At 47.3% G+C, this 139293-nt stretch overlaps 6 protein-coding genes and 1 long non-coding RNA gene across 16 annotated transcripts; 5 read left to right on the top strand and 2 right to left on the bottom strand.

Moving 5' to 3' along the window:
• Positions 1–29016: 29016 nt before the first annotated feature.
• On the top strand, positions 29017–31605 carry SYF2 (SYF2 pre-mRNA splicing factor). The gene is made up of 7 exons (XM_074894521.1): positions 29017–29140; positions 29226–29333; positions 29691–29816; positions 30073–30190; positions 30303–30393; positions 30988–31086; positions 31193–31605. Exons 1-7 carry the CDS (start codon positions 29081–29083, stop codon positions 31356–31358), a joined length of 768 nt encoding a protein of 255 aa, XP_074750622.1. The 5' UTR covers positions 29017–29080; the 3' UTR covers positions 31359–31605.
• An 812-nt stretch (positions 31606–32417) lies between these two features.
• On the bottom strand, positions 32418–37492 carry RSRP1 (arginine and serine rich protein 1). 3 transcript variants are annotated; one of them, XM_074894519.1, is made up of 6 exons: positions 37275–37492; positions 37096–37151; positions 35189–35818; positions 34720–34874; positions 33420–33503; positions 32418–32940 (listed from the first exon to the last, which is right to left on the bottom strand). In XM_074894519.1, exons 1-6 carry the CDS (start codon positions 37361–37363, stop codon positions 32755–32757), a joined length of 1200 nt encoding a protein of 399 aa, XP_074750620.1. In that variant the 5' UTR covers positions 37364–37492; the 3' UTR covers positions 32418–32754. The 3 variants fall into 3 exon arrangements, 2 of the variants coding, with proteins under 2 accessions (XP_074750620.1, XP_074750621.1); XR_012632229.1 differs by lacking the exon at positions 32418–32940 and having other exon boundaries at positions 33420–33909; positions 34157–34874; XM_074894520.1 differs by lacking the exon at positions 32418–32940 and having other exon boundaries at positions 33420–33909.
• Positions 37493–37611: 119 nt separating this feature from the next.
• On the top strand, positions 37612–42002 carry TMEM50A (transmembrane protein 50A). 2 transcript variants are annotated; one of them, XM_074894522.1, is made up of 7 exons: positions 37612–37709; positions 38103–38214; positions 38626–38738; positions 39119–39186; positions 39836–39928; positions 41208–41268; positions 41557–42002. In XM_074894522.1, exons 2-7 carry the CDS (start codon positions 38122–38124, stop codon positions 41600–41602), a joined length of 474 nt encoding a protein of 157 aa, XP_074750623.1. In that variant the 5' UTR covers positions 37612–37709; positions 38103–38121; the 3' UTR covers positions 41603–42002. The 2 variants fall into 2 exon arrangements, with proteins under 2 accessions (XP_074750623.1, XP_074750624.1); XM_074894523.1 differs by lacking the exon at positions 37612–37709 and adding an exon at positions 37726–37929.
• Positions 42003–42903: 901 nt separating this feature from the next.
• On the bottom strand, positions 42904–55211 carry LOC141954729 (RH-like protein). Of its 2 annotated transcripts, none has more exons than XM_074894518.1 (10): positions 55110–55211; positions 50816–51002; positions 50435–50585; positions 49613–49754; positions 47487–47644; positions 47029–47166; positions 46656–46786; positions 45663–45742; positions 44463–44536; positions 42904–43929 (listed from the first exon to the last, which is right to left on the bottom strand). In XM_074894518.1, exons 2-10 carry the CDS (start codon positions 50980–50982, stop codon positions 43903–43905), a joined length of 1068 nt encoding a protein of 355 aa, XP_074750619.1. In that variant the 5' UTR covers positions 50983–51002; positions 55110–55211; the 3' UTR covers positions 42904–43902. The 2 variants fall into 2 exon arrangements, with proteins under 2 accessions (XP_074750619.1, XP_074750618.1); XM_074894517.1 differs by lacking the exon at positions 55110–55211 and adding an exon at positions 52116–54672.
• A 417-nt stretch (positions 55212–55628) lies between these two features.
• On the top strand, positions 55629–85777 carry MACO1 (macoilin 1). Of its 2 annotated transcripts, none has more exons than XM_074894208.1 (11): positions 55629–55923; positions 64957–65098; positions 65794–65920; positions 67981–68104; positions 70287–70465; positions 70930–71425; positions 80298–80456; positions 80652–80834; positions 81695–81815; positions 83316–83490; positions 84596–85777. In XM_074894208.1, exons 1-11 carry the CDS (start codon positions 55844–55846, stop codon positions 84796–84798), a joined length of 1989 nt encoding a protein of 662 aa, XP_074750309.1. In that variant the 5' UTR covers positions 55629–55843; the 3' UTR covers positions 84799–85777. The 2 variants fall into 2 exon arrangements, with proteins under 2 accessions (XP_074750309.1, XP_074750308.1); XM_074894207.1 differs by having other exon boundaries at positions 55631–55923; positions 70927–71425.
• An 8098-nt stretch (positions 85778–93875) lies between these two features.
• LOC141954678 (uncharacterized) lies at positions 93876–109731 on the top strand. 2 transcript variants are annotated; one of them, XR_012632225.1, is made up of 7 exons: positions 93876–93932; positions 96197–96339; positions 100274–100435; positions 102326–102445; positions 106181–106389; positions 108805–108927; positions 109555–109731. It is a non-coding gene; the product is annotated as an uncharacterized LOC141954678 (long non-coding RNA). The 2 variants fall into 2 exon arrangements; XR_012632224.1 differs by lacking the exon at positions 109555–109731 and having other exon boundaries at positions 108805–109102.
• A 9580-nt stretch (positions 109732–119311) lies between these two features.
• LDLRAP1 (low density lipoprotein receptor adaptor protein 1) lies at positions 119312–137583 on the top strand. Of its 4 annotated transcripts, XR_012632201.1 has the most exons (10): positions 119312–119498; positions 122258–122400; positions 123962–124074; positions 126786–126900; positions 129753–129825; positions 130265–130348; positions 131671–131801; positions 133405–133439; positions 134589–135184; positions 135479–135591. XR_012632201.1 is itself a non-coding variant. In XM_074894179.1 (9 exons), exons 1-9 carry the CDS (start codon positions 119414–119416, stop codon positions 134698–134700), a joined length of 891 nt encoding a protein of 296 aa, XP_074750280.1. In that variant the 5' UTR covers positions 119312–119413; the 3' UTR covers positions 134701–135621. The 4 variants fall into 4 exon arrangements, 3 of the variants coding, with proteins under 3 accessions (XP_074750280.1, XP_074750279.1, XP_074750278.1); XM_074894179.1 differs by having other exon boundaries at positions 134589–135621; XM_074894178.1 differs by lacking the exon at positions 134589–135184 and having other exon boundaries at positions 119313–119498; positions 131674–131801; positions 135479–137583.
• Positions 137584–139293: the final 1710 nt, after the last annotated feature.

The following is a 139293-nucleotide window of genomic DNA, read 5'->3' as shown; positions in this document are numbered from 1 at the left end:
GGTGGCTGATAGGAGCTGCTTTGGGGACCTTGGCTGCGACCATCGAGGTGTCTTAACGATGCTCCTATCCCCACCACCCCAGATAGGTGGTGGGAGGAACCGCTTGCGTGTGCTGCAGGGACTCTGGGCTTTCACGTGGTTTCTCTAAGTGTCCAAAAAACTCACAGCTGACACCAGGTCCAGGGATGCTGGTGCTGGAGGAGCCGCTGCAGCCTGTGTCCTCCCCAACTGGTGCTTGCCTGGCACTGAGCCCGCAGGAGCTGTCAGCTTCACTGGTGAGCTCAGTGCCTAGGAAAAAACATCCCAGAAAAAGGTTTTTTTCAAGCTCTGGTATAGATGGGGCGTCTAAACAAATGAGGCTGCTCGGACTAGTCCAAATTAGAAGGCAGAAGAAGACAGACTGTAGCTCTAAATAAATAAACAAACTAAAGCAAGAGCTCGTTTGCATCCCTCAGCCCTCAAACAAACCACAGAGGATATTCTCGGCTGAAACGCGGAGACAGCGTCTAACACCTGGACTGAATCCTGCTGTCAGGGTGCCCCGTGCCCCAAACACCAGAAGACTTGCCGAGGGCCATTTCCACCTCTCTCGCCTGGATGCTGTGGCACAGAGGACGTGCTCGTTGCTTTAATGATTACTTGCAGGAGCAAAGCACTGCCGGCAGTGTTCAGTTTGCATTGTGCCAAGCAGAGCTGCTGCAACCTGGCGCTGCAGTCGGTGGAGCAGGATTTTGCTGTGGCCCCGTGGCAGAGCATCACCTGAGCATCTTAACAGCCGTTCAGAAATGAGAGCTAGTTTCTGACCTTGTGGTCATGGGCAAAGAGTGGAAAAAGGAAGGGAAAAGCCTCAGCTGTGCGAAGGAGAACAGCCTCTGCTTACTTTACTAATCTTTCTGGGTGATTTTTTTTTTTCCTTTAAGGCCACTCTGGGTAGCTGAGTGTGCAGGGTGACAACACTGCGGCCTCAGGAAGAGAAAGTGGGTTTTCTATGGAGCAGAAATAGAGCCAAAAGCAAGAAAACAAACAAACCAACCCCACTGACACAGAGCACTCAGGAGGGGACAGGCTCAGACCGAACCCAGCACTGCCAGCGGGAAAACAGCTCTCAACCCCAAAGGGCTTCACATGGAGAACTTGAAGCAGAGAGCTGACCCCGGTTTCATGGGGTGCAGTTCCAGACCCCCCCATGCAGACATCCCTTGTCCCTTCAGGAGCCTTTTCCCAATGGCAAAAGCGCCCCCAGATCAGAGAAAGGAGCTCCTTGGAGCCAGCTCTGCTCCTTACCAGACCAAAACACGTGCACAGCCTGCCTGGGGTTTCTCGCAGTGAACATCCCCGCAGACACGATTCAGGCCTTGGAGATGCTGTAAAAGGTGCTGCTGACAAACACCGGCGCGGTGAACTCGTCAGCAGGAAGATGTAAAGGATCTCGTTAAAAGATCCATCCATCAGCCAAGGGAGGAGTCGGCATCACCCTCCTTGAAGTCAAAGCAAGTGATGTCCAACCTTACTCGTTGAAGCTCCAAATTTACACCAGTGTTTGGCGGGGGGGAGCCAGGAGTGCTGCAGTGAGAAACACCACCTCCTTGAGTAGCTTCTAGATTAGGGGTTTTTTTGGGGGGGAGAGTGGAGGCATAAAGAATAAATAAATAAACTTGTATTTAATCACGTGATCTACACACAAGCAAACCAAGCGCCGGGTAGGGCAGCCTCACTGCACCAGAGGGAGATGTCAGGGGTAGATGGATTTCAGTGAAAAATCAAATATTTTTGTTCTTACCCATACCTGTTGTATTTATTTGGAATAAAACACACTGTGGAAAAAGAGCATCCCTTTGGCAGAGCAGTCATAAACTGTCACGTGGGGACGACCTCCTGCCAAGGGACAGCCTCTCCCTTGGGCTGAGCAGAAACCCAATCCCACAGGTTTTCAGCCCTTTAGACCCCAGGAAAACCTCACTGGTGTGCGGGCAGGACAGGCAGGCAGGATGGGCAGGCAGGGATCCGTGCCCTGAGAGGGGAGAGGACAGTGCTGGTGGCCGCGGGAGCCCCGACCGCGCTTCCCATGTGGCTTCAGAGCCTTGAGCCGCTGCCGGCCGTGGCCAGCGGCTCCGACGGCGAAGCCACAAACGGCCCTGTCTCCTGGCCCCTAATGCCTATCGACCAGGAGCCCCGCGGGGTGCCACTGCGGTTGGGGACATCGATCGCCGTCACAGCGGAAGCAGCAGCCAAGGCCGCATGGGGCTGCACGGCGAGCACAGCCTGGGCACCAGCACCACAGCCCAGGCACCAGCACCGCATGGGAAAGCCGTGTGCCATCGCGCATCCTGCCAAGGGACCACGGCGGCGGGTGCCACACCATCCGAGGGGTGACGGGGCTGAGCTCAGCTCACCTGCAAATCCCCACCTGAGCCCTCGAGGAACCTCCGGGCCACACGTGGGAGCATCCTCGGTGCACCCGGCTGGACCCTGGGCTGGGAAAATCCCCATCAGCGCTCGCCATGTGTCTGTGGCAGCAGGACTGGGGTTCCCCATCCTATGGGGCACCCAGTCCCATCACGCACCCAGTCCCACCGCGCACCCTGCACCCACCAGCGGAGCGTGGGGCTTTGTCTCCCTCTAGTGCACATCGCTCCAGAGCAGCTCGGCGATGGGACGCACTGACCGGGGCACCCCTGGATGCGGCCGGAGCCCCAAGGCTGGCACCTTGCCCTCCAGCTGGCCACTGAACCCACGCTGGCTGTAGCCCACAGCACTGGCCAGCATCGCCGCTTCCCCAGAGCAAAGCTTGCCGCAGCGTAACGGCAGCACTCACGGGCTGTCCGGCGTGTCCGGCTGGTCCCGACACAGGGGAACGCGTCCGAGCGGAGGCTGCCATCCTCTCAGGGCACAGTTTGGACACAGGACCCCAGGAAACCTCCCACCTGAAGCAGCACCCAGAGTTCGTCTCCTACAGTGACGCAACCAGGAGAGTTTTATGTCCCCACACACCTTCTGTATTGACTTTGCCAGTTTGTCCTGTTAAACAAATATTCTGGCAGGGGTACAGGGTGAATTATTATCCTTGCATTGCAATATCTAATCCACTGATATATCTATTATTCATTTATTTTTCTATTATTCATTTATTCACTGGGAATTTAGAGGCAATCAAAAAGGCACTCTTGGTCATTTTGCTATAAAAGCATTTTTGATCCTCCTCTCTGCCAACGCGAACTTGCCTCTCCTGCTTAAAATACATTAATGACCCATTACAGGGACGGGATCTGATGCCCTGCTTATATATAGGAGCGTCTTCGGAGATTTTGAAATTGATATAAATAAACAGAGGCTTGTTGTTAATGCGTTCATTAAGCGAGGGGTAGACTGGGATGAGGAACACAACATTTTCCACTCCGAGCTCCCTGGGGGCTCTGCAATAGTAGATGTTAATGCCTAAAACCAAGTGACAAGTTAGGCTCTGCTGCCCTGCACCAGCAGCCAGGAGGACCCGACCGGTGCTGGGGAAAGCCACGATCCCTTCACACCACCCCAAATCACCAGGAATCACTCACCAGGTGGTGGGGGCCATATCCAGCACATTTGGAGGATGAGGTGATCACCCAAGGGAATGGGAAGGTCCAATCCTGCCGCTGTCCCCATCATCCAGGACCAGGAGGTCACGGTGGTGCTGCAGCTCAACTTTCAGGTGCATAATTGCAATTTTAACACAGGCACACAGACAACATTTCCAGAGAGGCAAAACTTTACTTACCAAAAAAAAAATAAAGCCAAAATTCACAAGGTAAAATTAACAACCACTGATGATTTAGCCAGTGCAGCTCTGCATCGGGTGCTGAGCACTGCTCCGTGCCGGAACCCTCACTGGTTTGACTGGGGCCAGTACTTCACAGGGTTGTCTGCCAGGGGAGACATCATGGCTTTGCCAGGAGCAGACCGGCACCGGCACCTCTGTCCCACTGTCTCGAAGCCTTTAGCGAGTGGGGTCGAAGTCACACTTGCAACGGGGGAACCTGTCTGCAGCACCTGGGGAAGCAGGCTGCGGCCACGCGGGAAGGTAGAGGGGCACCTAATGAAGATCCAGCTGCAATATTATTCTAATAACAGGGTGATACTGTATGAAAAACGATGGGGTATGTGTGTCAACCTGTTTGTACTGGCTGAGAATTGTCTTTATTCACCAGCAAGGAGAGCGGGCAGAGCCCACCCTGTTCTGCAAGACGTGTGCAGTCTGGGCCACCACCTTCTGCCTCAGCTTCAAGGATCACGCATCTCTCCAGGGTCCACGTCGTACCCTTTTCCCAGGAGCTGGAGATCCTTTCTGTGAATTAGGGGTTGGATGTGAAATGGCATCGCCTGCCACCGCGCCAATGTCCGTCTGCAGAGGGCAGGGCTGGGTGCACATTGACACCTCCACTTGGCACCAGGTTTGGAGTCACAAGGACTTACAGGGGAAATGTCACCCAAGAAATGGCAATGGGAGAGCAAAGAGGAAGAAGAGAATTAGACAAGACCTCTGCCTCTGTGCTACCACTCCCATTGCCTGTCCTCAACAGCGTGGGGACAGGAAGGTCCCTTCCCCAGGGCCAAGAGAAGTCACCAGGATCACTGAGCTGAGACAAAAGTTGCCCTCAGCCCTGGGAAGCCCCGGGAAAGCAACCCAGGGCCCGCCTGGAACTGACCCAGCCCTCGCCACCACGCTACTCCCAGAACGGGCTGGCCACAGCCGTGACCGCTGGCCTGTCCCAAACCCTGCACCCCATTTGCTGGAGTGAGGAAAGCACCAGTACAGGAACCGGGTCCCAGCAGCCCTCACAGCCGTGCGACAGCCACTTGCTTCTGTTTTCCTGTTCCCACCAGCGGTCACCCCGCGGGGTGGCCTTTCCCTGCTTCCCCCTTTGCTCCTGGCCCGAGATGATGCCTGTCCCCAGCTCCGCAGGTGTCATGACCCCATGGCTTCCTTACTCCCAGCAGCTCCTTTTGCACGGGCAAAGGGTGAGCACAGCTGCCAGGCCACCCTCTGAAAAGGGCTTCTCTTCTCTGTTGCCCAAGGGAACTGGCCTCAAGCATCACCCATGGCTGCTCAGCAGGGCAAGGGCACAACAGGGCCACCATGAACCCAAAACCAGTCCTTGACCACCGACGTGACTTCCCTCGGCCCCGCCAGCTGAGTGTGCAGCGTACAGGGTCACCATCACCCACCGCACAGCCGCCTCTCGGGGTTGCGCTTTGAGACAAAGGCAGACGAGGTGGTTTGCCGACGTCCTACTTCTTCTTTAGTGACTCGGCTCTTCTCCCACTTCCATAAGCAGCATTCTCTCTGCTCACGGGTGGAACAGGCCCAATGAGCACCTCAACCCACCAAATGGTCCATCTTTCAGGACAGCAGGTCACCTCTGAGCATCCCCCATGTCTGGGAGGAAATGACGGCGTGACCCAAGCCCTGTTGTCAGCTGGAGATTTGCGTCTCTTCCAAAGGGTGCCAGATGAGCTGTTCTCACACAATTGCCATCTCCTGGTCACCATCTCTTACCAGTGGCAGAGCTGAGAGCGGCCGAGAGCACCATGCCAGGGCACGGCCCAGGTTGCACGCTCTGCCCCAAGCCCACAGGCTTTTGAGATGAAAAGAAGCACTAAAATCCCGATGAGAGAAGAAGTGGCCGGGTGAGAGCCGGGATGTGCAGCTCCCTCTCACCCCAGCTGTTAAATGGTTGTGGAGCCCCTGCAAAGGGCAAGTCCTTCGTGGCACAAAGGGCCCAGTATGGATCAGGGACAGGGCTTGGAGCAAGAACTTGGCCCTAAGGCTTCTCGGGGACACCGAGCTCTCCCCAGAGCCTGCTTGCCAACCCCAGCCCAGCCCGAACCTGCTCTGCCCCGGCTGCCCGTGGAGCCGTGCCATGGCGCAGGTGATGCTGCTGCAGAGCATCCCCATGGGCTACCCACCGTGTAGCCAGTGGCACAAACCCCCCTGGTGCTTCCATGGCAGCCCCCAGCAGTTGAAAACCCCAAAACACCCAACATCTTTTCTGTATCCTCCAAATACCCATTTATCATCTTCCTCCAAGGCTGCTGAAGGGCACAAAGGCTACTGCAGCGAACACCCAAGGCAGGAACAAAGCCTCTGGGCCACAGTCAGGGCCAGGCAGAAGATGTTAATTATTACATTAGTGAAACACACTTAAAACCAACAAAACAACACCCAAACCCCTCCTCAACCAAAAATGAAAACAACCCCAAACCCCCACCAAACAAATGGCAGCAGCATTATGGAAAAAATAAAGTTATTACTGACTGCAAACATTCATGCTCCTGAGCAAGGTCTTTTATAGGTAATTTCTGTTGTAATTAACATCTCTGGGGTTAATGGATCCGAGTTTCAGGGGATAAAGAGCCGCATTGTTAACAGCCCGTGCTCCTGGCTGCGTCCATCCAGGCTGGGGCTGGACCGACCAGGAAATCTCCACTTTCATCTGCCATTAGCATCAACCCAGCTGTTATACCCAGGAAATTAAAACTATTCACTGCAGTAAAGTTTTAACGTCCGCGGTTTTATTTGACATCCCATGACTTATGGGCTGGACTGGATCCCCCTGCTCTGATCTCTTGGATTTATGAGTTTGAAAAAGACACCGAGCGACAGCCTCCAGCACCCAGCCACTGAGCAGGGAGTGACACATGGCCCCGAGGTGCCTGTTTCCCTCCACAGCTCCCAGCTTGGCAAACACGGGGCTGGAGGCAGCTCAGTTTGCAGCTCTGTGCTGCCTCTGTCCTCAGGAAACCTCCCCACTGTTGGCCGCACACTGGCCCGAGCAGTGTTTGGGCTGTGATTGTTTTTCATATCCATCAACACTTTTGTGCAGGGCGGCCGGTGCGGAGCAGAGCATCTCTGGGACACCTGAGAGAAGTGATGGAGACACCAGGGGAGAAGGGATGGGGATGCTGGGGAAGAAGGGATGGGGATGCTGGGGGAGAAGGGATGGGGATGTTGGGGAAGAAGGGATGGGGATGGTGGGGGAGAAGGGATGGGGATGCCGGGGGAGAAGGGATGGGGATGCCAGGGAAGAAGGGATGGGGATGTTGGGGGAGAAGGGATGGGGATGCCGAGGGAGAAGGGATGGGGATGCTGGGGGAGAAGGGATGGGGATGTTGGGGAAGAAGGGATGGGGATGCTGAGGGAGAAGGGATGGGGATGCTGGGGGAGAAGAGACAGGTCCTCCAGCACCAGCTGGTACCAGAGGTGGGGACAGTCTGCCACAGGAGAGAGGAAAACCCATTGCATAGCTAATCCCAGTCTCAAACTGTCCCATGCGTTTTATAGCCTCCCGGCCACAGGCACCTCCCTGCAAATTTCTGTGCTAGTCCACCCATCAGCAATTTGTACATCTGGGAATAGAGGGAGGAGGCAGGACCCTGCACCAGCCTTCACTGACCAGAGTTTTCACTGCAGGCAAAGCAAGCAAATCAATACTGCACCCGAAACCTGAGGGAGAATTACACTCAGTACCTGATCTCCCCCATCAGGGACAAGAAGCTTCAAGCTGTCGGAAGGGAACACGCGGTTCGGGAGAGCCGAAGCGGCTGCTCAGTGCCCCCGGCCGTGCTGAGAGAGTGGCTGCAGCGGGAGGCTGGAGCTACTGCAGTAGCATCCTGGATTTCAGCAGGCAAAGAAATGCTTAACAGATGGATTTTCATCCATCCTTGTGGCTCCTAGAATATCTTCATAAGCCACAATGTGCCCTTAATCCCACAACAAAATCAAGTCAAAGAGCAATTAATATTCTGATACCTGTGGCTAGCTGAAGTGATATAGAGCTGAAGATTTCTTTTTCCATTTCACTCCAACTGTGGTTTTGTTTTTTTCCAGCCATTCTCTGGTCAGTGGTTTTAGGGGCACCAAGGTTCACTTTTGTGGGTAACCTCCACTGTTAGCTGTTGATTTAATTAACTCAGGCTCCTCTGCCTTCTTGACCATACCAACCCCAGCAGGGCTGAATTTCAAACACAAGCCCTGAATATTCAGAGCTTAAAAAAAACCCCTGACAAATTAAAAAAGATGACTCTGAATGACTGAGCTTTGCAATTCCAGGGTAGCAATATTGGTTGCTTAGTCCTAAACCTGATTAGCAACAAGCATTTGTGACTTGTTTAGCCTAAACTTGAACTAAGTGTTAACAAATGTGTTCAACAGCTAGAAGTCAAGGTAGGACCACGGGGATGCTCATGGCATCTCCCAAGGCAGCACTGAACGGCAGCTCCTGCTGCTTTGCAGAGACCTCTGACTGTACCCAAAAAAAAAAAAAAAAAAGGAAAAATAACAGTTTCTGGGCAGGTCAGGCAGAGACACAACCCCAGACCCCAGAGAAGGGACCCGTGTTGCCCCAGCACAGCCCCACAACTGCTGCAGGTCCAAGTCCAGGTGGGGTTTGGAGAAGAAAAAGCCTCCAAGTGATCTGGGTTAGGAACAACGAGAAAACAACTGTTACCTATGACAGCACTTATCAACAAAGTCGCCAGTAATCCAGACCTCAGTGAGAAACACGGTCCCCAGCCTCCAGGGAGGGGTTGGCACCAAGAAACCCCTGGCAAGACCCAAGGACATCTTCCATCTCCTGCTGAACTTCCCTGACCTTCGCCGGCAGCCGAAACCCCGGCCGAGTGATTGGCCCAGGCAGGTGCTGCCTTGTTTTTAGCAACCTCATTGAAATTTAAATTGATTTGTTATTTATCCAACTGACAACAAAGAGAGAAAAAAAAGTCCTAACTCTGTGCGCTGGGGAGATTGGATTCCTGTATCACTGTCAGCTGCATTAACTTACTTCCTGGACCTAAATTCAATTAGGGCAGCATTCCCTAGCATTAATAAATCAATACCAATGCCATTTTGATATATTTTGAATGTCTTTCATTATATATTTCAGGGCAGGGATTAGTGCTGAATTCAAAGTTAATGGGACGTGACAAGGCAAATCAAGTTGGGGAGGTAAAGCCTTAGAGCCCTTAGCTGTAATTGCTTTCTGTTGCAAAAGATTGCAGCAGCAAAACAAAGAGCTGCTGAACTTTTCTTGTCTGGGAGTAATCCCAGCCAGGGACCATCTCTCTTTGCAAGGGGGAAGAAGAGTTAAACACCAGCAGAAAGTGTCCCATGGGGTCTGTGCCTGCATTGCCATAGGGGTTCGGCATCAATTCCCCCCTTGCAGCAGTTTTTGGGATGGATTTGCACCTTCCTGGGGCCACTGAGAGCTCCAGCTACACCAACTGCAGCATCCCCAGCTACCCGCACCCTATGCTGGTTTTTAAATGAAAGGGTTGCAGGCAAATTGGACTGGTTTTAAAGCTCAGTTAAAAAGGGTGAGACAATGGTCCTGCAGTAAAAAATTTGTCCCTCAGCCCCTCTGAAGCAGTCTTCAAAAATCAAGGTGAAAATCCAACCGTGCAGGCACGAGTCCAGCTGTTGGGTGTGTACGTGCACCCCAGCCCACTGGTCTCAGCCCAGGCATTTTCCACAGCAACAGGGCAGTCAAAATGCACAAAATTTTTACTGCAAAGACTCATTGCAAAGCAAAGGGGAGTTTGCAGAGGTGATGGAAAGAATTTTACCTGGGGCAGGGAGAGTTTATGGGCATCAGAAGAGCACGAGCAACAGGTAAGCAGAGCAGTGCTGCTGGCACAGCTAAAGACATAGTAGAGCATCCTTGCTATTGGCATCCTTAAACCTAAATATAGAAGGCAAAAATCCAGATCCTCAGCTGGGATTAACCTCTCCAACTCCTGCAGACAACCTGGCCCTGGTCTCGGTTGCTCTAGACAATAATCCCTCAATAGCCGCCGCAGCAAAGGTAAATCTGCGCATCTCCTCCTCGCTGGGCATGAGCCCTTTGCCTCTCAAATTGATCAGGACAGTCCTGATTGCAGATTAAGTGACTGGCTATCAGTGACTTGAATCCTGTCCATCAATCACTCAGTTTGGTCCCTTGCAAAACATTAGTGAAGTAATTTCTCAGAGAGACTCTTTCAGACAATAAACCAGGCACCTTGCAAAATGGAGCGTGCGACTGTTAAAGGTCTTAAAAGCATTTGCCAATTATGAATGGCCTGAAGGGAGCCATTCTTGCTGCATCTGGGGATGAATAAAGATGGAAAATAATAGTATATCGATGGTATTGCAACTTTGCTGTATTAATCTTTTAAGAATTAAAGTTGCTCGGCCCTTCAAAACAGGAATGGCACGAGATACCTCTGGATTTCAGAGCATTAAAAGTGGAAAAACATATAGTCTGAAATTTGTTCTGACCTGTCCCCCCTGAGTCTGTTGTGATTGTGTCCCTGAAAAGCTGCTGCAGCCTGTACAGGGGACAGAGACACGCTGGAAAGGGCCCTGAATCCTCCACCAAAAACCTTCCTCCTCCAGCAAAAATCTTCCTGAACTCAAACTTCAAAGCATCAGAAAAGCCCAGTGTTTCCTTTGCCAAGTAAGCAAGCCCCCAAGTCGCATTATCCTATCCATAAAATCAAAATATGCTATTAAGAGCAATTAAGAGTCAGGATTGCCCTTTGAAACCAGGTGTTTTCACTTTCAGGGGCACCATAAGCAGCAAGAATAGGGGATTTATATAGATTTTCCATAGTTGACTTGGAAAAAAAAATAAATGGAAGGAGCCCACTAAAGCGTAGCCCTGAGAAGGCAGGTACAGTCGCATCCTTTTGCAATTCATTAGATCCTTCCTCCTCCGGAGGCAGGTGCTGATCTCACCCGTGGGTCGGGCAAGAGAGGGAGGTATAAAAAAATGCCTCATTGTTGATCAAAACCATTTAGCCCCGACAAAAAACAAGTAGCTCTTTTTCCAAGTGGACTCCAAAGCCTCATAAAAAGGCACTGAAAGTGGAACAACCTTATAAACCTCATCCCCAGGTACCTTTGGGGGCAGTTCAGCTCCGACCATGCCACCCGATGAGGTACCCGAAATGGCTTTGCCCCTAAAAGGCAGCAGTTGCCACCCTCCAGGTGATGAAAAAAGCCAAATGTGGTTTAACCCCAGCAGGAGATCCAGGTCTGGAGGCAGGATCCGGCCCTCCCAGCCAGTGCAGTTTCCCAAATGTCTCCATCGGGGCCGAGCTCCCCTGAGGTCCTTTCGGCCGGTGAGGGTCTGCCTCGGCAAAAAGCCAAACAGAGACGTTTTGGCCACATCCGCGGCTTGCCACATTAAACAGGGCGTTTTCTGCCCACTTCAGAGCAACCATAAAGCGAGTTTATAACTCCTGGAGGGTGTGGAAAGTCAGCTATCGCGGGCTTTTATTTAACTTGGCCGTGGAGACTGAAAAAAACAAAATAGACGTTCAATTAACACAAGCATCAGTGAGGATTTTTCCACCTCAGTCACAGGCAGCACACCCTGCTGGACAGGCTCCACTCATCAATTTGATGGTAGTAACTAAATCCGGACAAAACACACCCAAAATAAAATGGAGACATTTCTAGCATCGCATCTGAGGTTCCCCAAGGAGGAAAGCTGAGTGGGTGGTGGGTGATGTGCCACCCTCATCCTCCCTGGCCAGTCCTGCAAGGGCCACCCGACAGTGCCCGTGTGTTGATGGTTTTCCTCGCCTGTCCACGGGCTCTTTACAGCACTTCCCTCGAAGTGCATCCGCACACACATTTTTCAGCCATGCCCTCCTTTTAACAGGCAGCTGAACTCCATCCCGCACAAGGTGACGGACAAATCCCAGGCAGCAGCTCCGGGCAGCTGCCCCCCCAACACACAAAAGGGATTTATTCCCCCTCCCAGCCTTCAACTTTTATTTTTCAGGCTCAAAACCTTTCACATCCACATAGCAAGCAGCTCCCATCACTTGGCCGCCAGCGCTGCCTCTCTCCGTGCAGCCCCATCCCGGCGCTACCTGCCTCCCCCATGTTCGTGCCAGGTGAGACACCCAAAGCAACCACCATCTGGGCTGGTTTCCCCCGACTTCCTCGTCTCACCCGAGAGCTTAACCCACTCCGGGGAGAAGAAGAAGAAGAATCAAGAATGGCTTCGCCCAGATGCATTGCACAACCTTTAAAAAAGCAGAAGCCTCACTTGCAAAGAAACCTGCTTTGGGCAGCCCAGACGAACCCCAAACCTCTCTGCCCACAGTCTTGAGCAATAATTTATCCCAGCCACAATGGGGATCTTCTCTCACCACGTCGCAGCGAGACGAGCCCAGCCCGGCCCCTGGGAAGGCTCGAGGTTTGCTCGTGCATCCAGCTGCTCTAAGGTCTTATTGAGGGGGTCTTCATCCTGCAACCAGGGCATGATGCTGCCGGGGCGCTCCTAACCCAGGGGAAGGAGGGAGGAGATGCAAAACAGGAGTTGGAAAGCTGGAAGAGCCCACATCTGCCTAAGAGATGTTTGATTTTTCCTATTTTTAATTAATTAAAGATGTAAAGCAAATGGCAAAGAGAGCTGGGGCTGCCGAGACCCAGCGCGGGTGCAAAATCCCGTGTACGAATGTGAAAATTAGACAAGGTGTTGGATGACCTGAGGGAATAAAAAAAAATGAAAATATTTCAAACATTCCAGAAATAACACAGGCAGTTCCTGAATTACCACTGCGTTAATGGAGACTGCTCTGCTGGCAAGCCACCGAAATCTGCCGTAATCCCACAAAAATCAATGCAGCGATAGCGCTGCCAGCCTGCCATAACGTCGGCATCTTCTCGGGCTCCCGAGCAGCGTTTCTTCGAGGATGCTCAGGTGCAGCAGCGATGGGGGCTGCGCCGCAAGTGAGCACACGCCCGCCTCTCAGCCCAGCCCTATGGCAGATGCTTAAAATCAAGATAAGAGCGTTACTGCATCAAGAACCATCAGATCCAGGACCAAATACAGCAGGAAGAACCATGCAACCTGCAATCCAACCACTAACTCTCCTTTTTTACCCCAAACAAAGCTCTTATTTCCCTCCCTGGAGAAATTTTTGAGCCTCCCTTTCAGCAGGGTTAGAGCCCGTCAGAGCGACGGCAGGACTCATTTCGCGGACGAGCCCATCTCCCCCTACTTCTTGCCTTTACTTCAGACATGACCTTTTGATTTCTCGGGTAGAGTGTAAATTACATGTCGCCAGCATAAAATATTAAATCCAATTTATATTTAATTATTGATGTTATTATGTATTCCATAGTAATGGCAGCAGGAAAAAAAAAAAATTCCACCCCACCATTAAATAGCTCGGTTGCATTAGCAGCTTCTTGAGGTTAGATATCTTCCTCCGTTCCTTCTTAACGGTAAGATTGATGGGTATGGGGAAGTTTGTAAATAGTCTTCCAGAAATATTTTATCTGATTATTGTACCTATAAAAGGGAGCAGGGAGGGGGAGAAAGGGCCTTTTTAAACCGCTACTAATTATCTGTTCAGCTAAAGGGCAAACAGTTCGGTGAGCTGCGTGCATCTAATGCTCTCCAGCAACCCCACTGGAGGTCGGCAGCTCCAATAGCCCCCGTAGGCAGAAACGGGGCCATGGAAACCAGTCTGGGTTTAAGAAAAAAAAGACAGTGGAGAACCACAGTGGTTTTTTCCAGCTGAGATTTAACCAGTATGTTAAACATGAGTTTGACATTTTTACTAAAATATTAATCAATTCTGTTTTGACTTGATTAAGCTAATTTTCTCACCATATATATTTAATGCCAAAGCCACCCAAGGTGCTCAGGGCTTTGTTGAGTTGGTTTTGCTCCCATGGTCCTCACGTGGGATGAAAGGGATTTATGGACATCCAGCAGGGACTGGGCTTCCAGCAGGGAAAAGCTCATCCCACCACCCCCGAGTGCTGCAAGGCTGAACCACCCAAATCACCTTCACTCCCCCACCGCGGCAGCTTCACGGTCACCATAACGCAATAATAATTCCATTTATTTCTGCAGTGCCCGCGCCCCCCGGCAGCATCCTCAGCTCCCCGCTCAGCACAATAAAAACAACATTATCCCCCTCACTCTAGAATTCAAATCAATAGACCAAATGGAGAGAATCCAACTCAAGAAAAGTAAAGAGAAATAATTCATCTGGGGACTGACAGCAGGCCACTAAGTGCTCAAGTGTCACCACCCTGGGTGACAACCTTTGGGATTGAGCAAGCTTCGGAGGCAAGGGGGAAAGTTTCTCCAGCACAAGTACATCACAGAGTTGGTCCTATAAAAGAGCCTTGTTCAAATAAATAAGCAGGTTCCTTGATATTTCCCCCTCTCCTCATCTGGAGGTTTGGCAGAGCCAGGGGAGCGGCTTGGTGTGGCCCCACATGCCGGCTGCAGATGATGCTCCAGTTGGAGCTGCTGGGCTGAACCTGCACATTTAGTGACAACCAAATACTCTGCAAGTTTCTCTCTGTCTCCTGAGTGATCGTCTTAAAAGTCAAAACTGTCAAGCACATTATGTCAGCATTGCAAAATAAAGCGCTCCCGCTTTTTGATGGGTTTTTTGTGCTTAGAAACGCTCCTTAGCAGCCTTGTAAAGCGTCCCAGAAGCCTTCTCCAACCAGTCCGAAAGAAAACACTTTGAATTATTTTTTTTTCAGTTAGCTGAAAACCTTTGCAGGTATTTCCAGGGAGCCAAATACAAGGTTAGCTGCTGGTCACCCCATCCCAGTAGGCAGAGACCCCCTAAAGCTGCCAGGCCAGAGACCACAAAGGATGAACCGATTCCCCCTCCTCTCCCCAGCACCAGCCCTGGGCCAGAGCAGCCCAAATTTTACCCTTTTGCTGCCCACCAGCTCTTGCTTTTCCCAGGGCTCTGACGCACGGGGCCCCTGAGTGTATTGTGAGATACTTCAGCATCACAACAGCTCCAAGAAGCAGCAACAGCTTTTCAAGACCCACATTTGCCAAAGCATCCCCACGGTTTGAAGCACAGGAGCAGCCGAAAGCCCCTCCACCAGCTCTCCGGAGAGATGCTGGCGTGCAGCACAGCCGGGATCCCGAGCAGCCACTGACTCCCCTCCCTCCCACCGCCTGCAGTTGATTAATCCCTAATTGCCTCCACCCCATCCCACTGAAGCTGCCTTGCAGGGCAGCCCAGGTGCCAGGCGTTTGACCTTGCCTCTTGTCACCCCCTGAATTGTGCCAGCTCCAAGCTGTGGGTCTGGGCTTCACATCTGGGTCCACAGGACCCCAAAGGGGTTTAAGAAGGGGCTAGACTGCAGCACGCCACTGGCTTTGCACCCTTCCCACCCTGCTGTGATGTATGAGAAAGGAAAATTTGCCCCAAAGGGACCAAGGGGCTGAAGATGCCTTGTGCAAGCCCAGGGATGTGCTGGCTCCCGGAGCACATCAGCATCTGCCCGTGCTGGGCAGCTCTGCGACGGCTGCAGGGTCCCAGCACCATGGTGGGGCTGGAACCGACAGAGAAAACAAGAATATCAGGTCTTTACATTTATTTAAATGCTCAGGTCTGGACTTCTCCCAGGTTTTGGCAGGATGTAGCAGCTGGGAATTTCAATGCCTCAGGATCCCTGAGTGTCCCAGCACCCGGACGCTCCCAATGATGGCCCCTTCCCTTTCAGCAGCTCCTCGTTTCAAATATAAATTATCCCCCTCTCCCGGGGAGCTCAGCCAAGCCGCCCCGTCTGGAGAGGCAGCTCCGCCTGCCCTGGGCCGGGCTGCGAGCGGCGGCGATCAATAAGCGCGTCCGGCTGCGGGAAGGCGAGCGATGGAGCATCTTCCTCCTGCCCCACGCCGTCGGCAGGGTCTGCCCAGCTCCTTGCACAGCGCAGCCTGGACCCAACCCCTTCGCACTTCTCATTGCAATTGTCCACTCATTGCTTTTTCATTTTTTTTTCCTTTTTTTTTCCTTTTTTCTTTCTTTTTATTTAGCTATTTTTTCCCGCCCTGGGGCCCAGCAGCAGGGCTGATGAACCCTCTACTAACCCATCACCCAGCCCCACTTTGGTACCTCCGGTGCCGAAACCCTCCCATGCCGCTTGGCCAAGCGGTTGGTTATGTTATTAATTAAAGCAAGCTGTCATGCCTGGGAGATTTATTTTCTCTGCCATATCTTTAACAGTAAACGCCACTCGGAGAGCTCAGAAGACCATGTCAGACCGAATCAGCTTTTGAACAGGCTTGTTTTGTTCCTTGTCCCCCTTGATTTCAACCGATCCCTCTTTTCCATTCCCAGGAAGGAAGCAAGCGCTGTGCTACGCCCCCACCGCTCCCACCACCACTCCTGCACCCTCAGCGCTGCGGTGCCACCCAGGCACTGGTCGGGGCACCCATGTGTCTTAATTACCACCCCCCTGCCAACAAGCACGGGCTTTTTATCCTATTCAGTTACCTTCTGTGATGCCTAAATCAGTTCCAGTAGACTCCTCTGCCAGGACCTCTGATCTGGCAGCATCGATTCTCTAATCACGTTTATCCACATCCTATTCTCTACATTTACTTTAATGGACATGTATATATATGAATAATAGCGCAGCTCATGATGTTTCTCTGAAATAATCAGAAAGCCCCCGGCAAGTGCCACACACGGGTGTCAGAGACGGGCACAGCCCCGTGTCCGTAACCCAGAGAGATTTCTACGCCTAAACTTACACAGCTTGAATTAGTCTTTAGTTTCATTTTTTTTCCCGAAGACCCAAATCCAAGTACATTTTACAGGCACACACAGACAAGCCCCTGCTCGCTTGCTGCTCGAGGACAGCGAGCCGCCTGTGGGAACGCAGAGGGACCGCCACCGCCGATGGGATGGGCACCGCCAAGCAGCGGGCGTGAGCGCGGTGACAAACGCTGGCAGAGCCGCCGAGCTGACGCCTCCTGCCAAGGCGCCGCTTGTAAACAACAAGTGAAATAACTTCCCTGGGTGGCCAGGGAGGACTCAGCGTCCCCGCTCCCCTCCACGGGGTCCCCTTGGCCCCAGGCAGACAGGGGTGCAGGAGAGGTGGCCGCGGGTGCTCGGCTCCTTCCAGGAGCTCCGCTTTGTGCAACCGTCAAGGAAGGGCTTGAGCTGCCCGGTTTGGGGAAACGCTGCAGCTCAAAGGGAAGCAAAAGATAACCAGCCCTGGCTTGGGTTTTGAAGGGAGGAGAGCTGGCAAAGGGAGACAGATGGGGAGGCTGTAACAAGCAGAGCTAAACGCTCAGAGGGGACTCGTAGATCACGCTCGGGCTCGGCTCGGCCCCGCTGCAAGGGGCGAGCACAGTCCGCATCCCGCTCGCTGCGTACAAACCCATCTGGGCTCCGGAGGCTTCCCGGGATGAAGATGTTTCCCCCTCTCCCGCCTCCTCGGCTAATTTTACTCCGTCTGGCCGGAGCTCGCAGCCCCTGGTTCTCGTTACGCCCCCCGCCGCGCACCAGCGCAGGCACGCAGCATTTTTGCAAAGTTACAGGGTAGCAGAAATATCCTTGTTTTGTTTTTCCTTTGGCCACTCTGTCGCGCTTCCAAAGTTGGGAAAAAATTACGAAGTAGCAAGAGAGGAAAAAAAAACCCCAACAAACCCAACCAACACAGATTAGACAAATGCATAAATAACCTCTGTTCTTTGGAGGTTGATCATGCTCCAGAGCGGAAGAAGGGGGAGGACAGAAGGAGGGAAGAAATTCAAAATCTGAAAAATTGGAGTTTGTTCATTAAAAAAACCCAACAAATCTGCACACACAGTGACGCCAGCCCCAGCCAACCCATCATGCTCCATCCCTGCAGAGACGACCTGTCGGCTGCAGCTCCCCATCACCAGCACCAATTGGGGGTCTCTGCCCCACAGCGGGGGGCTGCTTGAGGGAAAAAAATCCCCATTTCCTTCTCCCCGTTGTTCCTCGCAGATCCACCCCAGCACTCGCTTGGATGGGGCACGAGAGCATGTCCCCACCTCGTGGCACTGTGCTGAGCCCTGGATGGGGCAGCACAAGGGAGATGAAGATGAGCTGAGGGTGATTAAGGGCATCCGGGAGAGACGTAAAACATTGGCAAGAGGGAGAGCAGTGAGGTCAAAGAAAAGGGAAGGTGTTGACATGGGAAGGAGGGGGTCTGGCCCTGAAGACAGGGTGAATAGCGCCGGTCAGAATGGCTAAATATGTGCTTGGAGCTGTACACAGTGCAGGGGGTGAGCTGGCAGCAGCAGTGAGCAGGACCAGGAGCTGTTACTGGCCCCTGCTAAGAGGCTCTGTGGAGCTGCTGGGGCCACGGCAGCCCAAATTTCTGCACAGAGCACATCCAAAAAGTGACAGCCCCAACGGCCGAGCAGGAACCTGAAACTGAGCTGCAGCAGAGGGAACTGGGGACAACGCTCGAGCCCTCAAGGTTTTCATCGCAGCCCTTCTCCAAAGGGAAAACACGTGGAACAGAGGGTATAGAGCACAAAACACCATATTTTGTTCCCAAAACCCAAGAGTTGAAGCCATCACACCCCTGGTCGCCGAGTGGACGGGGCGCAAGGTGGGTGCCAGGAGGAAATTGTCCTAGCGGCGGGTGAGGAAGCTGCGGGGCTGGGTCTGGATCCGGCACACAGTCCTGGTTAACACATGTCGCAAAACTGAAAGCCAAATGGAGAAGGAAACAGAAGGTGACAGTAAAGATACCGTGACTAACGGGATCTTCCAAGGCCGGTTAGAGGAACTGGCTTTGCCTTGAGGTGGTTGGGGATGTGCTCGAGAGCTACGCACGGTCCTGCAGATACCATCGAAATGCCACCCAGGTGGTTATGAGAATGACAGATAAAGGCAACCGAGCAGGAACAGATTTGCAGAAGTGACACCCGCCGGTGCTCAGCACCAGTTTTCAGCCAGGCCTGGTGGTTTCTCTGTTTACTCTCCCACCAAACAGCTATGCCCCAGCTCCCACACAGCCAGAGATCCCTTCCCAAATCCAGCCCTGGACTAGCACCCTCTGAGGGTTTCCTAACCCCGAGCGAGGTTTCGAGGCAGGCGGAGTGTTGGTGCAGAGGTGCAAGGCATCAACACACCTCTAAAATAACCTTTTGTCCTGCAGTTAGATGCCTTTTTACCACACTTGAACACCCAAACGCTTTTGCATTGATGCTTTTTTTGCTTTGGTGCATTTATCACCTTGCACAGAGGAGGAGGCGACTGCTCAAGGTGCCTCCCAAAACAGAGGGAAGGCATTGGCACCCCCCCAGCAAAGACCAGCATCACCAAGCCCTCCCAGCACCCATGGGTGAAGGCTGCTCTGAGCAGCTCTTGCAGGAGTATCTCCCATGGGACAACAGCAGATGACCGAGATGGGCCACGGCTCGGGGCGGGGGGGGACTTACAGCCCCCGAGGGGATCAGACCTAAGCTTGAATTTCCCCACGGGACTGAACACCCCCATGCACGAGCAGCAGCTCCTGGGTTTGATCCTCCACAAGAGCTGAGCAAACCCAGCTTGCTCGCAGCCCCTCTCTGCTCCTTTCACCAAAGTTTCACCATATTAAGCAGCTGAACTGCATCATCCAAGGAGTGTCAAATTGGTTTTAAATGGTTCTAATTATAACCAGGAAGTTTTAAAGTGTGTGGGTGGAAAGGAATGCAGCAGATTAATTTAATAGCAGTTACCACGGCACAATAGTCCTTCAATTAAGAGTTCTTTCTGGCTGTTTTTTTTTTTTTTTCTTTTCCCTGTTAATAATAAATGTCACAAATGAGAATAGACATATTACTTCATCAGATGCTTTGGCATATCTTGTCGCTGAAAGCCTTTTGTGCAGAAATAGTAGCTGAAAGGGTAATTTTATAGGGCTTAGCACTCACTTAACACTTTAGGGGCCAAAATCAGGCCTCAGAAGAAACCCAATAAGCTGCACCTGTTTACATCCCAGCAGAATCCGACTCCGCAACCACAAAAAAAAACCCTCGTGTAGTAGCAGGCCTTTGCTATGGTGTGTCAGACACAAGCCTGGCTGGGGAGCATCCCGCTGCCAGCGGCTAGAGAGAGCACGGGGCCAGGGAGCGTGGGGAGCTCAGCTTTGCACCCCCAAAATGCTCCCACTCAGCTCCTTTTGGTTTTCAAGCCCTCTGAACCCAAACCCTGCGCCAGCTATGGGGTGGCTTTGCGGGGCACGGAGGGAGCAGGACCCCGCTCCAGCTCCCCGTGGTCAGGGAAGGGGCCGGCTTCCTCCCCTCTCAGGCTTTGAACAGCGTGGGGGTTCCTGAAATCCAGGTGTCGAGATGGAAAATGCCACGTTTCCCAGCTGCAAAGAGAGAGGCCGTGTGTGGGGCTGGGGGGCTGCAGGGCTGGGGGTGTCCGGCGGGGAGCAGCCTGCACCCCGACTCCCCAGAAAAGAGATGTTGTGGCCCCATTTCTCTTCTTTGAACTCCTCTCATTAAAGTCATCAAACCCCAACCCTAATTGCTTCACACCTGAAAGGCAGGCTGGGTTTCCAGCATCCCTCCCCGGAGCTGTGCAGCGCACCAGGCTGAGCTCCCGCGCCCCCGGTCATCCCTCCCTGCCTTCGCAATCCGCTTTTTCCTCCCAGGTCTCGGCTGCGGCCAGGCAGGTTTCTCTTTGCAGCTGGAAGTTTTCCCCAGATCTGGCTCCCAGGGCTGTGGAGGGGAACCCGCTGGCCCTGGCCCTGGCCCTGCCTGAAATAGCCTTTACCATTTTTTTTTCTTCTTCTTTGAATGGTTTATTCTGGTGGGTAATGAGGGGGAGACCGCTGGGATAGGGGAAAACCACGGAGCAACCCAACCCAGGCAGTTAATGATGAGGGAGGATGCAGCGGCTGTGGCCAGGAGACAAAAATACTGGGAAGAGCAACCAGAAGCATCTTTAAAAAGAAAACCTGTGGCTGGCAGGAGGGGCAGCGAGGCTGGCGGGGTCAGGAGACACCCCAACACCTCTGGGCTCCCTGGGGCACTTGGCAGAGGATGGGGGCGAGGGAGGAACAGCCCCTCTGCTGGCATCAGTGCCCTATGGACCCCCAGCACCACCCTGTGCACCCAGGGGCAGTGTACTGGGAGCACTGGGAGTTCTGGGGGGAGCTGGCCCCTCTCCCCCCAGCATTGCCAGTGAACCACAGCTTGGGGGTGAGGTACCTGCTGCTTACCAGCACCGGCTGCCCTTTAATATTTAATGACAGCTAAAGTGTGCTTCCCACGCAGGGGGGCTCGCCGCGGGGTTACAAGAAAACGATGATCAGACTGGGAGGGTCCGCAGCAGCAGAAGTGCACGGGCAGGGGGACAGCAAGGCAGGGGTGAGAGTCATCCAAAATAGGGCCCATATGGGACAGGGACACGTCCCCTGGGCGCCACAGCGCATCGCCCTCGCCCAGCGCTTCCCCGGCCCCACTCAGCCCCGGCCCCCCTGCCCTCACCACGAGGTCGGCACTTGCTCGTGATGCCCGGCAAGCCCGCGGGAGCTTCCCTGCACACTGCCAAGTGCTGGAAAACAGCAAAGACTGACTAATATTCCCCAAAATCCGGTTTCATCTTTTTGATTTGTGTTCACGTTTGGCCGATGCAATATTGAACAGATGCCTGGAGGGACTTTGGTACTTAAAAACAACGTGCAGGAGGTAAACAGGGAGATTTATTATTTTACTTTTGTGGTTTTGAGATAGTTTATGACACCAGGCTAATAACTCACAAACCAAAATCTTCATTGATCAGGGCAAACGTTACGTTATCCTCCCTCTGCCCCCAGAGAGGCTGCTCCCCCACAGCCACCCCCTTCCCTGCTGCCCGCCAGGGATGGGTCCATCCTGGCACATCCCTGGGGTGCACCCAGTGGGATGGACATGACCGAACCCTGTGTCCCACAGCAGGGATTAAAGCAAATCCCCAGTGTCCAGGGCAGCCTCTTGAGTCTCCCACGTTCTGTGGACTTCATATTATACTCATGCTGGGACCGACAGCAGGAGTGTCCCCAGCCACGCCGCCCAGCTCGCAGCATCCCTCCCTCCGGCCTCCTTCTCCCTCCTAATCACAACAGCGGGACCACAGGTCCCATCCTTCCCCATTATTGACAGCTAATTAATTGCCACTTGTCACATTCCCCCCGGGGAGGTGTCTGCCCCCAGCAATCAATCCCTGCTGCTGTTGGGTTTTGGGAGCCTCGAAGGCGTCCCCATCCTGCAGGAGCTGGTGGAGAAGCAGCCTGGCACCTCCCGAAATGGCTGTGCCCAGAGTGCAGCCCTGTGCCGCCGCACCGGGGTGGCCATGCCGGTGGGTGATGCTTGAGGGTGGCCCATCGGCCGGGCCGTTTCCCAGCCAGAGCCTGGTGAGGGGAGAAACACAGAGGTGAGTGCCCCAGGCTGCTCTCCCGCTGTCTCGCACCGGCATATTTCTGTGATATATACTGTAAATCTGCTTCATTTTAAATTCACAGTTAATGACTGAGGTGCTCTCATCCAGGAAACTCCGTGAGGTTCCGGCTTTTAAGGGAAAAGATGTAACCGGGCAGGAGTTGACAAGTGCTGCGGAGAGCTGCCCCGCTCTCCAGGCACTTAAGAAGTCTCCAAAAGAACCATCAACCCCCCCCGCCCCGGGAAGGCTGTGATTTATCAGCCCTTAGGGCTGCAAATCCCAAACCATCCCACCCCACGTCCCCCAGCCCCTTGTCCCAGTTCAAGCTACGATCCCAGACCAATGGGCTATAACACAGACACGGAAGGCTTGGGCAAAGCTTGCCCACAGCCCCGCGTTTGGCCGGCACCAGGGACACCCAGCGGGACCCTCTGTGCTGTCCCAGGGGGAAAACGGGGTGGATTTTCCATTTTGCCCACCCACTCGCTGTTAGCATTAAAGGCAAATCATCGCCATCATTTGAACTATATGATCAGGAGCCTAATTCAATACAATCAGGCTCACTGTTTGAGGGCTGAGCATTTAGCTGAAACCCTAAGCCAGCCCTGCAGTAATTTGGCTGGGGAGAAATTGATTTTGACCATCAGCACTTTCTCATTTTCAATAGAGTACGAACGTAACCAGGTTAATTTCTGTTAAGCACATTACCCAGGTACTTTTTGCTCTCCAGCCCAATGATTATGTGTCTGATCTGAAAGATTATAATTGCAACCCAACAGGACACAAACAGTTGTCTGTGATTGAAAGGAACCGGACTGGAAGAAAACCAGCTTCTCTTCTACCTAAAACCCAAACAATCTTCACGTTAACCCTCTCTCCAAATTTCTTCATGGTTAATGACTACATGCAATAAGCAGTATATTAGCTCTGTTCCAATATGTAAATATGCTCTGATTAATCTTATCTTCCAATACACTAGTAAGTTGCCCGTTTCACTGGATTAATGCAGTTGCAGCAAGTTTGATTTGGTCCTATGCAAGTTTTAGGTCTGGTTTTCTTCTTCTTTACCCAAACCAGCTCTTCTGCTTGCAAAGGGCTTCCCAAGCGTGGGTGATCCCAGCGCCCCGCCAGTCCCAGCCCCGGGGCTCTCGGCCACATGGGCATCCCTGGCGCTGCCTCTTTTCCTGCCCCCAGTTTTCATCCCGGTGACAAAGGAGATTTGGCCACAGGTCTGAGATTCCCAGATGTCACATGCCACCGGACAGCATGGCAGCGAGCTGGCCCAGTGGGAGCACAACAAACCAACCCCGTATGTGCCACCCATGCTCACCCCTGTGGTCTCCCCCAAAATCAGAGGTGGGGAAGGGTCCCTGCACCACTGCCTGGCTGAAGATGTCCATCCCCCCGCTGCCACCACCCATCCCAAGGGCTGGGACCAGGATGAGCGCAGGCTTGCCTTGTCTCCAGCCCTGCCTGTACATTATTTCTCCTGATCATCATAACTTTCTTCCGCTTCTAAAGCACCTTTCATCACGAAACAGGATGGAGCGCAGCAGCTGTTGAACAGCATGGAGCTGCGCTGCACAGGCAGGGACGGGCAGGAAGTGGAAGCGGCTCCTGCAGCTGCTGGGCCCGCGCAGGAGAGCTGTACTCACGCCACCGCATGCCGGGGCCTTATCACATCCCCCAGCACGCTCCCGGCTCCCTCCTGACACGCAAAAAGCCCATGTGGCAGGTTGCACGTGACGGCACCGACGTGACACGCGGCGGCTGGGGAAGAGCTGTCCTTGGGCGCCGCAGAGCATCGCGCCTTCCTGCCCCCTCGGCAGCACCGACACCCAGCGCGAGGGCTCGCGGTGCCGCAGGCGTTGAGCTGTGGCGTTGCACACCCAAACCATGGCATTGCACACCCAAACCACGGCATGGCACACCCAAACCATGGCATTGCACACCCAAACCACGGCATTGCACACCCAAACCATGGCATTGCACACCCAAACCATGGCACCGCACACCCAAACCATGGCACCGCACACCCAAACCATGGCATTGCACACCCAAACCATGGCACTGCACACTCAAACCATGGCATTGCACACCCAAACCATGGCATTGCACACCCAAACCACGGCATGGCACACCCAAACCATGGCATTGCACACCCAAACCACGGCACTGCACACCCAAACCACGGCATTGCACACCCAAACCATGGCATTGCACACCCAAACCACGGCATTGCACACCCAAACCATGGCATTGCACACCCAAACCATGGCACGGCACACCCAAACCATGGCACTGCACACCCAAACCATGGCATTGCACACCCGAACCATGGCAATGCACACCCAAGCCATGGCATTGCACACTCAAACCACGGCATTGCACACCCAAACCATAGCAATGCACACCCAAACCATGGCATTGCACACCCAAACCATGGCATTGCACACCCAAGCCACGGCGTCACACACTGAAACCACAGCACTGCACACTCAAATCATGGTGCTGCACACCCAAACCACAGTATTGCACACCCAAACCACAGTATTGCACACCCAAATCACGGCATTGCACACTCAAACCATGGCATTGCACACCCAACCCATGGTGTTGCACAAGCCACAGCATTGCATACCCAAACCACAGCCTCGCATGTTCAAACCACAGCATTGCACACCCAAGCCACGGCGTCACACACTGAAACCACAGTGTTGGACACTGAAACCACAGTGTTGCACACCCAAACCACAGTATTGCACACCCATGCTTTGGTGTCGCAGGTCTAGCCGTGGCACCGCACGCCCAGCTCAAGCTGCTGCAGCCCCCAAGATGGAGGAAGATGGAGGCTGCACCGGAAGATGAGGGCAGACGTTTAGGGAAGAGACGCTGATGGATGCCCCAGCTTGGGGCGAGGAACCGGCCGTTCCGGTGTCCCAGCTGTTGTGTTTAAGCATTACCCGCATGGAGCGAGCTGGGCGCGCTACAGCACCTCGCTTCAGCCCCAGCTTGGGGTCGTCCTCCCTCTCCACCCTCCTTCGTGGGTGGGAAATATCCCCAGGGCTGGGGCTCACTACCTGCGGGGGCTTGGCCCGCGTCCTAGGGAGTGCGCCGTGGCCTCTGTCACGCTGGAGCCACAGTTATTTTTCTAAGAAATGACACAAACCCCTCCCTTCCCCGCTGCTCCGACTGTCTGAGCAGCCTGAGGAGCTTCACGCTGCGAGGACGCCGGGCTGCCTTTGCTCGGGCTCTCAGCCGCGCACCCCGCAGACCCCTGATAAAAGCATCATGTTTGCTGTGGTGGGTGGGAGATAACGGATGCTGTTCCCCACCACCCCTTGACCAGGATCTTCCCCTTTGAAAAAGACAAATATAACCAAGATGAGTCAGTTCCTCCGAGCTCCCATCCCCTGTACAATATGTAACTGGAATTTTTCATTTCGGCACTGCAGGGGAGGCATAACTGGAGAAGACAATGGAGTCAGCTACAACCCAAAAAAAGCAGTGCCAATTCTGTGTGCATGAGAAATAAAAACATTTTTTAATCTAAAAATAAATTAACTGTAAGTGACAGCGAGAGCAGATCTGCATGTACTCACTGTCAGCCCGCGCAGGACCAGTCCCTGTTCCTTGGCACAAGGCGGGTTTGGGCGAATTCCCTGCTCTTTCAGGCCAGGTTGGGATTTGCAGCTGTACCACCGAGCTGGGGAGGCACTCGGCACCTGCACCAGGAACCGGGCTTCCTGAGTTGGCATCGGACTCAGAAGCAAATCCACAGAAGCCAGGGAAACCTCTTGGGTTTATTTTCTAACTGCATTACGGCAGCGAGAAGGGAAAAGAGGCTCCACCGAGCTCAGGGCTTGGCTAGGCCGAGGCACTGCACAAACCCATAAAAACCATCCAGCTTCCCGTGACTAAATAAAAGGGTAGCGAGTACGCAAGCGGTTGATGGCCCCACTCTGCAGCTGAGCTGCGGCCACCCCCGTGCCACGGAGCAGAGCAGGAACATGGGGCAGCCTCTGCCCCGAGCCCCCGCTCCTCCCCTGCCGCTCGCCCCTCTGCTTGCTCCTAACTTGTGTTTGGAGGCGACACGGAGCGACCCAGAGCTCAGCTGTCACAGGAGATTGTCTGGAGGCTCCAGAAAATAAAAGACTGGTCAAGGGACCACAGGTGGGAGCTGCAGGAGGACGCAGCTGATGCACCCAAGAGCCAGGCCAGCGTCCCTCCCTGCTCCCAAAACTTCTCTGATTCCAAGTGTGGTGACCCACAACGTGAGGGACGTGGAGACAGACCCTGAAGCAGAGCACACGAGCAGGGCCAGATCCTGCTACTCTTCTTTACAAGCACCAAGACTTGCCGGGACACAGCCAGAGTTGGTGCTGCTGCAGCAGCAAGTGTCTCCCAGCTTTTCTTTGCTCCCGTCATGCACTGATCAGCCTCACTAAAAACCCTTTCCATGGGGCCACCTACGCAGGCAGTGGGACACCCCTCAGAGCCAGCGAGGACACGACCTAAGGGAGAAGCCCATGGTAGAGGGTCAGGAGCTCCAGATGGAGCAGAGAGATATTGGTAAAGCCGTGGCCCAAGCACGGAACTCCAATTTTGACAGCACGTTGCCCAATTTACTGTGCAGCATCAACCACTTCGCTGGCTGCTTCCTTCAGAAATCCCCCCTCTTCCAGCACCAGTGGTTCCTGTCCCCGGTGTGGTGGCAGCTCACTCTGTGTGCATGGAAATCCAACAACTCCCAGCCCAGCCATGAGGATGTGGAGAAGGCAGGTGAGGGAGGATACCCCAAAACCAAACCACATTGGGACAATCCTCTCCTTTTTCTTAAGATATTGTCAACAGGGCTATATAAAAGCTTTCTTTCATTCTTTGCCTCAGTCTGCTCTGTTTTACGGCACTGGCTTCACTAGGTTGGGTTTCTTTTTTTTTCCTCTGACTTGCCTCCTTGCTGGGTAACACTGTATTTGATATTTTTAATCACTCAGCATGCATCAGAATTTGGCAGTGGAAGAAAGTGAAGTTAAAAGAGAACAGAGATAGTCTGCGTTTGCCAGGGCTGCCTGCCATTGCCACAACCCCTCATCGCTTGTGCTGCATTTCCCTCTGCTGGAAAGTCATGAGCCGCAGCTGACAAGGTCAATTTAAAAAACATATTGTCAGTCGACAGTTATTAACCTTACAGGGTTCGGATTGTTTCTTCGAAGAAAGACGAAAGTCCTGAACCCTTCTACCTTTACTGTACAAATATAAAGACATTACACATACATACACATAGATGCATTTGTATGTGCATATCACTATTACTGATAAATCCTTATAATAAATCTTTATTTGACTCTTTAAGGCTGGAGTATCCTGGCCGCTGCAGCGATATTATGGAAATTTTTACTTTCTTTGCTCAGAAGTTGCAGCAAAATTTTTCGTTTTCTGTGAGAGCTGCAACTTTCTCCCTGAGCAAACCTATTGTGGGTAACCTGAGTGACTCCCGGCGGGGCCGAGCGGACGGACAGCACAGACAGACGGATGCTGTTGGTTTCTCATCCTACCCCAGGATCTCACCAGTGCTTCCAGGTGAGCTGAGGCACAGCAGAGTTCATCTGGTTCATGTGCTGCTTCCTTGCTTTGACTATAAAATTCACATCACCCCATTGATTCCTTGGAAGAAGAAAAAAAAGGTTGATTAACAGCGTTTGCTAAACCACGGAGCCATTTCAAGCCCGCAGCAGGTTGCCTGCCCAGACATTAGTGTCTGGAATACAGGGGTAATTTGAAGATTGCTTTCCAGATGGCTCCAAAATGCAGTGACAAGGCTTTAAACCTGCCTCCAAAGATTAAAAAAGGAGAATCACCGCTTTTCACAGAATCACAGAATTGTCTAGGTTGGAAAAGACCTTGAAGATCCTCCAGTCCAACCATCAACCCAACATTAACAGTTCCCAACTCCACCAGATCCCTCAGCGCTGGGTCAACCCGACTCTTCAACCCCTCCAGGGATGGGGACTCCCCCCCTGCCCTGGGCAGCCCATTCCAACGCCCAACAGCCCCTTCTGCAAAGAAATCCTTCCTAAGAGCCAGTCTGACCCTGCCCTGGTGCAGCTTGAGGCCATTCCCTCTTGTCCTGGCGCTGGTTCCTTGGCTCAAGAGACTCATCCCCCCTCTCTGCACCCTCCTTTCAGGTAGCTGTAGAGGGCCAGGAGGTCTCCCCTCAGCCTCCTCTTCTCCAGACTAAACCCCCCCAGTTCCCTCAGCCGCTCCCCATCAGACCTGTGCTCCAGACCCTGCACCAGCTCCGTTGCCCTTCTCTGGACACGCTCGAGTCATTCAATGGCCTTTTTGGAGTGAGGGGCCCAAAACTGAACCCACTCATCGAGGGGCGGCCTCACCAGTGCCGAGCACAGGGGTCAGATCCCTTCCCTGTCCCTGCTGGCCATCATTCATCAGCTTCTCCTCGGCACACAGAAATTAAGCCCATAAAGCCCAAACCACACGTGCAGAACGCTGACTCCTGGGCGCCAAGGGGCAACGGTGACCGGGGCTCCCAGTGAGGTCACGGCCACCTCACAAAGGCCCTTGGGACGCCGGGGCAACGGAAAGCGGAGACGATGACCAGAGGCCATCGCGGCAAACCCAGCTCCCAGATGTTTGGACCCTCTCCAGCTTCAGGGGAGAAAACAAAAAGCCCCGCAGGCGTCGAGGCGAGTGGCCCCGGGGTTTAACGGCGGCAGGGGAGGCCTCGGCCCCGGCCCCGCCTGGGGGGAACCCGGCCAGGGGCAGCAGCACCTCCCGGCCGCTGGGGGGCGCCCGAGCGCCGCGGCGAGTTCCGGCAGCGGGTGCGCGAGGCCGGAAGCGGAAGCGTTTGTCGTGCGCGATGGCGGCGGCGGCGGTGTCGGAGCTGGGCGGTTTGGGGGTTCCCGATCCCGACGGCGGGGTGAGGCGGCGGCGTGGAGGGGGAAGAAGGGGGGGTGGTTCGCGATTCCTTCCCGGTGTCGGTGGCTGAGTGCGGGTTGTTTCAGGGCTCCTCGGGCTCGGAGGAGGAGGCGAGGCCTGGCGCGGCGGAGGCGGCGGCAGCGCAGAGGCGGGAGGAGCGGCTGCGCAAGTTCCGCGAGCTCCACATGAAACGGGTACGCGGCGGCGGCCGGAGCGGGAGCGGCTCCTGCCAGCGCTGCCGCCGCCGCCGCGCGGAAAAACGAAGCGGAGGGGGCGGCGGGGGTCGCCCGGCCCAGCTCGGGCACAGACCGGCCGCGGCCTGGGGGTCCCGGGGGGGTTGTGCCGTCGGGTCGCTGCTCCCATCGCATCGGCGATTCCCCGCCCTGTCAGCCCCCGTCTGGCACATACGGGTGGGGGTTTCTTTATTCCTTTGCCAAATGCGGTGGCATCTCCTTGGTCCCCTCCCGGGCCGGGCTCCGGTGATCCACAGGGGTTCGGTTCTGTTCCCGTGAGCGAGCGTTGCCGTGTGTGACAAAGCGGTTTGTTCCTAGAACGAGGCGCGCAGGCTGAATCACCAAGAAGTGGTGGAAGAAGATAAAAGACTTAAATTGCCAGCAAACTGGGAAGCCAAAAAAGCTCGGCTGGAGTGGGAGCTGAAGGTGGAGGAAAAGAAGAAGGTAAAGACACACTTACAGCTTCCCGTAACCTGCTGAGCCTCAGTCCAAGTGCCTGCAGTGGCGCCAAGCCCCCTTCAAGCCAGCCAGCCTTGGGAGCTTATACAGTTACCCCCAAAAATCTATCTCCTCATTAGGCTCCTGATTATCTAAATTACTGTCCTGCCCTAGAGGTTGCCTGGGCCGATTGAGGTAGTTCTAAACTTGATGCTTGGCCACTATTTTGTTGTTAAAACTGAAGTGATTTGTGCTGTGTCAGGAATGTGCAGCGAGAGGAGAAGACTATGAGCGAGTTAAACTGTTAGAGATCAGTGCTGAGGATGCCGAGAGGTGGGAAAGGAAAAAGAAGAGGAAAAATCCAGATCTAGGATTTTCGGGTAATGGCTTAACTATGCAGTTATCTGTGTTTGTAATGAACACCTCTGTTAGTATTTCAGCTGCGAACTGAAGAAATAAAAACCTTCACCTCGACACCATTTTCTCCCATAGATTATGCGGCTGCTCAGCTGCGCCAGTACCAGAGGTTAACCCGTCAGATCAAACCTGACCTGGAGCAGTATGAGAAGCTGAAAGAGCAGTAGTAAGTTTGATTTCAGTGATCTGATACCGTCTGTGGTGTTTCTAAATTACTAGCTAACACTGAAGACTTTAATCCTTTCAGCACATGTGTATTCTCATATACACTGTAATATTAATTAGCCTTTTAACACCATCTTAAAATGCACAGCCTCCCTGGTGATCTACCCTGCTTTTGTAGGTGAGAGGGGCAGGGGTATAATTGATTTCTTCAAATTTGGCATTACTGAGTTAAATATTTTGTCAATTAGATTATACTTAAATGCGTGCATAGATTACTCCTTTCTCAGAGTAGGTTTGGGGTTTTTTTTAAGCAGCCTGGCAGAGTTTTAAGAACAGGCTGACCAACACGAGAAATTGTGAAGTTTGTGTTGAGGCAGATTTAGAATTTCAGTGGATTTCTGTCTCTTAGGCATGTGCTAGTGTCTCGAAATAATCAAGAGCTTGTTTTTAGTATCACCCCTGTTCTCAGGTAAATCTGGGACTCCCACAGTTTAAGTGCCTCGAAGTGTTACGTTAAGAATCCAACAGAAGCGGTGAAATCTCAAAGTGATGGATAGTTTTGTAAACTGCTGCCCCCTCTGTTACTCTTGTCCAGTGGTGAAGCGCTTTATCCCACATCTGACAGTCTTCTCCATGGGACTCACGTGCCATCTAAGGAAGGGGTTGATCGAATGGTTGCAGATCTTGAAAAACAGTGAGTAAATACAAAAAAAAAGAAGGATGCGATGTAGAGAAGCTCTGTGTAATTGAATCCCCGGGATTCACCCACAGCTCCTCAAGCGCCGCTGTTTGTGTTACAGAATCGAAAAGCGTGAGAAGTACAGCCGCCGGCGGCCGTACAACGACGACGCGGACATCGACTACATCAACGAGAGGAACGCCAAGTTCAATAAGAAGGCGGAGAGGTTCTACGGGAAGTACACAGCTGAGATTAAACAGAACTTGGAGAGAGGAACAGCCGTCTGAACTGTGACCTCGGCCAAAGCACAAACAACAGCCCCGCATCTACTGAAGATTGGTATAGAGATTTAGCAGGTGATTTTAAGTTTTCTCAAAAAAAATATGTAGACCTTTATTAAGGAATTTGTAAAACCAGTCGTTATTTAATGAAGTAATTTGCTTAACAACTTCACCTGTATATAGCTTTTACTTGCAGAAGTAACCAGCTTGTGTCATTTCACGTTACGAATAAAGACAAACTCCTATTACTCGATTTCGAATAAAGCTTGTCTTCATTCTCCAGTAGCTAAAGACTGGTAAAATCCCCCAAAATCACTTTTCAGGAGGAAGATGAAAGAACGCTTGAGGAACGCATGTGACCTTGCTGTGAAAGAGCAGCTTCCCCCAGCAGCAAAACTGCCTGTTGTCCTCCTCCCCAGGAGGGCAGCGACTAGGGACTGACTCAAGCATTTATGTTTGTTGCCACAAAATCTGTAATTCTTAGTACATTTGCCAGTCCTTTAATAGTTTTTATAGTTTAAGGAAGCTTCCAGACTGGAGGAGTCAGTTTATTTTACTAGCCCTTTCTTCTTATAAAAAAAATGAGTTTAACCAAATACGTGCTCACTTTCCGAGGTCTGGGTGAGCCACGGAGCTCAGTGCCCTGTACTGCTGAATTCTGAAGCTCTCAACAGTTTCAGCCTCACCCTTTGCTTACTGCCTTACACAGTGAGCCTTTGAAGGGTGTTTTTAGAACAGCCTAAATCAAAACAAGCCAGCACTAAGTCAAGGTCAGCAGAAGTGAAAGCTGAACTGAACAGGGAGCAGGGCACTGGCTTCACGCAGGGCAGTCACACACCCAACACAAGCTCTGTGCTGCCCCAGGGGGACCTGGGGAAGTTACTCTGGAGGCCCTGAACTAGGCCCAGCCTGGACAGGAACGATTCCAGTGTAAAGATCCGCTTTCAAAATGACACTAAAATTACCTTCTGTTGCACTTTGGCCCTACTGTTATCACAGAGAAAGCTAAACCTGCAAATAAGCACTTGCAGGACACTGTCAGCTTATTACCAAACACACATCTCATAGGCAGTGCAAAACGTTTATTTGCTTGAAGTAAACAGTTACACAATGTAAAGTGTCCAAAATAACAGCTACTGAGCTATTAGAAAAAGTTACCCACCTGTAAGCTCTAGTCCATTAAAGCAATACAAAAATATTTACAAATATACACAAGATTCCCATCTGTGGCTTCTGGATCACTGTGCTCTAGATCTGAAAGAGAAACCTAAGATTCCAAAATTAAGATCTCAAAATAAATACTCAGTATTAACAAGTCTTCAACCTGATCAGAAAATTTCAGATCTCACTACTGAAGTATGCGTAATGCTGCAGACAGACAGCAAGGAAAAAAAAAAATCAGCTAGCGTGCCCGGAACTGTGCACTTTTAGGTGAGAAGTTTAAAAATGTTTTCTTCTCCTCCTTCTTGACAGGAACCCATTGCCCATAGGGACTTCCCTTTCTGTCATCTTCTCTTGCCGGAGAAATTGCTGGTTCTTTAACAACATGGCTCGCTGGCTTCTGTAGTACTGGTTTTGCCATTGTATTCTGGAAAAAGAAATTTCCTTTAAAAATGCTACAACGAGAAGGAACGTAGCCATCAACTTCAAGGGGTTTATCTGTAGTGATAAAATGTTTTCTTTCTAGCTCATGAGACCCGATGTCTGCCAAGGATCAATTATGTACATTTAACTGGCACAGGATTCAGGGAAGTTGCTTTTTCCTTAGTTTGCATTACTGAAACATGTAACTTGAAATAAGTTCTGGCGTAAAGTAGTTCTGGCAGACCCTTTTGAGTCTATAGCACAGTACAGACGTTCAACACCATTTGGTGTTGAAAGGTAAACATCTATTTTAAACACACTGCTGTAATATGTTTACAGTACTCCTCCCGGAAAGCCATTATCAAAACATTAAATTCAATTTGTTACTGTTACTCAGATCTTTAATTTGGCAGCCAATGCTGGGCAAGGCCTAACACAGGAGGGACGAAGTACTGGGCTTCCTTCCTGGGCAATCACACTTACATTAGGACTGAAAGAAATGCTTCTCTGTATGGTTGCTCTCTCCATCCCACTCTTGGTCATGTCTTCTGCTGGTCTTCTGGGTTGCTAGAGAAGAGCACACACAGCTTAAGGGGGAGGACACATTATTCCGTGCAAGTTAAGGCAGTTACTAGAGAGTATGAACTTTCTGGTAGAGTTGTTTCAGATATTTACATCAAAAGTAGCTGTAAGCTACTAAATATGCAGACAGATCAATGTTGAACTCAATTTGAGAAGCATTCAGTATTTTTATCAATGTCATTGTGCCAATTCACATGTCACCTGCTATCCATGCCCCAGTTACGGTTTTAAAAAGGATTCAAACGCTTCAAAGCATGGACTGCCATACAGTGGAGTGTAGTGGTGGAGCAAGTTGCATTAATTCTGCATATCCATCCTGCAGAGCTTTGGATAATGACAATAAACTTATCTGCTAGTGATGCAGGCCTCTTCTTCTGTACTCTCTCAACATCTGGAATATATTGCATATATTATGAAAGGGATGCCTGTACCATTTGTCTAAAACCCTTAGTAAATTTACTTCCATTTGAAATAGCAGTATCTGATCGATGTAACAGTTATTGCAGTTTTGTATTTATCACGAATCAGGTTAACACACCGTAACAGAACCAAACTGAAATTCAAATTCAGTTTAAGCTGCTCAAGTTTCTCCCTCCCTTAAATGCACAGCAGCTATAGCCCACAAGTCCCTTAATTACCAACAGATTTTCTTCATCATGTCTGGAACCATAGTCATGATTTCTATAAGACAGAAATAAAGTATGTAAAATGCATTGTGTGCTTGGGTAGGTACGTAATTTCTGGGAAACAGTTTGTTGCACATGAAAAGCTTTTAACAGTTAAAAAGGGTAGAAAGATTTAAAAAAAAACACCCATACTGTTCACTAGGTTTGGTAAGAAGACTCCTTGTTTTAGGTCAGAAACATGTGAACTATTCTTAAGTAACAGGCAACATCCTATTAGAACAACCCAAAAGAACAAACTACATCCACCTCTCCTTCCCAGCCTGCTGCTGCTGGAAAGCCTGCAGGTACTCTGTGGCTCAACCGCCTCTTAAGAGTCCACAGTACCTTCAGCTTAACACAAAGGCTATAAGTGGTTTCTAGGGTAGTTTTTAGCATTTTGGTAAATCTGAAGTTTTTGTTCAAGGGTTTGGTTCATAATCAGAAAGTCCACAGTTAAAAACTGTAAAACACCTACGCAGACAACAAGTTTTAAGAAGTGTTTACCTTTCACTGAGAACACTCCAGTCCATACTTACCTCAGCTGACTCTCCAGGATCTTCATGTTCTTGTTTTTCATTTTTTATCTCTTTGGAAGGAGTAAGAATCTTCAAGCTTGCTGGCAAGACTATGTTATCTGTTCCCAGAGCTTTTGCAGCATTTGCTTTTGCAATTTCCAGGAGTTCCCTCTTGTCTACAAGGGGAAAAACAACTGTCATTCTTTTACGTTTAAATCAACACATACCTACTCATGCAAGCCTACAAACTGCAAGTTAACTATCCCTGCGCCTATGTAAGCATCAACCGTGATGAATTTTCATCAGAGCTTAGGACATTTAACTTCAGTTGAAGTGCAAAGATTATGCTCTGAACTACTTTTTAATACATTTTTGTAACTACGCAGGGATTTTATTCCACATTGCCATTATCAGTTATGCTCTATAAAGCAAGTAAACGGACAAGAACTTGACTAGTTAAAATAAATATAACTTGTATGTTTTGAGGTACCTTTTTCACTCAAATGGAGAGGTGACCTACTCCGAGATCTTGTTCGTGACCTGCTTCTCCAGCTCCTGTAAGCCTCAGGATATACTGTTCGCCCAAATCCATAGTATCTTCGGCCTCTTGAACACGATCTGCTTCTCGAATAGGACCTTCTATAGTAAGATCTTCCACGAGACCATGACCTACTGCGTGATCTATACCTCGGAGGAGAGCGGTGGTACCTCCTGTAGTGTCTGCTGTGGTACCTCCCTCGGTACCTCGTGTAGCCACGGGATCTCGACCGGCTTCTGGAATATGAACGAGAGTGTCTTCTGTACCTTTGGGAACCATTTCTTCTAGCCCATGACCTTGATCTGGATCTGGACCGACTCCAACTCCTGGAGGAAGCCGAGGAGGAGCTACTTGAACTGGACTGCGAACTGCAAGAGGATCTGCTAGATGACCTTGTTGATGACCTATCACAGCTTCTCTTGGATCTCAAGGACGACTCTCTTTTCTTCGGTGAGCTGAGGCTTAAGTCATCCATGAAATCCGTCATATCATCAGTTTTCCTAACCACCTTTTTCTCCATGCAGGTACTTTCAGAAGCTGGTTCCGTTTTTATTGTTGTTCTGTAATACCCAGTCTCTGTTCCTGTTGTGAGTGGGGAGGGGGAAGCTAATCATTTATATGCATCAAGTCATTTGTACAGCAACAACATTATGACACACAGGCTAAAAGTTCAAGGATAATTAAACACACCAACAATTCTCATCCAGTTCATCAGCATGTTTTGCACGTGACAATTTCAAGTTTCATCATCTCCTCTCCTGTAGTCAGCCTTCCATATGAAATAAAAAAAGGCTTCAGTTTCAACCATGAGTAGTTCTGTGTGGAATTTTGGAGAGGTTTGTTTGCGTGGGTTTTGAGGTTAATACCCTTTATTTGCTAGGTAAGCACACACTTTGTGTGAAGAAGATACACATTAGTACTGTTTCTTTTCTCCAAGCAGAGTTTTCAAGGTATTTTACCTTCAATCTATTCTAAATGCAGCCTATTGCATTTACAATGCAAAACGACCATTTGCCTTCCAGATCAGTATAAACTGAATACTTTTCTTCTGCAGTTCTACAGAAGTTAAGTTTTACTGTTTCCCTCCAACAGGGATAAGAAAAAAAGTACCTTCAAGGTACAAAGCAGCCACTTCAAGATCTTGACTGTATCGCATTATAAAACTATCTGAACAAAGCTCCACACATGCCAGCAGCATATTTAATAGCAAACTGCTGTTAAAAACATTCTACATAATTAGTGAAAAATACAGCTAATGATTCACTGGATATGACTTGTAAAGGATGTAACACTTGTTAAGGTTAGATATTAATTATTAAAATGGCTGTCTCTCTAGTGGCAGCCATTTTATATCTACAAAGGTTACTGTATTCCAGGGTGCAACTGTCTTATCACTAGTACTTAAACCCTGAGTGACGTCACCACTTTACAGTTTAAGGAAGCTTGCTTTATGACAGAATTTCTATTCAGTGCTCACTACAAACCGAAATTACCGAATAAATACTAAAACCTTACTGAACTCGATCAAGGGTACCAGGTTCTACACGAGTTTTTAAGCAGCATTCCCCTTGCTACTACTAAAGCTTAAGTTTCACTGCTTCACCTCTAAACAAAGGCCAAGGTCACAGGCACTATACAGGGCACAGCTAAGAGGAAAAAACCGATTAATTCTGATCTCAAGCACCACCCCACCTCCCATCGCTGACTACCGAGAGCTCACTGTGTCCTACAGCGTACGCACTGGGCACATCTCCGGTACTCTCGCACAACCGGCCTGCACCCGGCAAACCCCGCACGGGCCCCCCCGAGCTAAACTCAAAGTCGGGATTTCGCGCCAGAGGCTGCGTACGGGCACTTACCGCTGGGAGCCGCCGGGCACCCCCGGTGCTGGTTCCCGTGAGGCACCAGAGAGCTTCTGTAATGAAGAGAAACGCGATTAATGGGTGTCCCCCACCCCACAAAGCGTTCAACCGAAGACGAATAACAGCCTGTCCCCTCCCACCCCCGCGGTGCCCCACCAACCGCCCCTCCAGCTCACCGGCTCCAGCCAGCCGGGCTTCCCCCGCACGGATCCTGCTCCAGCGGCGACGTCTGAGGAGACAACCCCGCTTCGTGAGTCACCCCCATAGCGACCGGCCAGGAAACAAGCCGCGACACCGCCCCGGCAGGACACAGCTCTCAGAACAGCCGCCGCCCGCTCCCGCCACCCAGCAGCGACTGAAGGCGGCCGCGAACCTTCCAGAAACCCCCCCTCCTCTTGCGCAACGCGGAACCAGAGCGCATGCGCCGGGCGGGCGCGGCGCGTGCGCATTGGCCGCCCCCCCGCAGAGGGCGCCGGGCCCTGCCGGCTCTCAGTGCGCCTGCGCGCGACCGCCCCGGTCTCATGACTCCGCCGCGGTGCATCAGCTGAGCTGCCGCGCATGCGCAGCGCGCGCCGGTGAGCCGCCGGCCGACGGTCGTTCCCCGCCCTCAGGTAAGCGGGGACGCCTGTGAGGCGCCGCTTCGGGGCGAGAGCCCTCCCCGGGCAGGGCGGGACGCTTGGCCGCCGCCTTCTCCTCTTGCTGGTGGCCGCAGCCCCACCGGATGTTCCCGGCCTCGCGCGGGCGGGGGGGACCCCCCCTGAGGGGTGGGTGCGCTGACCGGCGTGTTGTCGCCTCCGCTCTGAGGCCGCCGCCTCTCCGGCGGAGTCCCGGGTGGGTGTTGGTGGCTGCTCTGTTCGGCCGTCCCTCGGGAAGGGGCTCTGGCTGGGGGGGGTTTAGGTACCGTGTAGCAGTTTTAACCTCCCTTGCACGCCGCGCATTGCCGCATGCCAGCCCTTGATGTCTGATGGGTTTGCTTTTGGTAAGAAATGTCCCGTTTTCTTCAGTTCTTCAGAGCGCTGAAAAATGTCAGGTTTTCTGGAGAGCTTGAGGTGCTCGGAGTGTGTTGACTGGGGAGAGAAACGAAACACGATCGCTTCTGTTGCTGCAGGAGTGCTGGTACGTACAGCTTCCCTTGGGCTGCTTTCAGGCTTTCTAGATGTAGTCAGCTGACGACGAGCTAAAAATTGTTAGCTGTTTGGGAGTTAAAGGAAGAAAAGGGATGTGTTGTCCTGTATGTCACAGCAGACTAAACCACAAAATCTGTTCTGGGTGCTTGCATCCATGTGTTTTAAGTTTCGTAGCTTCTGCTCATGTAACAACTATTGGAGAAGGTAAACCTCTGGCTTTGCATTTAGTCTTGTTCCTAAGCTGATAGCAAAACGAGTTATGCTATCAGTTTACTCTAGGTTGGAGACTGTAAGAATTATTTTATAAGTTAATGTTACTTTTCCTAGAGTAACCTTATACATTGTTAAAAGGCTTCGGTCTGTATTTTAAGCTATTGTGCTTTTTCTCCTTTTTTAATAGTTTTTTACAGGTTGGTGGATAATCATAGATGCAGCTGTAAAATATCCTGAAGTGGAAGACTTCAACCATTCATACCATGCTTGTGGGGTTATAGCCACTATTGCATTCCTAATGTAAGTGTAATTTTTTGATAAGAGCTACACGCTTCTAGAACTTATTTATGCAAATAAAAGAACACATAGTCTTTAAATAGAGAAGTAACTAAGAATAACAAATCAAGTTACTATCTGAGTGTGTCATGTCTTTCTTACATTTGTTGATATTTATAGTAAGGAACCATTTTAAAAAGTTAAGTGCATAGTACAGGTCCAAGTCTTATTAGTCTTTGGAGAATTGCTTTTTAAGTTTTAGCCTTGTCTCTCTTTAAAAAAAATACAAAAACCCACAGCATCATCCTTTTTAAATATGTTTCTGAGAAGTTTCTCCCACTGTTTTGTAAACACTTCTTGCTTTATCTGTATTTACCCAGTTTTATCCCGTTTTGCTCGTACAGGATCAATGCGGTGTCTAACGGCCAAGTGCGGGGTGACAGTTACAGTGAAGGCTGCCTGGGACAAACAGGTACGGCGGTGTAAGCTACTGCGTAGCGATAGCACCTCAATACGAGAGAGATCTCGAGGGGCTGGAGCGAGTGCAGAGGAGGGCAACGAGCTGGGGAAGGGCCTGGAGAATAAATCCTGTGAGGAGAGATTGAAGGAGCTGGGACTGTTCAGTGTGAGGAGGAGAAGGTGAGGGGAGACCTCATCACTCTCTACAGCTCCCTGAAAGGACGTTGTGGAGAGGTTGGTGCTGGTCTCTTCTCACAGGTGATTAGTGACAGAACAAGAGGGAACGGCTTTAAACTGCAACAGGGGAGGTTCAGACTGGACATGAGGAACAAATGTTTCCCAGAAAGAGTGGTCAGAGAGTGGAATAGGCTGCCCAGGGAGGGGGTGGAGTCCCCATCCCTGGGTGTGTTTAAGGGTCGTTTGGGTGAGATGCTGGGGGATGTGGTGTAGGGGAGAACTTTGTAGAGTCAGGCTGATGGTTGGACTCGATGATCCCAAGGGTCTTCTCCAACCTGAATGATTCTGTGATAGATCTGTGAAGCCACTAAGTCTTGGCAGAGTTGTAAGAGCAGTGTGCACGCTGTGTGTCTGTGCGTAGCTCTGGTGTGTGACAGAAGGTGCTCTGAAACACAGGCACAAAACATCCCTACGTCTTTTTCAAGGTGCTCGGATCTGGCTGTTCATTGGTTTTATGATGGCTTTTGGATCTCTGATTGCTTCCATGTGGATCCTTTTTGGAGGCTACGTTGTTAAAGGTAAGTACAGCATGGCATGTGACCTGATCCATTTTTGAAGGTTTAAAGTATTTTAAATGACTATTGAATTTTAGAACTTAGTTTTAGATAGTTTCTAGGCAGGCCCAGTTTTAATATTTTGGTTCCCTACACACCACTATTCTCTACTATCTACTATTATTGAAGTGGATTTTGTCTACTTCTAAGTCATAAACTTCCAACTCTCCACACTAGAAACCCAGGTCTTGGTCAGCTGGGAGCTGTACTGATACAACTAAACTGCTGCAGTTATGTGGGAATAATTCCCTGGGTGGGCACTAATTCCTAGAGTAAAAATTACTGATTTCCTGCATATTGCTCCCAAAGCCTCTATGCTAAATTAGCAAAAGGGAAAAATTAATTCAAATGGCCTATTTAAATTTATACCTTAACATGTACCACAGTAACTTTTTGTGGAGGCAAATCTTGAGAAAGGCATGAAAACTGCAGCGTATTACTCTGGCTTTCAAAAGGAAGTTAGGTCACTTCAGTAAATGTAAAGCTACTGCTTGTACCTGGAGCTGAAGTGAATTTCACACCAGTCAGGGCACGCTGGTGGTTTTAATTTTCATTATCAGCTTTGGCCTTACTCAATTCACGGGGGATTTTTGAGGAAACTAAGGTGCATTAGTTGCATAGTAGCGCTACTAATGTGCACTCCCATTTTGTATATTGTCATTATATATGAATATATATGTATATATACTCACACACACACACATTCCAAACAGCATACGTAATCCCATGTGATAATTATAGCCTGAGAATTGCATTTGAGATGCACATTTTGGGTTAGAGAACAGGAGAGGCTTCTTTTACTTGGAAGGCTAAAGGATTGGGAGGGCACAAAAGCCACTTAAGGTAAGGCTTATGCTTCTGTGTCACACAACTGAGGAACACAGATCGGAGGGGAATGCCGTGTTAGAGAATGAAAGGGGTCTGTGAGCTGCCTAGGGCCGTCTTAATTCTGTGCGAGAACAATCTGGCTTAGGCAGATTTGTCACGCAGAGGCAACAGCACCAAGAGTTTGTCGTCACTTCAGCCCTGTGGCTAGTCGGGAATCCTACCTTGTAACCAGCCCCTCTGTCAAACTCAGCTCCTTACCACTGCTTCACAGTGCACAGACTCCAAATGTTCGTATTTGAATGAAACTGGTTATCTTTGCTGGCACGGCGCAGTTTAGTGTTTCTCAAATGTCAGAGGTGGGATATGCCTGAAAATGACTTCCAAAAAATTTATGGAGACTTTTTTCTTTTGTTAGAAAAACCGGTAGTATACCCAGGAATAGCTGTGTTTTTCCAGAATGCGTTCATCTTTTTTGGGTAAGACCATCTTCCTTTGTTCATTTCTTATCTAACTTGGTTTTAATTATAAAAACTGAAACTTGCTGTAGTAGTTTTTTTTTTTCTTAAGCCCTGTTACTAGACATGTGTGAACAAACTGCTGGTAAAGGCAGTAGGTCTCTGCAATCTGTCTGCTTAAGTGTCGTTGCAGGACCAGGAACTGGATTTACAAATACTACAACTTGCTCCCTGAAATCATGTGTTTAAAATAAGAGGTATTTGATTTGCTCATTATGTACTCATGTCCCTTTATTCTGTTTTAAACAGAGGACTGGTCTTCAAATTTGGTCGCACGGAAGATTTGTGGCAATGAACACGCCTGTGGAAGTGCATTGGCCATGCTGGTTTTTTAACTGCACACTCCCAAAATTTTGTAAAACCATTTTGTAAACGGTGACCTTCAATTGTGTTTAAAGATAAAACAAGGAAAACTTAATCATAGCACTAAAAATTCTGGTTCTATTCTGGTTTTTTACTCTTGTATGTGATTTAAATGTTGTAATGTTTTTGACAAATGTAAAATTGCTGCAAGTAACAATGGCAGTCACTTTTATGATACGATGTTTGCTACCAGTAAATAGTATAGTGGAAAATGGATGTATTTAACCAGCTGTTTCTATGAAGCTATTTACAATCCAAGACTTACTAAAAATGCTTTAGAGCAACTTTTTAACATATATTTATTAAATATTTCCTATATCTGGACAATATAACCAGTTCTTTAATTTCAAAATTTATTGGGGTGTGGCTTTTCTCGCATAATATAGAACTATGCTGCTTTGGGATATTTCCCCCCTCCTGCCCCTGAATATTTAATTCATCCTGTGGTGATAACAAGGAAGTCTCTGGCAAGTAACAACTTACTGTTGCTGTGGTTGACAGCGTAGAGGCACAAGTACAAATTATGTAGTGGCTTTAGATGGAAGCAGCTCATCTACAAAGCTTGCTGTCAACTAGTTTCTAACCACTGTGAAGAAAAAAAAAAAAAGGAAGAATACTCTTCAGATCAGAGTTCTCTTTGGCAAAGGAGACAAGTCACTACCAGGGAAATTTTGATCCTGTATCTGCCCCTTCCTATAGATTCACAAGAATTTGCACAAGAAATCGATGATAATAGAAATGTGGGGAGAAGGGAGGGAATAAAATACTATTCCTTAAAAGCAATCTTGCTAGAAAACAGCCCTTTGTATTGCAGATGTTTGGTTGGTTGCTGGAAAGTTAAAGTGAAAAACACAAGTTGAGCCTGGATTACACTATCACACCAGTAATAGCGCGTTAACTGTGCGATAAGGCACCTACGTAAGTGTGTGTCCAGGCTGAACGTCACCCCCAGCTGGTGGAAGCTGGAGGCAGCTGATAAATTTGGCAGATCGCTGGCTATTTGTGACCTGGAAATAAGAAAAATTGGCCCTTCCTCTGCCAGTAATTTTTCCTTACTCAAAACCTGTCTCACACTTTTTTATCTGCAGGGATCTACTTTGCTTAATCCCTAATGAATGAATTGAGGTCAGCATGCATGACTGCAGTGAGCATCAAAGAACTCCTGCCTCATCTCCCAATATTGAATTTCTCCTCATTCATTTTTAAGCAAGTGTGCTGGATAAATAAAAACAATCAAATTTTGACTTTTTTATTAGGTAAGCATTTTTGAAAGAGTTTTTCTAGGTCAACTAGTTTGAAACAAAGAAGAAACACTGAGAATCACCATCCATCGAAAAACAAGGGTTCACTTGTCCAGAATCCTCTGCCCGACCAGGCCCTAGCTTGTGCACCAAAGCTCCCTGCTTGTCTCAGAGTAAAAAAACGGGGTCTTGGCCTTGGCACCGAGGACTGTTCCCTCTGTCCCTCCACTTGTCTGCACCTTCAGGGCAGCCAGAGCCTCCTGACCCCATGGTGGTGCTGACTGTCACTGCACAGATGGGCTGTCCTGAGGTTTGCTGCCAAATCTTGAGTATAAGTGAATGCCACTGATTTTAGGGGCACCATCCACAAGCAGAACAATTTAACTTCTTGCTGTTTTAACTTCCAGATAGCCTGAGCCAAGTAATTCTTGATTTTTCTTTAAGCAGTCAGATAACTCCAAGAGTTCAGTCTGGGAAGATGCGGAGTTCTGGCCTTGATCCAGCTCACTCATCAAATCCTGGCTTAACAAGGCCTTCAACAGAATTAATTTTGCTTAAAAACAAGGACTTGAATGCTTTGCTAGAAAAGAGTGAGTATGCACTCCTTGAAAAGTTATACTTTAAAATACATATTTTGTCTTTTAAACTTGGGGGCTAAAAATAGTTTAAAGTTTCCAAGCATTTTGATTGATAAGCCATTACAGCAATGAGCGCAGCCAACTTTTTTGTACGTATCCTACAAAAAAATATTTAAGATAGGACCAAGCAGAAAAGCTAAATGCGTCGTAAGTTTGCATCTCTAAATTTACACCCTGTATCTTTCAGGAATAACTAGAACAGTTCATTACTAATTTTTTTGTGTCCATTGGGATGGCTTTTCTGAGCCTGAGAATTGATAAGTGCTCTTTCCACCCATCATAGCTATTAATTTTCTCTAGTGACAAACAGGAAAATCTTATCTTGGTCAAATCTGTCATCTGGGTTCCTCCATTCAAAATCCAACAGCCAAATGGGGAAACTGTGAAGACAAACATTGTTGTATCAGAACATTTTATGCATCAAATCATCATACAAGAAAAGGCAATGGAAAACTTTATTAGAAGCTTATTTTCATCCATTTCTTTTTTTCTGTAATTCAGATATAGCATCACATTCAGCACCTAAAAGTGCCAGGGCCTGTGTTTCTGCGTCAGACTGAACAGCCACTCTGCACCCATGAAGGCCAGGAGGCTTGGTCTGTTTTCATAAAAAGCACCTTCCATCTCTGGGCACCTAAGATTACATCTTACAACAAACAAGATCATTTCAGATTTAGCCCTGTGCCCACCAGTGGCTCTGACAAGCCCAGCTGAAGACTACACGCATTTATCATGTTCTGGCTCTGAATCAGCTGTAGGAACACTTCACACGTTTCAAACAGGGCATCCAAAACATACTGGGAAATGGAATTACCCCTTTTTTAACTTTTAATTCAAATACCTAGAGTTCTTCATCAAGGGCAACAAGGTGCCCTACATACTCCCACACAATTAATTTCACATTGAAACTTACCTCCCAATAAAACTGGTCTTCAAAGTACTTTGATACAGGGATGGTCTTAAACAGTTTGAGGTTTAAGATGAAACCTATTTGTAAAAACACATATATCCAATATAAATATACACATCAGGGAAAGGGGAAGATTGTGTGTAACTGGAGGTAAAACGCGTCCAAATGTAACATAGATCAAAATACAAACTCAGAACTAAATGCTTCAGCAGAGCCCCTTGACTCAAGTTGACCTTAAATACAAAGAGAGAAGCTTGCCAGGATCAAGGCTTGTGTTATTAAAAATTAATTACTCTAGGCAAAACCCCATTAAACAGCCTGCCAGATTCTAAAAATACATCAAAACTGATTAACTTCTTGCATGAAAAATGGCTGTGTATTTAAAGCAATTGGCCTTATCAGCATTGTTATCTTGGGATTTAGATGGAAACACCTAGATTTTTAACAATTTGGTTAAACACTGAATGTTTGATTATTTTAGCTCAATGTTTTTTTTAAAAATCTGCTTGATTAGCTCAACTTAATTACACTTAAGGTAATGCAAAGGTTTCAGATCAATTAAAGCACCAAAAAAAAATCATTTTAGAGTATATTTCACAGCAATTTTCATCTGCCATTTCTCTTTTAGTCAAGACAGAATTAACAGCTATAGAAAAGCAGCAGCTGCCATAAAGGAGAATGTCACATGGGAAACACATGAGCCCTGATGATCCCAAAGCACTAGTGATCAAAGGCCTAGGGCTTGGCTGAGGCAAGCGAGCTACTGACGTTCGTGAGACTTTGCAGATTTATACCAACTGGCCTAAAAAGTGACAAGCTCTAGATAGCATTTTTCTGTCACTAAGACAATACCCAGATGTAAAAATATTTTCATCCTCACAGATCTCCTGTCTGAAATTTGAAGGCAGCTGTTAAGCATCTGTTAAAATAAACTTCACCAATGAAAGAATGGTGCTACTACGTTATTTATGTTGAAGATTTTTCTTCTTCAAAAGACTGGCTTCGAAGAGTCCCTGGCATTCATGTTTCCCGTGGCTGCTTCCACAAATAATTTACCCATAGAAACACACTTCAGAGCCCCAGTTAAACTGGCCTCTTTCCGCAAATGGTTGCACGGACATGACAGCAGGTGCCATAAGGTGACATACCCCTTGCCTCAAGGAAATGAGGAAGGTATTACTGAACATGTTTTTCAATACTGACCTGTAATAAAACCTGTTATCAAGGCAACATCCATGGTCAGGAAGAAGGCCCAAATGTGAATCGCGACCAAATCACGCAGCCTGAAAAGCAAAATAAGCGTTTCACCTTTTACAGTTGCTGAATTTAGCAGTAAGACTGTGAATGGATCTGTATCTACACAGCATTTTACATCAAAACCTCTCATAAAAACTCTGTTATTCTCAAATGTCTCTGCAGCTGCAGTTAGATGTTTTAAGAGATGCTATCAGAAGCCTAACACAGACTCCAGAGGACATCTTTTGCCCTTAGAAACCACCACTGTAATACTAAAACTTCATTAAATTTGTTTGTTTCAATAGGAACATGATGAGAAGTGTAAGGCCCTTATGCACCACTGTGGTTCATTCCTGTGTAAACAGAAAATCAGAGAACTTGTATGACATGACATGAACTTGATTTGCAAAAATGAGATGCCAGTGTCAGATCAAAACAACCCATGGAGAATATCCTTCACTTCAACTTTTGCAGGATATCTGTCCAAGTATATTTTCCAGTTCAGTGTCCAGACTGGCGTTAGTTCAAACTGGCATTCTTGCCCCTGACTCAGAGTTAAAGCCTCATTTGAAGAGAAATGCTGATTTCTGCCCCCCCCCCCGCTCCCCCCATTAGCATACAAAGCTTCCCAAAACACATCACAAAAGCCAAAATGAGTCTTGAAAGGATGCACATCCCCAGCCTTCATCTCCTATGTCTGCTGTATTTAATATCAAATAAAAAGGGAGGCAGAAAACAGGACCAAAAGCTAATATTAAAGTTTTGATCCAAAGTCTGTCTGCTCAACCGTGGAAGTCTTTTTTACTGACTTTTTTGGACTTCAGAGATTATCTTAGGTTATCTGGTATAAAACGATTTATCTGTGGTGACGTTCAGGCTTTCTGTATATATGAGACCTCTTAGGGCACACTATAATAACGATTAGCTAAGCTTATTATTTAAAAGCAAGAATTTATGTACCTTGGTATATCAGTCCAGTTTTCTATTACTAAGAGAACAACCTGGGCAAGAGCTCCAAGCATACTAGGCAAGCCAAAAGTGAAATGAACTCCAGAAGTATCATGAATCTTGAGAACAGCATTCAAGCATCTCTGGGAAGAAGAGAAGGTTTAAGTGATACACTGAAACACAAGTTGATAACAGCATATTGTCTACTGCAGACCTAGAAGATGAACTTTGGTCTTGCAAGTTGCATTCCTGTGCTCTGCTCAGAAGACTTCAGGTTTCTTAGCTTTAATCTCTCTGAAAGAGAGAGGTTTCCCTTGAGGTATCCTACACCGGGAAAGAAGTTTATACAGTTAGACAAAAAACAACTTCAGGTTTTGCGTATTACCGGCAAACAGTAAGATCCTAATATGGTTATCACACTGGCAAGGAGACCCAAAATCATTGCAATCCAAGGATACTTGATACTGCATGCTGCATAACCAACAGCGACCCCACCAGCTAGTACTGCACTGTGGATATGAGTCTGTAAAATGAAACAACAAAAACATGGAGTGAGAATTTGCTCATCACTTACAGAAGCCAAATTATCATAGATTGCTATTCTCATGCAAGTGCGATCTCTTTAGGGTGAATTTGGGCCTCTGTATACTGTAAATTACAATCTGATAACATCATTTCTAAGTTAGAGCTTCAGTGTTCTGCTTGGGAGGCTAATGATGACTGTCAGGCTGAAAACCTGGACTTGTTTTTACTTAATAGCTATTATACTGTCAGTGTATTACTGAAGAACAGAGTAACAGGACAATTATCTTCTCCATGCAGTGATTTTCTCTCATGTCTTACCATTTTGAATTTTCCATCCTTTGTGGTCAGAGCAGACAACATGAAGGCAGTTACAGTGCTCACTGCAAGGGCAAAGTAGGTGTTGTAGATTGCTTTGCTCTTGTCCCGAAGTAGTACAGAATTGAAGCTTGGCCAGAACACCCAGAGAAAGACAGTGCCTTGGAGACAAAGACAAACAACTATCATTACCTGCTCTAAAACACAGTGAATCCATCACCAGCTGTCTCTGGAGGGCTCGAGCCCACATTTTGCATTGACTGTGATTCCTACATTGTGAACAAAAGATAATAACTCACAACGCAGACAGCCCTGAGAGTTACCTGCTATACCAACACCTCCCCAGAACCATACCACTGTAACGTCAAACACAGCCACAGCACAGCTCTACTGGCACCTGGCTGGTCCTCCGCAGAGTTAAGGTAGGATTCTCTTTTCAAGAACACCTTTAACATCAGCTTTGTCCTATCTATCATCCCCTTAAATGCAGGTGCAGATACAAGTGGGAACAATTCCACTGTTGATTTCCAACCAATGAGCGTCCTGCCTGTTCTGAACAGGCACCGGGGGCTTGCTCCTTGGCCAAAATTTCTGCTCCTTTTCATGGAACTGTGAAATAACTGTTCAAAACCAGCTGCAAGAGAGAATGAAAGCAAGCCAAGGGGGAAGAGAAAACAGCTCACGTGGTACAAATCGCTATAAAGAAACCCGAAGTGCACTCTGGAGTGTTTTTTACCTTGGCTGCCAGTATGACTGGTACTGGTTGTCTTGCCTCCTGGCAGGGTTTGAAGAGAAAAAGAGGATGAACTGGATCATAAGAACAGAATCCTCTCTACCTCTACACTAGGAGGGCTAAAGACCAATAGCTTGAGCTGAGGTGATCATGCTTCACCAACTCAGCTATTCACAGCTTAACTTTCGTGTTATTTGTGAAAGGGTTGTCTACCAAATAGCTACTCCCTAGTATAGGGGTCCAAAAGAACAACTCACCTTCCTCCTGTGAGATCACTGCACAGTGCCACACTTTCATGACCACACAGGCTTTGCTAATAGGAATGAAAACAGGTTCTTCTGCTTCTGTGACCTGGGTCCTAATTGTCAGCATTTAGGAATCTCAGGCTCTGTGAAGTTCACTGCTCCATAGGTCACATCTTTTGGTGTGTGCACAGGGATACACACGCACAGATCAAATTCCAACCAGCAGAGGGAAGTAGGCGGCCTCACACGAAGTCAAGTTGGACCACACATGGCAACCCGCCTCTGCCCCGAGCTGCGCACAGCTCTAAGTGCACAGATGACAACTCAAACAAGCAACAGTTTCTTTTGCCTTGTCCAGTCATTATTTTTTGCCATCCAGACAACTTCCCTAGCTAACGTTCTGTTCTCCATGCCACAGAGGTACCAGACCCTTGTGCAAATCACCTGACAGTACGATTGGAACTGTTCTTGTTCAAGGCAATTAAGAGACACAGGCTTTGTCACTATAAAGCACAATGGCAGTTACATAACAGAAATCATGATAATAAAGAAACCAAATTGCTTCTTTAAGAAAAAGAGTGGAACTCCATATATTCAGCCTATCATCACTCAGATCCTTTCTCATGTGCCTGTCTGTAACATATTCCCCACCCTTCCCCAGGCGTTTTATCTTTTCATTTACACTACTAGGCAGGGACTGCCTTTTTATATCTCTGTACAGCACCTTGCAAAACAAAACTGAGCCTCGGCCCCAGCTGGGAACTGTAAGCATTACTGAAATATAAGTAATGACCTCAACTTTGGTGCAGAGGTCCCCTGCCAATATGCCTATGCAAGCCCAAAGGGGACAACTTAGCTGGGAGAGGGAACAGTTAACCTGGCACAGCCTTTATGCTGAGACTGACAAAAGCAAAGTAAGCCACAGCCGTTGCAGGAGTGGCTTATAGGCCTGGTAGGAAACATGCTGAGACTCACCAACTCTTTGTCAGAAACCATGAACCACAGCAGCAGCAGTTTCTATGCTTAGCTGCATTCAGACCTGCATTTTGGATGCGAAAGCTTTGGTGTGGTGTGGCCAGTCCCCAGAAACCTTCCTTATGTTCTCAGTGCAACCTCTTCTTCCAACTGAGATGTTAAAGCAAATGCCTTACCCAGCATTGACAATAAATCCGACTTCGGGGTACTCGCATTCTTCTCAGACCCTGGCAGTGGCTCAGAGAAACGTGAGGAGGCTGCCAGACCAAAGTAGGCTCCAAACAGGTGAACATGCATCATGCTGCCATTGTCTGAAATCTATATCAACAGAATAATCAAATTTGTGGTTTATTTCAGGCCACAGGAAGCCTTTGATGCAGTTCCTGGTAGAGCTGCTCATGTAACCTCCCCATAAGCAATTTATTTTCACAGTCCCTTAGTATATGCATGAGTTATTTATGCAAGATTAACTTATCTGAATTCAATGCAGCTATAAACACACAATTCATATACAGAGAGTTTGGGGTAAGTTCACACTGTACATTAAATGCAGGTCTGACTGCTGTCCAGACTGGGCTGGTATATCATTCACACTGGGAATCTTCCAGACTGAACTGACACTGGGAGGAGGTAAAGTTTAAAAGAATTAGTGCCTTAGCATAGGTCAAGGCTTTCCTTCGTGTGTTGGGGACAGTCAGGGCATGGGCAAGGCCAAATGCACTACATCCCAATCCATCAGATCAGGTCACGCTTTAAGGCCATGAATATAGATCCAGCCAATTATACAGACACAGAGTATGCAGGGTTTGGAGTTCAATGTCCTTAAGTATAGTCCCAAAGTCAGATTTCATCTCTTAAAGAAACCATAGCCACAATCTGAGATGAGATAAAACACACAGATGTTCCTGTCAGCAGAGCACTGCCAAAGCACCAAAAGGCAACATTCCAAAGTCGCAGTGAAACTTTCCCCCATGTGCCTGGAAATCTTACTGCAGTACCTTTAGGAATGTGTTGTGCATCCACTTGCTCATGTGGAAAGCTACCATCTCCACAACTGTCATCAGACTTAACTGCACAGGATTGGTCTTTCCAAGAACAGCTCCAGTGGAGATGACCACAGCAGTCAAACTCAGAGTGGCCTTTGTTATTCTGCAACAAAAGAAAGGAAAGAAAAAAATAATTCTGTACTGGGATATCATCACAGCCAAGAAAGAAAGAATGAACAGACAGTAAAATGTACTTAAAAACCCAAAGCCTTCTAAAATGTCTGCAAATATGACTATGCTAATTCACAAATAGAACCATATAACAAGGCGTTATCCTCCACAAAGAGCAATCAGCAGTTGCAGATTATTCCAATTCTAACACAAACTAATTACCTTTTCAGATCATCTTCTCTTTTGCTGCCAGGAAGGAAAAGTAATAACTCTTGTATCAGCACAGAGCATTGGACACCGAGTACAATGATCAGGAGGTTGAATCCAGTGCTGCTAAACCCGTATCTTTTCAGAAATGTCAGGAAAAAGCCAAATCCGAAAATCACCATGTGGTTGACATCTTGAAAATCTGCATGACAGAAAAGACCAAGACATCAGTGAAGTTATTAATGCAGACTGGATTTCTGGTTAAAAAAAAAAATAAAAAATCACAATTAACTAAGAAGCCTTCAGATAAAAATTTGGGTGCCATTATTATATGGTACTCATAAAGAATTCCAGAGCTTGCTTTCTAATCCCTAAGTAATCAGAAGAACAATACCCTTGACCCTGAATTTATTTTTACAAAGTGATCAGAATGGATGTCATAGGGTAGGGGTTGAGGGATCAAAAAGCAAGACAGCAATGAAATTTGGACATTCATTTTTCCTGAGGTGAATTTAAAGAGCTTAAGTTGGACTTCTCAGGGAGAGTTACTGTGAATTAGTGCTGATTCATCCCTTGAGGGCATTAGGAAAGAAATGAGTTACAAAGAGAAACCTGTATGATGTCCTCATCCGGGTAGAAGGAACAGAAATAGCAGTAGAAAGAGTTTAATATGAAAACCAGCACCATTGCATAAAAGGTGGAAGCTGTCCAAAATGTAAGCTCGTGGATCTGTAGCCCTGGAAGTGTCCCCCAGGACATGTTAACAGTCATATTATCATATGGTTGTGCTGGCCTGTACCTACAGTAAAATACCAAACTGCTTGTAAGTAGATCTCATTTTCCAAGCTGTAAAACAGGGAGGGTAACACAAGAATGTCATGAGGATTAATCAGCTCATATTTGCACAACACTGTAAATACATTACATGCTATGGCCGTAGCATCATCTGCTAATACATTCCTTTGATCAATGAACAAAATACATCTCCAGAATGTATTTAAACCCTTAATTCCACTGTATTAACTTCATTTATTTACATCAAGCATTCAAATGGAAAATACTGCCATCCTGAATTCTTACTTTGTAGCACAACAACACCTTTGCATGCCAAGACCTCACAGAGGTTTTTGGTTTTCTTCACTGCAATTGCTTTCATATAAATAAATACACACCATACACGGCAAGGCAGGGTACTTAAAGGGCAGTAAAAACATTCTACTTCTCACTAACAAATACATAAACCTGCTGAATCCCACCACTATGGCACTGCAAAATAAGAGCAAGCGTTAACCCTTCCTTTCACAGCAAGGCTTACCTGGGTAGGGAATGCTTGATATACCTTCATCATAATCTGAGAAGTAAAAGAAGACGATGAAAACAGCTTCCAGAAAAAGGATTAGCCATGGCACACTGTTGCGGAAGTTGTGGTAATGAGAAGGCATTGTGCACTAGACTACATTAAGCACAAACACATTGATATAAAGATGTTCCAGTAAAGTTCAAACCAATAGAAAAGAAGGTGTGGGGGACAGGAATAAAAACTCAGAGAGATAAAAAGCCCAAGAGGCGTCAGCTAGGAACAGTTCCTTATCTGTGACGTGTCAGGAGCCCAAACTTACCACAACTGACATGGACTGAACTCAGAAATGCTCACGAACACAGACATATCAAGGCATCAATACCACAATGCTCCAGGATACCATCCATACAGTACTTCAGGTGCTCTTGAGCCTTACATAGCCACTAAATGGCAAGTAAAGAAGCACATGGACTCATAAGAGTAGGACGTTGAAGCTTATGCAAACCATTATTTGTTTACATTGCTTGCATCCATCCTAGACCCAACTCCCATCAGAGAAAGATCAGGGAAGGTCCTGTGGAGATTCTCCGTGTGATTCTCAGGTTGGTTTGGCTACAGCTGTACACCCATGTCCCACAACAAACCTTCTTGTACATGATGAATCCAACCCAACGCCAGAGAATCAAGACTCTCTGGACATGTAAAGGAGATGTAGCATTTTCTATGCTACTTGTAAGATAGGTCTGTTGTTTATAGCACGGCTATGGAAACAGCTACAGTGTAGACCTTGGTAATCCCCAGGCCAGGAAGCTGCAGGCAGACAGCCCTGTTCAGAGTGCTGCAGGCTTTTAATTGAGAACCAAACCACAGACCTACACCCTCCCGATTCTTTCTTTAATTCCGACCTAGCCTTCATCCAGAAGTGTACCAACTTTTATTACCACATTGTGGCTACAAGTTACCCATTGCCTTATGGGTTCTGAGCCTTTTGGTAAGGCACAGGCTTTCTTCAGTTGTTGTTTTAAAACAGGAACCACTAGAGCTGGCTCTAGTGCCACCCACATGCTCTACGTGAGCATTTTGGGCACAGGAGCAGGACTATATGGTGGAAACTATGTTCAGTATATCCCCATGCACAGACGTCATTTGTCAGGATTATTTGGCTGTGGAGGACAATTTATGAATGCATAATGTGAACATTACTATCTTCTCAGTAGTCACTGAGCTTTTGGTAAATTGAATCCTCTTTGTTCCAGTAGTCCAGGAGATTAAAGAACTGTAATTATGCCTCAGACTTTCTACTTTGAGGCCATTTCAAACTGAGTGCTGTGCTCACATGCTGGGGTTTGAGATAGTAACAATGCATACAAATGGGTAGAAAGCCACCTACTGGTGACAGAAATATGGATCAAACACATATGTAGAAAAAGTCACTTGTTTTAGGACATTCCTCCTGCAAACCTAGGCTATACGGCACAGTAATAGTCTCCAAGCCATCTGTGAAAGGTTTGCATTTGTGGTGGTAACTTGCACCTTCCTCACAGGCAATATCAAATTGCTTTATCAGCTTTTACTTAGGCCTAATAAACTGTAAGTTAAGTATCCGTACCCCCATTTCAGAAACTCCTAAACCGACTTCAGAAAAATCCTGATTCATAAAGATCTACATTCAGCAACATTTTATGGGAATTCTGTGATCACGTGGCTAATTCAGACAGAACTAGAATGCCTGGTGAACTTTCTCTAGACAAGAAAAAGATAATAGCTGAAACAGCAATTTAGAAATTTAGCTAACAGATGCAGTGTCTTTGTGCTAGTTTATAAATGCAATGTAACTAATAAGCTTTGATCTGTTTCCTGCAAGACAAACCCTTAGGACCCATACCCAGGATAAGAATGACCCAGAACTCCTTCCACCAATTTGGTATGGTCAAATGAACGCAACTGGCACTTTTGACACTTGTTACCAAATCCTGTCAGCATTAAAAGTCAGGGAAAACACACCAAAGGCTAAGAACTTGCCCATATTTTTCCCCTCAGGATGACACGCCACACTGTAAACAGTGATGCTCGGTTTCCAGCTTAAACTCCCTCCCAAACAGAAAGATCTAAGCTCAGTGATCTCAGACAGGGTGAAGTACAAAATAACTTTAAAATTAAAGCTCCACTACCGGCAAAACCTCCCCAGTGACTCAGCCAAGGGGACCAGAAGCCTGACATACATTCCTCTGTACCAGTTTTAACGCCATATCGGCACCTGCACTCCTCGGACTCAGCCCAGCATGGCGTGACCCTTGATGAGGGAGGCCCGTTATCTCCCAGAGAGGCTTGGCAGGCCCTTGGCACCCAGCCCAGCTCCGGGCGAGGCACAAGGAAAGGCGCGGGGTGCCCCGGGCACCACCCCCAAGCCAGCCGAAGGGCGGGCGGGGGGCCGAGGCATCACTCCCTCAGGCCTAGGGGCTGCCATTGGTTTCCTCACGGTTTCCACAGTCCAAAGCAGGCCACGGGCCTTGAGGCAGGGGCTCTGCCGAGCGGCTGCCGGGGTGGGAAGGCCCAAAGCCCGGGCCCCGGGCCCAGGACCGGCAGCGGCAACGCGCGAGGAGGGGGCGGTGCCCAGCAGTGACTAGGCAGGCCCGGGCAGCGGCCGCAGAGGGACCGCCCCGCCCCTCGCCTCCCATTGGCTGAGCACCCGCCCCGCCCAACAGGCCTGCCTTAGGGACTAGCCTCCCATTGGTCGAAGGCTGGCTTCGTTCATGGCCTCTGATTGGCCCACTTCCAGCCACCGTCCGTCTTTGGGCCGATCGGGAAAAGAGAGGCCAAGTCGCCCCGCCCCTCCCCGCTTCTTGCCTCGCGATTGGACCGATCGCTCGTCACTCTGTTATATGCATTCTTTATTGGCTGGAGGCGGCCGTCAGTCACTCTGAGGGGTTTTTTTACCCTCCGGTGAGCCGTCAGCACAGGGCCGCGCTGTGGGGGAAGCACAGGCTGTCACAAGCTGCCGCCACTCACCTTTGCACCTGAGGCTTATATTTCCCTTTCCCAACAGCCTATTTGTCAGCGAGGTTGTCAATCAAGCATGAGGGGCGGTACTAAAGTGCTACGGTGACAGAGAAAATTGAGCCCTCCTTCTTCCGTTTCCGAATGGATAGCTGAGCTGTCCTTTTATTTTTATTTGTCTCTTCCATTGGGCAGTTTTGCTGTCGATTACGCCACGGGGCGGGAACCAGCCCAGAAGGACAGTAGGCGGGAGGAGAGCAAAACCTACTCAGGGATTGGCCCACAAGCCATCAATTCACGAATCCTTCTCTTTGACGGGCTTCCGCGGCCGTCAATCAAGGACATAGGCGGGCCACCCGGTAGCGTGGGGCGGGACCAACTTTCTGATGCCGCGATGGGCCTTCTCGGCCGTCCGTCTGCCTTTCTCCCCTGCCGATTGGTCGAACACGCCGCCATTCCGGCGGGATCAGCTGCTTGATTGGGCAGCGCTGAGAGAGGCGGGGCGCTGCGCGGCGGCTGCGCGGGGGGACGCGGCGGGGAGGGACGGACCAGGAATTATTTTTATTTCTTTGTTTCCCGGGGAAAAAAAAAAAAAATTAAAAAAAAAAGCCCCGCGCGAGGGAACCCTCCGCGGGGGCGGATGGTGCTGCCGTGACCGGGGCGGGCCGGGGCAGCGCGGGGCCGGGGCGCGCGGCGGGGCCGGCCGGGCCGGGCTGGGCTGGGCCGGGCCGGAGGCGGCCGGGAGGATGAAGCGGCGGAGCGCGGACTGCAGCAAGCTGCGGCGGCCGCTCAAGCGGAACCGCATCACCGAGGGCATCTACGGCAGGTACCGAGCGGCCACCGGAGTGGGGGGTAGTGATGGGGGGGTGGGGGGGACGCGCCGCCCCGGTCCCCTCGCACCCCCGTCCCCTCAGCGGCTCCCCGCCGCCCCGCCCCCCCCCCCCCCCCCCCGCCGCCCGCCCCTGTCAGCGAGGGCCGCGCTCGACATGGCGCCCCGTCTCCCCTCAGGCGCTGCCCCGCCCCACGGCCTGGTCGTGCCGCCGCTAGGCCGCACTGGCCCCTCCATCGCCCCCTCGCCCGCTCCAGGCTCCACCGAGGCGTCGGGGCCGGGGGAGAGCGCGGGGGGTGTGGGGGGAGCTGCTGGCCAAGGTCCTGTCGGCCGCTGCCTGGAGGAAGCAGCGAGGAGCCGGTGGGAGCTTCCCCCTCCCCGGTCTTCGCACCGTGCGGTGGGACGGGGGGGCCCTCACCGCCTTCTCTCCTCCCGGGGGAGGTTTCCCGAGTGGGTTCTCACAGCTGGGCTTTCCCTGAGCCTGTGAACCGCGTGCTGCGGTGGTTCAAGAGCCGCCGCGTGGGAGAGCAGGCTAACATCTGGGCTGCTGGCTTTCGGCGGGCGGCAGTTAACGTTAAGAAACTTGGTTTTCACGTGGTGACAAAGGTATCTGTGCTGTGGCCTCTGCAGTGGAAACACGCGAGAGCGATAGGCGTAGCAGCGAGGGATGCGAGCAAGAACTTGTGTGGGTAATGCCTGGAGCGGGGATGGATGGCCCTGTGGTGAAAACAGTGGGTATCTGACTCGCCTCCGACCTACGAAATAGGAGAGGAGACTAGTGAAATGAGATCCACGTTCTCAGGCATGGGATGTACCTCATCGGTGTCTCAAATAAAAGCATGCTTTCCAGGTGTTTACATGCAGAACGCAGCAAAACATGGGTTCTTAAGCATTTGCTTGTTGTGAGCCTGTTTTTAAAGAGTATTTTAGAGAGCTGGCCTCCTGAGTATCTAAGTATGCCAAATTTTATATGAAATACAATAATGATGTGTTTCTGAATAAAGAGGAGTTTGTTTTAGTAGAGGCTGGAAAGCTGGCTTTTGAAAGTTATAGCAAGCATAATGTCCTGTTTCTGTTTCAGTTGGGGGTTATATATGCAGTGGCTGGAAGCTTGAGCAAACTCATACAGTTTGCATAAGGGAAATGGTTGATAGTGAGCTCTGACTGTAACAAAACTGTCACAATATACTGCTTATCCTGCTTGCAGTGAATCTCTATGGGAGAGTAGAGTATCTTGTTGCTTCAGACTCTCAGGTTTTTGAGAAAATGGTGCTTGGAATGTTAAAGAAAAAACATCCATTGCTTTGTAGTTAATATTTAAGATGACCAGTCTTAGGAAAATAATTCAAATATAAGCAATTCCTTATATAATTATTTAGTCATTCAAAATCATGTGCTCTCTATTACCTTTGAGATGACTGGCTGGAAAGGTGGGGTGAGAGAAGGAGGGAAGACCAGAAAAAGACAAAAACACCAGATGATGAGTGTGTTCAGCATGTAGAGCTGTAGTAATTGTGTGAACAGCTAAGAGAGACATCTGGCTTCTTGTACTAACTTCTCCTGGAATGCTTTTGTTCAGAAATAGGATTTTTAGCCTTTATTTCAGGTGGCATTTTGATAAACAGAAGTAGTCAGTGACTTCAAAGTATTACCCCACAGAAGGGAAAGAGAAACTAGTGTGAAGGCTTTGCCTCTTTGGAAATCTAACCGGAGAGAGGTACTTCTGCATGGATTGTCGCTCTTGTTTCTTTTGCTTTCCTTCTCTCTTTTTTTTTTCCTCTTTGTCCCCCATAATTCGAAGAGATTACATACAGGTAGCTTCTCATATAACTATAGATTTCTAAATTCTTGTAATTACTGTAGTTATTTACTCAATTGTCACCATGAGCTTACACAGACCAGTAAATACAGTTATCAGTAGGTAGCATCCTAGTGTTATAAGTAAAGCAGCTAGGCTGAACAAACAGCATGATTAAGATACTTCGGTAGGATTTTTGTTTGCTTTTTAAATGAAGACCAATCTTCCATCCTTGTTCCCTCTCCAATCTTTCAATGCAGAGCTAGGCACAACTGTCACTAACAGACACATGTGAGCGTAGTTAAGAGCTGCAAAGCTGAAGAGTTTTGGAGCAGGTGAAGCCATGAAGGAATTGTCCTTCAGTAAAACTCTGGTGGCAGGATTCTCTACATATGTAAATCTGAAGCAAATGATAAGAAGCGATAGAAAAATAATTTCTAGTCACAGAACAGAGTTAGAAATGTAAAATCCTGGGTTGCATTGAAAAATGTGAATATTCCGTCTCCCTGAACGTTAATTTTTTTGCCAACTTCTGCAGTATCCTTTCTGACAAGTTGATCTAAGGGTTCACAGCCTTTTTTTATTTGAATTTTTACAGCTGTAGTTCTTTAAAGTACTTCCCCCAACACTCACTACGTAAATTAAATGGAGTGTTTGGCCTCAGCCCCTCATAAACACTTTCAAAGTTATTCCTGACCAATCTTCCCCACCAAATTTTCAACAGCTGCCCTCTCTGTTCTTCTTTAGACTGATTTTTTTCCATTCTGCTGTTTTTCCTTCCTTCTTCTTTCTGCCTTTTTTACCCCTTTTTTCCCTTTCAGTTTAGTTTTACTCCCCATCTGCAGCTCTAAGGTACTCCAGGCTGTGTGCAAGTGCTGCCTTACATGCCACGCCAGCACTGCCATTAGCAGCTTTGCCCCTGTGTGCAGCAACTGAAGCCTTGGATGCCAGTGGTGCAGTGTCACTGCTTTAAGGGAATTTTGCTACCTGTACTCTGAAAAACCTGATGAATCCCAATCTAATATTATGTGCAAGTACAATAAAGATTTGTGCTATTTAGAAGTATTATAGTGCCTGTGGAAAGAACATCATTATAATTAGAACATAACTGTGCTTTCAATATAACTCCAAAACCAATAAAGTAAGGGTAGGAATTGTGAGACCTCTTGTTATTTCCACAGTTTATGTTCAAAACTTCACCTTTTCACTTTTTAAGCTATCCGTTGCCATTGTTTTACAGTGCTTGAGTGATTAACATCTTACACCTTTGGCACTGTATGCATTAAAACCTTAATTGTTAATTAAAGTATTCATTGTAGCTTGTCATCAGTTAAGCAATTAAAGTTTACTTGTTACTGCTTGTTTCTACGTCTTCCCAGTCCTCATCCTTGATCTATTTAAAATCCTTCAGCTTTATTGCTGATACTGCTTGTTTTGGCTCTACTGAGTCATATTGGCACTTGGTACCAACTTTGTAGCTGGTTAAATTTCAAGATGAATTCCACAAGTTATTGGCTTAACTTACGCTGTCACATTGGCTGACATGCTACGTATCACGGATTTCTTGACCATAGTCCTTAAACACTGTACCTTCCCTTAGAATTAGGATTATTTTTTTAGCCCTATATGTATATTGCCCATTATCACAGGCATTACCTGGGCTGGCAGCCAAGTGAGTGCCTGGGAGGATGCGTATGTGTCTAATCTCCACTGATGGCATAAGGGCAGGCTGTGCCCCTGGGCATCTTGTACCGGGCAGCATTTCTTGATACCATGATCCCTTTGCTAAGATACTGCCGTGGCTCTGTGTGCCACCTAACTTCTGATGTGCCTTATTTCCAAGGACTTGATTTTGACTCTGCTGACAGCCAAATAAACTGTAAGGAAAAACAGTTCATTACTAACTCTAGGAATGTGGCCTTTTTTTTAGTTGTGGTTTTTTGTTTTTTTTAAAATCCATAATGATTCTCCTACTGATTTATTCTGGCACTTTTTTTATAAGCTTCCTATATGGCAAAAAACATTTTCTTCTCAACCTGCCCTGGAGGTCTGTAACAAACCAGCAGCGCTACCTTTTATGACTTTAACTTAAATTCAGGTCTCAAATCTAATTTAAGCTTACACTTAAATGTGTTCTACTGTGTCAACCCCACTGGTACATGTAGTATTGCCTCCCTCTGCCAGTGACTTTCATTCCCTGCACACTGCAATTCCTCTAGCTTTATTTTATGTGTTCTGGACTCTGGTGTTTTCAGCTGAGTTACCATAGTGGGCTAACAGCTTCTCTTGTTTCAGTACTACAATACTGATCGCTGATTATATGCCTGTGGTGCAGCAGACTGTTACACTTGCTTTCAGAATTACTGTAAGAGTTTTCTATTTTGTCTTCTTTTACTTACATTTCCATAGTTCAGTGACTGATACATTCTATGCCATACCAAGACACTGAATAAGTAGTCAGGAAGGTTTCCTGGGATTCTTTACATTTCTCTTCCTTTTCACAAATTTAGTTGGCAGGTATTTCACAGAATAGTTTCCAGTATGCATACCATGTCCCAGCAGTCATGTTTTCTCCCTTGCATACTTGCTGTGCTCATTCTGTACTACTTTTTTTGTCCACTAGTAATAATCTTACATACATATATTTTTGTGTGTTTACATATATAAACCTTTTTCTTTGAAAGTCTCCAGTGATACTCAGATAGCATCCCCAGTTCTGTCTGGCATTGGATGGGTAACCTTGAGATGGTGGTCGTTGACTCTTGGTAATTTCACACGTGTGCTGAACTTCACCTTTCTAAAGCCTACCTCTGCATTTGGCGCCTGGCCAGCCTCAGGATGCCTTCCACCCATTGTCTTCTGTGAGTCAGGCTGCAAAATGAAACATCCCATCAATTCTGCTAAGATTCACTTTCCAGCCTTTGGGACTTGCTGATAATAGTAGGATAGAATAGAGGCTTAATTTGCTACCAGTTTGGATTTGGGGTGTGTAATTGTTTTTTCCTAGTGATATTTTTTTTTTTTTGGTAGATTTTTACCTTACAGCAAGCACAATATCTGTTTCTGCGGGGCAGTAAAAAGAGAACAAAGAGGGGGAAAAAAAAAAAAAAGAAGGAAATGGCATCTGGCACTTGAGGGAGGGGAGGAAGAATAAGGAGGAAAATTATTTGTTTGGAAATTCAAAGGGGGAGCATTGGCCACTGTTGGGTTATGAATAAATCTTTATATTCAGTATACATTAGCAATCAGTTGACCTTTCACAGAATTTGCAGCACTGTAATCACTGCTCCTTCCTGTTCAGTACCCTGCACTTCTCATGAATGTGTCCATCCTTTCCCCTCATCTTGTATTACCCTACAAGATTAGATACCATATGCTGGTTTTATAGGGAAAGCCCTGTCCTCCTTAAACCTCTGGCAGATGACCGAAGTCAGATCTTTTGACATGTGTCAGAAAATTGGATAACCCAGATTTTAGGTATTTATCTGCAACAATCTTCCCCTGTATTTGAGAACAAACTTGGAATTATAATTGGCATCATGGAATATATTTAAGCCTTTCTAATATAGAGGCTACAGAGGTTAAAAGGCACTTTTGCCTAGTGAATATTGCCTCTAAGTGAGGATACTGACGCAGCAGCTATCAAAATTGGAGAAATGTGTGGATGTGCCCAGAAAGATCAATGACTATCGGAGGTTCACAGGCACCAAATGGCTGGTGCTGGATTCCGAAGGAGCGCCGGCTGTCTGGGCTGTAGGATGAGCGGGTTGGAGGGGAGGCGTGCTGGGGACAGCCTAGATAACAATAGAAATGCACTGAAGGGAAGAGCGGTGTCTGGAAGGAATCAAGGGATTGAAGAGCAAAAATGAAGTAAAAGTGGCTGGTACAAAGCAGAGAGAGGGAGGAGGGCTATTGCTAAATTTTGTTAGTCATTTCATTCATGTGATCTTATTTGAATGGTCTGTTGTATGAAACAAAAGAACAGAAGAGTGATTAACCTGTCCAAATGGGAGGTCCGTTAGGCTGCTTTTCATTGGGGTTTAATTCTTGCTGGATGATTTTCAGCTATTGCTAATTTAAGTGTTCACTGAAGAGGTGTCTGTTCACGAAGCACTTGTAAATTAACCAATGAACCATGTGCTTGCCAGGAACAGCAAATCGCGGTGTGCTGCATACCTTTGTGGAAGAAGGGAAGCCGAGATTTGTGTTTCTTTCTTCCTCCTACAAAGACTCATTGCCATCTGCAGACTGCAGTGTGCGGCAAAGCTGGTTGTAACCCAGCTGTGTGTGTAACTGGAAGCTCAGCACGGTTTGTAAAACCGGCCCATTTCAAGGAGGGAGCTGTCGTCTTTAGGCTGCTACCTGTCTCGATTTTAAAGCCTGGGTGGAGTGTTTAGTTAGGGACTGCAGTCTCTTGACTCTGCAGTCCTGCATGCTTTAGTTGGGGGGGCAGGGGGTCCTGATGTAAAAAAAAAAAAAAACAATTGATGGAGTATAGTACCTTTAAAATGTTTTCTCTAAGTGCATGTATGCATGTGGACTCATGCAGTTGGATACATATGTAGAAGATATTGCACAACAGTGAACTTTGTTGCTGAGGCCAACATAAGTGGCTGAAGTCTTTTTATAAAAGGAAATAACTTTCTTGTGTCTTACTCTTGTATTCATTACATTCTTAATTGATTTTGAGTCCTTCAGATGACTGAGAAGTAGGGTCTTTAATACTGTTGGGAAAACCTTATTGTGAATGTTGTATTGTTACAATTCCACTTTAAGAGGTGGTAAATGTCACCATGGCCTTCGGATTGATATGAATTTAATATTAGAAATCACTTTAATGGCTGTATTACAGAACTCTTATTCAGCACATGCTTTAACTTAGAGTGGCACTTAACAGTTGAAAAGCACTAGTTCTGACAACCCTAATTTGCTAGGAAAAATGTAGTCTCTTTATGGAGTTCAGTGGCAGAAAAATAAACAATAGCCATAATTTAACCCAGGAAAAAGTGCCTATACAACACAACTGCTTTTTCAGCTAAACAGACAGAATAATGATTGCCTGGGTGTGATGCTTTTATGTATTTTCTCAAACCTTAAGACCTGCACATGTACAATTCAACAGCATGGTCAAAATGAACACAGTGGTGACTCCGTACCCAAATGTCTGTCACCTTTTATGTCTTAAGTATTGTCTGAATGCAGCTGCTTTTTACAGATTGCAATTGAAGATCTAAACTTTAAATAGACAGAGAACAGCAGCATATGCAGGCATAATTTACCAGGATAAACGTGACCATTTAAGGTTTTTTGGTGGGTTTTGTTTGGTTGGGTTTTGTTGTGGGTTGTTTTTGTGGGGTTTTTTAATACTTATATTGTAGTTTCAGTCTTCTCAGAGAGTAATTTTTGACTAAGTGGCTGGGGATGGTTCTGTAAAAACTGAAAAAAGCAGTGCCTTAACTTTTCCAAGCGCGTGTGTCATTAATTTTGTTTCCGTTGAATTAAAGTGCTTCCTGTAGCCTCTTTATTTGCATTTTTTTTTTTTTTTTCAGTGCCAGTATGTTAAACTGCAGATACAGAATATTGAAAAAGGCGGGGTGGGGAGGCCAAGATAGGTTAAACGTAGGAATAGTTGCTTATTTGTCTGAGACTTCAAAAATGTATTTTCTATGAAGTCTTTCTTTAGTTTGTGCTGATTTAAAGCATGTACTCATGTGAGTACATTTGAGAGCATTTATGTAAGTAGTTCCACTGAAGCAATTCCTTTCAGGGAGTCTAGTGACAGTGAAAACCTTGGCATTGGACTTTTAGGGGAGAGCCTGATAACATACAGTAAGTGAGAAAGCTGCGCAAAAACTCTTCCGTTGGGGGAAGCTGTAGGGCCAGGACAGCCCATAAGGGTCATGTTCAGGACCGTGCAATTAATCTTTGATTCACGAGAAAACAAAGTGTTTTGCTAGTCGTGTGCTTTGGAAGCTGACCTTGTGTGACAAGTAACGTCAGTGATAATTGGATGCGTAGTTCAGTTGTTTCTAAACCTCTGCTGGTACATAAGCCTTTTTCATAGAAGTTTTCTATTTTGTGTCTTCTCTGAAGCTCTGAGCAACTTCCTAAAAAAGCCAGATGTCCATGAACGGTGCAGAAACTTGACCCTACCTGGCACTGTGCATGCAAACTCTTGGCAACTTATCAGTAAACATTCCAGGGCAAAGTTCTGCTGGTTTTGTTGGCAGTATGATAGGGGAGGAAAAATGAGTTACTAAAAGGAAAAACTGCTCTTGATTTTAAAAAATAAAATTATATTTAAAAACCTCACCTTTGTTATAACCCAATACAGTGCAACAAGGTAGTTGCATTTTGGGGAACTGGAGTCACATACTAGGTCTCGGGTGCTGGATTTTGGGGGGAAAAGGATTTTTGCTTCCTCCTTTTTAGCAGAATGGACCTGGCTCATCCCTCAAGTGCAGCTGTGTTAATTAGATATGATCTCAAAATATTTTGAGCTCTGTAGCCAAGAAGGATCGTCAGTGGTTCAAAATGCAGGACTAAGAATAAGGGAATGTGGCTTTGAAATAATTAAAAAAAATATAAGTTAGACTGTCTGGTCTCAAGTCTCATGTGCCTCCGTTTTTCTGTTTGGTGGTTGGTTTTTTTTTAATGGATGCATTTACTTTAATATGGATGTTTTCAAATATAGCTCTGACAACTTGGTATCTAAACAGTCTTCCTAATTGCTATAGTTATAGGCTTAAAATATATCTCAATTTATTGGTGTTGCAGTTTGTGTTGAATGTGGAAAATGAGTGAACATCTGCAGTCTGTTGAGAGGGAACACAGAAATTTCTGAGTTCCAAGAGTGCAAACTAGAAGAGAAATATTTCAGCTGTGACACCATACCTGTTGGCAAAAAATCACTTTGTAAAATATGCTGCAAAGCTAAAGGGAGATCATTGCTGGATGTCTTATAAGAACTGCGAGTCTTCTGTTGCTTTGCTATTTTAAAAACAAATGCAGTTGAATATAATGAACTTCATTAGACGAGGCCTGATTTTAATGTAATAATAAAATTACCTGGTTTGTAAAATTATTTTGGATGAAGTTTTCTTATATGTGTTTTAGTTGTCTATAGTTTTTATTCCTGAACTTTTAATTTAAAAAAAAAAAAATGTTACTCTGTCTGTTGGAAATACTGACCTGAAATTACCTTTTTTTTTTTTTCCCTTTTTTCCTAATAGTACTTTTCTGTATCTGAAATTCCTGGTAGTGTGGGCCCTAGTACTGTTGGCAGATTTTGTCCTCGAGTTCAGATTTGAGTATCTGTGGCCATTCTGGCTCTTCATCAGGAGTGTTTACGATTCCTTCAGATACCAGGGTTTGGTAAGTATAACACAAAATTACTGTCCCTTTGTAGGAAAATCCTGCAAAGTTTCAGGGCATGTTCCATGTTATACAATTAACTTAATGGCACTGGTGATCCATTTTCACAAGAGGAGGAATTTTCAAGTGACTAGGTGACGTGGGCTCAAGTCTCTTTTCTCTGACTGCCTATTTTATCTGTGACAGCAAAACACATAGCTATTGAATTTTCACCATAGGAAAATACTGTTTGAATTCCTGAGATTAGCGAATTGGTCTAGATCCCTATAAAACAGGGTTTTCTTTAAAATAAAATGGCAGCCCTTGCCTGTTTAGATATTTACTGCTCTCTGAAAGAGTAAATGACACTGCTGGTTGGTCATGGTCTTTTTTCCAGAAGGACAATATAGTAATGATAATACTACATCAACAGTGTAAATGCAAATCTTCAAACAAAATAATAAGGAATAAATATAGCTGTTTGGAGGCTTGTTGGAAGAGTGGATGAGCACAAATTCTCAAGTTGTGCCCGTTCTCTCTTAGTTGGCTAAGTTTCTACTTTCATTGGCTAGACTGCTCCCTTTCTTTGCCCTGATTGTAAACAACACTAGTGTTTCCATGTTGAAATCATTGTGGTGTCACTATTAATAAACTGGTAATATTTGCTGGAATAAACCAAAACACTCTTCTTTCCCCCCACCCCTCCTTTCTTTTAGGCCTTTTCAGTATTTTTTGTTTGTGTAGCATTCACATCAAATATAATATGTCTGCTCTTCATACCAATACAATGGCTGTTTTTTGCTGCCAGCACCTATGTTTGGGTACAGTATGTCTGGCACACAGGTAGGTCACTGTTTCTTATTTACAACTTACTGATTTGAATATGTGTCTTACAGCTCTTAGTAAAATGCAGAAACCCTCTTCTATTTGTTACATTTGTTTTAATGCACTTTTGTTATATGTTCTTTTGCTTTCGTTAGTGTGCTGATTTGCACTTGATACATGTCTGGGTGCATCTTGTAGTAATCCTTAAAGCTTGATCAGCGGAACTGAAAGTGTATAAACAGAAATTCCAGAGCAGTAAAAAAAAAAAATTTTCCTGACTTCAAAACACTTCTGCAGCAATTCAGCAAATACAGAGTCCATACGAAGTTTGTGAAACAGTGTTACGTTCCTCCTCCTACTCAATCAGTGTGCTGTTAATTTTGGGTGTTATCATAGTTTAAATTTCCTATTAGTCAAATCTTTGTGTCAACTGGATTCAGTTTCTGAGCAAAAAAGCCTGGTAGTGCCAGTGGCTGCCCCAGCAGTTTGACACATGTATGGAAAAGTCTTCTCCCTGCTCCCACCCCCCCATTTTTTTTACCCTTAGTTGTTTGGGGTTGTTTTAATAAATTCTTGGCTAATGGGACAGCAGTTGGATAGGAGGGAGGTGGTTTAGTTTGCATGAACACTAATGCTTGACGTGGGTTATGTATATGTCTTTCCCTCAATCAGAAAATTTTAGGAATAAAACTTGAGGGTTTTTTTAGAGGTAAGTTTTCCCTACCCAAGTCCTTGGGATTTGGGGCTTTTGTAATATTTCATGTTAGACTTGCCATCAGATCACAAGAATTTCCAGGATAGCATGGATCATTTCTCAGCTTACTGGTGGAAGCAGTCATCTTTCTGACAAGTTAGTCATTTGTAATAATGACAATGTGGGAGCTAATGGAAGATACTGTGAACCAGTTGCTGCCCAATTTAAAATACGTAAAAATTCTGGAGTTATTTTTAGGATTGTATTAAGACGTTAAAGTGTTATCTGAAGTTGTTCTCAGGGTTGATGTTGAGAAACCCTAAAGGAAAAACCTGATGGGTCGGTTTTAACTGTAGCTATTGAGCCTGTTTAATATTTTAATTCACTGCAACCTTAGGGAGTCTTGTTTTTAAATGCTCATCTAAGTTGATGGGAACTTGCTCTTTGTTTTTTTAGGAAGTTACGATCTTTTTGGGTGCTATGTCTACCTAGCTGAAATGTTCAGTCCCTTTAGGCTGACAGTTTCTGCTGTAGGTTTCTCATTTACGCAGAGTGCAGCTATTCAAGAGAGGCCAAAGTAGAGACCACAGTAAATAACGTCAGGGCCTCAGAGTCATGCTCTTTTTAGTTTCAAATTTGAGATCGGTTTCAGATCAGCACACAATATGTTGCTGTCAGTACCTAATCAAGAACTTTGTTTATTTTTATGAAGCTTGTGGCATGTAACTGGAATTGATTTGTGGAAATTTACAGTGGCTATATTGCAAGCAACAGTGGCATTTTCCATTGGCCAAGAGGTTTAAGACCTTAGTTTTGCTTGGCTTCTGTTTTACATTCTCACCAGCAGTGCTGGAGAAAGAAATCAATACGGCATCCTAAATGTTCCTCTGATGTAGAGTTGTGAGTTGCAGACTGTTGTCTGCATTACTGTATATGGAGTAACCAGTACTGTGCTTACTCACTCCTGTTTTCTCAGCAGATTTGCTCACTGCTGCTACTAAGATATACCTAACTTGGAGTGAAAAAGTAGTCCAAGCTTACCACTTCTGACTCAAAGATCATAAGCTGTAACATTACCTCATCTTCTGCAGTTTCTTCCATTTGTGTTCCTTCTCTGTATAGGGTTTTGTGCCAAGCTATTTCATTAGCTGTGCATCTGTTATTTTTCACTGATGCCTTATAAAAGTAATAAAGCAAGATAAGAAGACAAAAGTTTACAGTTGGTTTAAAATAAAGACATAGTAGATACTTTAATGTGAAAAAACCCTCTTACAATTTCCTATATGTCTGAAAATTTCCCTTGACTTTTGGAATGTTTTAAAAACAAAATATTTGCTGCTTGTAATATATTACTAAGGTGTTTCTTCTTCTCTTCTCTCAATAGAGAGGGGTGTGTGCTTGCCAACAGTATCACTGTGGATACTTTTCGTTTATATTGAAGCAGCCATTAGATTTAAAGATTTAAAAAACTTCCATGTAGACCTTTGTCGTCCATTTGCAGCACACTGGTAAGTGTTTTATTCTCCTTTTCTTATTAACCTTTGTTTCACCAGGGAAATTAATATTCAGGGCTTCTTATTTTGGTTCAGGGTTTGGCTGTTCAGTTCTCCCCTCGCACATCTGTCATTAAATATTCCACGAGCAATGTATGCTAAGTGTTAACCAGGTGCAACCTTTCTGAAGATACAGTGCTTGTGAGCTGCAGGGAATTTGTAGCGTGGCTATTCCTAGCATTTCTTGAAAGTTCTTGTCATCTACAAATACTGTATTTATATAGTGAATAGATAGTGAAACTATTTTTTAGCTACTTTTACCAATAACTTATGTATCCAGTTATGAAAATTTTCTTCTTTTTCTGTAACAAAGTGCTCCTCTTTTTCCCCTCCAACAAGAAGGGTTCTCATGAGCCTCTGATTTCATAGTTCACCAGAGGAAGTGAATAAGCCTCAGGTTGAAAATCATGACAGAATATAAAAAACAAACACTTACTACACCACTTCATTGGAAGTGATAAGAGTGACTTCAGGCAAAAGCCTTAACTGCAGAGTATCTATATCTGGAAGAAATGCGCTTTTATTCTGCAAGTTTTTAGTGTAGCATGCATTGATTGGGCTACGTTTAAAATATGTCCTGTTTTTCCTGGAGTCATTTGGTCCAGTTCCCTGTGATACAGTCTCCAATAAATTAGACATCTGTCATTTTAATTTATATTGTCTACATTGTGCAATAAATCCCTTAAACACTAATTAAATTCTATAATAGGTTCCAAAAGCACTTTAGGAGCTGTGAAGAAAGGTCTTTCTGCTGCTGAATTGGATGCAAACATTTTGGCTTGTCATCAGAGTTTTAGAACTGTAGCTACAGCTGGCTTTACACAGCGTTACAAAAGAAGCATTGGCAGAGATAATGTCAGATGCATATGCAAATGATTCTTGCATTCTGGCAGCTGACTTAGAAATGCAATTTGCACAGTGCTATTACTGAGCAAAGAATGAGCAGATTTTAATGGTTAATAGTCATCTGCATCTGAGTGTTCCCCTGATCGAGGATACCTTCAGTGTTTAAAATGCAACTTCACTGCGCTTTGTTAAAGTACTTGTCAAAGATACATTTATTTTTATACAGAGATGTTTGCTGATTGATCGGGTATCCTTGTTAATAAATACGCTAGCATGATTTGTTAGCGTTCTGTTTCGGTGCAGTTGTCACAAGCTAATAAGAACACAAGCTAATAATTCTGTGTGATGAAACTGATACGCAAAAAAAAATAATTCTGAAGTTGTGTTACGCTTCTGTCACCCCCATCAACAAATGGAACTGCAGAGTCTGGCTGGAAGTGAAATTCTTCATATCTTATCTGTCAGTAAGATAAGTGGAAGAACTAAGTTTAGAGATCAGATATTTTTTGCTTACGGCTTCAAGGTCAGCCTCCTAAAGAAGGATTTCCAAAGGCAGTTTGTTGCCCACAAGAGATGTCTCAATTGTGGCCATCCTCAGCAGAGGCAGGTGGTTACTGAGGCTTCGCCTCCAGGGTCACTTGGAGCTGTACCAGGGTGGGGGATGGCACTTGGGCCCAAAGCTGTGTGTTCCAGCAGCTTCTCCAGCTCTTGTGTCTCAGTGAGAAGGTATCACAGGGCTGGTGGCAGAGGCGGCATTTTGGAGAACTATTGTTTTGTCTCAGCTTTAAAGAGTGGTGGAAAAGGGATCTGCTCTTCGTTTCTGAGTGCAAAAGGATGGGGCTAAGGATCAGTTTCTGCTTTCACCGTTCTGGATGAGTGTTTGTTAGCACATCTCCCAGCTTAATGTCTTTACATATTACATGGCCCTTTAGGAACAAAATTTGGGAACTTCTGCTGTATTTGGCTCTTATCTCCTTAAAAGATGCATAATTCCTAGTCTGGTGCTTGCCTAAAAGCTGTCTTTGCTATGCGTAGTGCAATTGCATCGTCGTGATCCTTTAATCTATGCTAGTGTTAATTGCTGTCTGTAATGAACTGTAATTTTGACTTGATAAAGAGGTGCCTGTGTTTTTGAACTGTAACTTTATTGTAGTGCAGCAAAAAAAAATTAATATATAATTTTCTATGAAAAGTTGTAATCCAGATGTACTCACAGCGATATAATTTATTACAAGTTATTAATTTGCTATTATGGTTACATTTTGAATAATAACATTGCTTTTTTTCTTAGTATTGGCTACCCTGTTGTGACTTTGGGCTTTGGCTTTAAAAGTTACGTCAGCTACAAAATGCGTTTAAGAAAACAAAAAGAAGTACAGAAAGAGAATGAGTTCTACATGCAGCTTCTCCAGCAAGCTCTGCCCCCAGAACAGCAGATGCTACAAAGGCAAGAGAGGGAGGCAGAGGAAGGCAAGTTATTACTTTACGTGTTTGCTATTATCTGCTATTTAAAAAAGAAAAAGCCTGCTAAGGAAGAGCTGCTTTAGTCCATGTTGTTTTGATGAAAGTACAGTGAACTTAGAAACAGAGGACCCAGAAATAAAATTATTTTGGCAGTGGTTAGTATGACAGTAGAAATGAATTATGACCTCTCTGTTTAGTTCTTTATTAGCAACTGCATCAATCTAGTCAGTCAGTGTTCTGTGAAGCAGTAGTATTTATTATTAAATCCCTTGGTTACTGTTTCCTGCCTGTAATGAGAAAAAAAAAGTCTTACAATATCACGTGACTTCTGATTTTCTTTTCTAGATAGACTCTAATAATGATTGTTTTCTGCAGAAATGATTGATGTGTACTTAATGATTTTTCTTTGTATGTCACAGTATTGATTGATTTAATGAACTAAGTATTTTTTTATTTTGGTATTTCAGCAGCCAAAGGATTATCTGATATGGATTCCTCAATACTTTTGCAGCACAATGGAGGCATTCCAGCCAATAAAAAAATATCTGCAACGTTGCCAGAGCTAGAATATAGAGAAAAAGGGAAAGAAAAGGACAAGGATGCTAAGAAACACAACCTTGGAATAAATAACAATATTTTGCAACCTGTAGACTCTAAAATACAAGAAATTGAATATATGGAAAACCATATCAATAGTAAAAGATTAAATAATGATCTTGTAGGAAGTACAGAAAACCTCTTAAAAGAGGACTCATGCACTGCCTCGTCCAAAAATTACAAAAATGTCAGCGGAGTTGTGAACTCCTCGCCTCGCAGTCACAGTGCAACTAATGGGAGCATCCCTTCCTCATCTACTAAAAATGAGAAAAAACAGAAATGTGCTAGCAAGAGCCCAAGCACACATAAGGACTTAATGGAAAATTGTATTCCTAATAACCAGCTGAGCAAACCAGATGCACTGGTAAGGTAAGTTTGATCTGAGCATTGTGTAACAGCCTGGCTTATCCTCCTTTTGTTCCAGTACATCAGATCTTTTTCTTTTTCTCAGGAAAATGTAATTTATGATCCCATAAACAAGACCTAATTGTCTAGTAATGGGATAAGATAACTAGGAACTGGGCCTTCTGGGTTCTGTTCCTGATTTTTGCCTCTGGTTTGCTATGCAGCCTGGAGCAAATTGCTTCCTTTCTACCTCAGTGTATGATAGTCACCTACCTCACAGGGGTGTTGTGAGGCATAATAAATAGCTTTGACAGTCATTTGATGGAAGGCATGAGAGAAATGTGGAGAATCATTATTAGAGAGCTTAGTGGGTGTGTTCTGGACAAACCTTCCATGGAGTGACTTTTATATCTCGGGGGAATTCAGTGGGATTTGGTAGTGCCTGAGCAGGTGTTTTGTCTTGGTTTTTTTTGTTCTGGGCTTTTTGTTTGGTTGGGTTTTTTTTCCGCCTTGAAATGTTTGGCTTCTGTTTTGATCTTCAACTCCCAAGTATAGATGCAAAGTATCAGCTACTATGTAACTCCTTAAAGTGATAAGTTCAGATTCTTGCTTGCACACCTGTTGCCTTACTGATTTAAGTACAGGTCACAGGGATTTCATTCAGCTACCTTGTAAACTATAAAGATTGAAGAAGTCACATCTTTCCATATGCTTATCTGAAGTTTAAAGAAAGATGTATTTATGAAATGCAGCTAAGTACTTACAGCAAGTCAGTCATGAGACATACGGTGTTGTCGTATGTTACCAGAACAAGTACTTGTAAGTAGTATGTAACTGTTTGGAATGGGGATAGAGATACGTCTAGAACAAAACTGTTGCACAGTTATGCACTTTCATACCATTCCTGGCATGTGTGTCTCTTTTTTCTTTTCTCATGTGCTGAACACTCTTTGGCCAACAAATCCTTGTTGGTTAACTTAATTGGCAGATTCACTTTCCCTGCAAGTACCTTTTGGTAATTGGACTTTTGACTCTGGTCTGTCTCTGAGGATTAGTGCTATGTGACTACAGTTACTTCAATGGAAATAATATTTTCTCCTCTGATAACCACTCTTCCAATTAAATATTCAGACTAATTGATACTTAATGTCTGTAGAGAAAGAACCTGTACGAAGCAAATAAGAAACCAGCTAATCAATCTAATCTGTGAATCGAATTCAGCCAAGATGAATGGGATACAGATGGCTCTGTCTTCAGCAAAGCTGCATCTAAATAAACATGTACAGGACTGCTGGTTTTGTACGTTGCCAGTTTCAGATGGGCATCTCTATACTCTTTATGGCTTATTTGCTCACTGAAGACGAGAACAAGTCAGTTCAGCTTTGCTGCAGTTCAAAATACTCATAAGTCTTGAGAAAAGTGCTTTATTGAATGACCTGCCAGGCTAAGAATTTTGTCCCATGTAGCTGTGACAAGGAATGAGTTTTAAACCTTGTATGTTTTAAGTTTTAAATTACACATTGAAATTTTTATGTGCTCTCTGTGTGTGTGCAGTGACCATTGTCATTGTAATTGTCCAGTGTGAGTTTTCTAATGCAGAAGTGAGCGTACAATAACCTAGACTGTGCCCTTACAGAATTCTAGCTCCTCTAATTCACTGGGCAGGGACTGCGCACACGATTAGTGTACTCTGAAAGTGCCTTTGTGCAACGTAGCCTTACTCTGCCCTGAATGTGAATTAAGCTCCTTCAGTCTCTTGTTTGTCAAGTGTTTCTGTGTGATACGTGGGTGTGATGTGGCTGTTGTGCTTCGTGTAGCTGCTTATTGTACACTGATTTCCCCATGCAGGCGAGCCAGGAGCACTTAAAACACCAACGTCCTGTGTGTTGTTGCTCAGTTTCTTACGAATGTAGATGACTGAAATCATTCATGAAATCTTGTTTCTATTCAGGTTGAGTATGTAACTCCTACACCAATGGAAGCATAAACTTACCTGACAAATTGGATGGGATAGAATGCACTTAAATTTAAAAATTCATGTTTATTTTTTTTAACTTGTCAGTTATCCTCTCCCTGGAGTGTAAGGCATTTGTTCATCATCTTTTCCACTTCCAGCAGTATTACTCATTCCTGTTATTAAACTTTTAGTCTACATCAATGCTGTACCCTGAAAAGGGCTGTGTAAAGTCCTGCATTTGTGTCCGACTTCCAGATCAGAACTGCTCAGCTTCCAAATAAAGATGCTTTTTATAACTTCTCGTCCAGCAGACTCGCAGCAGGATGTCAGAACCAAGCTGCTTTCCTTTTGTGTTCACAAATTATTTCCTTAAGCTGACTAACCAGCATTAAATGTAAAGTATGCCTTATGACTGCTAGGGACTCAGGATTAACAGGGGTTATCCAAGACAGGGAAGATTGGGGTTTTCTGACAACAAGACAGTTGTGCATGCTTGTTAACTTTTTGTCTTAAATACTTGGTGTGACATTTATATCTGAAAGGGTACTGCTAATCGGTTTAAGTTTCTATTTTACATATACAACGTTGCTCTTATTTGAAACAGTAAGTTTTTGTTCTGTCTGGTAACTAGTTAGTGCATGTGTGTTTAGTTTTCTGGAGAGGAAGTTACTGATCCCCATCTCTAGGTTATATTATTGTCATCTTGAGAGCTAGAGCAGAGGGCTTCTGGAGGCTCTGTCCCTGCTGATCAACCCTGAAAGTAATCTCTTAGGTTTTTTTGTTCCTATAATTGAAATGAATTATAGACTCATGAAATGGTTTGGGTTGGGAGGGACCTTAAAGCCCCTCTAGTCCCAACCCCCCTGCCACAGGCAGGGACACCTTCCACTAGCCCAGGTTGCTCCAAGCCCTGTCCAACCTGGCCTGAAACCCTTCCAGGGAGGGGGCAGCCACAGCTTCTCTGGGCAACCTGTGCCAGGGCCTCACCACCCTCACAGGGAAGAATTTCTGCCTTAGATCTAATCTAAATCTCCCCTCTTTCAGTTTAAAACCGTTACCCCTCATCCTACCCCTACACCCCTGATCAAGGGTCTCTCCCCCCTTTCCTGTAGCCCTTTTAAGTCCTGGGAGGCCACTCTAAGGTCTCCCCAGAGCCTTCTCTTCTCCAGCTGAACCCCCCCACCCTCTCAGCCTGTCCTCACAGGGGGGTGCTCCAGCCCTGGGACCATCGTCTGAGTATCTACTTCTGATGGATGCTGAAATCTGCTGTTTGTTTGTCAGGCACTTAATAATTGAATCTCTGATCTGAGCCGCTAATTTCCCAACACTATGGTAATTGGGCCAGTAGAGGGGGGGTTACATTTGTTATCTGGTGGAGGGATAAATGTGGTATCCCTTTACACTTAATATTGTTTGTCAGTAGGTACAGAGCAAGTTGACTTCTTGTTACTGTTTCACTGTCACTTCTGAGGTGCAGGAGGTTTTGTTCATGTTTTAGGGGCTTGATGTATGGGAAAAGTCCAAGCTGTAATTGCTGCAGATTTTTTTTTTTTTGGGGGGGGGGGGGTGTGTGCATATTACACAGTAATAATCCTGCCTCTAGCTATTTGCACCCTTAAAAAAAAACCAAACCTCAACCAAAAAAACCCCCACCAAAAAACACAAAAAACTGGCAGTGCAGCTTGGCAAAATTGTTTGTATCCATAGAGGTCTTGCCTTTGGCACATGAGGTGTTGAAACAAGCTGTCTTATGTACTAATTATTCTCAGAGGTAATGATGATATCTTCTGGCAATTGGACTAAGAATATTTGTGAAGCAAGGGCTGGTCTACCGCATCCTATTTTACTTTTCTAAAATTTGATATTACCTGCAGAGACAGCCTTGAAGGTTTTAATGTAAATTTCTGTCCATTTGATTCTAATTATTGTACATCTTCTATGGCACCATTCATGTCCTAAAAGTGCTTGCTGCTTCTTCCTTATCCCCCCTGCCTGAAATGGCATTAGTATACCAGAAGGCTTTCTGCTGTCAGCTGCAGTGGGGGAGATTGTCAATGTTTCATGCAATATGATGGGAGCGATGGAAAGTATAGAATAGAAAAGCAAAAGAATTGGGAATTTAAATTAGAAATCTGGGAGACAATCCTTCTAGCAGACCATTTTCAAGCCACTGTCAACATAGTGCTTGGACTGTTCAGAAACAGAATAACCTTTTGAAATGCCAGCTACTTGGATCAATGCTGTGTAGGAAAAAAATAAGTAACTCGGCTTTCTCTCTGTGGATTACTGTCTTTTTGGTAATGAAAAATGCTCTGAGGAACTGTTAGTAACAGCATATTAGTTACAGCAGGAGAACCTCAATGTTGTGGGATCACATTGACTACTTCAAAGAAGGAGGTGCACTGCAGTGGATGCTTATGCCAACAGATTGGGCTTGAACAGAAGAAAGGAAAAAAAATGTGTCTCTTAGAAAAGCATCTGAGTGCCTTCTGGGTCTTTTAAAACTTTAATTTTTATATAAATTGTGTTTAATTTGTGTGCAGTTGCCATGTGATTATGGAATTGCATTAACCGAGTAAACTAAGCCACAAGGATATATTATTCACCAGTTACTGATACTTAGGAGGAGTAAGCTGAATTGAGTTGTCTTTAAGTTGATCCATCAATCTTCCCTGAAGCATTTGGAAAAATACTGAGTCTTGGAGGTGATTACTGATTAATTCTCTTCGTCAGTGAGATCAGAAATGATATGTGATAGTGCTGAGAAAAGAAAATGGGTAAATCTGCATTTATAGTAATGACAAACCGAAAGAAATTGGCCTTGGTTGTATAAACAGCACAATGTAATAATCTGCAACTACAAACCCTCATTTTAAAAATAGTTGTGTGTCAAAATGACTTGTAGTTTGTGCAGCAATAGAGAAAAGTATCTTCTAGAAGTCAGGTTTTCTTCACCCGCCCTTTGTAAATAACTTTTCCAATAAGCCTGGAAATAAGAGACTTAAGCAGAAAATGAAATGGTAGAAAGAATAATAATAAAAAAAAAAAATGCTGTCTTATTGGGTCATTTATCATTGTAACAGTAGTGCAGACTATTACGGAGGGGAGGAGGGAAGACTCCACGCACTAGTCTGTGCTTGTAGCAGCGAAGCTTTATGACAGTGTATTGGTTTACCTTGATGATGTGCTTTCATTTTAGAAAGGGGGCAACAGAAAGGGTGTTTTTAATCTCCTTGTATTTCTGTGAAAATGATGGATGACCTCTCTGTCTATATACAGAGAAGAGCTTTGACTTACCGTTCCACAGGAGGAAATTTTTAGGCTGAAAATGTTTGGCTGGACTTCATAAGATGGATAAGAACATGGTTACACACCAGAGAGTGCAAGGAGTACGTGTGGTTTTGAGGGGAAACGAACTTCACGTGTGGGGGTTTTTTTTTTTAAATTAAATTGTATCTCTAGCTAATTACAGCAGGTCTGGGATAGAAACCATAAACCATACAGGAAACATTTGGTCCCTGCATTATGATGGATTATTAGCTTCCTAACTCATTTTAGATAGTAAGGAGCATTTATTTGCTCTATAAATTGCAGAAAACATCTGCTCTGGTACTTAAAGCTATAGCAAAAACTATGGCATAATGAAAAGGAATAATTAAAATTGGTAAAATTTTACTTTAAAACTTATTTCTAAACAAGTCCGTCGACAGATAAATTTCCGATGGTTTTGTCTGCCATTGACTTGGAAGAGATTAGTTTTGTCTGTATTAATTCTCTTCTGGCCCTTTGGAATTGCACTACAATAGCTGATCACTTGCTGTATGGAGATTGATCATGTTTTACATATGTTATTCTGTCTTTTGACTGTTTAAGGTCATCTGTACAGATAGAAGTGATTGTTTCACAACAGAACAAAAGCTTTTAACTGTATGGTGGTCTGAAAAAATCAGATGTGTGGAAGTACTCTAATCAAAGGACTCCAGTAAGTCGAACTGGTGAAGTTGCCACTCTTTTACTCCTGAGCCTACTGTGAGCTCATTTGTAGTGGCTAGTAAATCAGGGAGTCTTTGTGTTTGAATGGACGCACAAGGTGTATAATTCCCACTTTACACCTGCTAGCAGTTTCTAAGAAAAAGAAACTCCTCTCTGCAGCATTTAGTGAAGGAAGGGTTGCAGGCGAGCAGCGCCAGCTGCTCATAGGCAGTTATATTCTATCGGTATGTGGTTTAGTGGTGTGGCTACTGGTTTTTTATAAACAACAGAAGCACCCAGAGTTTGATCAGTTCTTGTTGAGTTTAGTCCTGACTCCTTTGTGATTACGGTGAAAGTCATAATGAAGGGCAGGTCAGCCTCATTTTCCCGTAAGTTACCCCAAGTCCCCTGTGATCCTTCAGACTCAAAGGATGAATATTTGACACTTGGAGCATGCATGAAAAGCTAAGGTGGAAAGGACATCCATGACGCTTTGGCTCTGTGTTCAGGCAGGTTTGAATGATGTATCATGAGTGTGTAACACTTCCTGATCCCGATTCTCACAAATTTAATGTACACAGCTCTGGCTGGCCTCTTACCTACACTAAGTAAAAAGGAAGGCTGTGGCTTGCGGCCTCCCGTAATTCCTCCTGGTTTGGGAAGTAGACATCCTTTCTGGTCACGTTTGTGTGCATTCTACAGATCACACAGGTTTCATCTTTCTTTACAGCACAGTCTGGACCAGCCCCATGAGCACTGCAAGTACAGAGCCTGTACTGAAACCAGCAGGAATGCCATGAACCAGATGGCTTAAGAAGTTTGAACTAATGTCAGTGCTCTGTTGCCAAAAATACAAATTCAGCTTGTCCTGTGCCAGCACCTCCGATTTATTTGAGCTTTACCTGATCAGTGCTTCTTTTCCTAGAATACTAAATACCCAAAATAAATCCTGGTATATCTTATTTGAGCAAGTTTGACATAGTGTTGGTTATAGGGAAGAGGCTATTAACAGCTGTCTTACTTTCACAGTTATCACTTTATTGTAGACATGTATGTGGAAATTATTTATAGATACTTGTCGATGTAAAGTGTGTGTGATTTATGTGCATTCCTTTACGTTGTCCTACCCACCATTTTTTCACTTATTTATGAAAACCTATATTAAAACCAATCAGCTGTTGGCAGAAAACAGTCTGTTAATGCTTCCTACAGCATCTTACTCTCTTCAGTTAATGTTTGCTCTTTCTAAAACACTTAGTTACTGTTTATCAGAAGATTAAATTGAACTGCTACATCATCACCCAGCGACTGTCCAGCTCTATCACTTCACATACTGAACACGGTGAAAACACATACCTAGTAACGCCTGCTGATGGGTTTTCCATTTTTGGTTCGTGTGCTATGGTTGAATGAATATTTGGTTAGGTTTGCAAATTCTTTTCCTCCTACAACAGAGTACAAAGTGCTGAAATGATGTGTAGTCTTCAATATGAAATGTGTATTTGTTTTGTACTATTACTATTTGCCTATTAAAAGTTGTTTTTTTTCTTTTTAAAGGTACATTTGACAACAGTTTATACTATATTAAAAGGAATTCTTCTTACCAGAAATTCAGGTGTAGTTGGAAAGACAGCTTAGTGGGGCTGTAGAAAGTGGGATGTGAGCATTTAAGTTACATAAGTGTATTATAGACCATGCTCCTTTATAGGCTGCTTCTTGCTGTTAATTTACCCAGTAGACCTCTTCAGTGCCGTTTCAGCCTATTACAGATGTATTTTTATGAATTTCCATAAGTTTGATGAGTCCACATTTAACCTATTGATTCGTTCACACAGGATGTTCTTGTGCCTCGTATTGTTACATCTCTCACTAGCATTTTAGGTTGAGATTTTCCTGCACTGAAGCCCAAAAGAGCTAAGTGTTTTCATTATGAGGACAAAGAGCTCTTACCGTTCATCTGCGCTAGTGAATGTCAAGAAGGGCAGCTCATTTGGGCTTTTGTGACTCTTTTTCCCAAGTCTTAATGTTCAACTACCACTAATTCTGTATGGAACTTCAGGAAATAAAAACATCTTTATCTTTTTTTAATGAACATTTAAAAACTTTTAAATCAATAACTGATGGAGCAAATTAGGATTGACAGAGAGGCGTATTAGCTTTAAATAAGTATGTAACAGTGCTCAAAAAATGGTTGACTGTTCGCCTGTGATGCCTTTTCATTCTAAGACTCAATAATCTTATTTTGAAAATGTGAGGAAAAAAGTAAGGTTAGCTGGGTGCCTCTCTTTAGAAATGTGTTTTATTTAACCGATTTTTGTTGAAAATATTTTAATTAATAAGCTTTCATGAGTCTTCAAGAGCTTTCAAAAGCTACAGTTAAGCATATAGCAGATGGTCTCTGTTCAGGAGCAATTAAAACTAAATTTACTGACTCCTGAACTGTGGATGACTTAACACGTTCTCTTTATTCAACATGCGCGTCGTGTACTTCAAAGGGGGGAAAAAAAGGTTTAGGTGAGAATTCAGCAGTATGCTCCGTAGCTCAGCTATAACTAACAAATGAAACTCATAATTTGTTGAGAAAACTAAAATTTGTTCATATGTGCAACTGTCCTTATTTACAACTTCTGAGACTTACCCGTTTCACTTCTGCTAGAAGGGGAAAAATATAATTCCATAGGATTTGTTTTACAACTCTGCAGTGCATGGAGGAAAACAAAATTCCTGTGGGAGGTTGTGAAGTGTGTGTATAGCTATACATACAGGTATATATGTATAGTTATATAAAACATTATTAATTAGCGAGGATAGACATAATTTCTGAGAGTTGATTATTTTAAGTATGAAGGGTTTGGGGGGTTGGCAGATGGTATGATGTTTATTCTGCTTATTTTTATATAACGTGCTTGAACCTTTGGGTAACTGGGAAATAAAGTTGAAATTGTCTTTTAAAATTGTCTTTCTTAGGTTGGAACAAGATATTAAAAAGTTAAAGGCTGACCTGCAAGCGAGCAGGCAGATCGAGCAGGAGCTACGTAGTCAGATCAGTTCTCTGACTAACACAGAGCGGGGAATTCGATCTGAAATCGGACAGCTCCGGCAGGAAAATGAACTGCTTCAGAACAAGTATGTGCTTCTACACAGCTGTGTAAATTAGTTGCTGATGACTGTAGTCTGGTAAAGGGGAAGTGTTATGTTAAGACTCTACAAAGTTTGAGGCACTGGTCTGTAAATCCAGCAAGACTCATTTGGGACCATTGACAGCAAGTTATTTTTAGTAAGTAAAATCATCTATTAAATCCCATACCTGTTACCTTCCAGATTACACAATGCTGTACAAATGAAACAAAAAGATAAACAAATGATCAGCCAGTTGGAGAAGAAACTAAAGGCAGAGCAGGAGGCACGAGCCTTCGTAGAAAAACAATTAATGGAAGAAAAGAAAAGAAAGAAGTTGGAAGAAGCAACTGCTGCACGTGCTGTCGCATTTGCTGCTGCTACAAGGTACTTCGTCCTACCCCAGAAGCAAGCTCAGCTCCAGAAAATTACTGAAATGTAGCTGTTGCTACTGAAATGTGTTTAGGGGGGATTTGGGGACGCATTTTTCACTCTTCTGTACGTGAAGGAGTAGTCAGTATTTGATTTTTTTTTTTTTTTTTTTTTTTTAAAAAAAAGAGCTTTATTTGTATTAAGAGGTTTATTTGCGTTAAGGCAGTGGGAGGACTGGGAGATTTCTTTCCGTGAAGCTGAGTCTCAGTACTCATGTACATCACATTTACAGGGTGTAAAGGGTGAATATGCTCTAAATTATCACCTGTACCTTGACTGTGCTGACAGAGAGATGTTGTACCCTGCATGGGTCAGTCTGCTTTAAAAAATGGAACATCCCCTTTCATGTGGGGACTGTGAATCGAGGATTCATGCAATGATGTTGGCTAAAATACTGTCTTGATGTCACATCTTGGAAGTTTTCTGCTCTAGCCAGTGACTACCAGTGCTCAGCACAGTGGTGGTTCAGTAGTAACATAGGTGTATAGATGGGAAGTTTTTCAAGATGAAAGCACGGCACAAGTGTGGATGACTTTAATATGCAGTGCTCCAAATAGCTAAAAAAAATTATTTCTGCTTTTCTGTTCTCCATATTTTATAAATATTCCAAATTTCTAAGACTTGAGGCATAACACCGAATAACTTTTTGCAGCTTTTTGCATTGTTACCATAAGGGAAATTCTCTTGCTGAGAACAAAGTTAGTTTCCTTTTTTTATTCTTCAATATTTATATTAATTTTCATGTTATAAACAGTTCAGGAATGATAGCTTCATTCTTATTTTATTTTCTTCTCTCTTAATGTTTTTTTCTGCAGAGGAGAATGTACTGAAACTTTACGAAATCGTATCCGAGAGCTGGAGACAGAGTGCAAGAAGCTAACAATTGACATAAAGCTGAAGGAAGATCAGATACGAGAACTAGAAATGAAAGTTCAGGTAATGAGAAAGCACCAGAGGCTTAGATCAGCATCACAATGAGTGCTTTCAGCCCTCTGAAATTGGTGGATCTACATAAAAGGCAATCAGCACTGTCAAGAATTATGCTCTTCAGATGTCTGTCTTGCATGTCTTGCATCAGGCTTTGTAAGAATGTGGGTATGAGAAAGGTTAATAGTCTCAGCTCCACACCATTCAGTTGTTTAAATTATTAGAATTTTCTCCCCGAGCCAGTGGTCTGGATAGACTGAGAATATAATCTCAACAACATTGTTTGTCTAATGTGAGGAGGTTGTTGCCAGTATGTATCATAAATTTCACTGCTAGCAAGTAAGATTGCTGACTCAATGCAGTCTTAATCACCGGCCAGACATATTTTTTTTTTGGTGAAAGTGCTTGAATATGGAAAGTACGTTGTGGTAGACTTGTAGCAGACACGTTGTCTGGCGTGTTAGAGTTTAAGAGCTCAAATGTGTGAGTTGAAGTTGACCTTATTCCTTTAAAATGTCTGTTCCTAAAGATGTACTCGGACTGTCAACTGACAATTTGCATGAATATGTATTTTTAATGTCTTGTGGTTTTTTAGACACTCTTCAAAATCCACCTGGTGTTATTGTGAACTTGTTTCCAAATAACATATGCAGCCTTGTTGTTCCTGGGTTTACCGAACCCTTGAAAGCAAGTATGGTTTATCCATGCAGAATATGAGCATGGCTTTCAAATAACTAAAACCAGCTATAGTCAAGCTTTTTAATTTTATTAGCATCTTCAAACTGTTAGAGAAGCTTTTTGGTACAGGTGTTACTATTTTTGCTGTTGTATTATTTCTTCATTTAAAAGTATAGAACTCTTTGTGTGTGTGTATAGTATTTCTTTTTTTTTCATAGTCAAAATGTTATTGCATACTTCCCAGCCACAAGGTGCCTGTTTCTTATGTGCAGAATACTCGCTCCCTCCTTTTCTTTTTTTCTAAATTTCTGGGTTTGCAGCCCAGTTAGGTTCAGTGTGGGAAGTATTGTGAGATAAAGAAATCCCTCTCATCAGCCAACTGAAATAGCTTAAAATACTGATTTAGTATCACTTTAAACTGTCTAGCAAGAGATCAGTCCCCAGTCTAGCCATTTTGCTTGTGGGAAGTGTTTTCATACTCCACAGCTTGGCTGAGAGGACTCTGCGGCTGCTTAGCTGGCACCTGGAAGTGCTGAGGAGGATTTCTGGGTGGAGGGTCTCGATACGGATGATAGAGGGCTGAGAAGCAGAGTAAATGGTACTTGCTCACCGCACTGTAATTATGCATTATACAATATGGCTTTAATCACTTGTATGATGGTCATGTATAATTACTGAAGGTAATATTACAGTGTCCTTAATTAACCATCATTTTAATTTTACAGTATTAATACCAGGCCCAGTGGTGTGCTGTGGGGAAGAGAAAGACTTCTCAGTATATCTCATGTGTAAAGTCGATGAGAATAACATTTGTCCTAATTACTCCTACAGGAACTGCGGAAGTACAAGGAAAATGAGAAGGATACGGAGGTGTTAATGTCAGCACTTTCAGCCATGCAGGATAAAACACAGCACTTGGAGAACAGCCTGAGTGCAGAGACAAGAATCAAGCTGGATCTGTTCTCTGCGTTAGGAGATGCAAAACGGCAGCTTGAGATTGCCCAAGGTAACATGGGATAGTTTAATTCAACACATAGTACTGACTGAAATCATGAGAACAGAACATCCTACCTTTTTATTCAGGGGTGGGCTCCGGCCCCCACTCAGCATTTCAGCTTTCAGGGCTTTGTGAATGTGAGCCTAAGCTGATCAGCTGCCCTTATTTCCCCAAGCTATTGAACTGAAGACAGTAAATGTCAGGCTGGGCGTTTAAGTTAATTTATGATGATTTTCTACGTTTTTATAAACCATTACCTTAAAGTTGGAGAACTTAATTTTGAAGAGCTAGAAGATAAAGTAATAGTTGCCATCTATTAATCCCTTGTCCTTGGATCCTAATAATATTTTACTATTCCTGAAGTAAATACAACCTAAATGTGGGGAGAAAAAATAACGCAATCTGTCTTAAACTTCACGCTGGTGAGGTCAGTGGGGATGCAGGTGTCCGTGTTGGGCCGGTGTTGCAGCCACCAGAGGGAGCATGAAGCCAGGATAAAACCCTGCCCAGACTGTCCTTTGTTCAGCTGTTCAAACCGTGAAGCAAAATTAAATAACGTTTTGATTTAGTACCTGTTTAGTTTCCTTGCAGAAGTTTGCTTGGTTGCAGGAAAATTTGATTAGAGTGAGGAATTTTTTTTTGTTTCACGTTGGTGTTTCTCTTTACGTAGTTTCATAAATTGCTGCAGTGATGTTGTGAGTGTGCACAAAGAGGGTTTAGAAAAATGATGAGGACAGTTTTGAAAATAAAGTAAATAACACATTTAATAAGCAAACACATGTGCTCATATGAGGTGCTTGTAAAATGTGAACAGAAAAGTGCAGAAAAAAGTTGAGCCATGGAAGAAATCTTTTGGTATGGTGCAGCTGCGTACCCAAACAGTGCAAAATCTACTGGAAGTGCTGTGTCTAGTTGTGTTACATGGTAACTAGAGGTAATTAAACTTGGGTCAGTAAGACGAACCAGGAGTCACTTGAGTTGTGGTTATACTGGTACCACATTAGAGTGCTGAATGTCTTCTGGGGGTTTCGCTTCAATAGCTCTTATCATTGAACAGCTGGTGGAGGGTGAGAACATGCTGCTGGTTCTAAGTGATGTTATTTGCTGTTTTCAGGGCAAATCATTCAAAAAGATCAGGAAATCAAGGACCTAAAACAGAAGATTGCAGAAGTTATGGCAGTAATGCCCAGCATAACATACACTGCAGCCACCAGCACTCTGAGTCCTGTTTCCCCACATTACTCTTCCAAATTTGTGGAGACCAGCCCTTCTGGACTTGATCCCAATGCCTCTGTTTATCAGCCCTTGAAGAAATGAATGCCAATTTTCTTTTTGCCCAGTAATTTTGTCATGCTGAAGGCATCACACAGGAGTGTCTCTTGCAGTCAAGATGAAATTGTATTGTGTGAGACTGTATTTGTTGTCATTTAAAACAGGATAAAAGAACATCTGGATTGACTAGAACTGCCCATCAGTTTTTCTTGTAAATTTTTAGAAAACCTCACAGAACTTTGCAATTTATTTTCCTTGGCCAATGCATTAAAAACAATTCTTGGTTTTCAAGTAGCCAATTTTGCCTTTTTATGTACTCTTGCATGGTTTCCTCTTGAAAAACACAGGGCTTTGCTTGATTTTGAACCCTTTCTTTTTTTTTTTTTTTTAATAATCTAGTTGAATTTGCAGATTCATTCAGAAATAGTGAGGAAAAACCTTTAGTTTTTACAGCGAAAGGGTTAAATAATCTAACAAAGCTTTGATTGATAGATGTATTAAATACAAATATGTGATGTTGCGGAAGATAATTTGATTACCCCTCAAAGGACCAAACAAATTTCAGGGGCGTTGTTTAAGGGAAAGAATAAGAGAATAGATGATGATGTGACAGTGGTTGTTGTGTGAAATATTAATATTCCCATTGGTGTTTTTAGTCATTGAGAATTGCTAACAGTCTTGTTCACAGTGCCTTGGGAAAAGACATTTCAAGAGGAAACTTGATAGTTTAAACTATTTTTTCCCCCTTCACTGTCATCTAGCTTATATATCAAGCTCATTACAGAGTCTACTGCAAATTGTACATGGTAATTTGGATGTTCATTATAAACCAAGGTTACATCTTCTGTTTATTTTAATATAAACTCAGCAGTGTTCTGTAACTTGCCTTGATTATACTGCATCGTGGAAGGCACCATATTAATACAGGAAGCGTTATTGTGAAGGCGGAACTGTGCAATGTACTGTATACAAGAGACTGTAAAGCTGGCTAATAAAAGCTGCAGTTCTGGGTTTTTTTATTTTATTCAACTGTGATTTACACTTTATATCACCTTGTGTTTGACAATTTAAATGGAGCTGAATATTTTTCAGCTGTTGTGCCAAGGACTTTTTAAGGAGTTTTAAAGGAAACTCATAAATTGCACAAAGGTTTAAGTTAAAATGTATATTATACATTGATAGAAAGTGTTTGCACTGGCGACTTCTGAAGTGTTTCAGATTTTCTGAGGGTGGGGATTGGAGGGGTGGGAAGCAAAATTGTATTGGAAACTAGCAAAATTACAAACCCAACATTGTGATTTTACAAACATGCAGTGGACTCTGGAAGGACAAAGTTCTTCCAAAAAGAAATTTTTTTTAAAAATTTTTCATGTTAATTGGCACGTATGCCTCATTAAAAACAGACATGAAGTAGGACACGCAAGTCAGTAGAAGTATTAAAGTTTCATCACTTTAATCACAGATATTCTTTTGGGATAAAACTTCTAGCTTTAGCCAGGTGTGCATGTTGCTGTCATTTGCATTTTTGAATCATCTTGTGTAATTGTCACCATAAAAGTGTTACTCAGAAATGTCATAGGTTTTTCATCTTTGTGCAAAACATGAAATATTGTCACTGACTTTTTGTGTTGAGGTTCCCCCATTTTGCTGCCTACTTTGGCACAATTTTCATTCAATACTTGGTCTTGGCTGCATTCTTTTTTTCTGTGGGGTTTACAAAGAATAAACATTTTCTTGCAGATAAAAAAAAAAATTTATTTTTTCTTTTTTAACTGACCTGATTTAGCCTGGTATAAAGAATACATTTTGTTTAAAGAGCGCTGTTATTCCAGGTAAGTCTTCTTCACTTCTGTGAAACAGAAGGAAGAACAGATGCTTTTTGTATTTGATGTATAAAGTTAGCAAGTTACCCTGTTTGTGGGCTCTTAAAAAAAAAAAAAAAAAAAAAAAAAAAAAAAAGGTAAATTTCTTGAGAATTGCCAAGGTATGTCTGTAAGTTAAGTTTAGCCTTTGTTCCTTTCCAGTCATTCTCCCTACTGCAAAAGCAAAGCCAAGATGGATGATTTGGAGGTTTAAGCATTGTCCTTGTCTAGACAAAAAGAAAGAACAACTTGTCCCTGGTTTTCAGTATATCTGCTTAATTCTCTTAGCAGCCACAGTTCCCGCTGTAAAATTTTTTATTGGGAGTCCTGCAGTTGTATTCAGGGTAAATGAGCTGTCTTTTACATCTTTGCTTTGGCTACTGCCATAGTTGGTCCTGACATGGGTGTTCTTCTCTGACTGTGTTGGGTCTCCAGGTAAAAGTTTTCAGGTACCAAGAAATTCCAACCTCAACTATTCTGTGATTCTGCTGCAAGCACTACCAGAAATTCCCAGTTCCCTGAGGACACATTCTTTTTTTTTTTTTTCTCTTCTCAAACCACCACCAGTCTGACATACCCATAGATCATCTCCTAATCAAAATACATTATAGATAAGTTTGCAATATTAACAGATCACGTTGCAGTGCAGCAGAAGTTGCATTCTCTAGTAACCCCCTCAGTTCAAATGGAAATGTTCCTTTAGGAAAGGTGAAAGTATTTTCAGGCAGCAGTCTGCTATGCAGGATAAGTGGAGTGAGGGGAAGGAGGTAATTTAAGCACTCAAATCTTATACCAGCCAACCTCTGGATCTTTAAATATTTAAATGCCCAAAATGGAAAATATCCTAATGACTCATCATAAATTGTACTTACAAGATTAATATATGGGGAATTTAAGAACGTAAGACTGCAGAAGGGTCACCTAGGATATTGTTTTTTCTACAGTCAATTTTGAAATATTACTGCAGGATAAATTCTCTAGAGAGATCAGCCAAAGAAAAACTGAAATATCCAGAACTTTTTCCAGCCAGCCTAAGTCTAGGAAGAAAAGGTGTGATGGAAAGGCAGGACTTCTCTGTTAACGGCTCTGAGCACCTCAGGGTTTATGCTCACTAAAACTTTAAGTAGAGTGGAAAGCAGTATGTAATTTTATTTTTAATATTTCATGAAAAGCTCCTTTATTCATAGAATCTATTCTATAACTGTGCTAAGATGAACTAGCTCCCCTTTCTTAGCATATTTCATGGTGATGGGGAAGGGAGGGCTTAAAAGCATGTATTGAACTCAGCCTTGCTTTGTCAGATAACTCCTGGAAAGTAAAAAATTGCTGCTTTGACTGAAATGTCCTCACTGGCCAGCTGGAAATGAAGCTGGAGATACCAACTTCAGTGCAGGAAAGCAGGTGAACTTCCATCTACCTTAAAGGAGCTATTTCCGCTGAAGTGTTTAAGCAAAACAAACTTGTGGTTTGTTTTTCCTTTTTCTTTCTTAATTGTTAAATCCGATTTGGAAGTTGTTGGCTTACCCCAGCATTGCCTTAAGCACACTGGAATTGCACACTAGAGTAACTGGCTCCAAGACAGTTCCTTAGACCAAAAGAAACGTGCCTTTTGGCAATTCCTGATCCTGCCATTATTGTGTCCAGGAGCTTGCTGCTCCAGATACGTTGTTATTGATGACATTTGTATGAAACAGATGGATTTTTTTTTTAAACTTCAAAATAAAAATCGGACTCCTTCCAATAGCATTTGATAGAAAACGCTCTATTAAGAAGTTTAACCCTTTTCCTTTACCAATAGTGCCTGCTGTTGAGAATAAGACTGTTCCCAGGATTAGCATCTGAGAGTGGAAAGAGAGCCTAAGCCAAAGTCTGCACCTGACCTTGTCCAAACAGTTTTGTGTACTACTGGCACTGAGCACCTGGTAGTGCAGCACCTTGACCATCTGTAATAGTAAGTTGCTGGGGTTTGAGGGTTTTTTAACCTTACAAGCTTTAGTCATAAGCTCAATGATTATTAAATACTCACATAGGTATTAGTGTGCAGGGGGAGATGTGTTTCTTTACTACTGGACACTTCCTTTTCTTGTAATTTGGAAGTCAAGGTCAGAAATAGACCTTTAGCAAGTTAATACATAATAGATTATAAAAATGAAATCTGAGATGCCACAGTATCTTAATTGAATCAGCTTCTATGATGCACTAAAATAATACACAACCATTTGACTAAAGTATTCTAATAAAGGAGAATAGGCAGAAAAAAGGGCAAGAATCCATTTCAATCAAGTTCAGATGTAAGTGGCTCATTTACCTATAATGTCTCTGAGTGGTAATTATGCTGTTGTAGAGCATGTTGTCAGGTTCAGAAAATATTGGGTTTTACTGCTTACAATGAAAATCTTTAAACTATATGTCTTACATAATTAACAAGAAATTATTTCCCATCAAAATTTAGCTGGTATGAACAATAATGGTTTGATTATAATAAAATAATAGTGGCAGTTAGTGAAAGTGTAGCCTGCTCTCTTTACATTTCTGGAAATGTTCCAGGAGTAGTACATTTTTTTTGTGGGGAAACACAGCTTTTTCCTGCCCTACCCCAAAACATTAGCTTAACAATTTCCTTTCCCTAACAAACACAGCTGTAATGCAGTACCCTGATCATAAACCAAGTGTCAGCTTCAGGTGAATTTTCTTATCCTTTGCTTTCAAGCCATTTCATTCAAAGTCTGATTGAAACATTCCTTATGCAAAATGCATGACAAGCATTTTAAAGACAATTTAAGATGGTGCTAAAACCAAGGAATTCTTACAAGATTGAAATAACCAGCTTTTTACAATCTTTATCTCCATAATTGCTCACTTAATCTGATCTGTTTCCTCATGTGTATGCCACTATATCCTAACTTTCATTAACCTTGACTAAACAACTTGGCCTCTTGATGATCTTTTTAGTCAGTCTCTTATTTTTTGTAACCTCTTCAGGTGTATTGTCACTTAAAACCATCTGTTTATCTGTAATTTTTTTAAGAAATAGGCTTAGGTTTTGGGGTTTTTGTAGATCTCTCTATGAATTAACTGCCATACAGAATAATTGTAAGCAATTCTTCTTATAAGAAGATTTATGCTTCAGCTGCTTTTAGTCAAAAAGCAAACCAAAGCGATTATATAGGGTGCATCCATTACCCATGGGAATGCATTTCTGTCTGCAAAGTTCCTGGGGCTCTTTGGAGGGCAGCAGGGCCCTGCGTCTGTAAAGAAAGAGAACCATAGGCCATCCTTAGCAACTTGAGTTTTGAAATATTGAACTGTTTTGATGGGGAAAAAAAAGATTAGAATTGAAGTAGCCTTTTGTTGGTGATTAGCTTGAAATAAAAAAAAAAAAATCCAAATATTATCCCTAAATCCCAAGTAAATTCGCATCTGAAACTAAATGTTGTGGTTCATAGCAGTTCTCAGTGAAAATATTTGAGATGTGGAAGGCCCAAAGAGAACATGTCTTGGAGTTTTCTGAAAGTGAGAACTTACTGAAAGGAAAAGTACTTTGTGTCCTCTCCAGAACAGCCACGAGAGGGCCCAGGATGCCTGGAGTGAGCCTGGCCCTGCTCAGAGAGCAAATCATGAACATTACTGAGTCACCAACATACTGGAAAAAATTCAATTTCTTTTTAAACAGACATCTGAATGTTATTTCATAGTCTTTCCATTATGTGAAAGAATAGGAAATTCATCTTGGGAAGCCCAGAGAGCTCAGAAATACATGGATTTGTGTGATAATAAAAGTATAATCAACATGCAAACATTCTTTCCATGTGAGGCTATATAGAGATTCAAAGAAAGGGAAGAAAGCTTTGCTTTATTCTCCATATCCAGAAGCCTTGCTGTTGCAGAAACTGAAGCAATATAGATCACTGGTTGAAGTTTGATGAAAACACAGGAAACTTTAGGTGTATACACCTATAGTATTTGACCTGTCTTCTGCCCATGGTGATGGTACTTCCCTGCTGCACTGCCTTTACTGGGTGTCTGCCTGCTTCAGCTGCAGCTTGCCAGTAACTCTTTTCCCTCGGGAACACCAATATTGCAGCTTAAATACCTTTCAAAGATCCATAGCTATTCATGATATTCTACATGCCATTATGTCTTTGCTATCCAAAAGCATAGAATTGTTACCTCCCATAAAAGAAAGGTATTATTTAGAAATGCAAACGAAAAACATTTAGTCCTCAACCAAAGTGTAGTTTATGAGCCACTATCTGACTTATTAGGGCTAAAAACAAGTTGCTGAAACTCCTCTATTTGCAAAGGGGTGCAGCGTGTATCTTGATTTGTGTGGAAGAGCTGGTTTAGATTTCTGTTGAGAATAGTTCTTCTCATTGAAGTTCAGTTTATAGTAAAAGATGCCCAGCATCAAACGTCCCTACATAAAAAATACTCTATGTTTACAAATACCCCTTTTTAACCATACACAAGCTAACGCTGTATACCAAATTTTAACACAGGGCAGGGAGAAACCATGCCAGTGCTGCAAGATGTCCTGTTATAACACCCTCTAGTTGTGGCGTTGACCTTCATGAGCTCATTCCTTTGGCTTCCTAATTTAAATGCAATTGTCCACCCTGGCTCCGTTAAACTCCGTGCTGTGTCTCGTTATCTGGCGCGTACAGCACGCGTGGCCACGCGGCCGGGCAGCGGGACTGAGCGGGCTGGTGGGTGGGAGGTTATTTCTTTAAGAAGATGAGGAGGATTATGGAATAAATTTGCTTTCCCCTTTTCCCCCCCTCCCCCTTTCATTTTGTTATTTTTAATTCTGTTTTTACTCCTTACATTAGTAATCTATACGTAGCGCTACAAGTCTGGACTGAGCCCAGAGCGTTTGTGCCTTGTGTTAGATGTACACAGTCAAGGAAGGGGCTTTTTGCCCCGAAGTGCTCAGAGCCTGAACTTGCAGAAGAAGAGGGAGAAATCAATCAAACACGAAGCACAGCAGCGTTCCCGTTTTACAACCTGGCTAGCGAGACACAAGTATGCCGGGTTTGCTTCCCTTCCTCCACTGCCGCCAAGACCGCGCTGCTGGGGCCAGGTTTGCAGAGAGCTCGGTGCATATTCTGGTACCCAGATGGAAGCTGAGCTCTTTGCAAAACTCATCTCGCTGGGTGAATTTCAGCAGGTTCAAGCCCTTGGCAGAGCTGGCAACTTGAATAAGACCTAGCAATTCAGGCTTAAACTGCTGCTACATCTAAAGATTCATGTCCGCTGCTCCAAGGAGTCAGTATATCAACGTGAGTGCAGAGTATAAAAATGGACCTGCCCTTTCATAATGGCATTTTTACATATCATTAGCACAACTGTCCAAACCCACTCGCAGCAAAGTGAGACCTTAAAGCTCCTTCTGTGAGTGGACAGCTGGCTCAGCGGCTATAAATGATCCCTTTAATATTTCGCAAGGACGTGTTTTTTCCAGATGCCTGTTTGAATTTGCTGAATTTGGTTGAGTATCATTCACCTATTTTTTGTCACTACATTAAAAAAAATTCTATACATTACAGGTCATCTTTTTAACGTATATTTATATATCTTTTTTTTTAATATATTTGAGTGCCAGTAACTGTGCCTTACAGATGCAGATTGATAAAGCCTAATACTCTTAATTTTGTGGTTCTAATACATAAATTTGAAAGTATATTTCCTCCTCTCTTCTTCTTGGTCTTCACAGGGAAATAGAAGTAAATGGCTGAGTGTCTGTCTGTCTGCTTCAGCTTAATTTTTAAATCAGTTTGCTAATTTCAGTTAAAATTGGCAGGAAATCAGTAATGCTGAGGGCATACAAGCACCTACAACCTTTGAGAAAACAGGCCATTGAGTAGAGGAAGGGGAGACCATCAGCTGCTGCAGGAAGAGCTCTGCGTAGAGGTCAAGTCTTCTTAGGATTTATAGTTCATCAGGAGTCCCATATCCACAGGACTGCCGATACTGCAGGTTTGTGTGTTTGTGCAACTACTTTGTGTTAAAGCCTATTTAAAACAAACTGAGTTGCACTTGTTAAAACAAAAAGGCTTGACTGACAACAAATTTACATTATTTCTTCTCAGACAGTAGTCTTGCCATTTGTGCTTTGCTTTTGAAGCATTTAATCTGCTCCGATTTGCTACAAAAACTTTATTTTATATATTGGGCTGTAGAGGGTCACAGCCAATTTTGCATGATGCCAAGATACCAGGACCACTGTAACTTTAATACCATCTTCCTCACGATAAGTATGTATCCTGGAGGAAATAATTTAACTTCTCTCTACTTGCTTACCCATCTGTAAAATGGGATTTTTGTTTCTTGTCTTCTCAGGGAAATATTTTAAAGCTCGCTCCATGTTTATTGCTGCTTTAAAAGTTTAGAACATTATTAAAATGTGCAGTATTTCTGAGGGGGACTTCGCTGGGCTCAGACATACAGGAATGCAGAGGGTGCATGTAATGGTTTATAGGTAGGAATTTCTCTGGTAGGTATTTTGTAAAATAGTTGGCTTCCTCCTATGTCTTATCTTGCCCACAGCAGCAGAACTTTAGTAACAATAAAAGGGAAACTTTAATATATGCATATTTTTAATGAAAGAGTCTGATATCTTCTGGTCCCTCTCTTTTTAATTTGTTTCTGATTTACCATAGCTAAAGTAAAAAGGAAGGAAACGTAGTAACACGATGGAGAACAGCAGGACCCCCACTTAGGCACTGACAGGGGAGAAGATGGAGGAATTGAAACCATGAGCTTGACTACATATTATGGCATGAAGTAATGCATTAACAGTCTGATTCTCATGCTGTGTTTCTAAATGGCAGCAATACTTAGCAAGTCAAAACGCTCCTCAAGTATCCAAACACAAAGACGAGAGTTACTCACTGCAGAGGGAGCCTGTTCAATTATCCCACAGGTACCAAACCACTCAGAAGGAAGTGTTATCTGGTGGTTCAAGCAAAGCTCTGCAAAGCCCTAAGCAAGACTAGGTTCTGCTCTCAGCCCTGTCACTGTGACTTGCTGCAAAAAGGGGGTTTTTAGCTGAAAAACAGTAAGGCAGCTTCTTGCCCCCTAGAAACTGGAGAGACAATGGGGAGACATAGGAGGGAGAAGGATTAAACTGAATTTTCTCAGCGCTTCCTCCTTATTTTTTTTCAGCATTGCATGTTTATAGTAGTTACATTAACCAACGCTTATTGATTCCCTTCTGCCCTTAGCTGAGTTTGTTTTGCAATTTCTTTGTATTTCAGTTGTGCCAGCCATGTGCCTGCCCTGCCCTTAAATAGATGGTGATCCAAGGGAGCACAAAAGGTAAGGGTAAGAAATAGCATCGAGTTCTTACCAGCTTGTGTGTCTGATGTGGTTGACTCTCTAGTGAGCTTGTGAAACAGCAACTTTGTTCTGTGATAGCACTTAAAAGAGCTGTTGGACAGGGATTCAAAATCATCACTGGCAACTGAGCAACAGCATTCTGGCGCGGCGAGGGGGGAGTCTCTTGCTTTTTTTTTTTTTGACCTTTAAAATTCCTGGGGCTCTCAGCACAACTGCAGAGTCCCACAAGCCAAAGTAATCACTGAGCTGAGATAGCTTGCTTGACAGGTAGAAGTTATTCCCTCCCAGCTGGGCTTTCTACGCAGTACAGTTCCAAAGATGTACATCTCCCTCCGCTCACTGCCTGGCTCTTTAGAGAAGCAGATCCCTTATTCTAAAGGAGTTAATTTGCTTAGCTGGACCTCTTTCTTCATCTCCCTTGCTTTTTGCAGCCAATAAGCAGCTGATGGAGTTTCAGCCTGTTGAAAGTTTGTGGTCTTTCTTGATTGGATTTTGGATTGCATGGCTGCCAGTAATACTGTTTCTCAAAGCCCAGGCTTTGAAAATTACTTAGCCTTATGTTTGGCAGTTCAGTTAATAAGTTGCCTAATTACAGTTCTAGGAGCAGATCCAGTACCCTTAGAAAGTGCAGTGGAATCTAAATACCTTTTTCCTTCTCTGCCTTGAAATAGTATTCATTTCTTTCTCCTCTAAATGGCAACAGAATTAATTTTGGCGAGACCTGTTGCTTGAAGTGGAGTCAGTGGATTAATAAAAGCGTTAATTATTAAAGCCTGCAAATGCTCCCTAATGATTGTTTGCTGCAAAGTTAATGTTTGATTGGAGAAGGTCATCTGCAAGCCTGAGTAGAAAACCTGTCTCTGTAATAGCAGGTGAAAGCACAATTACCTTCTCTTCATGATATGCACTGGTGCTCTCTACTACACTCCGCCTGATCATCCTAAACAATGAGCTTGGAGGAAGAGTTGTTTCGCTATAGGACGGCTGCAACCCAAAAGGTCACCCTTTTTAATTAAGTGGGAGCAATTACATCTGTTACTGTGCTTCCTAGAACGAGGCATGGGCACCTCATTCCATATCCCTACCTGAAAATGAACCGTAGGCTGAGGGTGGTTTGTAGCTTTCCGCAGCCCAAAGGGCTGCACTGCACAGTTTCCTGAGAGCTCAGTTAACATGTGGCAGATATGCAAAGGAAGTGAACGGATGCTATGGTTTTACACCCATAATCTATGCTGAAATGATGTGCAATCAGAAGTGTCTGGCAATAATCTGTGCTGCAAAAACGCATCCTGCTGTGCGGTTGGGGTGGAGGGTGTCATCCGAAAACCTCTGTGTGCAGTTACTCATAAATGGACTTCAGGTGTGACTGGACTGAATGGCACCAGCAGTTATCTTCCCCAGAAGAGATGGGCATCACCTTGCTCCAGCTGAAGAATGAGCTTCTCTATTAATTCTAGGTCTAGGGCATGCTGCTGAGCCTTTCTGAGCTGATCTCACAGGGCAGGTTAACTGCATGCTGGCCAGAGCCTGTGACAGTGTATCAATGCTGAATCCTGTGCTTTGACTGTTTTCCTTTACTGGAAGTGGAAAGGACATCAAAATTCCAGCTTAACGTTTTGATTTTTCTGAAACAATGTAGTACTAAGGGTAGGAAGAGACCTCGGTTTTTCCCAACCCTGCCACTCACTTTCTTTGTGGTTTTGGGCAAAGCATTTAACCTGTCTGTGCTTTGAACTTTTTTTCTATTTAAATTAGTCTGATAATGTACAACCTTGAGAAAAACCGTCAAGAGCCTTGTAGGAAGGGCGTTGTCACAGTGCTGCCAAGTTCTGTAGTTGTTAGGAGAACGGATGTTTAACTTTATAATTTAAAACAAAACAAAACCCTCTTTGAGTAAAGTGTTGCATGTGGCTGCTGGGTTTTAGGCATTAATAATGTTGCAAGTCCCTGAAGATACTGCCTAGCTCATTGCGTCATCAGAGGGATGAAACTAGTGTGTTTTGCAAAAGGAAGCATGGTAAGAAGGGGAATATCAAGAAGTGAGTCTCTGCCAGAGGTGAACAGTCAGAAACAAAAGGGAGGGGAGCGGCCAAACGCTCTTTGGTGCAGCTACACCTCAAGTGAACCAGGGACTCAACGTAAGAACATTCTTTATAGTAAACAAGGCAGTCTGTATGTAAAAGCAGAGTCGGGAAGGGTGGTTGCTGACATGAAGAAATAAAAGCTGCTGTTTTATCTTTCAGAACTGACAAGGGCTTTGGAAGTGCCTGATATGAAAGCACTGTTCCCAGGAGGAAGAGGGTGAGGACTTGTGAGATGTCTCCTGTGACACATGGCACCAGGAGAAGCCCTGTCAGTCTGATAAAGGCTTGTGAGAGATCATCAGGTGGGAGAGAACTGAAATAATTCTGACTTTTTGATGTAGGAAAGCCCTTGCACTTTATGGACTGTCCATGCAATTCTTGCAACTTTGAGGATCTCTTCATTAACCTCTTAGATGTTCATAGGCAGGCTCAAAGGAACAGCTTCTGTCTCCTGGGATTTTGGCCCCTTGCTTTGCAGCTTCAAATTAGCCGATGAAAAGGGGTTGAGCAGAATCCAAACTGCACATGCTCCCATCATAGTGAAATACAGAGCAAAATCTCCTGACAGATTCTGACAACAGGAGCCAGAGCAGCGAGAAAACAAGGAGCCGCAGCAGCGAGCAAACAAACACACACTGTCTGGGACTTCAGGGGTTTTGTATGTTCAGCCAGTTGAGACTTATCAGCCCTCTTTCTGCTATAATTCCCAGGGACATGGGAATGTTTCGGTTACACCAGCACTGCTAGGCAGTGAATGACTGTGTAACTGCGGGAGCTGGGGCAGTTCCTGCTCGTAGCTGTGACTACACGAGCATGGGGTGAAGCAGCCTGTCTGTGCTCTGCCAGAGCCTACAATTAAGCCTCTCAAGCCTGTTTAAATGATACCAAGGCACAGCTCCAGCGAGAGGTCTCTCCCTTTCGCTACCCTAATTTACGCTTGTTGTTGATCACTTAATATCCCCCATTCGAGCACTTCACTCCGAAGAAGAAAGGTCAACGAGGGAGAGCAGAGTTCTTGGCTTGCACCTCTGCTATGCCAGGCTCTTTAGGAAGTGTCCAACACTTGTGGATCTTTACAATGTCTGGTGAAGGATGTTGGTAATTTAGCCGAGGAGTAGGGCAGTATTTGTAAGCTGTTTGTGGCAGAGCCTCTTGTTTATGGAAGGATGTGGGCAGCGAGTGACGGAGAGGGACCTGGACTCCTATGGAAGTGCCTTGTGAAGTGCGTTTCAGAGCCTCTGAAGATGACTGATTCCTTCCCAGACATGCTGGTGGGGTACAGGCCAGGCTTCGCATGAAGGGTTGGTGGGGGGGTTTTTGGGGGTTTGGTTGGGTTTGGGTTTTTTATTTTCAGAGTCTAGTCAGCAGGAAAAAGGGCCAGAAATACATCTCGGCAGAGAAAAGCCTCCAAATCCCGTATCCAATTGAAGCTGCAGAAAGAATGAAGGTTGGCAGGACGTAATTATCTAAATTGGAGTTCAGCCAGGACCCTGGGGCTCACCCTCCTCCTCCTGTGAAAGTGCCATTGGATATCTGATAGCCGTATTGAGTCCAACCGCTCGGTTTGATGTGTCCCCTGAAAGCCTGGAGTTGCTGGAGCAGGAAACCCCCCTGGCTTCATGCTGGAGCTGACACTGTGTAGTAGCACCTCGCGAATCGTTCCTAGCCACAGCCTGCAGCACCTGAATTTTCTTTGGCAATCCCTATCTGCGTTCTGCCAGCTGAAAGCCTGCTTCTTCACGTGTGGGATCTGGCAGGATCGCAGCCCAGAGGCAGTGCATCTGCAGGCTGCGCTCGCAGCTTTGTCTTTATTACTGCTATGGCAGGCGACCGCATCTTTGATCCACTTCTCCCCCGCGCCCTCCCACGCTCGGCTGAACACTCCCCCAGAGCCTGCAGCAGGGAGGGAACACAAGATGCACAAGTTCTCAGTGCCTAAGGATTTTGCTGGTGCAGTTCCCCGAATCCCCTCACTTTTAGCCACGTTTAGACACGTCAGCGCAGCGTGGCAAGATAGAGCAGCTTGTGTTTGTCTGTGCATGAAGAGGAGAGTCCTGGATTCGTTGTGTGACTGTGTAACAAGTCCTGCCTTGTTGCATCCTGGTGTGATCAACAGGACTGGGGCTTGTCTGGCTGCCCTGTGGTCGCCTGGGAGGGATGGCATTGCGGGCTCTGCCCAGCTACTGTCAGCGAATGTGCTCCTGCTAGCTGGGCAGGGTGGCTCTGTGTCATTGCTTTGTCCCAGTGGCCAGAACACACCAGAAAAGTTCCTTCTTCTGATTCTTTGGTATAAATATTTCATGCGACCCAAGAAAGTCCCAGTGGGGGCTGCGCTGTGCACTCTGAACATGGGCCACGTGAATGGAAGTGGTGTATTAATTATTATGAAACAGCTCTGAGAAACAAATGCACGTTGCCATGGAAGCACCAGCAACGACAATGTCACCTCATTTTTAAGATGCTTTCAATGTTCCAAACACAATTTCCCTTCTCTTTCAAAATAGACAATGGAAAAATAGCCCAGTGGAGGGGAGATGGGGCTGTGTCCATAAGCTGTGGCAAAACTTGACTCCCCTTTATTACAGCTGAGAGATTAACTTCATGCCTAAGCCATGGGGAAAGGGCACAGGGTGGAGAGGTGGAGAAGCAAACCCAGGAGGCGAGGGAAAGTGCAGGCTGGAGGTGGGGGGAATAGGCTGTTCCTTCCCCAGCCAGGGATGTAAGGGCTGGGCATCCCCAGGGCAGCTCGTTGTGACCCCTGCTCCTTGGGAGGCTTGGGGTGCGCCAGGAGAAGAGTTAAACATTAAAGAGGGTTAGAACAGGGACACAGGAAGCTGTCTCTGAGGATCTGAATGGAATAAATTGAGATCTTGTATGAGAGAGGAAATGAGGCAAGCGGTAATGTTGAGAATTGATAATGCCGATTTAATGAATGCAAAAATTCAAATTATTGGAGAGCAATGAAAAAATGCAATAGTAAATGCCTGAAAGCTGGGTTCTCCCTGTTCCTTTCAGGCATCTATGTGAAGCAAAAAGGTGACCTTTTAACCCACTTTATTTTAATGAACCTTTTGTTGCCTGACTTGCCCCAGGAACTCATCGTTTTAGTGCACGTAGCCAGTACTGGTAAATCTAAAGGAATAATCAGATGTAGCCAAGTCCTGACCTGTCTGCCCTCAGATAGTCCCATCTGCAGGCTACAAGCACACACTTGAAGGCAGTAGTGTTTAAGTGGTGGTGCTGCCAGCCGAGCCACCCCGACTGAGGGCAGAGTGAAGGCTCAGTCCTTGCTACCCGCAGCCTGGGTGCGTTATCTTGCAGACGGGTCCTGGGAGCTCAGGCAGCTACTGTTGGGCATCAGCTGGAGGATTTACTGAGCCACTGAAACGTGATGGCCTACAAGCCAGTATTCTGCACTCTTACGAGTGTTAATTCCAGAGATGTAACGTTAGTCCTATTCTGGCTGCGCTTGTCCTGTAACACACAGTTTCTGCCTTCAGAGCTGTGCTTGTTTTGATCCTGCAATTAGTCTCTCACTTCATATTTGTTCTCTTGCATTTGCCTAATTTCTTGATTCTTTGGCCCTGCCTCATTTTCTGGCTTGTCTTTGCTGTAGTACCGTGCATGCTTAAAAACCTGCACTGTTAGCCACCTAGACAGGGGCCTTACAGACATTCCTGCAGTGCTCAGAGCAGGAGTAGAAATAGATTTACTGGACCCATGCTGTTCAAAACTGGTGGGAAAAAAAATGTTAACATTTCATAGATTCCTAAGACCCAATGTCTCTGCTTTCTGAAACCTTTCAGTGCAAGGAATTCTGCTGCCTTAGAGGATCTTTATGGAGACCCCAATTGCTAACACTGAGGGCAGCAAGTTCCATCCAGGAAGGCGAGAACCATGGTCGGGGAGCTGGGGCTCTGGCTCCCAGACAGTTCATGCTTGCATGAAGGGGATTGTCTCCCTGTGGTTTTCACTCAAACCTGGAGAGGGGCTACTTCATCATTCCTGATTGGCCTTAAAATCTCTCTTGGACTAGAAAGGAGCACTGCAACCCACTGTTTGTATGAAAAATTCACACACACTCCAATAGAGTTACTAAAAAAATGCGTTTTAACCAAGTGACTAATGACATACCTTAGCTTGGCCTGAGTTTTGTGTCGTTTGCTCCTGTGATGAGGAGGTTTTATTCTAGGCTCAAACAAAAATCAAAACATAAAACCTTGCAATGTTTTTCAGTGACCTTGGATGACCATGTACAGAAGGAAGACTGCAATATTCCAGCTGTTAAATCAAGCGATTGTGGATTTTGATTCTTTGCTGAAAGGCAGTGGTATCTCCCTGCAGCAATAGCATGAGCCAGAGCCAAGCCAGCGGGCAGCAGGCGGGCATAGATGAAAAGTAAGTACTCTCCTTAGATTCATTTTAATTCCCTCTGTATCTTATGATAACTGCTAAATCATCAGCACCAAGAATAGCATTTGCGGTTATTAAAAGCATCCGTCAGTCCACTTAGCCACTGCAGCTGGTGCTAACCCCAATCTGTCTGGTTTACACTCCTGCTGCGTTGACTCTGCACCTCTGCAATGACAACAGGGGTGCTGATTTAAAGAGGAGGATGGCAGGCGGCGTTGGCCGTGCTGGAAGGCAGAGAAAGATGCACAGAGACTTTGAAATTTGCTTTGTAAAGGGAAAAAAGAATAGAAAACTGATTTCTCAAAGGTTTGGCCCTGCCAAGCCTCAGCTCCCATCCAAAAGAAAGCTGTGACCTTGCTTGCTGGACTCTAGCAGTGAACACATTTCATTTGCATCAGTGTCTGGCCTGTTAGCAGAATGGTTTCAAGAAGCCCCTGGGACACGGGCTGCAGTATGTGGTAAGAGGGTTTCATGGCTGAGTCTCACAGTGTTGCTTTTGTGGTCTCTACCTGGCAAATACACTGCAGCATGACCCCACAGCAGATCGTGCACAAGTGAGGGAATATCATTGAATTTGCTTCAAGAGACAATAGCCAGATGTCTGATACCTAAACCAGCCGTAGGGTTCTGGAGAAGTCACCTGAAACCTGCCTGGCTCCTGCTCCACAGACCAGCCCTTGATCATCATCGTTCTCTCAGACCTCAGACCTTCCTCTCCCTTCCACTCAGCTTCCCTCCCCGGGGTCCATTCACACTCTACTTCTGCTTCACTCCCAAATCCAACACCCAGGTTAGTGCTAGTCCTGTTCCCAAGGTGGGAGATGCTTCACCCTGGGCTTCTTGTGGGGACCAGCAGCAATAAGGAAGGCAGCGATGGTTCCATACAGCCTCATCCAGCAGAGGTGTAAAGCATCCTCACATCCCACTGACTGTAGTGAGACTTCAAAGCTCCCAGCATCCCTTTGCAAGCAATTTTAATGCTGTGGTAGTTTTGGCAGCTGGGCTTGGAGGCTCTGGGGTGAAAACCCTTCTCTCAGAGTGATGAAGATGGCGACCTCCTAATCCTAGAGAGCAAATGTCAGCTTAAAGCTCAGGAAAAAAAAAACCCAAAGCATCAAAGGGGACACAGATGGTCAGAAATTCATGGAGAGCACAGCTCCCTGGCAGGGAGCCTATGGGCATTAATATGAAAGAAATTGTTCTACAGATGCAGTTCTTCTGATAAACAAAGTTCTAGCAGCTAATGAGAGGACGGGAGCTGTTTAACTAAACAGCAGGCAATACAGATTTTCCAGTACATTTCTCATGGATTTTTTAAAATAATGAGGTTTGTGGGTTTTGTGCTTGGTTTTGGGTTTGGTTTTGGTTTTTTTTTTTTTTATTTTTAAAAAAGCCTTCTTTCATTGGAGTTTAAAAAAGGTTCCTGTATTTCCTGTCCCTTCCATCTCCAACCTTTATGTACAGCAGCTGCTGAGAGTCCAACTCAATGTCCGGATGCCATACAAGTTTGCAGCGCCAGCCGCCAGCCGTTTTTGACAGCCTGAGTAGTCAATGCCTTTTCTGTCTGGTCCTCAGTGGCTGGCAGTGCCTGTGATGCTGTAATCAAGCCTGCTCACAGAGCCAGGCTGGGGTCAGTGCACGGATGGATGATCTGCACGGCGAGCCAGCTCCAGCACCGAGCTGCTGGCAGCGTCAGGTTTTGGGCTTGCTCCTGACCCAGCCCTCCAGCATGCAGCGACGAGAGTGCTGTGGCCTGAGAGAAAATGTCATGGAAGTCTGTACCTTGAACTCTTGCCATTGTTAATTAACCACATAATCTCTCTCTCATGCAGCACTCTTCATCAGTTCATTTGTCTTGTTCTCTTCATTTGGCAGGTGGGGAAGCTAAAGCACAGAATACCAACATTTTGGCCAATTGTCATCTATCGAGCCCATCTGCAGAAGCCAAAATAAACCAAAGTTCCCCAAATGCCAGATGAGCACGCTATCCACGAGGTAACACTGCCTCCATCCTGTTTTCCCCATACAATTTGATAAAATTAGTCTTACTTCTCCCTTTGATTCCTCTTGAAGTGCTGGAGTGCTACACTCAACTGATTCCCAAATGATTCCCCAACCTACCTCAAAACTTTGTGCCCCTTGCTCTGGGAAAGAGCCCATCACTTGATGCCTGATAAGTGACACAGAACTAGCAGAGCCACGGCGCCTGGAGCGCAGGGTAGGGGGATTTGATGCTCCTTTGCCAAGAAATGGGCAGCTGGGCCTGTAGGGGCTAGGCCTTGTGTCAGGCTTGGTGGTGCTGAGAGCATCCTCGGGGAGGAAGGTCCATCCTCGCCATGACAGTGCTCTAAATTTCTGCTCACTTATACCAGACACAAACCAAACATGAATTTCTCACTGGGCAGACAGTGGGCTAGAGAAGAAGCAAAATATCCCTTCTCATGCCCTGCACGGCACCTGAGGATGTTTCTTCCAGCCTGGCACCCTCCACCCACCTCCTGGAAACGAAGCGTCCTGTTCCCGAAATGCCATGTGATGCAATAGGAGCCCAGCACTTCTCAGCACAATCCCTCTTCAGTGACTGGAGAAAACGAACAATGACAAAAGGTGCCCTTAAGGATATTTGCTTCCCAGAGGAATGCACTTCAGGGCTCTGCGAAGCGCACTGACGTTATTAAAAGGATGTGCGCGGGGGAGCGCTTGTCAGCCCTAAGTGAAATTGATAAAAAGATGTTTTATGCAACAGGCTGTATTTAAATCTCGGGGACAATTTAAGCTGCTTTGTGGGTAATAGCATCTCTTTGATTGAGAAGCCGTGTTTTAAATATGGAATTAGTGAAAGTGAGCGTGTTGGTGACCCTGTTTTCAGGGAAGGCACTGTTATGCATGTTGCAGTGAGCAATGGGACTTGAGGCACAGTGGAGTGACTTTAACCCTTCAGTGGCTTTCATCTGATTAAGAACGAGTCCCCCGGCTCTTTCCTGGCATGTCAGAGGTCTGGGTTTGGTCCCTGACCATTGTGTGGTGATTGTGCTCAGTGGGGAGCACCAGATTTGAGAGGAGAAGTGCAAATGCCCAGCTGCAGGCTTTTAAAGGGCTGACAGCAGAGAGGCATCGACGCCAGCCCGGATCTGAAACCCTCTCCTGGTTAATTGCCTTCTGCCTGTGCAAGATCAGCCTCTGTTTCAGACAACTATCACATTCATTATCGTTCCCTTTCTGAGCTGTCATCCAACGTTACTGTTCCCCACCACACTCCACCCCAGATCCTGGCTCCTTTTCAGTGCTCACTTGATGCAGTTTGGCATCTCTCTGGGCGGGAAGCGCTATTGCTGCCACCTTCCCCTATCAATATCCCTTTCTTGTAGTGCCCTTCTGCCTTGGCACTCAATGCCATCAGCTCAGTAATTAGCATCACGTTATAATTGAATTGTCAAAAGGAGCTTGCATCAGAGCTGAGCAAGTCGGCAGGGTTACTGCTGCCTCCTTTGGTCATTCGTCATCTTTTTAACATCTTCATCACTTTATCATTTATTAGTCATGATCGCATCTAAGGATTAGATTGGGAGACTTTTGGGGCAGGTTCTGTGCCTCCATACTCCTTTCGCAGCATGGCTGCAGCGCTCCAGGCAGCTAGAAACCTGTATCAAGGGCTGCTGTTTGGTCCCTACCCCGTCACTGGCTTGCAGCCTCTCTCTTCCATCAAGCTGTGTGCTAAATCTCCAAAGTCAGTGAGGGGGATGTTTCCAGAGGAGCTTCAAGTGGCAGCAGATGTGCAGGGGGTTGTCCTGCCCAGCCAGGTAGAACCAGCTGCTAAAACCACAGCTGGTAAGTGCAGGTAAGCAGCTGAAGGGGCTGCTAAAAAGGGCTTGAACAAGCTCTTGCTCCCTGCTGGTGCCCTGCTGGAGAGCTGCCGCCATCCTCCTCTGCCCAGTCCCCCTCATCCTGGACGGTGCCCTGGTCCTGCTTTCAGCACCGACCCTCAGCACTTTGCCAGGAGAGGGCTGGGTGATGAGCACCTCTACGCCTTCGCCAGGACAACTCTCAGCTCCAGGCAGCACAGAGGCATGTACGAGCCTCCGATGTAGCAGGGGGAGAAAGCTCAGAGCCTGGCACAGCTGCGCGCCGCAGTCAAATACGAAACAACTTATCTGCTGCTGCAACTCATCCTCTTGGCCATGAATTTTGGGTTTCCCTTTTGGCAGCAGCATCAGAGAATTTGCAGATGAAAAGCTGCGCAGCAGAGGAGCAGGGCTGGAGCAGGAAGAAACACCATGCTGTGGGTTTGCCAGGCCCCCACTGAACGTGCTCTCCTCTTGTCTCGCTGCCACTTCCTACAAGATTAATGCAGAGAGCACGTAGAAAATGCCTTGGCAGAAATAAACACGTTTTCCATCCATCTGGGAATCCCAGCAATCTCTGTTGATGCTCCTGCTCATAGCCAAACCACGAGCTTTCAAAACACCATTGGGACCCATTTTACAGTAACATTTCCAAATAAAGAAGGCAGTTCTTACACAGCAGTTTGCAGGGCTGAGAGAGGAAACAAAGCCATGTGCTGTCTCATTTTCAGGTGCTTTGACCTCTTTTTCCTGAGACTGTTTTGCAGCAATACTTCCACTCTCCTCTCCTTTCATCTCCCCGCTCTGGGATGCTCCAAAATTCCGCAGGAGATACTGTTGCTGTTCACCAGTAGCAGGTCTGCAGAGTGTGGAGGGGAAGAGCCAGCATCAGGACTCACAAGCCAGAGAGACTTGGGCACCCGGCTTCTAAGATGGCTGGGGCACGGCTGCTTTGCATGCCAGCAAAGTTTTCCAGCAAAGCTGGGCTCTTCCGAAAGAATTAGGCTGACTTCCTAGCCAATTTACATGCTGATTGAGGGTGGATCTGTGGAAAGCAGCTGGGAAGGTAGAAACGCCCAAGGGCTAGAGCAAGAGATGTGATCCAGGAGATACTTTCTGTGCTGGTGGCTGGCAGGCCAGCACAAGTCCCTTCAGCACTCCTGTCTACACAAGCGGGTGTTGAATGCCCCGGGGAACCTGTGAGGAGCAGGATAGTCACTCCTGACATGGCAAGAGAGGCTGGAGAATCATCACTTCAAGAAACTGCTTGTACACTGGATGTCAGGGGTGAGCCCAGTGCTCTCGCTTGGGGCTGCTCTGGCAGGAGGGGGCTGTACAACCCCTTCCCTCACTGCTGACTGCTGAAAGCTTGAAGAAAGGCCATGTGTCCTCTTGCAGCGGGGGCTAATGCGGGGCCATCAGAGCCTGTGGCACCCGTGGCCTGGCCCTGCACAGCCCTTGCTTTGCACACAGAGCAGTAATGGGTGCGAGCAGTGTTACAGAGCAGAGACCGTGCGGGCAGGGGTTAATGCGCCAGGGTAGCAGCACTTCATCTGGTCCTGCTTTCAAGCAGACAAGGTACTTTGCTGCTCTGTGGATACTGCATCTGCCTGCACGCACATCGACTGCCCAGTGCCCCTACAAGCTTCTCAGCTGCTGTATTTCTTCCCTCATTAAAATTAAAATGCCCAGACCTACGTGTTTCAAAACCCTTTACTGTTTTTGCGTTCACCAAGCTACCTGTCCCTGCACTTCCATTCACCCAGCAAGGATTTGCTCAGAAGCAGGGGCCTCTGCCTTGCTGTTGACTGCAGGAAGAGTGAGCTGCTAAACGTCTGGAGGACAGGCGTGTGCTGAGAATAATCAATATTTTATGATATCTTCCCAGGCAGGCAGACAGGCCGGGGAGGTTTACAGCCCGGAGGGAGCTGCACTGCCTGACCTACAGCTCCCGGCAAGTGGAGATGCCACAGTCAGAACCAACCAAACACTGCAGGACTTCAGCAAAAGAGAGTCAAACACTCCCATCGCCTGCTGCGCAGCCCCGGCTTCCTCCGGGATCGCTGAATGAATGGAAAGACATTTCTTCCTGCAATGGTGGGTCCTGCTTTGATTTCTATGCAGCACCAGTTAAAGGAGCTCCCTCCTTCTGGGTGGAAAGCCTGCCGGGCTCCTGCCAGCCAGACCCTGCACCCCTTCCCCGGGGAATTTCCCAGCATGGCTTTGGGGGTTTCTCCACTGTTTGGGGACACCAGACTCAGGCTCAGCACTTTTGCCACTGTAGCTGTGGGGCAAATGCCCGTGTCCTGCTCCAGTTGAGGGACTGGTCCCCCACAGGGTCGTGCCTTGTCGGCCCAAGCATCCGAGAAGAGCCAAATTCACCCACCTTCAGTGGATGCACAAAGCCTGTAGGAACCGGGTATCTTTGGGACCTCATCACTCTGCCAGGCAGGGGTGGAACCAGCTGCTGGATCCAGGGTCTGCAGGCACAGACAGCGGCTTTGTGCCTCTTCCTCAGGACAACCACCTCATCCCTGAGGGTATGGCATGCAGGTACTCCTGTTCCTGAACTGAGGTGCCATGTTGCCTCTTCCACTGCAGGGACAGACTGTCCGGTCAGCTCTGCTCTCTAACTAGAAGCAGCACCTGATATCGCCACATATTTCAGGGCTGGAGGGTGGCCAGTGACCCCCTGCAACCTGGGGCTGATGGCCAAAGAGAGGAGAGCCCCAGGGCACAGCTCCCACACCACTTCTCTGCTCTTCACCGGGCACGCAGCTGAGGACTGGCCACCAGCACTGTGCCAAATGTATTTCCTGCCTTACACTCCATCCCAATTTACATGTGATTAATTGAAACCTCTTGTTGCTATGGGACTGACATCTCCTCGCCTCACCTTGGCTTTCACCTTTTTTTTTTGTTGCTGTTTTCCAGGTAACTGGTCTTTGTTCTTTTATTTTCCTGCTCAGATGTGGTGGAAAAGCTGGGACTGGGGAGGGGGGTGGGAAGGGGGAGCTGGAGCTTGTAGTAGGAAGTAATGGACTTTGTAAATACGTAGGCAGCTTTTGCATACGGTAGAGCAGAAATAATCTGCTTTTGGTGGATCAGGAACCATTCAATGAGACGGAGGCTGCAGGAGGGACTTCCCAGAAGAGAGGCAGCAGAAGGGACCCGGTATGCTGGGCAGCAGGGGACAGGTCCAGCAGGGCCAGAGGGTGCACATTAGTCCATCCCTGTTCTCGCATGCTCTGCTGCATCCTCAAACACCCGAGTCAGGCAGCCTGAACATGCCATAATGTGAAGAGCCAGCATTTGGCACTAGCCAGTCTCAAATTAAAGCCACAAATCAAACCCCACATTTGCTGTTGGGGTGGTCACACACTTGTCGCATGATATTATTGTTATTATCTGTCCTGGAAACAGCACCATAAATAGCAGCAGGGATTAACACAGGCATTCACTGCCCCAGACTGCTTACAGTGTGGCAGATTCTCCCTTCCTCGGAGGAGAGTGAGGAACGGACCTCCCGAGGAGAGGCAATCCCTGGGGAACAGGGGCTGGGGTCTCCAGACCTGTCCCAGGGCTGCAGGAAGCCAGGCTCATCCCCGGGACGGGACTCATGCAGGGTGGCTGCTGTCTTCGTGTGGTGGCAGAGCTGACAGCAGCAGCGGGGACCAGTCTGGCTTCCTTTGGGGTTAGTGAAGCTCCTTTGGTCTCCGTGCTGGAGGAGAGGGCCCGCAGTCTAGCTGTATCATTTGTGACAGCAGAGGCAGAACAGGGACCACTCCTCTGTGCCAAAGATGCTCATGAGAAACATGATAATCCCTGCCCCGAGGAGATCGTTATTCTAATGTTTTCTGTCTTTGCTCAAGGACCCTTACCTTTCTTCTTTTAAGTTATTAACATGGAATTATCAATACCCATATTCTGGTTTGTTATACCTCCTAGCAGGGTTCAAGGCAGATCTATTTCCAAAGAAATGTAATTGATTGAGTACAAACGAGAGCAGAATGACATTCAGCATCAAGTCAGAGTGTGAATCAGCGCTATCCGAGGCACAGGAGGTAAAGATGATGCAGGTACCAACAGCCTTGGGAGGAGCAGTTCAGGGGCACGGGTCGATGTGTAGCTCTGCCATATGGTTGGGAGACCAGTAGCCGCAGGAAAAGGAAGCTGGATGCAGAACAAACTGTTTTATAAGATGCACCTGGCATGAAACAACCTGAAACGCAGCATGCAGCCAGTTCTAGCGAATAAAAGGTCAGAGGGGAAGGCTGAGATTGCCACTCTGAATTCCTGAACAGTAGAAGGCACACGACTTAATTCTCCCTTTCAGCAAGACATTCATGCTTAGCTTAAAGTTTTTCCACTGCTAGAGGATCCAACCCAATTCCTGATAAATAAACAACAACATTAAAAAACCCACAACCAAAAAAACCACCCAATCTATTCTGAGTCAAATTTATCCACCTTTATCCTTCAGCAATTGGATATGATCTCTTTGTCTCCCAGGTTGAAGAGCCTCTTTTGGTCAAGCTGCTGCTCCCTGTAACGCTGTGCCCCAGGTACTGAGTGGGTGGATTTGTTGTTGGCCGAGTCCATGGTGCCGCCTCCCATCACTGGCCCTGCCTGAACGTGAGAGAAGAGAGAATCGGATTTTCATTTATCACCGCTGAGTGCTGCACCTCTCGCACAGGGATCCCAAACCACTTCAAAATGAGAAAATAATTTTGCTTTGCAACAGCAGAAAAGAAAGAGAAGCCAGCAAAGGCCAAGACTTTTTTTCCAGAAAAGCATTTGGTGACTTTTTAGAGAGGTCAGTGCCTGCCCTTCCCTTTGCGGTCAGCTGAGACCCAAGCGCTCAACCTTGCGAAGGCCAAGCTCATCAGCCACGTGACCAGATTCCAGTATTACTATTAAAAGCTCAAAAAACCCAGTCAGCTCCTCCCCCGAGTCTAAAAAAAACAAAGTCAAATTTCTCTGCTTGCTGTCTGGATTTTTGAACTTCTGTTCTTCGTATTTTCAACCACAAAAATCTAGAAACCCCATGTTTTAATGGAAGGGAAGACTTGTAATCTGATAACATAACCCTAGGGGTGGTGTGTAAAACAGCAAGGCTTGTAAGAACTGGCCACTCCAAAAGCTACAAAGCACATTGAGAACAAAACCGGGAATAAAATGTGACCCCTGTTCTCTGGGTGTACTCATCATGAAATGTTTATTTCTTTTTTTAACTTGCTGGCATCTCTCAAACTGCCACAGCCCTGCCTGCCCCTTGAAGGATGAAGGATGTTTGGTTGGGAAAGAAATCCCTGCTGAAGTCTTTGGCTGGCTGGCTGGGTACACCTCACCGAAGGCGATATGCAGGGCGTACAGGCCTGGCAGAGGTGTCCTGGCTACAAGGAATCATCTCAGCACACAAAGAAAACACCAATCTGGACTGGAGGGTAAGAAGATTATAAGGATTAAACAAGATGGAGAGAGATGTTTACAATTATTATTAGCTTCAAAATCTGCCCAAGCAGAGCAGGAAGGCACTGCCCATCTGCCTGGTTATGTCTACACGGCCTCAATGGTTTTGTTCCTGACTGCACCTTAAATTTGATACTCTGGTACAACCTGAATGTAAAGCAACACCAGCAATAGCAAAATCTGATGCTGGTGATGCAGTGCTGGATGTATTGAAGCTGGCTGGGTGGAAACAGCCAGGGGAAGGAGGGCCCTGCAAAAAAAAAAAAAAAAATGCTTGGAAAGAGAGAAATAGCATCTTAAATGCAATAATATAACAGGAGAGAGGACAGCAACAGCACTGCTGGGCAGAGACTGAAAACACAGAGAGTTTTCTTAAGGAAAAACTGAAAAATAGTTATAATTAAGAACACATTAAACTGAGCTGTGTGCTAATATTACATGAGGCGGTCGTGGCTTTTCACACAGTTCAAATTAACTCCCTTGGTACCTGTGTAATAAATTCCCTTCTCCACATCTGCTCTAACCTGACAGAAAAATGTTGCTCAGGGCTGCCACACCAGCGAAGGACATGAGATGAGGGGGATGGAGAATCTGCCAGGAGCTTGCTTTAGGGGATGGGAAGAGGATGAAACCTTTTTCAAAGGAAATACATAAAAATCAAGGGATGGATTTTGCAGGCTCCTTCCCAAGAAATCCTCATCTCGGCAATGGGGCTATTTTCTAGGGGAAGATTTGCCTCTGAAAGGGAAGGGTGCTGGACCCAGTGCAACCTTGGAGGGTTGTATGTATGGCGGGGGGGTGGGTGCAGCGGGGTACGTATCTAAGCCGTTCCTGAGACGTGAATTCGTTGTTGTTTTTCAGTTCATGATATTCAACTCTTTCAAAACACATAAACACATCCCCCTGGGCGCAGGGTGCGTTCACCTCTCTCAGGCACGTGGCCACGTCACCAGGGTGCCAGGCCCTAATGGTTAATCCCAAGAGGCAGGACACTAACAGCGACAGCCAGCCTTTGGGGAGCAGGGCATGGGCACCCCAAATCCCAGCAGTCCGGAGGTACCTGCAAACATCCTTCATCCTTTGGCTTGAACAGGGGGAAAGGATGGGGGACTTGCAGTGCCTGGATGGGTTTTGGATGCTTTTTTTTTTTTTAAGCAGGGCAGTTCAAAGAGTTGTCTCAAAATTGAATTGTTTTGGTTTATTCCTGGTGAATAATTGAAAAGGTTTAAAAAGCTTAAATAGCTCTAAGAAAAGACTGTTCTGAAATGACCGTTGTCGTTTTCTTTCTCCCAAAAGTCACTGGAAACCTGAGGGAACCTTGATTGCATTTGGGTTTGATGTTTTGGCTCAGTCTGACCTGGAAACCTGCTCCTGGTGCATTCATTGACAGGCGGAAGCAAAATGAGCAAGGTAAGGGGCAGAGCTGGAAATATATCCCCTGCCTTCTATCCCCCCTCTCTGCCGAGCCCTTTCTGTCTTTAATCAAACCATCACAAAGGTTGTTTCCGTGGCAAGACGATAATCAGCGTCGCTGCTGATTGCAGTGAGTTTTCACCACCTGGTAGGACCAGGGAAGAGAGATGCTTTCAGCCGCTGTAAATCAGCACAGCATTGCTTTCCCTTCCAGAGAACCACGCTGATTTATGTTGGCCTCACAGAGGTCCCCGGCAGACATGTGCCAGTGGATTAAAATCAGGCTGTTGGGTGCCCCCGTCCTGCTGATGGATGTGACCACCCGGAGGCAGGGACATTTCATTTATGGCAGTCCAGGAGCCGTCGCACAAGGGGATGCGGTGGGTTTGCGGGGCTGGCAGTGCCTGGCAGAGGGGAAGGGTTGAGCGCAGTGGCAGCTCCAGGTGCCTGATTTTAATCTGCCACCATGTGCCGGTGAGAACCGGAGTCACATCACACGGCCTTTAATCTCAAAACTCCCGTGGGCTGAAGAGTGAGCGCCTGGTGCTGGGAGACCACCCCGGGACGCTCTCCCTGGTGCAGGCAGCGTCGATGGGAGCGCTGAGCTTTTACTTTGGCAGAGGAATAGACAGAGCTGAACTGTAATCCCAGCAAGCAGAAGCCACAAATGCATCAGGGAATGAGAAGTAAACACTCTCCCAGGATATGAAGCAGGTAGCGTGGCTGGGATTTGATAGTTGGCACAATCAAGTTGTGACTGATGGGGTCTGTTTTCCAGGAAAGCCCCGCTGCGTCTCATGCACCATCCCTTCTCCCCTCTTCCTCTGCAGACCCCTGACCCTCTTGTCTTTGAAGAGGTCGGGGTATGGGATCAGAGGCTCAAACACCAGTTTAAGGGATCAAATTGTCAGCACGCGGATGCAAGATCCTGGAAAGAGGATCTCAGTTTTAATGGAATTAAACTCTGGAGTTTCCATAGGACCTTCCCTGCTCGGGGTACAGAGAAGTGCAGCGAGTTACACAGGGGTCTTCGAGGAGGCTTTAGGAAGGAGCATCTACCGAAACTGTAAGGGGGATCCTGATATTGCAAAGTATGTTTATTCTCTCAAATCGAGTTGCAAATTCACAGCAACTTCCCCCAAGTTATGGAAATAAATAATCGGAACCGTTACGCTCAGAAACACACACCCAGCCAGGCTGAAAGGAAACATTTAGCTAAGGTCAGCCACAACTATTTACACGGGATGTACATATGACATAGTAAACCTTGTACTGCAATAAAACCTCCAGCCCCTCTCCCACATATTGGCTGCACAAGATCCCGTTTTGATGTTGTTTTGAAATTGTTCTGTCAAAAACTTTCTTGACATCAGTGTGCTCCGGCAAACTGTTTCAATCTTGGTGAAACAGCATTTCCCATTGGAAAACTCTTTAGTTTAAATATTTCCTTGTCTCTGCTGATGCTTCATGGGTTCACGCCCTGCTTACAGCATTGTTCTCTTCTGTGACCAGCGTGTGACAAGGCTTAAATAAGTAACGATTTGTAAAGTGCTTTGATAGCCTCTGATAAAAGATGCCCCAGAACACTGTGCGTTACAGTACCGTGATTTCTCTCCCCATTTCTTCAGAATGCATTAAATGTGTGGGCGTTCTAGTTATTTCCTCTAACAGTTGATATTTTACCCTGATGTATTTTTATCCTTGCTGTATTATATAACTAAGTTGTGCTGGTGTCAATCTGAAAGCTCCAGCACTGTCAGTAAAACTAATCCAGTTTAACACAAGCCTAAGATGAGGACTGAATTCCTTGCGATAAAAAGCAGAATTAACCCAAATAAGTGACTAAACTCCTCAAAGAGCACCTGGTCCCACTGTCCTTTCACTGGGAAAATTAATTAAAATCAACAAGAGCTAACTTTCACTCTCAGCTACATCCTTGGTGTATGCCAGAAGAATTTGTACCCTGCAGTTTAGTCTCCTAAAAGCTTTGAACCTGGTGAAGCCACTGGAGAAGTCACATGAGGAATAACTCCTCCTCTCCACCTGCATTAGAGCTGAGCAATCTTTCTGGTGAATAATAAATTCACCGTGAAATGAGACATTTCCTGGGGAGCTAAACTATTCATGAATTAGATGCTCATTTGGCAAATCCCTTTGGCCAAACAAACTGCGAAGAACAGAAAGCGGGAGGAGGTGGTGGGAGGCTCCCGGCGGCTCGCACAGAGCTGGGGTGCACCTCGTCGTTTGGGTCAATAAGCAAAATGTGGTGTAAGCTCAGTGCCAGGCTGGGGTGCAAAGTCAGCAGGAGAAGACTGAGACCCCTCCGAGGAACGTTTGTCTCCTCTGAGGTTTGGTTCACCCTCTGGAGGTGGCACTTTCTCCTTAACTACAGAGAGCGAGCAGATAATTAGCTCCAACCAGACATTTAACTTCCATGCAGCAAAAATGAGCCAAATCCTTCTGCGGTGGCTACAGACGCTGCTGCCACTCAGTATTTTTTGAGCCAAAGTCTCCGAGTGCTTTATGCCAGCTCCAATCTCTGCAGCAGACCAACATCTGCGGGGGTCAGAGGGGCTGCAGCTGGCACTGGGAGCTGGGTGGCCCCTTCTACCCCGTGTGCCGGTGGCCCGTGTGTGTGACGGGGGCTTATCCTAAACGCTGTGATGCCAAAGCAGCCCCCTGAGCCCAGCCAGGCTGCGGCTGGGGACCACCAGCATCCTCACCCAGTTCCCAGTTGCCCTCCCTGGGGCTGTGCTCAATCCTCCAACACTCCATCTGCTGAAAACTGGGGGAGCTCACGCGGGGCTGTTCCCTGGGAGGACGAGGCGTGTAGGAGCAGACGTGACCCTGGAGATGGGTGGGCGGGAAGGGACCACTCCAACCTCTCCCGAGGCTGCTCTTAGCCATCGGCGAGATGGAGCTGCAAAGGATGCCCAGGATATCTGCTCCCCCGGGCGCTGCTCGCCGGGTCAGCGTTGCATCCCAGTGGCCGAGGGCACGCTCAGCCCCTGCAGCCCAGCCCAGCAGCCAGGGCTGCGCTGGGGCACCCCGAGGAAGCAGGGGACGATGTGCTGGGTGTGCAAGCGCCTGTTTGCAGAGGGAAGAAAAGCGAGTCTGCAAGGGAACAAACCACAAACACACACTGAGAACAAGCGCAGCTTCTAATTTCCCTGGACGGCAGCAATGCTGATGTGGATTTTTCCATCCCTCATCCCTCCCGCCGTGCTCAGCTCCCCAGCTCAGCTTTCTTCCCAGTCCCAGGAATCTTTCTTCCCTCCAAAGAAGCAGGACACTTCTCAGTGACAGGGCGTACAAGGCACCTACTGCCTCCACCAGCAGCAGAGCAGGGAGGGAGCTGCTTTTCTCATGAGTTCCTGCCTCATTTACAATTTGCTGTCAGGGCAAAGCACAGCAGCTCCTTTGGTGTCAGATTTTTGAAGACTGGTGCTGGCCATGGAGAGCAGTTAGGCTGTGGGATATTCTATGCAGGACATTGTTCAGACCAAAAAGAGTGCAGAGCTCCAAAAAAGAGCGAGATTTACTTCTTGGTACTTAAGAGTCTTGCAGAGCTGGGTTAATTAACATACAAAATTTGGTAAGAGACATTAAGTCTTATGCTTTAAATTTTAAGCCAGCCTCTAATTACTAGGGTTTAGGAGATTTCCTGAACCATCCTCTGTAGCATCTGGCACTGGAAGCAAGATGCTGGAGCAGCAGTCCCAGCTCTGCAACCTTCTCAAACACAGCTCTGCTTTCCCTGCTGCATGCTCAGCTCACAGCCCTGGCCCATCAGCTGCAGCTGATCGGGCACGCTGATGAGTCTGACAGGCCTTGATTGCAATTAAGTTGCTGCTACTCATTGCCCCGGGTCTGTTTTCCATCAGCATGAGCAGATCAGCGTGCACAGCCGTCAGCCTGATTTTATTGGTGATCCAGGAGAAAGCAGCCGGGCTGCAGAGATGTGGGAATAACTCAAGAGCATGAAACAAAAAAAGTCACAAAAAATAGAATATTCAGGTCATGGTGACGTGAGGATCATGTTAGCAGCAGGCATGGTAATTAGTGTGTTAATTTGGTGTCACCAGGGGTGAGCCCACCTGCTGCCCCTCTGGGATGTGGGGGCTGTAAGGGAGGTGAGAGCAGCGGGGGCTTTGCTCTGTGTCTGTGCCCAGTTGGACGGAGCAGGGTGAGGAGCAGCACGAGCCAGACGGGGCATCTGGGAGGGGGGAGATGGACTATCCCTCACTCCAAGAGAGGGGGCTCTCAGTTCTGGCCTGGATGCAGCTCCAGGCTTCTTAAGGATGCTTAAAAACTTTACTTTTGGGTGGCAAAAGCTTCAAGGTAGAAACGCAGCCCCGTGCTGTGTTTACCAGCACCCCTTTGGCTGCTGTTAAAATGAACGTTTCATGTCAGACTTTGTTTCCATCTCCAGCCTGGTGCTGCTGGCCGGCCGGCGCGGATCCTGGGCACCCCAGTGACGAAGGTGTGCGTGGTGGTGCTGGCGCTGGTCCCATCTGTGACCCCCCTTTGTAGGGGTGACACCACAGCCTCAGTGACCGCTCAGGCAGAGTACGTACACTCGCTGCAGCCAGCAGTGGCTCCCGGCCGAATACTGGTACAGTCAGTTACTTATTTCTGCAATATTTGATACTATGCACATTTATAGTGCCCTTTCTCCATAGACCCCAAAGCATGTTAATTGACTCATTAACAAAGTGTTAATGACTCTAGTAATTTAAGTCCTAAGCACACCTATAAATTAGAAGTTTTACTGACAGACTGAAGCGAGGATCGGAGGTCTGGGTTGGCTACAGCTCAACCTCATGGCCGTGGGGTGAGTTAAGGTGATTCTCTGAGCGGGGGAGCTAACGGGGGGTGGCTCAGCCTTTTCTGCGAAGCCCTGAGACGCTGCACGGCCGTGGGAGGACTGAGGGGAGTTTTGTCATCCTGGAGACAGGGTACGTCCCCCTCGCCAGCTTCTCGCTTAATCGGGGCAACTCACCACGTTATGGGCAACAAACGTCAATGAGAGCATGTTCGTAGTTGCTGGTTTTATTTTCTCCTTAATGAAATGTCAAAGGAAGGGAAAACAGCAGCAAATTGGTCTTTTATCACATAGATGGTCAGTCACAGGCCTTCTCAGCAAAGATGCCAATTTATCAGGAGGTAAACCTTGGATGGATTTGACAGAGTGGAAGGAACTCAGATTTCCATTAGTGATCACCTTTTAGCCAGCCCCAGATATGCTAATTTGCTATAAACACACTTGGCTGTAAATACAGCAGAGTGAGCAAAGCCTCGGGAGCGTGCGCTGTCCCAGGCTTGGGGGGGGACGGCAGCGCTTTGCCAACTTGATTAATCAAAGCAGGGAGCAAACGAACACCCGCTCTCGCAGTAAAGCGTAATGACTGTCACTGAACTTCTGTCTGGGGCTGCCTGTGCGTTGTAAAGATTGCTCCAAAGAAATCAGGGGTGGCTCGCTCAGCTGTGGCCCTACCAGCTGGGAAAACACATCAGCATTACAAAAAAAAAAAAAAAAGCAGAAGTTTCACCGAAAAGCCGCATTTATTTTGTTGTGATTCGTGGATGCAAACACCGTGGCGGGGAGGAACGGTGGTGAGAATTTATTTGTATTTCCTGGATAGAAGAGATGCTGCTGGATGTTAGAAACAATGAGGGGCAGCCCCGCTGTTGCAATACTGGAGATGCAAACTTGTGTGTTTCAGTGACGCTGCAGAGCTGAAAATAACCTTGAGAGAGTACGTGCGGAAAGAGCTGGTGGCTGGTCAGGAGAGACGACAATTAACGGGGAGATGGATGGGCGGTGATCAGCCGAGCATGGTGGGGCCGGGGAGGTCAGGCCCGTGGTGCTCACAGCTAGCGAGAAAGCAAGAAGGTTTCCAAAAAATCACTGCTCTGCCATGCTTGGCACTCAGACTTAAATAAATAGATTTGACTTTGCTTGCCTGGCCCACAGGACGTGTCTGCCCGTGGGCTTCTCTTGCAGGGAGGAAAGTCTGGGCTGCCCAACGTGGCAGCGGGTAGATGGGTGTGGAGCTGCGATTTTGAGCTGCCTGATGCTCTTCTTTTCTGGGGGCAGATGACACTAGTGAGTTTTTTTACCGTTACAGGGATATTTTAAACCTAAATGATGACTTTCAGGGAGGCTGGCTTGGATGGCACAGCCACGTTTGAGACCTTGATTTGATGACTCCTCTCTCCCAGGCTGCTGTCCTTCACTCTCCAACTGGAGTGGTGACACTTGAAGAAATACATTCTGCTGCTCTCACGATGTAACACCCACCCGAGACGGCGCGGTCAACAAAGCAAGGGGCAAACACTGACACCAGAGCTGGGATTCAGTGGGAAAACTCAGCCGGGGAAGGCAGCGCCGCAGCTGGGTCTCACACCCTTAGATAACAACCGGAGAGACAGGGATACACCTTGAAAGGAGCTACAAAGGTCAGAGCAGGAGCGGCTGTAGCAGGGGAGGATCGCAGCAGCAGGAACGCTGCGGATCTTTCCCCGTTGGGATCGTGGCCAGTAACTGCCCTGTGAAATTGCCGCGGAGGAAACGATGGGAAGGAAGCAGCAGAGCAGCACGTAAGTGCAGAAGCTGCTGCCCGAGCGAACCAGAGCATGGTGTGATGTATTTAGCCAGTGGTGGTGCAAAATACAGAAATAGGAAGATAAATCACAGATGTGTCCGATACCTGCCGGGTGGCTTTCTCAGGCTAGTTTATCAATGAATTAATTGCAAAGGTGTCTGCCTTAACTCATCGGATATTGGCAAGCGGGAAGCCCTCCAGTGAAATGCAGACTGCTGGAGCTGAGCTTCATCGACGATTTAGTGAAACATGTGAGCTTGTGCTTAAAACCCTGGACTTCAGTTAGGTCTGAGCATGTGCTTAAAGTAAGCTCGGATGCTTAAGTGAGTTGCTGTGCGCAGACGGATCTATGTATACGCTTAAATTTGTTCCTGACACAGTGATTTTTCAGGTTTTTTTGGTATTTGCGTGCTGCTGCCCTTAGAGAGTCCCTCCGGTGTGGTTCGCCCTCAGGGGAAGTTTCTTCTTTCAAGTTTCAGTCACCGTCCCCAGCTCACGCCCTGGGTGCTCAGATTCAAACCAGGCACTAAAAGGAGACGTACCAGCGGCACCATCCTATTTTAGACTGGGCTTTTTGGAAGAGAGACTCTGCTCAACCCTTCCACCACCCGCTCGTGTCCTGTGGAGGGGAACCGGCCGCTGCCATCCTGCTGCCCGGCAGCTCGGCTTGGTGACTCCTACGCATCAGTTCCCGGCTACAAACGTGAGAGGGGATGTTAAAATTTAACTAAAAAGGGATTTTCAATTACACAAATGTTTCTGTGAATAATAGGCTTTGTAAGGCATTATTCTACAAACCCTAAATATGGGGTTTAACCTCCTCATTATTATCCCTTTAATTTCAGAAAGCCTTTGAGGGCCTTAATCTTCCGTACAATTCCGTCCAGGCTGAGCTGAACGCACGCTGGTGGCCGCGGTGACACGGAGGGGCAGCAGGTGCTCGGGCTGACCTTTATCAAACACGATATTAAAATATCGTATCACATTTTCTCATCCCAGGGTGGGGGCAAACGAACACTTCTCGGGGCAAACGCAACTTTTTTGGTGTCTCCTGAGTATGCTGAAGTGGGGCGATTTGGGGGGATGGCGTCATGGAGCCCCGGGAAGGGTTTCCTGGCATGAATCTGGGGGGGACCCCCCCACCCCGGGAGTGGTGGGACCCCCCAGGGAAAGGTGGGACCCCCGTGGAGCTGCTGTTTGCTGCCCCCCCCCCCCCCAGGTGTTTGTAGGGTGGCTCTGGGGATCTCGGGGGTCCCCAAGTCTCCAGCGGGGAAGCGATATGGGGAGCAGCAGATCCCCGCATCTCGGGGAGGGGGGGGGCACCCCCAGATCTCTGCCGAGTCTCGGGGTCCCCGCAGCGCTCTGGGGACCCCGCGGGCCTTTAGGGGAACCTGTCCCCCCCCCTCCCCCCGGGGGGGTCCCCCCAGCCCTGACAAACAGCGGGGGACACCCCCGCAGCCCGGGGGACACCCCCCCCCATGGCGGGGCGGGGCCTGATGACGTCACGGCGCCTGATTTGCATGCGGGCCCCGCCCCCGGACGCGGTCAGCGCTGGCGCCGCAGGAAAGTTTGCGCCGGGGCCGGGAGCGGGGCCGGGGCCGGGGCCGGGGCCGGGGGGGGGCGGCGGGATGGACGCGCTGAAGTCGGCGGGTCGCGCCCTGCTGCGGAGCCCCAGCGTCCACAAACCCTCCTGGGCCGGCGGCCGACACAAGAGTGAGACCCGCCGCCCCGCTTCCCCCCTCTTCCCCCGCCCGCTCCCCCCTGCACCCCCCTTGTCCTGCACCCCCCCTCTCCCCCGCTTCTTCCTTCCCCCCTTCTTCCTTCCCGGCTTTATCCCGCTTCTCACCCCCTGCACCCACTTTTCTCACTCCTTGAGCTTCCCCTTCCTCCCTCCTTTTCACCCTGCTTTACCCCATCCAATTTTTGCATGCCCCCCTGTACCCCCTTTCTGCTGTACTCCTCTCAACCCCCTTTCTGCTTTATTCCTCTCTCTTAAACTTCTTTTTTCACTCTTTAGTCCCTTTTTACCCCCCACTTTGCCCCCCCCCCCCAACTTCCCCCGGCACCCCTTCCCCTGTGCACCAGCAGGGGAGGATGGGGGGGCGGGGGGGCTGTCCGTGTCCCCCAGTGGGTTGGTGGATGGGGGGCTGTCCCCGTCCCCCAGCCTGGGGCAAGGGCTGGAGCCCAGCGGGTGGTTTCTGGCCTCGTCCCACTACTGGCTCCATCACGCAATCGATGGCCCCTGGGCAAGTGGCCACTCGGGCCCTGCCAGGCGTCCTCTCGCTGTGGCCAGGGAAGGGGGGACCAGGCCAGCTGACCCCCACCCTGCCCCGAGCATCGCAGCGGGAGGGTGCCTTGCCCTGCCTGCACCCCTTACCACCCACAACGAGATCAAACTTCTTGATTTTACTAATCTGATGAGATTGACCCGGCATCGTGACGCCTTTTCCCTAGGATTAAGGGCCGGCAGCCACGGGATGCAAAGGGGGCAACTGGCTGGAGGGCGGCCTCGGGGCTTGGGGGGGCTGGGTGACAGATGTGGGGTGCTGCCCCAACGTGGCCTCGCAGGACGTGCCTGGCAGAGAGGCCCCTCGAGATGCAGCAGCCCTGAGTCACCTTGCACCCCCCCCCCCGCCGCTGCCGTGCCCTTGGCTGCGTGGGGGGCATCGCCGTCGCCCCGCGGGACGGACAGACGGACGCACCCGGGGCCTGGGCGCAATCGTTGGCGTTAAGGGGAGGACGGGTGAGGTGGCGGTGAGCGGTGCCAAACAGGACGCATGCAGGAGCATCTTGTCTGTCTGTCTGCCTCGGGTGCTCCTTCCTTTCTGAAAGCGCTTCGGTGGCTGCACTTAAACCACCCCCGTTTCCGTCCTGCGCCAGCACGAGCTGTGGGTGCCCGGGGCCTCGCCGCAGCTGGCATCATCCCAGGCAACGTGGGGTGCTCAGAGGGTGCCCATCCTCGCTGAGGCCCCCCCCAGCTGCGCCGCACGGGATACGGTACCATGGGGACCACAGGGAGCATGCGGCCAGCAGCTCCCCGTCCATCCCCGCACCCCGGCGCGCTCACCTGGCTTCAGCCCCCGAGGGTGGGACAGCGGCAGCACCCTGGGCTTTTGAGAAACCCAGGCTTTTCGCTGGCACCCTCATTTTCTAGCTGGGATGCAAGGTAAACGCAGCATCCAGCCTGTCCTTGGTTTTTCCCTTCCCTCCTCAGGTTTGGGAGCTGTGTGTCAGGTGCGGAGCCCCTGCCCTGCTGCAAACCCTCGTTTCCCCGTGGGATCGCTCCCACCCAGCTTCCATCCCTTCGCCCTCAGCCGGTGCCGGGCTGGCTCACCGCTTGGCACCCGTGCACGGGCGCTGGGAGTGGTGCTGGGGTTTAGGGCTTATCTCTCATCTCGCCTTCGCAGGGAGCTGAGTCACTGGCAGTTACCCCAGGGGCACGTCCGTTCCCCCCCCCCAGCCCCGCAGCCCTGCCTCTCCCGGCACTGCAGGTTTGCGGGGAGCTGCGGAGTTTGGCCCTGCTGAAGGAGACCAAGTACAAGGCAGCGAAGCCTTCAGGGACATGTTTTGTCTGCAGCGAGCAGAGTCTCCTCTCCGGGAGCCCCATTGCTCCCCAGGGCTGTGGTTTGTTGCCTCTTGCTCAAAGCAGGACTCTGCTTAAACACGAGAGCTGCAGATCCTGGGTTGCCAGCTCCGTGTCTGGAAGTTAGCTCCTGCGGTGCAATTTCAGGCCTAGAAATATCCACCTGACTTTCAGTTTAGTCCCAAACTCATCTCTGTCTTGAAGACTTTCCTTCCCACCCCCCCAGCACATAATGGAGGGGGCTGGTGACCTCCTTGGTGATTTCCAGGGGAGAACAGAGACCTTGCTGAGGCTTCACCCGCGCGATGGGCTTCTCAGGGCTGTTGGTGACTGATTTAGCAAGTCGCAGCCACATGCAGCTGTGCGTGGGCTTAGCAAATCCTGCCTTAGTCTCTGTGGGTAGGTGATGCTTAGCCCAGGGTAAGGTTATTGCCGTGCGTGGGGCAGCGCCGAGCCCTCCCCTGCGCCTGGCTGGGGCTGATGCTCAGGATCCCCTTGGTTATGGGGCACTCACAATTAAACTGAGGAGCTGATGGATATTAAAGGATCGCTGCTATCTGCTGTGGCTCGTGGAAAAAATGTTGGCGGTTTGGTTTTGCTGCCTGGGAGAGGTACAGAGGTACGATGATGTCTCCCACGTGAACACCTTGCAGTCACTGTGTGGCTGAAGTGTGCTGTCACCTCCTCCGACAGCTGGGTCTCTGCCCCATCTCCTTCCCCCACCACCTCGTGAAAGCCGTGGCAGCGCTGCGAGCTCCCAGCTGCTCGGGGATGGGAGTCCAGCAGTAGCTAAACCAACACCCTGCTCGTACCTAAACCCTCCCTCGAGGCTTGACAGGGGTATCCTTGTGCATTTGGGAATCCAAGAGCCTCTTTGTTGTCCCTCTAGAGCTCCCGGAGAACTGGACCGATACGCGTGAGACGCTGCTGGAGGGGATGCTCTTCAGCCTCAAGTACATGGGCATGACGCTGGTGGAGCAGCCCAAGGGAGAGGAGCTCTCTGCGGCCGCCGTCAAAAGGATCGTCGCCACCGTGAGTGTCCGTGCTGGAGCAGAGCCCTGTCTCCTGCTGTTCAAACAAGTCTGTCACCAGGGAGAGTTTCCAAAGCCGCAGGTCTGGAGGCAGTGCTGTCCGTCTGCAGGCTGGGGGGTGGCAGGATTGCAGCTCCAGCCCTTCCAGGGGCGAGCAGGCGTCTGGTGGTGTAGGTAGAAACGCAGACGGCAGCACCGGGAAGCCCTTGGGGCCAGCCCCGCAGATGGGGCAGGCAGTGGAAACCTGGTGTTATGTGTCTGAGCTCTGGCTCCTCTTGATAAGCTTGGGTGACCCTGGGTGTGGAAGGACCCTCTGACCTGGTGAAATCAGCCTTCCCCAGGGCCGTCTCTCCTCTTGCAAGGCAGGGACAGCGTTTTGAGTGCGGCCAGCACGTGACTGAGAGCTGGCATGCAGTTCTGGGTTTTTCTTCCCGGGATTTGGAGGGTTAAGAGGAGAAAGAAGCATGACAGCTTGTTCGGATTCCCAGCCAATACAGCTGCTGTCCTGCTGTAACCTCTGATGCAAGAGGGACCAATTTTCAGCCATCTTCTAGCACCAAGCCTCCCTGGAGCCCCTGCTCACCGGGCTCCAAGTAAAATTAACGCTTCTTTAAGCCCTTATAAAACTGAATGAGGCAAAGACCCAATTGTACAGTTAGCCCTCGTAAAACTCAATGGGGTGGCGAACTGTGCTGGGTAATGATGGATCCTTTCCTGGCATGTGCTGAGCTGGACGGGAGGGAAGCGCTCGCATGAAACGGGAGCCGCTGGCAGAGCCCTTCACGTCTGCTCTGATCGACCGAGAACGGAGCCTTTAAATAAAAGCCCCGGGGCCAAGGCCAGCCTTGGAGGGGCAGGACCGACCGCCAGCCCATCTGGACATGGCTCAAGTGAGGTCCCCAGGGAGCAGGGCTGAGGACTAGCTAGCTGTGTTTTTTTTTTTTGGAGAGAAGCTGGGTAGTGAGCTGAACGTAACCTGAAGGCCAAAAGTATGAGACTAGTAAATAAGAGAAGGTGGCACTTAAAAGTCTAGTTACTTTTTAAGCTGGCGTCCTGACCTCGGCACAGGGGATGCTTTGCCACTCGAGCGGGGTTTGGCAGCACAGCTTGAAGCCACCTGCTCCGGAGCCCACGTCCTGCAGGACCATCCTGCTCCCAACACAGCTCCCTTATTCATCCTGGGGTCACCCTCTGCTCCAGAGCTGGCCCTGAAGATAAAACTCACAAAACTCTGGCACTCACGTGGCTCGGCCAGAGCAGCTGTGGCTTTGTGCGAATGGCCACGGGGAAATCCTCCTGCACGTGCTGGGCTGGAAGTACCTCTGCACAGTGTGGGGTAGAGGGTGTGTGTCCTTGTCTCCTTCGTGCCAGCAAAAGTCACTGCTTCAGGGAAGGAAAAGTTTTAATGAGTGCCTTATCACATCTGGTAGTAAATTCAGTCTCTAGTACTAACGAGCGCTATTAATATGCTTATTAGGTAGTGGTATCTGCTCTGCTTGCATACTTTGGATGTATCAGTGTTAAAAGCCTGTAACTTTCCCTTTCCTCTTTCCCTTCCAAAGGCGAAAGCAAGTGGAAAGAAACTGCAGAAAGTGACTCTGAAAGTGTCACCCAGAGGGATCGTGTTAAACGACAGTGGAACGAACGAGTTGATCGAGAACGTCTCCATATACAGGTGGGTGACGGGGTGGGGGATGCACTTCAGTGGGTGCATGTCCCGAGGCTCCTCGTCTGCTCCGGTCTCCACCCAGGCTGGTGCCTCGCTGGCCATCACGTCTTGATGGAAAGCAAAGGTGGGGGCAGGAGGGTGGTTGCTAAATTTAAGGTAAATTTACATCTGGTGCAGTAAGTGTCCAGCCAGGGTAAGGAAAGACGTGATGAACCTGGAGGTGTTGTGCGTGCGGACTGCAGATCCACAGCCAAGCACTCCACGGCCACGCGTGGCTTTACAGCCTGTTTTTGGCAGTAGAAACCACAAAGCATCCGGGGTGGCGGCACGAGTCAAATACGGAGGATGGTCAGAGCGTCTCCGAGCGGGTGAGGGACACGAGTGCCAGAGCCAGGGCTGCCCTCCCCTCGCTGGCACCTCTGCTGTGTTTAAATAGCTCTGAGAAAGAGCAGGGCTGGGACGGCTGTTGACACCCGGTACCGGCGTGGGGAGGGCGAGGATGGATTTTCCCATACCCGCTCCTCTGGCTCTGATGAGTATTTCTTCCAAAGAGGCTGGAGGCAGGCGCAGGCCTGGTGGAACAGGGCTCAGCTCGGACCCGGCCCTTTCCGTCTCCTCCATCCCTTCTCCCTCTACATCCCCCACACTCTGCTTGTGTCCTTCACCTGCTGCTCTGTCCCCCTTTGCTAAAGGTGGGATGGGGAGCACTGGGCCGGGCACTCTCTCTAACCAGACAACTAACCCGCTTGCTTTTCTCCGGTTCAAGCTAAGCAGTCACGTACAGCCACCGGTGCTGAGCCCCGGCCCTCCCCAGGAGATAAACCCGCTGCTAAAGAGCAGAGCTGGGCGAAGCGGCCGCGCCAAAATCGGGATCACTGCGCTGGTGTCAAAGCAGGCAGAGCCACGGGGTTTAAGATGCTGCCTTAAATTTTCCCCAGATGCTTTAACAGCCGTCGATAAAGCTGTTCCTCCCGGTCAGTGCTCATGTACCAGCGTCCCCTCGATTTAGCTGACTGATGTCAGCACGTCCTAAACAGGCTGCTGATGTGGGGACTGATGCTGCTCCCCGGCGCTGTGGGAGCGGAGGTCACGGCCAAAGCTGGGATCTGTGAGCGTCTCCCCACTCTGCGAGCGTGCTCCACCGGTGGCGGTCCCAGGACTGTCCTCTAACACCTCTACTGTCTTCTCTTTGGCTTTTCTATTCACCGGGATGGTGCTGGCTCTGAGCTCCTGCCCCAGGTCATGTGCTGGGGCAGGACGGGGTGGCTGCGGCTAAAACACAGCCACTGTCACTGGACATGCTGCTGCCAGAGGCCTCAGTTGTAAAACTGGCTCGCATCAGAGGCGGGTGCAAGTTATCCCTTCCCTGGAAATTAATTGCAATCAAATATTGAGCTGAGCACTGGGGATTGCTGGAAGGGCCACGTGCCCGTGCAGATGACATTCTGCAGCCTTGTCACGATGATTAAAAGAGCGGCCACACTGTTTTGGGAAAGCTGGGAGGAAGGAGTGAACTTCCAAGTGCCTCTCTAATCCAGAGCACAGCTCAGCTCTGGAAAACAAAATACAGGCCATTGAGCAGAGGCATCCTCACATGCAATGAGAAACTAATGCAGTGTAAATAAATTTTGAATGTGGCTTTTTTTAAGTCCCAGCATTTGTTGGGAACTGGGACCTTCCAGTCCCCTCCCTGCAGACTCTCTGGGGCAGCGAGAGCGGGAGCTGAAGAGGCGACGTGGGCCCATGGGGAAGCTTTCACCAAAGTGTCCCACTTTTTCCTCGGGTTTTCTCTTTCCTTAACACCTGTTTGATCTGTCGCGTGCGCAGGGGAGAGGCTTTGCTTGCTGCTAGCGCCTGCTGCCTCGCACTGAACCTCCGGGGCTGCTCCGGTCTGTGCTCGCTGGCTTCAGACGAGATGCTCAGTCCTGCAGCTCCTGGCATGGACGGACCCGTGGGAGGTGGCAGAGGCTGATGCTACAGGACCTGCTGCCCTGTCACGGCCTGGTCTCCCCAGGCAGGTCAGCCTGTTGCTTTTCCAGAGTTTTGTTTGGTATTTTGGAGCCAGCCCTGCCCTGCCCAGGGCCTTGGAGAGACATGGCCATGCTGGGGATGCTCCAGAGGAGGCTGAGCCTCCTTCCCTGTGTCCCTTGTGCTCAGGGGTCTCGGAACATCTGCTACTGCGGATCTCGGAGCGTGAACTTCAGCCTTTCCAACAGCTTTTCTTAGCCACCCCCTGCATCAATTTCTTTCCCTGGTTTGAGCCTCAAGATTAAATCGTAGGCTGAGAACAAGTCCTTCTCTCTCCTTGCAAGCTTATCCTCCAAGAAAAATCTTGCAAGTCTCTCTTCTGAAGGCAGAGTGTTTGTCAGGCATGGTCCCAGGCTGACACACTGCAGTCTTTACCTTCTCTAACCTGTCCTGTCCTGCAAGGTGAAACATTTTCTCTCCTGCCTCTGTGTGTGATGCACCTGGTTCACACCGTGGCTGCGGGAGTCGCTCTGGGCTTCTCTTATGCTCAAGCCAGTGGCATCAACTCCTCTGCCTTGGGCAGGAGTTGCACTGAAGCCTGGTAACACTCCTGTGCTCCCTCTGCCTTCCCTGCTTGGCCCCAGAGCTGGAAGCCCTGGGGTAGGCGCTTGCTGGCAGGTCAGAGGAGGGGTTGGTTGGTCTCCCTTGTGTGCAGTGCCCCGGACAAGACGTTTCGTTCTGTCTTTCAGGATATCCTACTGCACGGCAGACAAGATCCACGATAAAGTGTTTGCCTACATTGCCCAGAACCAGCTCAATGAGAACCTGGAGTGCCATGCCTTCCTCTGTACCAAACGGAAAATGGTCAGTCCAGAGGAAGAAATGGGGATGTGGCTGTAGGAGGAGGAAGCAGAGAGGGGCTGCGCTGGTGAGATAACGGCTCTGCCCCTAATTAGAGAGGGGGGGGGCCCTGCCCCAGCAAACGGCCACGGGAGAGCACCCACCCTCCTGCTGCCCTCACCGCCGGCCCACAGGCACTTCATCCTGGCACTGCCTGGCCATCGTTCGCTCACGTGCGGGCGTAACTCTGGGCTGGATCCAGCCCATCGTCTCGGCGCAGGTAAAAGCCTTTCTGCCCCAAGGTCTGGGGCAGGGCTGAGAGGACCTGGCCCTGTGCTTGCCCCTGAAACCCCCCTGCTGTGCTGCAGTCCCAGCTGCTGGGACTCTTCCCAGCTCAGCATCCACTTGCCCGGGCTGCCGGAGCCCATCTGAGCCCGGTGTGCGGAGAGGCTTTGGCAGGCGGGGAGGTCTCCGGGGAGGCTGGCAACGAGGTGCCCGGGGGTGGCCTCCTTGATGGGAGGCATTTAGCCAGCGGTTCTGGGCTCGCCACCCTGGCTTCCCTCCATTTCTTCCCATTGAAGCTCCTTATCCAATTTTCAGCGGCGTCTTTGCAGACGGGGCTGTATTCTCCCCATGGGAGCAGCGCAGGAGACCCCGCTGCGTGCCCGAGGATGGGGCATGGAGCAGAGACCTGCCTATAGAAAACGGTCTCTGGCTCTTGCTTTGAACCTGCTCGTGAGATTTTTTTCCTGCTGATTCAGTGCATCAGGCTGGGCAGGGAACCAGCCCTGATGAGCTGGCGAGGGGGAGAACTGGGTCACTGGGCACCAGCTGCAAGTGGGGCAAGGAGAGCCCTGGGGGTCTCCCCATTGGAGCCAAAGCTGGGGCTGAGCCCCCTCCCTGAGCAGGAAGGGGCTTTAGGGGAGAGGAAGGGCAGGTCAGATCCCTCTGCCCGCAGAAATCCTTCCCCTGGTGCCTGTCGCAGAGCCCGAATGCAGAATGGGATCTCCCGAATCCACAGGGAAATGAAGCTCCCGAGAGCCATTCCCACCTGGTGCATCCCGGCGTGGTGATTCCTGGGTCCTTACGGGCATCCCTGTGCCCGGAGCGTGGCCACTGCAGCTCTGTTAATATTCCACCCTTCTCCCAGTGCCTTTTTTTTTTTTTTTTTTTTCCCGGGGAGAGAATAATGGAAGCTACAAGTTGTCTCTCCTTTCTGTGGTGTGCGCTCCCATCCTTGCACGGCGAAGATAAGCCTCGCTCTGCAAATTAAAATTTAAATCTCTCCAGTGCTAAAAGAATTATCTCAGTGGTACATCAGCTCAGTGCGTCTCCCTCAAATAAAGTTCTCCAAGGCCTTTTGTGGCAAAAACTAGAAATATTTTTTTTTTCCTTGTCTATAAAATGCGTGAATGACATGTGGGTAAGGTGATGCCCTGCTCCCAGACAAGGGTCTGTCCCTGCCCCAGGGCAGGGTCCCTGAGTGTACGCACAGCTACCAGTCATGGACATATAATTAGTCCGTATTTTTAGTTCATGGGTAATTCTCAACGGTAGCTGGGTCTATTAAACTTGATTCAGATGTGACAGCTTAAATTGTAAACAGCTGTGAGGAGTTTCATACTTAATTACCATATTTAAGTTTTTGCCATAAAGCGTTTGCACTTCCATCAAAGATGTAAATAGCTCCGACATTCAAATGAGCTCTCCTGCTTTGCGAGGCTTAATTGGCACCCACAGGTTTGCTGGGTCTCCCTGTCCCCCTCCGGCTTTTGGGGGACACCTGTGCTCCGTTTGCGCTCCCCCCACGTCTCCGTGCTCCGAGCTACCAGGGGCTGCGGGTTACAGACCCGGATCTGGGTTGGTTTAGTTTGCAACTTCATAAAACAAACTCACGCCTCAAGGCTCCTGCGGCGCGCCAGCCTTGCAGAGTGTTACTCGTTATCTCCTTGCACTTAAACTGCTCGTGAGCTCTGCCTTCTCCTAATGAAACTGGCATTTATGTCACTATTTATACATCTCCAGCAACTCAGGCTATTTAAGGTGGTGGGTTTTTTTAACGCTGCTCAAGCTTTCAGCTTGGGGAGGAGTGGGGGGGCTGAAGGGGAAGGTGTCCCTGCTCCTGCTGTGGCCCTGGCTGTGGTCGAAGCCAGCGAGACCCCGGCTTAGCTCGGGGGAGCCAGGGGAGGACCCTGGGGTCTCTTGTCCTGCCTCTTAAGATCATTCCCTGTCAGAGAGCGCTGCAAATTCGTGGCGTTTTACCCCGTTGCTCTCAGGGTCCCTGTGCGTGCGGTCGCGCGCGGTGCCGGAGGACCGCAGCTCTGCATGTCCCTCCCCAGCATCAGTGTGGCCGACAGCGGCGTGGGCCAGGGCTCGGCCCGGGCACTGATTCCCTTTGAGGTGTTGGTGGTTGTGGTGGGTGATGCTCTGCGGTGGGTGCGGCCCAGCCCAGCCCTGGGGAGCGGGGAGCCACGTCCCTCGGGGAGCTGCAAGGACGAGCCGGGGCCGTGCGACACTTGTGTTGTTTAGATGACGCTGAGGTGTGGGGTGCAGGAAGAGCTGCACGTGCCCCGCGGCCAGGAGCAGCTCTTCCCTCGCCATCCGTCGGCACGGTGCCTGTGACAGCCACGTCCCTGCCTCCTCCATCTTCCCATTACACCTAAAGACGTGTCTACAACGAGCTGCGTGTCCTACACAGAGCAAGTCTCTGCTTCCATCAATATTTGATCACCCCTCCCCAGCCAGGCGGGGAGCATGCAGAGCAGAGGACTGGTTGGATCCAGGTTAATGTGAATCTGCAAAGCAAAACCTCCAAGTGATTTAAATCTACATGAGGCCCCGTTGATTAATGTGCTGCCTCGCTGCTCTCTTTCCAGGCGCAAGCGGTCACCCTCACTGTAGCCCAAGCCTTCAAAATCGCATTTGAGTTCTGGCAAGCGGCTAAGGAAGGTGAGTTTTTTTCCTCTCTTCCCACTCTTCATGTGAAAATTCAAGGGATGACTTTAGGATTTTTCCAGCTTTCCAGTGCCTTTTGCCCTTGCCCTCCAAATTTCCAGGCTGCTGTTAAGGTTGGTCCAACCTCTGGTGTGATTTAAGGCATCTTTGAGGTTTCTCTCGACAGCCTTGTAAATCCAGCCAAATTTTGGCTGCGCTTCTTTCTTGCAGGCGAGGTGTGGAGGACCTGGTGCTTGTGATACCTCAGAGCCCTGCTGCTGTCAGGATTTTTGCTTTCACCTTCCATGAGATTATAAAACTTATCTAGAGCCTGGGCTGCTGTGGGCAGAGGAGACCTGGTGGCCCATCCTAGCTGTCCCCCCTGTCCCTCCTCCCTAAAAGCTTGCAGGGAAGTGCTCTGCAGGCAGTGACAGGGTCTCCTTTTTTTTTGCAGAGAAGGAAAAGCGGGAAAGGTCCATCTTGGAAGGAGAAGGGACAAGCAGCCCCAGCTCGGAAGCCCCTGCCCACCCCGACGCATGTAAGTCACCAACAGCAGAGCTTTGGTTCGAGCTCAGGGATGGGGAACAGCCGGAGGTTTGAGGGGTTTTCCCTGAACGGGGCAGGCTCCTGGGCGGGCTTTGAAGACCAGCAAGGAGCAAACACTTGTCGTAGTGGAGATGTTGCCCTCGGCAGAGTGCTTGGGATGCAGTGGCCACCTGCCAAGTCCTTTCATCTCCCCCTTAAATATCTCATACAGCCCCTCATACACAGCTGCTGCCACCCCAAATCTGTTTACTTCTGCCCCAGGCAAATTGGCCGTAATGTCTTCATAAGCTTAGCATGGACCCCCACATGCTAAGTTTGATTTTAGGTTTGCCTCAGACCCGAAACACTTGCCATCCCATTGGCTGAAGGAGATGGACACCCAGGTGCCACTCTGCCTCCGGCTTCCCTAAGGAAGGAGACATGCGTGAAAATAAAACAATTAAATAGTAAACCCCCTCATAATTCAGTGCCTGGCTGTGGGTCCTCTCCTGCCTCTGAAACACAAGATGCATAACCAGGGAGAAGTGGGACAAAAGGCTAATCTCTCTGCCATGCTGGCCATGGAGATAAGAGGATTTGGCACAGAGGAAAATAGCATTAAACTGGGCATCCTTCCAGCCTGCCACGTCTCGTTTCTTCATGTGAAGGCCCAGGACTGGAGGAATCTGTCACAAATGGTGGCACATTGGGATAAGTGAGGCCCAGGGCTGCCATGCGTGTAGGAATGGGCTCCGGCATCGATGCTCTACAGCTGGGGCACTTCTGCATCTGCCCTCACTGCAGGGTGACGGGGAGGATTTGAGGCTTCCCTGAAACAACCCAGCCTGCGGAGTACTGGCAGCCCTCAAGCTATAAACTGTTCTTCACCCAGTGCAGGGTTTGCCCTTGGTCCTATAAAATGATGATGTGTCTTTGTAAAGTGCTGAATCGATGCGTGGGCTGAGCTGAGGCTGTCGCCCAGGGCCTGTTTGCGCCCTGGGCTTGGGATGTGCTGGGGTGGGACGTGTCAGCTTTGCCTGGGGCTGATCCTGACTCACCCTGAACATAAGCGGGTACCCAGGAGCCTCCCCTGATGGCTGCTGGAGGGACGAGCCAGCCGATCCTCAGTCCCCTGATCTGAGCATCACAAATTATTCAGGCTGAAACCACATCCCCCACTGGGATGAATGCAGCTTCTCCGTGCTGAAATTTGGGGGCATCCTGAAGGAATTTGATTCCCCTCTTGAGGGGAAGTGATTCCTGCAAAAAGGCTTGGTCTCGTGTTATCTCTGTTCTCCCCTCCCCTGCCTCATTCCCTCTCTGCTCTGTTCACAGCAGCAGCCACGGGGAACTTGCTGGATTTAGAAGATCCTGCCAAATCGCCCCTGACCAGCAGCGCAAACTCCCCACACTTAGATAACAGCATGTTTGGGCCCAGCTCCTCTGTAAATAACAACGTGGTGTGGGTAAGTGCCACCGCCGCATCTGCCGAGCCGGGGGGATGTGATGTCACCTCCATTTCGTGTGTTCCAGACCCCTTCATGGGCCTTTTTCTTGGCTAAACCCCCTCCCCGGGAGCTCTGGGGTGACTGAGCCGTTCAGGGAGGGTTTCAGAGATGCCGAGCAAGCTGGATTTCGGTGTCCTACTCAGAATGATCGATCAGTGTTCAAGTACCTACTGCCCTTTTTAGGCTCTGTAAATAAAAACGAGATTGCAAGGCACTCTGAGAAACGCTGCTGTCAGATAATTGAATATTACTTATTCTTGAGCAGCATTTCTCAGTGGTTTGTCACTTAATTGAGAGACCACCTAACTGCTCTGTTCAGGGGAAAAAATCATTATGTTGATGGCTTTTGTTTACTGTTCACTAAAACCAGGTTATATTTATAGTCGTTATTACTCTTATTTTCCCCTTGTTCTTGTTTGCGGCTGTATCTGGATTGTATGAGCACGGGTGGCTTCTCTAAAACGCCCTCAGTCATCTGGGTTAATTGTTTCGTGGACCATTAATAGAAAAATAACAACCCAGTCCGTGTGCCTGGGTGTGCATCCCTCAGGGAGCCTCCGTGCCCAAGCGCTCCATCACCGACTGAGCTGGGGCTGATCTTTGAAGCCCCACTTGACCCGGGACCTCCCTGCCACCGTTTTTTGGAGAATTGAATGATAAAGGCCTTTGCCTGGAGCCTGTTTCTTGAGTCTGCTGGGTCTGAGCCTGCGGCTTTTCAGGTTAAACCTGAAGATCAGCTCTAAGTCATATCAAATCCTGGAGGCTTATCAGCGGTCTCCAATCCCTCCCTTCTTGCAGAGTTTTCATACTTTCCATATTACATTAAGTCTGTAAGTGCATCACAGGATTTTGGGAATAGTCAGTTCTGTCCATAGCAAAGCTCTCGCCCAGAGCCCATCCTCCTGCATGGGAAACGTTCCTCCCCCAGGCAACTCAGATGCTTTCCCTGGGAAACCCGAAGAGCAGATCAGAGATAAAGGATCGCAGAGCTGCTTTCAAGCAGCTCAAGTCTCCCCTGGGCTGGTGCAGAGTTGCTTTCTGGTTCCTGATCCAGAAAAGCCCCGAGGGATGCCCAGAGCACCTTGCCGAGCTCTGTCCAGGTCCCTCCTCTTAGCAGGTACCCACAGCAAGTTCCACGGGAGAGCTGGAAGAGCCAGGGGCTGTGGTTAACCCCAGAGCAGGACATGGGCCAGTTGATGGGCCAATTCCAGGCCATGCAGGGCAGAATTAGCCTGATTTGGAGATGGTGGGAAACGGCCAAGCCCCTGCCCCATCCCTGGGCTGCGAGGGGAGTGTAGCATCCCCCACCCTGGAATCTGTTCTTAGGAAGCCAGGACCACCCGGAGTTATGCCTGATACCCTGGGGCTTGTGCAGAGTGAGATAAAAGCTGCCCGAGGAGGCAGATTGCCAGGAGGAGCATTGCTTTAGGCACTCGGAAGTCAATACATATATATATATTTTTTTTGTCTGCCATGCTCAAGTGTGGAGCCAGATCTCTAAATACACTTTTGTGCGTTCTCTTAGCAACTACTTCTCTCTCTTTTTATCTCTTTAACAAAGGAAATGGATGATGGTCTCGACGAGGCATTTTCAAGGTAATTCTAATAACTCCCTTTACAAGTTCATGCCACCAGGGACCAGCCCGGGAGACTTGACTAGTGACTGGCTTTTAATAAAGCTTCTAATCTAATCAGCTGCTGTGATCTGACCTAGGCAGCTGCCCCATCAGTGCCTCAGCTGTTAATTGAAAGATAGGCTTTGAGGCTGGCTGATAAGCCAAATATTTTGACAACCTTTTAAGGATGGAGAGAAGCTGTATGTGATAGGGAATTTAATTCCCTAAGCAGTTGGTGTGTCCGCTCCTGCTTGCCAGGGTGGTTTGAGGCTGCCTGTTCCCAGCTCCCGTGTTAGCTGTGGTGATGCTGGGACCAGATTCTGGCACGGAGGACTCTGCCCTTCCTCGCCCCTCTGTGAGGTTTGGACTAACCCTGGGATTTCGTTCCTGTCTGTCCCCAAACCAAGAGCAACTGCTGAGGGAGCTTCCCTGCTCCACCGGTCTTTGTTGCAGTGTGGTTGCATCAGGGCGACTCTGATGCACCAATTTTGAATTCATGCACCTGAGCACGTTCAGAGTTTGGAGCTTCACGTGGCTTAGTTCGCTTCCCAATCCAAATTAAGAGCTTCCCTGCACATGCATGCCAAGCAGTCCAGCAATGTTAAACAAATCCGTTTTCTTTCAGGGGAGTTTTCCTGCCTGTCCTCGTGCAGTCAGGTCCCTGCGGGGTGATGGGGATGCTTTAGTTTATGTGGGTCCCGTCCTCCAGATCAGGGCATGAAGCCACCTGGCCACCGTTCGGGCAGCACCAGCTGTGGAGGCCCCAGTTTGGGCAAAGAGCTGCCCTGGGTGCAGATGCTACAGGCAGCAGAGAGCTGCCAGGCCTCCTCCTCCTCCTCTGGCTGGGAGGTGCTGAGAGACAGAGTCAGGCAGTGGCAGGGCTGAGCCCAGCACCGTCACCTCCCCGAGAGCCGCTCGCCTCTGCCGGGGTTTGCAGCAGCACAGAAAAAATGCTCAGCCCTAAGGAGACAGACCTTCGTGTCTTGTTTGGCACTCGGGAATGATTTACAGCTTCTGCTTGCACGGTAGCCCTGTCCCAGGTTGTGTCTGATAAAGGGGCTGCTTGAATTTATGTCTTAATGTCATGTATCTTCTTCACCTCTGTTCCTTGCCCTACTTAATTAAGCAGGTTGGTTGTGGTTTTTTGTTTTGCATTGCTGGATGCCGAGCTGTCGCATCACCCTTGGCCTTCTGGTGACTCAGTATTTGGACTGCTCATCCACCGAGGCGGATGCTTCTGAAAGCGTTCCTGCCACATCATCATCGCTGGACACTTTTCTTCTTTATTGAAAAAGTGTGCGTGGCTAGTTTAATCTGAGGCTTATTCGACACCATGCCTCCCCTGGATGAAACACCAAATATTTGAGTTAACCTTTGGCCCTCGGAGAATTGATGCTGCAGTGTTACATTTTCACAGAAGTATTTAATAACACAACAACAAACTGGGGCTTGTTAGGTTTTGTGAAACATCTGGGATGTGCTGAGGTGAAGGCCTCTTAAAGCTGATCCTGTGGGCTGTTAACCGTCATCCGCTGTGTCTTAACCCAAAGAGTTAAGTGCTGGGGCCGGGGAGCGCGGCGGGCAGCGAGCTGCAGCACCCGCTGCGTGTCCAGACACACCACCATGAAAATTGAGTCATTGCAATGAGGCTGCTCCTTTGGTCAACAGAGCCTTTACGCTGAGATAAGATCCCAGCTAACGATGCACCCGCCAGCAATAGCTCAGGTGAGGAAAATGGCACCGTTCTGCCAGACCATTAATATACGGGATGTCCAGCCTACAAATTCCCTGGATGCCTGTAGGGGAGACGTTAGGATAAACCAGCAGCAAAACTGCAACAAACTTGAGAGAGCTGCAAATGTTACGTGCCAGCTCTCCCCTTACTGAATTATTTCTTTCTGTTGGAGGATTTTGAAATGTAGAACTGCAGCTAGGGTTCGGCATTATGGATGCACCAAGCATCCAGGCTATAAACTGCACGGATTTGTGTTCTTACTTTCTGGTTTTTTCTCCTCTTAGACTGGCTCAGTCGAGAACAAACCCTCACGTCCTCGACACGGGACTGACGGCTCAAGACATCCAGAGTGCAGAAACGCTCTCACCTGTAGACTGGAACAAAATAGATTCCAACACAGGCGAGAAAGATGATCTGTTCATGTTTTGAGGTCAAATGCATCTAAGAGCTGACAAGAGAATAACCACTAAAAGCCTATGGAGTGAATCATGCTGTTCCAGGTGCTGTACGCAAGGGACTCTTCTGAGGGCTCTTCACCAAGTCAGATGATGTTACAGCACAGTTTAGACCAAAGCTTTAGAAATCTAATGCAGATTTTTGTACCTTGCTTTTATCTAAACCACGAGATGCTCTTGAACATATTTATTCATAGCTGTTACAGTTTACATATATTATTGGAAGGTGTGTAGAGCATCTACAGTATTATGTGGCAATATACCAGGGAAGAACCTTCAGCAGTGCCTGTCCCTCTCTGAAAAAAGACTATGCAACACCAAAGTCTCTCTGTATATACTTTTCTAGACAAAGGTTTGCAGATGCAAATGCAATTGCAAGCACAACTGTTACTAATCCACTGTTTCTTGAACAACACATCACCTGCCTAGGCGGAGAGGAGGAGATTTGCAGCAGCTGCTAACAGTGTTAAAATCAAAGAGGTAGCAGAGATCTTGCTTTTGTTGTGAATGTCTGTGATACTCTCACAGTTGTCAATCACCCCTCTTGTGTTCTGGCTGTTTCTTTGCCAGCTTTGTATGGGAATTGACACTTTTTTACCCAAAGACTCTACGAAGTTTTGCACTTTAAAAACTTGAACTGAAAGCAATGGTCCGAATTGTCAAGGTAAGCAGTGCCTGTAACTTCTCTTCAGAAGCTATTTACCCCAAAAAATCCCCAACCCCACAATGCTGCAGGTTTGTTTCAAAACTGACTACTCACGTGCACCATTTCTGATGGGATTCGAAATACTGAGGCTCCGTTGCACTGTTGGCTTTAAAATCAAAACCACCAGGGAGTAACAATTTGTTTTGCTAAAGCGTGTTGAAAGTTGCAGGTTGGGTGAACCCAGTAGCAATAGATCTGTGTTCTTAGCTCTGCTAAGTGGATTTGGCTGTGCATGCCTTTTTACTGTCTCAAAACCATTTGGTTGTTGCTCACTCAATAGACTCAAATGGAATTGGATTAAGCAAGACCAATACCTGGATGTTCAATTAGCAAGAGGTGCCCCTTCCAGCAGTATTCCGATCCTCTTCCCCCCCAACAGCCACATCTCCCGTGAGGCTTGGGGAGCTGTCTTCATCTGCTCCTGGAATTGAAAATAAGTAATGGAGGTATAAAGCTTATGCTAATTAAAAGATTAAGTTTAATGATCCTAAATAGTCACACTGACAGTTTGCAGTGTTTGTGGCCTTATGTGAAGTATACTAATCTGTTTTATAGATTTGTAACTTGGTTTTGAAACACTAATTCATTCCCCAGATAGCTCTTTATAACTCTCTTAAAACTGCTTGCAGGAAAAAAAAAAAAGAAAAACCTCTTTGTCAGCTGTAAGAATTTATTAGGAAACAGCTGAGTGACTCTAACTTAGATTTGATTTTTTTTTTTTTCCCCCTAAGTGTTATTGTGATAAGGTATCGAGGACTTGTGAAGCTGACTCATCATGTCTCTTAATAAAATGTGTGCTCTGTTTATCCTGCAAAATTGTGTTTAAAGTAATTTTATGTCTTGAAACTACTGTGCCCATGACTTACTTGATCTTACGTGTAGCATCAGTCTCTTGCGATGGAAAGAATTATTCCAAGTTTATCCGTGCTACAGAGGCACACGGTAGAGACATGAACCTACTGCGTAAGCGATGCCAGAACTGTGCAGAGTGGTTGTAGCAAGCGCCTCGTCCCGACCCCGAGGAGCGGTGCTCTCCCCGGGAAAGAGCTCAGGCTGTAGGAATGGGCCGTGAGGATTTCTCTGATCTTTCTCCTTTTCTAGAGACTCTAGGAGCATATATTGAAATGCACAATACTATATATGTATATATATAGTTTTTTTAAGAAAACCTTATGCTGTAAAGAATATCTGTACCGAGGAAAATAAAAGTTCTACCATTTTTTTTGGAGTCTCTGTGCTGGTGACTTTATTTTTACCATGGTTCCTTCAATGTGTAGAAGCCTTTGTATTTCTAACTGGTTGAATTCTCCATCTCCCTTGATGCATAGCAGTAAGATTGGAAGCATCCACGGGAGGTTTCTGTCCATTGAAGGCTGTTTCCAGGGCCACCCAGGCGAGAAGTTGGCTGCAGTTAGACACTAGTCCATGGTGCTGCCTCCAGGAAACATGGGACTGGATGTGGCTGTGAGTAAATCTGTCCCTGCCTGAGCCCCTGTGTCGCTGGATTGGCCTCCAGGTAAGGGTGTGACAGCGGATGAGAAGAGGGAGGTTGGTGCTTTGGGCTTGTCTGCAGATCAATGTGGTGCTGGTAACATCAAAAACCAAAATCTTAATTGACAGAGTTTTTGAGTCGCTGTGCAAAGTGCTTCTCCCTTGGGGGGAGTTTAATTTGTACAGCTGCTTTTTAAAAACAGCCCAGAGAGCCCAACACAGCCCTGTGTGCTTGGCCTCTCCCTGCAATTCCTGCCTTTGCTGCCTGCGAGCGTGGAGCGACTGGGCTCCCGCAGCTACCGGCTAATCGGCTGGGAAGCACACGGAGAAATTCATTTGGGGATGCTGACAAAAAGATTAAACCTGCGTGTACCGCCACGCTCCCTTTGCAGTGTGGAGCTGGGCTGCAGGCAGAGCAAAGGGGCTTTGCAGAGATGCCTCTGTTCCGACAGTGTTAGACTAACCAAAAAAAAAAAAATTCAATAAAAGTTCATTTTTCTGTTTAAATTGCCTCTTCCAGTGTGAGGAGATGTCCCAGATTATGAGTACTGAGTACTGGCAGTCTGCGCCTTCACGCATAACTGATGGTGATGCCGAGGAACAAATTGATCTTTCAGTTTTGATGTGACCTTTTTTAAGTGCCAGTTAAGAAACTTTCAGCATCCGTTTCCTTCACCTGCGATGGCTGCGAGCTCAGGAGGGAGGGAGGAAGGGGCACACCGTGGTGAGACACAGCTTTGCCACGAAAAGGCAGCTGCCTGCTTGGGGGGCTGCAGCATTTATTGTGAGCTGGGGGAGCTGTGGCTCTGCTCACCCCGGACCCGTGTTTCTCTGGGGGGACGTGGAGCAACTTTGCTGCCCGTTTTCCTCCCTTGGAGCAGCCGCAGCAGCAGAGGTGGTGGCGTGGGCTGTGGCGGTGCTGTGAAATGCTGGTCTGTCACCCTGCCTTGGCACAGGGTGTATATAGGATGTAACGACTCCATCCATCCTACAGATGGTAGCCAGCGTGGGCGAGGAAGCTACTCAGAGCCTGTCTTCAATCTCCCTCTCAAAATCACCTAAGAAAAACTCGAAATCACTAAAGAAACAAAACCTGCAGCTAGTGCAAGCCATGTGGTTCAGAGCTAATTCCTTTAACTGCTGGTGCAGTAACTCGTTAAACTCATTTAATGCATCTCCCAAAACTGCAACAACAAACCCAGCTTGTTGCTGCCGAGTTACAGGCTGGGTTTGCACGCAGACGTTAAGTTTATCAAGCGTTGCTGTTCCCTCTATTCAACGAGTGCTCTCGAGCGATGGTCAGTTGTGTGATGGGAGTCAAGGCCAAATCCAGCTCTGAGGTTACAAACCAGCTGACTCAGGGAAGCGCTGAGCTGTTAAGGACAATGGCGTGCAGTTCAGCAGCTACTGAGCTCTGAACTTCTTTCCTCTCTCCTTGGAGCACCCA

The sequence above is a fragment of the Strix uralensis genome, chromosome 25 (genome assembly GCF_047716275.1).
Source record: "Strix uralensis isolate ZFMK-TIS-50842 chromosome 25, bStrUra1, whole genome shotgun sequence".
In the NCBI taxonomy this organism is placed as follows: Eukaryota; Metazoa; Chordata; class Aves; order Strigiformes; family Strigidae; genus Strix; species Strix uralensis.
The sequence above is the reverse complement of the archived record's forward strand: the minus strand, read 5'-3'. Positions and strand labels throughout refer to the sequence as shown.

What these genes read in the sequence shown, in the direction of transcription:
- TMEM50A (XM_074894522.1), top strand. Translation starts at nt 38,122, where the DNA reads ATGTCAGGTTTTCTGGAGAGCTTGAGGTGCTCGGAGTGTGTTGACTGG. An exon ending in CTGTTGCTGCAGGAGTGCTG is followed by an intron (nt 38,215 to 38,625) that starts GTACGTACAGCT and finishes CTTTTTTAATAG; the next exon opens with TTTTTTACAGGTTGGTGGAT. An exon ending in GCCACTATTGCATTCCTAAT is followed by an intron (nt 38,739 to 39,118) that starts GTAAGTGTAATT and finishes TTGCTCGTACAG; the next exon opens with GATCAATGCGGTGTCTAACG.
- SYF2 (XM_074894521.1), top strand. Translation starts at nt 29,081, where the DNA reads ATGGCGGCGGCGGCGGTGTCGGAGCTGGGCGGTTTGGGGGTTCCCGAT. An exon ending in TTCCCGATCCCGACGGCGGG is followed by an intron (nt 29,141 to 29,225) that starts GTGAGGCGGCGG and finishes GGGTTGTTTCAG; the next exon opens with GGCTCCTCGGGCTCGGAGGA. An exon ending in GTTGCAGATCTTGAAAAACA is followed by an intron (nt 31,087 to 31,192) that starts GTGAGTAAATAC and finishes TTTGTGTTACAG; the next exon opens with AATCGAAAAGCGTGAGAAGT.
- MACO1 (XM_074894207.1), top strand. Translation starts at nt 55,844, where the DNA reads ATGAAGCGGCGGAGCGCGGACTGCAGCAAGCTGCGGCGGCCGCTCAAG. An exon ending in AAACCAGATGCACTGGTAAG is followed by an intron (nt 71,426 to 80,297) that starts GTAAGTTTGATC and finishes TGTCTTTCTTAG; the next exon opens with GTTGGAACAAGATATTAAAA. An exon ending in GCAGCTTGAGATTGCCCAAG is followed by an intron (nt 83,491 to 84,595) that starts GTAACATGGGAT and finishes TGCTGTTTTCAG; the next exon opens with GGCAAATCATTCAAAAAGAT.
- LDLRAP1 (XM_074894177.1), top strand. Translation starts at nt 119,414, where the DNA reads ATGGACGCGCTGAAGTCGGCGGGTCGCGCCCTGCTGCGGAGCCCCAGC. An exon ending in TAAATAACAACGTGGTGTGG is followed by an intron (nt 131,802 to 133,404) that starts GTAAGTGCCACC and finishes TCTTTAACAAAG; the next exon opens with GAAATGGATGATGGTCTCGA. An exon ending in CTCGACGAGGCATTTTCAAG is followed by an intron (nt 133,440 to 135,478) that starts GTAATTCTAATA and finishes TTCTCCTCTTAG; the next exon opens with ACTGGCTCAGTCGAGAACAA.
- RSRP1 (XM_074894519.1), bottom strand. Translation starts at nt 37,363, where the DNA reads ATGGGGGTGACTCACGAAGCGGGGTTGTCTCCTCAGACGTCGCCGCTG. An exon ending in AGCCCGGCTGGCTGGAGCCG is followed by an intron (nt 37,152 to 37,274) that starts GTGAGCTGGAGG and finishes TCTTCATTACAG; the next exon opens with AAGCTCTCTGGTGCCTCACG. An exon ending in GCATTTCTTTCAGTCCTAAT is followed by an intron (nt 32,941 to 33,419) that starts GTAAGTGTGATT and finishes TTCTTTTTCCAG; the next exon opens with AATACAATGGCAAAACCAGT.
- LOC141954729 (XM_074894517.1), bottom strand. Translation starts at nt 52,242, where the DNA reads ATGCCTTCTCATTACCACAACTTCCGCAACAGTGTGCCATGGCTAATC. An exon ending in ATCAAGCATTCCCTACCCAG is followed by an intron (nt 51,003 to 52,115) that starts GTAAGCCTTGCT and finishes TCTGTCATGCAG; the next exon opens with ATTTTCAAGATGTCAACCAC. An exon ending in AAGACCAGTTTTATTGGGAG is followed by an intron (nt 43,930 to 44,462) that starts GTAAGTTTCAAT and finishes TTGTCTTCACAG; the next exon opens with TTTCCCCATTTGGCTGTTGG.